General features: G+C 41.5%; 9 protein-coding genes across 18 annotated transcripts; 4 read left to right on the top strand and 5 right to left on the bottom strand.

Moving 5' to 3' along the window:
• Window positions 1–34,915: 34,915 nt before the first annotated feature.
• Window positions 34,916–42,043, bottom strand: LOC125009961 (C2 calcium-dependent domain-containing protein 4C). The gene is made up of 2 exons (XM_047588229.1): window positions 41,596–42,043; window positions 34,916–40,632 (listed from the first exon to the last, which is right to left on the bottom strand). Exon 2 carries the CDS (start codon window positions 40,582–40,584, stop codon window positions 39,325–39,327), a length of 1,260 nt encoding a protein of 419 aa, XP_047444185.1. The 5' UTR covers window positions 40,585–40,632; window positions 41,596–42,043; the 3' UTR covers window positions 34,916–39,324.
• Window positions 42,044–49,529: 7,486 nt separating this feature from the next.
• cdc34a (cell division cycle 34 homolog (S. cerevisiae) a) lies at window positions 49,530–65,049 on the bottom strand. The gene is made up of 5 exons (XM_047587296.1): window positions 64,607–65,049; window positions 54,850–54,936; window positions 53,964–54,061; window positions 52,461–52,595; window positions 49,530–52,342 (listed from the first exon to the last, which is right to left on the bottom strand). Exons 1-5 carry the CDS (start codon window positions 64,787–64,789, stop codon window positions 52,120–52,122), a joined length of 726 nt encoding a protein of 241 aa, XP_047443252.1. The 5' UTR covers window positions 64,790–65,049; the 3' UTR covers window positions 49,530–52,119.
• An 840-nt stretch (window positions 65,050–65,889) lies between these two features.
• ap3d1 (adaptor related protein complex 3 subunit delta 1) lies at window positions 65,890–89,008 on the bottom strand. 8 transcript variants are annotated; one of them, XM_047586690.1, is made up of 34 exons: window positions 88,687–89,008; window positions 86,018–86,113; window positions 85,087–85,167; window positions 84,761–84,841; window positions 84,546–84,653; window positions 84,267–84,396; window positions 83,557–83,696; window positions 83,160–83,233; window positions 83,001–83,050; window positions 82,593–82,642; window positions 82,176–82,224; window positions 80,393–80,538; window positions 80,027–80,175; window positions 79,707–79,937; window positions 78,644–78,875; window positions 78,349–78,494; window positions 78,076–78,217; window positions 77,687–77,758; window positions 77,450–77,525; window positions 77,115–77,323; window positions 76,664–76,737; window positions 76,399–76,422; window positions 74,948–75,113; window positions 74,571–74,714; window positions 74,105–74,158; window positions 72,028–72,144; window positions 71,595–71,750; window positions 71,194–71,241; window positions 70,222–70,411; window positions 69,988–70,076; window positions 69,441–69,526; window positions 69,058–69,179; window positions 68,872–68,951; window positions 65,890–68,754 (listed from the first exon to the last, which is right to left on the bottom strand). In XM_047586690.1, the coding sequence occupies exons 1-34, from the start codon at window positions 88,780–88,782 to the stop codon at window positions 68,659–68,661; spliced, it is 3,804 nt and encodes a 1,267-aa protein (XP_047442646.1). In that variant the 5' UTR covers window positions 88,783–89,008; the 3' UTR covers window positions 65,890–68,658. The 8 variants fall into 8 exon arrangements, with proteins under 8 accessions (XP_047442646.1, XP_047442647.1, XP_047442648.1 ...); XM_047586691.1 differs by having other exon boundaries at window positions 71,595–71,747; XM_047586692.1 differs by having other exon boundaries at window positions 74,571–74,711.
• A 318-nt stretch (window positions 89,009–89,326) lies between these two features.
• Window positions 89,327–97,541, bottom strand: hdgfl2 (HDGF like 2). The gene is made up of 17 exons (XM_047587971.1): window positions 97,525–97,541; window positions 96,812–96,980; window positions 95,464–95,540; window positions 94,808–94,949; window positions 94,351–94,551; window positions 93,873–93,995; window positions 93,716–93,787; window positions 93,428–93,608; window positions 93,205–93,289; window positions 92,803–93,100; window positions 92,564–92,697; window positions 92,397–92,464; window positions 91,863–91,933; window positions 91,668–91,769; window positions 90,901–91,060; window positions 90,688–90,805; window positions 89,327–90,447 (listed from the first exon to the last, which is right to left on the bottom strand). Exons 2-17 carry the CDS (start codon window positions 96,881–96,883, stop codon window positions 90,348–90,350), a joined length of 2,004 nt encoding a protein of 667 aa, XP_047443927.1. The 5' UTR covers window positions 96,884–96,980; window positions 97,525–97,541; the 3' UTR covers window positions 89,327–90,347.
• Window positions 97,542–97,874: 333 nt separating this feature from the next.
• On the top strand, window positions 97,875–99,987 carry fh (fumarate hydratase). The gene has a single exon (XM_047587972.1). The coding sequence runs from the start codon at window positions 97,929–97,931 to the stop codon at window positions 99,426–99,428; it is 1,500 nt and encodes a 499-aa protein (XP_047443928.1). The 5' UTR covers window positions 97,875–97,928; the 3' UTR covers window positions 99,429–99,987.
• Window positions 99,988–100,056: 69 nt separating this feature from the next.
• fam32a (family with sequence similarity 32 member A) lies at window positions 100,057–102,599 on the bottom strand. Its single transcript, XM_047587975.1, has 4 exons — window positions 102,442–102,599; window positions 101,746–101,890; window positions 100,427–100,480; window positions 100,057–100,300 (listed from the first exon to the last, which is right to left on the bottom strand). Exons 1-4 carry the CDS (start codon window positions 102,513–102,515, stop codon window positions 100,232–100,234), a joined length of 342 nt encoding a protein of 113 aa, XP_047443931.1. The 5' UTR covers window positions 102,516–102,599; the 3' UTR covers window positions 100,057–100,231.
• Window positions 102,600–102,671: 72 nt separating this feature from the next.
• On the top strand, window positions 102,672–106,330 carry mrpl54 (mitochondrial ribosomal protein L54). Its single transcript, XM_047587974.1, has 3 exons — window positions 102,672–102,888; window positions 103,110–103,266; window positions 105,631–106,330. Exons 1-3 carry the CDS (start codon window positions 102,765–102,767, stop codon window positions 105,761–105,763), a joined length of 414 nt encoding a protein of 137 aa, XP_047443930.1. The 5' UTR covers window positions 102,672–102,764; the 3' UTR covers window positions 105,764–106,330.
• A 967-nt stretch (window positions 106,331–107,297) lies between these two features.
• malt2 (MALT paracaspase 2) lies at window positions 107,298–115,354 on the top strand. Of its 3 annotated transcripts, none has more exons than XM_047586248.1 (18): window positions 107,334–107,389; window positions 107,597–107,738; window positions 107,826–107,999; window positions 108,233–108,399; window positions 109,512–109,642; window positions 109,813–109,969; window positions 110,053–110,240; window positions 110,776–110,872; window positions 111,051–111,101; window positions 111,406–111,498; window positions 111,618–111,821; window positions 111,985–112,162; window positions 112,245–112,319; window positions 112,444–112,571; window positions 113,754–113,903; window positions 113,984–114,141; window positions 114,356–114,493; window positions 114,680–115,354. In XM_047586248.1, the coding sequence occupies exons 3-18, from the start codon at window positions 107,863–107,865 to the stop codon at window positions 115,121–115,123; spliced, it is 2,496 nt and encodes an 831-aa protein (XP_047442204.1). In that variant the 5' UTR covers window positions 107,334–107,389; window positions 107,597–107,738; window positions 107,826–107,862; the 3' UTR covers window positions 115,124–115,354. The 3 variants fall into 3 exon arrangements, with proteins under 3 accessions (XP_047442202.1, XP_047442204.1, XP_047442203.1); XM_047586247.1 differs by having other exon boundaries at window positions 107,360–107,389; window positions 107,539–107,738; XM_047586246.1 differs by lacking the exon at window positions 107,597–107,738 and having other exon boundaries at window positions 107,298–107,389.
• Window positions 115,355–115,519: 165 nt separating this feature from the next.
• On the top strand, window positions 115,520–123,167 carry safb (scaffold attachment factor B). The gene is made up of 21 exons (XM_047587298.1): window positions 115,520–115,801; window positions 116,127–116,223; window positions 117,084–117,148; window positions 117,232–117,459; window positions 117,553–117,600; window positions 117,703–117,742; window positions 118,544–118,958; window positions 119,319–119,362; window positions 119,450–119,556; window positions 119,649–119,798; window positions 119,985–120,073; window positions 120,309–120,358; window positions 120,452–120,531; window positions 120,728–120,870; window positions 120,994–121,099; window positions 121,245–121,441; window positions 121,581–121,758; window positions 122,051–122,115; window positions 122,205–122,263; window positions 122,353–122,407; window positions 122,492–123,167. Exons 1-21 carry the CDS (start codon window positions 115,649–115,651, stop codon window positions 122,607–122,609), a joined length of 2,487 nt encoding a protein of 828 aa, XP_047443254.1. The 5' UTR covers window positions 115,520–115,648; the 3' UTR covers window positions 122,610–123,167.
• The last annotated feature ends 1,237 nt before the right edge of the window (window positions 123,168–124,404 follow it).

The raw sequence follows: 124,404 nt of genomic DNA, 5'->3' as shown, positions 1-124,404 counted from the left end.
ACGTATTTAGCTCCACAAGTTTTTTCTGTTTTTAGGTTAGGTAACAGATGCTGAAAGCTCCACATAGTTATCTGCTAAGAACAGCAATGACTTACGATAGGATTCGAATGTGGAGAAACACAAACAAGCCAAACTGCATGGTTAAAAAAAACATCGCAATGAATTAGTCAGAAAGTCAGTTACTCATCCACTGTGTGTTAATTCTGCGTGCCAGACCCAGTGTGTGACTGCTCATTTAGCCTCAAAGCTGCAGGGAGTTTGCAGAAGTTCTGCTGTTTCTTTCTGAGGGGAAAAAAGAGAATTACAGAGACAGATGGCGACTGTGCAGTGGCCAATATTTCTACTGGCGTATTCTACCACCTGGGAGCCAGAAAAAGCCTGAGCGCTACAAACTTCGGTTCCCAAAGTAACAATCTTCATGAGCATCACATTATTGCACAGTGCCAGGGCACAACAGTCGGCCCCTCGCACGCAGCAGAAATTAAAAAAGATAAGTCAGGTAGAATAATTTAAGCAAAGTTTTAATTTTTAACGAGAACCAGATGTCCAGAGTCTGTTTTGTTTTTATTAGTTTTCTGGAGTTTGATTTGCTTTATTTTTTGTCTTCAAGTATTTTTTTTTTTTTTGTATATTTCAGCACTAAAATAAAGAGATTTTTCTTCTGACATCAACAGATTACAGATAGAAGGTATGCACATGACATGACAGCAAGCTGAAGTCTCTGTGGTTGCAACCACTGAGTGGCAAAAAGTGACAGTTGAGCATGGAGATCAGCAGCAATAGTTTGAATCACAGGCTTTAAGAGCATCTAAATTGTATAAGTCATTTAAAAGACATCAGAAGAGTTGTTGTGCAATTGACTGTCCCAATAGATTTGGAAAGCAGTCAGAGGTATATTTTTACAGATGTACAGATAAAGAAAAGAGAAGTAAATGGATCACTGCATTATGAAGAAACAACTGGACAACTGGTGTTGTAGTTCACATTTTATGTTATTATTTATGCTTTTTTTGATGAAGTCATAATTAAGTAACTTCTTAAGTTACATTCTGGACGGCTGTCTCTTTGTCGATGTTGTTGTTTTGGCGTACTCACAGCCAACAGTAACTATTTCAGTTTCAACAATAAAAAACAATAAACGGAATATTTGTGATCTCTCCTCGTCATCTTTTTAACGGTAGGTCGGACGCTACAGTATAAAATATCCAAATAAGGGGTACCCTAGTATAAAGCTGTTGGAGTTGTGTTGTATAAAGTACCAAAAGGTCATACTTTAGTATAAGTATAGCATTTCCTGGTGTTGAAATCAGGTCCATATAAATATCAGGATTACTAAATTCTGGCGACATTTCAATGTTCGTCGACATTTTGTTATTTTGTAGTTCGTATGGATCATTGTCAAGTCCAATTTGATTTGATAATCCACATTTTTCCCACTGTATTTACTGCTACATTTCACCATGTAGGTGCGTGGTCCTGGGTGCCAGTGGCATCAGTGCATACCCTCTATAGTGTTTTAGATCAGAGTGCCTTAATTAATGGTGAATGCATTGTAATAGTAGCTAATAGTATTTGTAAAGGATTGTAGGAAAATTACTGGGAATGCAGAAGGAAGCTGAATACTTTACTTTTGAAAAAAACAGCTTTAAAAAAACATATTTATTTTGGAAATTAACTTGACTCAGGAAAAAAATGCAACACCACACCACTGAAAATACAGTTCTGTACTGGTGCAGTTTCTTTCCCCATTATATTATTATATGTAATGTAATTGAAATCTCTTAACATATGAGCGCATTAGTAGTTTTCATACCCACAGGCATTAGAAGAATAAAAGTGTTTATCTATTATATGGTCTCACACAATATTGGCAAACAATACAACTCATTCTTATTATTTATGAATCCTGTTGATCTTTTAAGCTCATTGATTGTCAAGGCAAATATTCAAAAGCACAATCCATGGCACAAATTAAACCCCTAATTTACAAATGTAATCCTTTGTTTTATTTGTCTTGTTGCAAGAAACAAAAGGATTCAGCGTATTTGTATATTTTGGAACAAGTTTAGTTTGTCTACATAACTTACAAAGCAAACTACTTAGAACCTGTACAGTATAGGTCCTGTGAACGGCTCTAGTGCAGTAGCACCTTAAAGCAGAGGTGATTTTTTTTTTTCACTGTCTCTGATGCCCAAAGGCGAGCTCCTAATCTTAGCTGCACGTCAGCCTTTAGAATAATAAGCTGCACCCACACAGCCTTTATTCCTGTCCTTTGTCTGGGTCCACCGCCGCAGGAGAAAGTGGGAATAATGGCACTCTGGACTGGTGTGACTTCACCAGCCAGAGCAGCAGTACAACGTGCTAAATGATGCGTCATTATAGCGATTCCGTAATGGCGTTCTAATTGGGCCCAGGCGGCAAGGCAGCAGCATTTTATGTCAATCATTTCTCTTTCTGGCACTCTCTGTCCTTCCTGCCCTCCCTTTTGCTGCCTTTCCTAACAGTCTTTTAGTGCATGTTTATCTCCCTCAGAGTTTTCCTCTTTCCATTTTTCTTTCTTTATGGTACTTTCAGTCTTCATCTGTTTTTGTCAGTGTCTGTCTGACGCAAAGACGTGAAAAGGAGAACTATGATTGCAGGATCACACAGGTGAAACATGCTTGTAATCTCAGAATCTGCCCTAGTGGTCCCCCGGTAATGTACAGAAAGGATTAGTAGGAGGTTAGAATATGAGCACAATGACAGTTACAAAGAATCATTCATACCGGCCACATCCACGGTGTGATGCTTACACACTCAGAAGTGAGTCAAAGACTAGGAAGCTGTGTTACTTGAATGTCTCTTTGGACTGGGTCAAGCTTTTATCTACCGTGCGTTAGTGATGAGAATAGCATCTCTGACATTATGATCTGTTCTTCCTCACAACACCATCACCTCAGAACAGACCTGACAATATAAATACATGTTCATTTATGCAATGCATTTAAATGGCATCTGATAAAAATCACAGATGAGTTACTGTCCAGAAGAAGAAGAACATCAAACAATAATAAATTTGGAGGTTAAACTATTATTCATGGTTAATGCATGTTATAATTTGTATGTACAAATGTGTAAGCTTCTTTCACACTAGATTAAAGACTCTACACTTTCTAAATGAGAAAATAAACCAATTATCAAGAGTGAAAAGTTTGTTTGTAGTGCCTTCAGTCAGGATTAAAGTCTCACGTCAACTGCAGTAATAAACAAGAATCTGAACCATCACATTCATACCAAGAAAGAAAAATAGATCTGCATCAGCCTTCAGTCCCTTTGCTGTTCTGAGAGCATCATGTAAGCACCAAACAGATGCACAACACGGATGTAAACTGTGTTTGACGGGAATGGTGGCTTTGCTGCTAAATGTGCCTCCCTCAGAGCCACTTTAGCCTAGCCTAGCACCTAGTTTAGTTTTAAGGTCACCTGGAACAGTGCCTGACAGCCTGACTTCACCTGCACACAACTGATTATTGGTAACTGATGATGCGACAGCAAAGAACTGCCAGGTCAATTAAACAGTTTGGTCCGAAACTGTCAGAATCACACAAAAGTGATGTGGTCATGCATGAGATCTGAGTGACAATGAGTTGAATTAATTTACAACAAAATGGTTGTGATTGGTTGTACGACTATCCAGTTGTGTGCAGAGATATGTGTTTCCTGTGGATGGGACTTCCAGTTTACCAGACTCATATTCTGATTACTAAGTATTTAATGAGGATACATAGTTCTAAGGTGCTTTATAAACAAATGTGAGTCACACAATTCACTATTACCTCAAGAACCAGGTATGAAGGATATAACAGGCCGGTGACTGGAAATGAGGAAATAGTTGGAGAGACAGAACCAATGCAAGGAGGCACATCCTGATGACATCAGCCCCAGGATACCCAGGACCTGTGCCATCCAGATGTCTCCTGTTCCTCCAGAGTCTCTTCAATCTGAGCCTCAGTCTGGAGAAGGTACCACTTCTCTGGAAGACTTCCTGCCTAGTTCCCGTGCCTTCTTTAGACCCCCTACAGTTTACCTACTAGCCGTGTCTGGGGGTGGATGATGCTGTCATCTATCTGCTGCACCGAGCTCATCCACACCTGGATGGTAGCGGATGTTGCGAGAAGCTGCGATCGATGGGTGTTGGTGCATCCACTGTTTCCTGAATCTCTGACTTCCTGACAGACAGGCCACAGTTCATGCGTTTGGGCCTTGTCCTGTCTGATGTGGTGGTGAGTAGTGTGGGAACCCCACAGGGGACTGTGCTTGCTCCGTTCCTATTCGCCTTATAACCCACTGAATTTCAGTACAACTCAGAGAATTTTCTGACGACTCTGCAGTTGTGGGGTGTCTAAGCTGTGGATGGGACAAGGAGGAGCATGAAGGACCGGTGGACAGATTTGTGGGGTGGGCTGGAAGGAATCACATGCTGCTTAACGGACAAGACCAAAGAGATGGTGACTGACTTCAGGAGGAAGGGAACAGCTCCTCGGCCCCTCAGCATCCTTGGTAGGGATGTGGAGGTGGTGGAAGACTCCAAATACCTGGGAGTGACTATCGACAACAGACTGAACTGGAGGATCAACAGTGCAGCTGTGTACAAGACAAAGACTAACAAGCGATCAAGTAAAGAAAGCAAAAAAAAGGCATTCAAGTAACATTCAGTCAGTTTTGTCTTTTTTTATTTTTATTATTTTATATTGGTTTAATGGTAAAAACGGAGTAAATCATCTGAAGCCACACATTAGTATACATTGTACACCTACGTGTCTCAAGCCTGTATTATATGTCTTAGATGGGATGGTGCCGACTACCATTAACACTGGGAACAACAGGTAGATATGACAGAGGACGATATTTTTGTTTCTTGTTTCCTTCAATCAAGGAGACCATTTGTGTCTACTGTTTGTTTACCTGACTTTGCCTTGCTCCTGTGTAAATCATGTACAGACTCATGCTGATACCTCTCGTTTGTGGTGGAAAGACTAGGCGGATGTGGCGGATGAAAGTTGTTTTTTTGTGTCCTATCCTTGCAGGACCGTGCGGGTGCCTTCTGCCATGTTTTCAGAGTGAACTGCACATCACTTTATCTATCTATCTATCTATCTATCTATCTATCTATCTATCTATCTATCTATCTATCTATCTATCTATCTATCTATCTATCTATCTATCTATCTATCTATCTATCTATCTATCTATCTATCCTCAGTCAAATGTCCCTGCATATTTCTTTGTAGATGTCTGTTTCTAGAGACTATTTGTTTCCGTGTATTTGCAATGAAAACCTTTAATGTCCATATCTTGACTTCCTGTAGTGACTGAACAGACATCTAAGAGACTTATATGACGACTCCTAAAAACCCTACTTCAGCAAATGTTTGCGTCCTTTTACTTTTGAATGTGTTCAAGGAAGAACAACAAGCTAAAAGCAAAGAACTCACTGAGTCACTCCTCTCTGTGGTTTACTGTCATCAGGGGCTTAATAGTGTGAAGACAGCGGCTGGGAAATGATGTGACAGGGATGTCACGTTGGTTTGAGGAGTTCAGGCAGTCTGTCACAGACACATGTAAGAACAATTATATGCCACTGTGTAGCAGTTCAGTCACAAAGAGAACAGTCATGTAAAAGTGATGAGAACGTTTTAGCCATAGTGGAGCTACACAGATTCCTCTGTGTTCAGTCAAAAACGCGCCCTGTAGCTAAATGATGGTTTCAGCTAATAGTCTTTGTAGTCAATCTTTTAATCTTTTAGTCACTAAATAATAACTCCCACCATTAGTCTTTCAACATTTCATTCAAACATTTTCCCATAATAACACATTTTAACATAAGATCTACGAATGAAGGAACCATTTCAAATATTTACCTTGTGATGCAACAAAGTTTAGATTTATGCAGTGTAGATCTAATTAGGAAAAATGTTTTTCATTATATTCTGACATCAATTAGCGCACGTAGTGTAGAGTATGAGTTAACCTAAATGGCTGTAATTGGAAATGTTTTATAGGTCTTATGAAGAGATGCAAATATGCTGGAAAGTGGCCCTGCTCTACTAGCTATTAAGATCAGTTCTAGTCTTCACTGACTTCTTGCCTGGAACAAAACAGAGGTGGAGGCAACAATAATTCCCAGGCACCAGCAGCAAATATTAAATTCAGAGTTCAAATATTTACTGTCTTGTTGCTTTGAGGCTGGAAAACACCAGCCAGAGACGCACAGTGGTTGTCCTTCTGTGGTAGGCCTCTTCAGGTTCAAGGTGGGGACACGTCAAACCGACATCTGAAACCTACAGACTGTGACCTGTTATGGAAATATATCCGTCACCACAGACGTCAACTCACTTCACCTGTGTCCGGGCCAGGAAGGCATATGTGTACACACCGCTAGGAGGCGCTACAAACTGTCACATACAACCAGTGGTTGAGCCACAGATGCTCAACCACAACCAACAAAAAGGCTGACTATCGGCTTGCTGTGTCACGACCCTTTAAAACCACTTCTTTTGAGCACTGTGGATCCTGCCATTTACAATGACAGTGCATCGTTCCACCTGTTTACACAATCAGCATCAGATGTGTGGTGATGCATTGTGCAAAACATTAATGAATGTATGAATGAATGAATGAATGCATGAATGAATATGAAGCCGCATGGCAAAGTGTAGGGAAAGGTTGTTCTTGAAGCTTCATCAGACTGCAAACTTCAGTGCACACTGAGACACTGGGATGAGAGTCAGCACCTCCAGGTTCCTGCCAGGGTACTCAGCTGGAAAACACTGGATTGCTTCATCCATGTTGGAGGTGAGTTTCAGCTGAAGTGAAGGAGCTAAAATTTCTCTGGGTGTTGTTCATGAGTGATGTTAAAATGGAGCAAGAGATTGACTGGCGGTTTGACACAGTGACTCCAGTAATGCAGGTGCTGTGTTGAGTTGTCATGGTGGAGATAGAGCTGAACTGTAAGGCCAAGCTTTTGACCCAAGCTCTGTGTGGTGACCGGAAGAATGGCATTGTAGATACAAGTGGCTGAAATGAGTTCAGACTTACATATGTGGTGAGGATGTCAGACATCTGGAGATACCTTGTTACATTAATTGGACACATCCAGCTTGGATACCCTGGCGTAGACCCTGAATCTCGAGGAGGAATTATATATTCAGTTCCTCACAAGGAACTAAATGCTGATGCTAGGGAAGAATTTCAAACGTTGTATTACCTTGGCAAACAAATACAATCTACAGGAACTTAAGTCTGGCCTGCCAAACTTTTATACAATACAGAAGTTTTCATGTCATTCGAGCAGTGTCGGTGATATTAAATCTTCCACAGACACATACACAAAAAATAATTTAATAAATGAATGATTCCTGCTCCACAGGGGAACTGAAAACATTTGATTCTCTGATACAGTGGTTGTCTTCTCAATGGCATGATGCAGGGTGGCTCCTGAGGGTATAATTACAGAGATAGATGAATATAAGGGTATATATAATTACCTCTGGAGAAAGTTCACTGCAACTGAGCCCCACAGAAGTGTGTGTATATGTGGGTGAATTAAAGGGTGGTGACAGAGTGGCTGTAACCTGCATGCATCAGCGCACGCACAGTGTTGGGTGGCTGATATACATATTGTACGCTAATGGACGCTTGATTAGACGAGGTGGATGAGTCTGACCTTTCCTTTTTGTGTGAGAGCTGTGATGAGGCTGCCGTCAGACTGAGGAGAGAATGTGACCCATGAATACACTCAGATATATACATACATCAAAGACTTGTGTAAACACACAATCATAACCTATTCTATTCTAACCAGTGCAATTTAAAGGGAGGACGTCTGGGAAAGCACCCAAATTGGCTCCTCTCAGCGTTGGAAAAATTCTCTGTTCAACGGCTCTAAAGGTTGGTGTCATTAAATCAAACATAATTTATATATTCATGCCAATCTGACCTCCAACAAATAAAAAGTCAGATGCAACCAGTTGTTATAAGTAAGAATACTAGAAATACTGGTACTTCTAATGCTCAGTATTACTGTTTCTGCTTCTGGTAAAACAGCAACATCTTGTGCTGCAGTTTGTGTTTACGCTAAACAAACGAGATGCAAAATGTTAATTTGTGAGTTTATGGGAGGGTTCCAGTGAGGGCTTACAAATGAAAATGAATGGAAAGTCACAAATACATACACATTTCATCTACTGAAGGCAGTAATATTCCAAACCATGAAAGTGGACATTTTTCTGTGTTTGAGTGAAATGTAAACATTCTCAGTAGCCTCATCCTTATGCCTCCCTACATTTCATCACTTACTTGTCAGCATGCTACATTGTTAAAGGCTGCGCAGAAAAAGAAAGGGTTGCAGCGACGTGGCAACAAGAGAACAGCAGTCGAAATAAGCTTTTGCTAATGCAAATTGAGCAGCTACCAAATTATAATAAATTCACATGCATAGCAAGCAAATGTGGGCGAATGATACAGCTGACTGACTTACTGCCTACTGCTTCAGCCACGTCAAAACCGAATAGCAAGTCATCATTGTCTCCAGCGCCCTGAACTGTTCAAGAGCTCTGGAGGCAGGTCAGGGCTCTAGGGTGAATATGAAAACACTGTGTAGTTTTCAGTGATTTCATCTGCGAACTGAAACACACGAAGTCAGGATGTGCCTCTCGATCATGTAAATAAAAATAGAACAACATACTGTATCACCCGGGCTGATAGCGGGCTTGGAGTGCCAAATGAATGCATGTAGAGCAGCGTGTTGTTTGGTCTCAGAAGGAAAACTGTGGTGGTCAACAGTCCATAGTGGAGGTGTTGAGTTCCAAAAACTGTTTTCTATCTGCAAACTAAAAGTGGCCTATGCTTCGACAGTGACAACTTCCATCCATGTTTTGTGTTAAGCTTGTTTCACTCAGCGAACATTTGGGTTGGGAACTATACAATATTTATTTATGGGTTATGTTACCGTCTGAAATGTTTCGGCTGAAGGCAGCAAAACAAACACATGGGCCGGATGTGCACTGCCAGCGAGTTATAAAAAATAAAAGCATGTACAGCTTAAGACTAAATAAACAGCCATATTCAAACAATGAGAGGCAAAAATCCGCTAGGCATTATGCCTGAACACACTTTTAAGCCTGGACTCAGGCCAGCCACCTGTTACTTCCTGCTCCCAGCCTTTAGACTAAAGCAAACTAATCCCCATCCTACCTTAATACTTGATAGAAAGGATAGAAAGGAGTCTCTCATTTAACTTTCAATTAAAAGTATTTCCCAGGACGTGGAACCATTCCTCTGAGAAGTTTTCCTCAGTTAATGTAATCCAAACTGAGACGAACGGAGGCACTACTCCATGTGATAGATGCTAATTCCAGCTGATACCAGCAGGAGAGACGTGGATACAGACAGACAGGGACCGGGGAAGGAGAGTGTGATACAGGGAGGAACAGTGGGGAAGGGGGGAGGTTGGGGTGGGTATTTAAATATCGACCATTCATACAAGACAGTATGGAGCACTTACTCATGCACTGTAATAACGTTTTCCAGGCAGCTCTGGGTGACCTGCAGGGATGTGCTTGTTGTGTATTTGTGTGTATCTCGCATGAATTTAAGGCAAGCAACAATGTAACAAAACAAATTTGAACGGCAGAGTCTCCTTATCCTCATCCGAGGAACGTGTTTTCTTTTTCTGTAAGAGCAACGTGAAACGATGTATGTATCGGAAAAGCAAATGCAACGTGCACACATTTTATTTCATTATTATTGTGCCCATAAAACAGCTCAACTGTCTCTGCTTCCTCATCGTGCAACCTCTCATGCCTCCTCTGCGCTGGCAGTCAAACTAACGATGGCACATTTTAATTAACTGAGCGTAACACCGGCCCTTGGTTGATAAATTATGACACTGCGGATCCTCTTTATTTTACAAATGCCGGATAATGAGCTTCAGGTCATGTTTCCGCTGCCACTCAGTATTTAGTGTTCTGGGGGTACAGCTGTCAGCTTTTCCTGCGACATTCAATGTCTCTACGGCAAATAAGAAAAAGCCCAGCTTAAATCACCTCGCAAATGAACCCAGGCATATGTATAGGGAGGCGGACACTAAAAACAATACCGGGACTAATAGCTCAAATGCAAAGACTTCAGGGTGAAACGTAATTCATAAAATCCTCGAGCAGCCACAGGCGCACCTTGATGTCTCACGCCAGATCCAATTCTACCTCTGACTTTGCCAGAGGCGGAGGATTTACCGAGTTTACCTGGCAGCAGAGCTCCAGATAAGCGCCTCTGTTTCCCGTCCTGCTCCGTATCAGCACCATAACGAACCTCTGTGGGCCAATTAAGGCAGATATCATGGCTGTGATTGAATCACTGAGCTTTAATGTGACAAGAGCAAGCACATGTCGAAACACATTCATGTGTAAAATACATTTTTCAAAACAGTATTACTGTAATACTGTACCACATTTGTATGACTGCAGTTGTATTCTATAATTTAACCATTAATATGAATTTAAAACTTAGATTGTATTATAAAGTTAGAAGCTGTTTTTCTTTCCTGAAAAAATTTGGATCACAGAATATTCATTTTTGTTTTTTTTTTCTTTTGTTTTTTTTCTGAAGTGTTGTACTCTTTCGAAAACAATTATGTCTCTGTCCTGGAGGGACGTGATATTCAACAGGCGTTTGACTGTTAATGATACCAGGGAGTGTGCAATCCTCGCAGAGCAGCAGATTCTGGGCCTTGATGAGCTTTCTGTCGTCAAAACACTGCAATCACTGCAGCTGTCGGGGTCTGAAAAGTTGCAGATCAATGAGCTCAGCTGGGGGAAATTTCCTACCACAAGGAGGCTTTCACTATTTATCCCAGCAAATGTTATTCTCAGTTTGCGCGCTTGTGAGTTGTCATCCTCGCTCATGAATGGCATTAAAACTGAAAAGTTGGCGTGTCATGCAGAGGCCAACTTTGTATATGACTGGGTTTTATAATCAGACATTTCAAAAGTGAGTGAGACACAACATTTGATCCGCAGAGGCCTCTCCCTTCAACCCAAAGGACACAAAGGCCCCCACTACATAACTTCTGTTGTCTGGCTCAGGTTTGAGGGTTCTGCACAGTATCTTAGCTGTTCCAGCGACTGTGCTTTGCATATTAATGACATTGTTGATATTTAAAGATTTATTCTTTGCCTTTACATCATTGTTTGGGGTAACCTGGAAATATTTCAGATGTGGATGATGATACTTGCATTTTTTTTTTTTTTTTTGGCCCTCATTTGTCATTTTATCATTTGTCACATTCGGCACAATATTCAGTTGGTGTGACAGTTGGTCAGAGCTGGGCAAGTTTTTTTACCCTGCAACACACTAAGCTAAGCTAAGCTAAGCTAAGCTAAGCTAAGCTAAACTACAGGCAGTAGCCTCAAACGTCTCATACAGATGTTTGCCATCTTGCCGTCTAGCGCTTGAAAAAACATATTTCAGTTGTGTTGTAGTTTGTTAAGCTGTCTTAAAACAGCAACATACATACAAACAACATAAAATCTAGTCATGATTAAATCACAAATTATAAGGGACAACTAATGCCCCATAGGCTACTTTCTTAACACACTTTGTATTACCGCTAAATCATCTGCACAAAAAATTATACATAGACACTGGAGAAGACCAGTTTATGTGCCCAGACCACAATCTGCTTTAGGAATATACATATATACATAGTTGTGACATGTTAATTATTTTATAATAATTTTTATTATATTTAACTTTTTACTGTTTTTTTAAATAGTTTCTGTGAGAACCAACACTTCACTGGCCTTGTTCTTCACAGTCAGCAGCTGCTGCTCCATATCAGAATGACATTAGGCTTTTTGAGATAACAAGGTTTCCCCTGCTCTCCTTCATCATCTGAGGTATAATTAGACAGGTAATGGAGAGGGGAGCAGCTCTGGGCCCATCCTTCTTAATCAAAAGAGCCATAACAATGCAAATACTGACCCTTTGTTGATGCAGATGCCTAAAAGACTGATGTCATTTTAAGTTTCAAAGTAGCAGGGAGACAGCAGAGCCAGTGAATTCAGCTGATGATACGCACTTCCTAATTCACAGGAGGTGGAAAGTTATGAGTCGCCCCGGACGAATAAAATGGGCAATAAAACTGTGAATGAGGGCATGATGAAGGTTTGGCCTCCCTCCCCTCCACCTTCTGCCCACTGCTGCCCACCTCCTTCAAAGCCCGTCCACCCACTCGCTCACGAAATGGCACTGGCTGTCTGCCTTTCTCTCTGCTTTCCATTGTCTTCTGTTCTCCATTTTCCTCCTTCATTTACCTTCTTTTTCTACCTCTCGGCTTCTCCCACCCCCTTGTTTCTATCAGTCTCCCTCTTATCAGGCAGCCAGTGAAGTGTGGGGAATCTGTCTGCAGCAAAGACAACAGCAGGGGAGCACAGGACCATGAAATGTGGGGAAGTGAGACTGCAGAGACTAAGAAGCAGAGGCTGACTTACTGATTTAAGACCTTCAGACTGTAAAGGAGAATATTTAAGCAGAAGGTTCAAGGATGGACACTGAACGCTGCAACAGTAAAGCTGCTTGTGTCTGTGAAGGTTCATCCAGGTCATTGGATGACCATTAAAGAAAGGCAACTGGACTTGTAGAGTTTGTTGAGTCATGATGTCCAGTTCCCTTTCTTTAATGTTTTTAGACAGTAAAGCTGCTCGTTTCCATGTTGGGGATTATACTCTGCTTTCAAAAAGAAATGTTAGAAAGCCTCTGTGAATGTAACAATGAAAATATCCCCACCGTGGGATAAATTAAAGGATTATCTTATCTTACGCCGCTGAGCCTAATTCGCTGAATATGATCACTGCTGGAGGAATAGGGTCAGTCAAAGGCAGAGCACTATGCATAATTAAATAAACAACTAGTACATGTGCAGGGAGACATTTAAAAGACATTAATTAAACCTTTGCAATCAGTGCAAATGAACAATCAACACAGTTCATAAACTGGCAATTTCAGGCAACGCAGCTGAAGAACAGAGTACAAACACACAGCTGCTACACACCACTGTCCTCAGTAAGCTTATATTATGGAGAGGTTAAATAAGGAAGCAGAGGGCGACAAAAGGTTTAAGAGTGGAACAAGAACACACTGCACTATTCATTTAGTGCATTTATCCAATTACTCAATGATTTTTGTTCTTATGCTGTTCTCTCTATCTGTCACCACTAAAGTACAAGTGGAAATGGTATGAGTGGATGTATTTGAAAGTCTCAGTCCAGGGAAGAAGGCAACAGCTGCCTGTTTTTATTTTTTCAATGCATATATAGTGTAGTTGTACAGAAAAAAAATGGTGTGGTTTCAGAAACCTGAAAAAAACCTGAAGAACCTGTGGGGTTTTCCACTGAGAGTGAAAAGTAAAAGCCTGTGAACATGAAAATGGTTTGGAAAGAAACATCCCACCAGCCAGCATCTCTACAGCTAAAGCTAAGTAGATTATAGAAAACCTAAAATAAGTCTGTTCAGTTTACAGTGAACTGGCTTCTTCACCACCAAACATTAAATAACAATATGTTCACATATATCAAGTAGATTCACCAAAGTAGTAGTGTCATAGAGATATAATACTAATAATGTTTCAGTGATTTCTTGATTACAAGAAAACCTTCAAATTAGCAACAACCTGATTCAAATCATTCTGAACAGACTTTCCAACCACACTGTTTTCATGTACACTTTAATGTGTTCTTTGTTTCCTTCAACAAATCATTTTCCATTTGATCTTCATGTTTTATTAAACAGGTGTGACTCTGGTAATGGTGTTATTATTATAGCTAACTATATGTTTAACGCCGGGTTACCATGGCAACAGGCAACAGTGGGCAAATGAGAGTACGATGTAATTTCACCACAATACAGATACCCCCCAGCCATGACCCAGAGATGCTCGTGTGTGTGTGTGAGCAGACTAGAAGTGAAATTAAAGAGGGGATTGGAAGAAGAGATGGAGGGATATATAGCAAAAAAAAAAGAAGGATAAGGTTGAGAAAGCAGAGAGATGAAGCGCCCTGTTGGGGATAGAGGGGGGCTGAGTCAGGACCTGCAGAGAGACGAGTATTAGAGTCTAATGAAAATCTGCCTGCAGGTATTCATTGTATCTGCAGGCGTATCATTTCACGGCGAAGAGAAGAACACTGAAGTGTTTGCGGCATTTGTTTTCAACACATTAACTACCCGTGGATGTTTTAAAGCTTTTTTAAGGAAGGCAAGTTGAAGAGCCTGAACAGGATATTAATCCTTTAACTACATCTGAACTGAAGCAAGTAGGACATTTCTGTTCACACCAAGAATATGTCACACGGCTAATGGTGTCAGACTTTTGATCATGCTTTGCTTTGCAATGCATAGTGAAGCCCTGTGTACAAGCTAGGAACCTCAAGATCTTTTCTGAATGGAAAAATAACTATCAATGACCCTCAGGCTCCTTTATGAACATTAGAAGGAGTAGTTAGATCGCTACAAAGACGCAGACAGTGTTTTTGTTACAAACAAAGACATTTGTGTCAATAATATACATTAATTTAAACATGGTTATTTTTTGTTAAACTCATGATTAAAGCAACAAATTTTGTTATTATGACCCCAAACAAATTTGGGAAGTGAGAAAATGATCCAAAGTGTGAATGGTTGTGTGTCTCTGTGTTAGTGCTGCGATAGGCTGGTGACCTGTCCAGGGTGAACCCCGCCTCTCGCCCAATGACATCTGGGATAGACTGAGATGAGAAAATGATCAAAGCAGCTGAAATGCTGTGGAAAGCAGAATCTGAAGTGCTGTGGTAACAAATAATCTCACCCTGAACAGGACAGTCATTCACCCAGTAAAGTCAAAATACTAAAAATCCCAAAAGAAAAAGCGAGTAAACTGCAAAAATGGATTCTTCACCTTCAAAGTCCTGCCATATTGTTCTCTTGACAAGACCAGAGTTATCTACATTTACTGTTGATGTGAACTGAGTAGTGAGCTTTCTCAGCAGCTGAGAAAATATCCCTTGAAAGCACAAATATCCAACACTATCTTTCCTTAAAAAATATGTGGCATCTGAGCATGATTCTCACAAAAAATATATTTGGCCTTACAACATAACTTAAAACTATTTGTTTACCATGTTTAGTTCATTTGTATTTAAGGGTATATTTTTACTGTATTATTACTTGCATGCTATCTTCACTGTGATATCTTTTTATATTAATTTAGAAATATTCATAAATTTTATTGTTCATTACATGTTTGCCAAGTATCCCAGGGTTTAATTATTTAGTACAGAGTATGCCTTTGTGTTTTGTGATTAAAGTAGAAAAGAGTTCTTGGCCAAAGTTATTATAATAATTGAACTAAATTACTTTTCTCTCATCCCCAAAATGATTTAGTTGGGGTCAGTTAGAGGTGCTGAACACCTCTCGACAATAGAGCTGGATTACTTTGATAGAAACCAGGGACCGTACCTATTCCCATTGGAGCCCCGGTTGTCTGCATGGCTGAAATCAGACCTAGGTTCATTCACAGTTAATGTCGACATGGACCAGCATCAAGTCCACTGACAGGGAGTCGCAGGTTGGAATTCACCTCTTGGTCACCTGGGATACAACAGCCGAACGATACACAAAAGAGGAAACATACTAAATTGAAGAACTAAAGCACACGGCACAAATCTAACACCAAGAGGAGTTCATTCATACTGACGAATAGAGCTGGTAGCTCTAGGCTTGAGGAATAATTCACTGACAGACGAAACATTTCAAGTTCATCTGCATTCTGACCTGTAAATGTTTCACTAATGAGTTTATCTTGATTCATATCAGCTCACTTGATGTCATTAACGTGGTTAAATATTTTATTGGTCCATGTAGCTACTTCGGTTGGTTTTCCATTTTCCAAATCACTGATATGTTACAATATGAGCAGATCAATGACGAAGGAGTCCATTGGACTGCCTCTAACTTCTCTCAGGCTGACTTAGAGTCACTTTTAATGCCAAAAGGAATCACAAAGAGACGGGGAGAGAATAACAGGAAATGTCAGTACAGGGAGTATTAGCAAATGGCAGAAAAAATAAGTACGACTGTGAAGTCGTCAGGGTGACAAGACGACACCTTGGCTATCAGATGAAATCATCTGAAATGTCAAGTAAATGAAAGCCACGATAAAGAAAAAGTTCTCACTGAAATATCCTAAGAAAACACACAGTTTTCATTATAACAGTGCAGGAAAAAAATTCACAGAAACATTCCTCAGTTTAGTATTTTGGAAACCATAAGACAGAACAATAGGTGAATAAAATGGTATAAAAAACAGGAATATTAAAGGCAGCAGTACAAAGTAAAGGCTTCACCGTGGTGGGGGTGGGGGGCGGTCATCTCGTATGCTGGAACACAATTTAGTAATATACTCTTCAACTAATTCTGAAGACTTGAATCAGCTTTTCCACAGAGTGTGACCTTTTAAGAATGGTTATTGCACACCATGAAAACAATTTTGAGGAGCTTTTTCTTCCATTTAAGGAATGACAAAAAATACGAAATTAAAAATGAAACACCCAAATGAAGTGCAGCTCATTATCTGTGTTACTCGGCTGCTGCAGCCTTTTCGGGTTCATCTTTATTAATGCTACTTGTAATTGTGGAAGCACATTACTATCTTGAACATTATGCATATGCCTTTAAACCTGGGAAAAACACGACTGCGCTGTGGTTGCAGTGTGCGTGCTAAAGCAGAGTAAAAGTGACAGATATATTAAGGCTGCAAAAGAAATCCATAGTCTCTTCCACGTCTGCTTTATGGGAGCACATGGCCGTCAGCTCTGCACAGAGAAGGCACACCAAAATCTACAGCTAATCCTCTCATCGCTCTCCTAAATCTGCACCCAAACACTGTGTTGTCAGGTGAGGCGGGGGAGACGGGGTGAGGAGAGGAGGAAAACAAGGGCATGAAGATAAAGGAGGAGGCTACTGATACGAAATCACTGGTGTCTGTGCACTTTATAAATCTCAGCGTGTTGGTCGTAAAGGAGCAGTTCACTTTCTAGTGAGGGGCTTGATGAGGAGATCAATGCTACTCGGCTAAACTTTCGGTTAAATGTATATGTTATAAGTTATAGTCAGTTTAGCCTAGCATAACGCCTGGAAACGCCTTGGCACACACTACATAGGTCACAAACACTGTGTTATAGAGCAAACAAATAAGCAAGACAGACAGAGAGCGAGACAGAGTCATAAAGAGAGAGATATAGAGACTTAATAAAATGTACATCATGCACTGCACAGTAAAACATTTCACAGTCAACAATGATCAGATGAATTTGTGTCACTATTTAGACACATAGGAAGATCAACGCTTGTCTAATTCCCCATGCACTGCGAAAACAGATGAACCCAGACTGCAGCAACACATAATTAGACCTGAGGATCTGAGGACAGGCACTAAAACCCGGAATAAATATGTTCAATCAGAAAGAGAGACACTGAGCGATTTGTTCAACTGACTGGACAGAGGAGGAGAGACCTGAGAGAGCCTGGGATCGGCAGTGTAATAAAATAAATGCAGTGTATCAAAATACATGAAACAGAGTCTTGAGCTGTTGCAATCAAAAAAGAGAAATTAGACACAGTGAGCTGAGACTATTATCACTATCACCACCATCTCATTCAATCCCCAAATGCAGCTGGAGGTCTGATGCCTATCTGTGTCTCGCACAGCTCTGTCATCGATCAATACCTTTAAGCCCCTCTGCCTGATGTGAATGAACAAATATACTCAGAGCAAGAAGGCTGCTCATTTTTCCTCCTAAAAGTCGTGAAATTGCCACAGCTGGAAGGAGTAGACGTGGTAAATTTATCTGTGTATCAGGACCCAGTCTTTCATGGGTATTCTGAACTATGGCTTGAATTCAAGTTGATCAAAAGACTCGACAGCAATTTAAATAACAATAATAATAAGCTAGATTCATTCCTTTTTGGGACTGTAAACACAACAACGAACACACATTTTTCAAAACACAAAATGCCAGCCCCAAACACCTCTTCTTAGTGTCTGGCAGATCTTTCCTCTCACTTACACTTGAGACATGGCCCAACAATTATGGATATGTACAACGAATAACTTTAATTAGGTCTTTTGGAGTGAACACACATATTATGTTTTTCTCCAATTCATGAACAAAGACAAATAGATGCAAATAATTTGATTGGAAGACAGGACAAATCAATCAGAATCAGAGAACCTTCATTTGTCCTACAAATTTGGGAAATTTGGAAAATTACAGGGAAAAAAAGAGATACAGAGTGACATAAGGAGAGGGGAGGAGAAAAAGCAACCCCCACACTGAATGAACTGAGATGAATAAACAGAGAGGAGATTAGGACACATCTATATAGGTAAGTGGTGGACATAGAATGATATGTGGCATGGACTTGCTCCCAAACTTAAACTTTCTTTTTTTTAAATTATTCATATAACTGTTCACTCTATAAAAATGTTCATATGAATTATTGGCCACATTAAAACCTCAAGGGGATAGCACTGATTACCTTGTTACAGTAGCATGTACAAAGGAATGGGCAACTACATATGAACATGCAATTCATGTGTTGGGATCAGGAAAGATGGGCGATGATACTAGGAGAAATCCAATGTGAAATAAAAACTCAAAACTATGCAAGAAGTTGGTTGAAAATATAACTCCATGTTTATTTCATGAACAAAAATAGAAGCAAACTCCAGAGACAGACAGAAAAAGCGGGAGAGTCCTCCGCTCTGTAATTTTGAAGACGAAGATGGATCAATAAAGTGTCGTCCACCCCAGTGATTATGAGCTGCTGTAATACCCTCAAGTCACGGCACATTAAAGGAGAAAAGAAACTTCCTCCACTTCCTGTGAAGTTACCATGACATGCACACTTTAAGAAAACCTAGACAGTGGTGGTGGTAATTGAATCCTAGAGACTTTTCTTTCATCGTCTTGACAGGTACCTATTGTGCAATGTGAAAGAACCTTCAGCTTTTAAATGTTGTTTCAGAAACCCACAGGTGACGTCACAGACATTACACATGTGTTGTAGTACGAGAGTTTGAATGGCTAGATGGCAAACTCTCAAATGACAAGAAAATTCCTAAAAGGATTAAAGAGCACAATTATACAAACGCCATTCACTCCAAAGCAGAGCAAAGACTATTCCTTTTTAGGAAATTGAATTCTTTGAAGGTGGATAAACCTGTCTTGACCTTGTTTTGTAGACTGTATTACTTGTATTCACTGGTTCTGAACCAATGGAATAGAGAGATTTAGAACCAAATTACAGAGCATGGTGAACACCTGTTCTAAAATCACAGGTGAGTCCAGCAGAGACCGTCTGCTTTATATAACAGACATTTAGTCTGAAAGTTCTGCTTGATCCTTGCTGATCCATCACCTCCCTTGCACCTTCCATTCTCTGCCATCTGGGCAGAGGTAAAGGAGCGCTGAGCTCTGGAGCTCCTGAGTCACAAAATAATAATAGTAACCACTGGTTACAAAATAATTTCTGTTGCACTTAAGGTTCCAAGAGCACAGTGGCCTCCCTAATACTAAAATGGAAGACAACCAAAAGTCTTCCTAGAGCTGGCTGTCCAGTCACACTGAACAATCGGTGGGGGAGCCTTGGTGAAAGAGGCAAAGAAGAACCCAAAGACCACTGTTGCTGAGCTCCAGAGATGCAGTGGGGAGATGGGAGAAAGTCAACCATCACTGCAGCCATCCACCAATGGGGGCTTTATGTAAGACACATGAAAGCCTGCGTAGAGTTTGCCAAAAAAACACATGAAGGTGTCCTAGACTATGAGAAATGTCTCTGGTGTGATGAAATCAAGATTTAACTGTTTGGCCCAGTACAATCCTAACAATAAAGCATGGTGGTGGCAGCATCATGCTGTGGTGCTGTTTTTCTGCTGCAGGGACAAGACAACTGATTGCAAGTGATGGAAAGACAAATGTGGCCAAGAGATAATCTGGACGTAACCTCTTCCTGCTCAAGACCTCAGACTCAGCCCAAGGTTCACCTTCCAACAAGACAGTGACCCCAAGGAGCGGCTTCAAAACAACTCTGTGACTGTCCTTGAATGACCCAGCCAGAACCCTGACTTAAACCCAACTGAGAATCTCTGTAGAGACCTGAAAATGGTTGTCCACCAACGTTCACCATTCAGTCTGACAGAACTGGAGAGGATCTGCAAGGAGGAATGGCAGACGATTCCCAAATCCAGGGGTCAAAAATTTCTTGCATCCTTCCCAAGAAGACTGATGGCTGTAAAGGGTGCTTCTACTCAATATTGAGTAAAGGGTCTGAAAACTTGTAACCAAGTAATGTTTCAGTTTTTGATCTTTATTAAATTTGCAAAAATGTCTACAATTCTGTGTTTTTTCTGTACACGCAGTATATTTCTCGAGCACTGGTGCTATTAACAGTGCAAGTTGTCTGTTAACGCTGCACTCATTACCATTCATTTAGAGAACTTCAGGGCTTCTATCACAGCAGAGATGGAAATTACACATGAGTTTGAGTTGTTTTCATAAAAGTAAAGTCATTAAGCTTCAATAAGCAGCTATGACATGATGAATGTTTCTTCATGTGTCTTTTGTCCCCAATGAATTTCAGTCACTTTCACTTTTACCTTTCTCTTGGAGAAAGCGACCCTACACAGAGAGCAGAGAGATAATAAGTAATGAGTTCGCAGTGTTAATTGAGCCAGACATGTTTTTTCAACCTCCATTTGGTCGCCATAAGATGGCAAGAAATTTAACAAAACAATGAGTCATTTGAGTCTCATGGACAGAAAAATATCAATAGCAAATGTCAGTAAACAAAATCTGCAAAAAGTCATAGCAAAAAGTCTTCTTCAACAAATCATAAAAAAGAAAAATACATCAATAATCAGAAATAATTTAACTCCTCTGAGGGTTTACTGTGTGGTATTTCGCAGGATCGTGTTTGATTGTGTTCTCAATTTTATAGATTTTTATCTTAAGTTAAAGTGAAAGCAAACTTCACTCCATTCCCTGGTGGAAAGTGGTTTGTTATGTGTTATGTGGTCCTACACTTATTGTGAAAAAGAATATTTCAGGGTTTTTACTTAAGCAGCAGTCATAAATGAATGCACGCTCAATCATTTGATCTGGAAGCAACTCCCGTCTGTCAATAAAGGAGTGGTGTTTGATTACCCTGATGACAACTACATCCTTCTTATTACTGCTGAAAGACAACATGCATCCAAGGAAGAGCCTGCCAGCATCCTGTTCCAGTTGGCTCGTCTCTATGTCACATCACAGACTTTATCATCCACAAACGCTGTATTTCAGTCTTGCTTACACTTAAAGCCTACGAAAACCAGTGATTTTGTGGACATTGCTTGCGTTCATTCTCATGAATATGTCATACATCATGTGTATTAGTGGCAGATCATGGAGGTATATCAGATTTTCTGAAGGATCTATTCACTATTGTTCCATCCATCAGAGTCTTTGTTGTGGTAATCACGACATCAGGGCTTAGCATTATCATCACTGGCCCTAATTTAGCTGCAACACCTCATCGGCTTTTCTTAGCTCTCTTCAGTCTCGTCCCAAGTGTACATGCACATGCTGTACCAACGGAGCAAAGTGTTGCCTTTTTAAACCTCACTGTCAAATTAAATACTGTATTATGGAATCAGACAATTATTGTATGTTGCGGACTTCCTCACAGTCACAGCTTATCTCTAAATGTTTATGTTTTATTTAACTCATGATGTCATGTAGTTTTTTTGGTCTCCAACATGCTAACTAAATAGCTTGTTATGCTGACCTGCTTGCTAGCTTTCAGATCTCCTTGTTCAGTTTTCTTCTGCTGTTTTGAATCAGGTGTTCTATGCTGCCTTCAGATGGGATGCATAAATCATCATCATCACCCTGAAGGATTGTTGCAGAGGTTTTAAGGACAATATAGCAGTCATACTGTCAAAAGTTCTATTGGGTTGCCCGCAATTGAGTCTAGTAGAGCTCTGGGCAGGACATTGATATCGTGGCTGAACCACTGAACATTACTGCATAGGCTCCAAATACACAAGCTGCCACAGACCATAGCCTTAGATATTTGGCTTCAATGAGTTTGAGTTTTCTTTATTTATTTCAATCTTTTAAGAAGGTTGTTGGTATTTCTTAAAGCATTATGATTTCTCTACAGCATTTCACTCCCAGCATTAAGTCACCCTAGGCTGTTGTCTGGCAGGGCTCATTTCACATATGTCAGCTGATTTTTAACACTTGAACAGCATTTTGTTTACTCAACCCCAGGCTCACAAGTTTCACTTGATTTTTTTTGTTAATCTGAAAGTTTATGATTGGACTGGCTGAAGTTAGTTTGTGATAGAAGGCAATGAACAGATGGTCCATCCTTCTCAGATGGTTCTGTGTAACAAAACAGCTGAGGCGTCAGGTTAATTTATTTTAAAAAAATCTTTTTAATGGACACAGAAATAATATCAGCCAGGAACGCTTATATATTTCTTATCAAGCAGCTGGAAATGTGAATTTCTCATGGAGATGAATAAAGTATCTATCTATCTATCTATCTATCTATCTATCTATCTATCTATCTATCTATCTATCTATCTATCTATCTATCTATCTATCTATCTATCTATCTATCTATCTATCTATTCACATTGCTATCTTTGTGTTTTGGTGCCAATACTAGATGTATAAACAATTCTTGAACAACTAACGTTTTAAGTGAACTGACTGTTATGAATCACATCCCATATGCACGGTTTGACCCTTTTACTTTTTAAGAGATTTAAAATCCTCATAAACATCAGAATCAGTTCATTCAGTCCTAAATAAAAGGTGGAGGCTACTGTTTGGACTGCTTAGACCTTAGAATGGACATATTTACTGAACTGAGCATCAGTGCGTCTTTGGACGGTAGATGTGCAGACTGAAAGGTTTTTCTGTGGTACAGTATGTCGCGTATGTCCGTATCCTTGAACTCTGCTAATGTCAACAACTTCCACACCCAACCACACAGAGCAGTGACAGCACGCACACTAAAATCAACACTTATGCGTTTCCTAGAAATGGCTGTGGGCATGGTAGATGCAGAGTGGGAAAAAATCAAGTGCACGCAAAGATGAAATATATTTGTGCACCTGATGGCCGCGAGGATGCATTTATGTTGTGCAACTGTCAATAGATTGCATTCAGTGGGAGACCTTCTTTGACACAAAGTGCTGTTTCCTGTACCTGCAGCATTAACTTGGTGGTAATAAGTGACTGAAAACAAATCAGATGCCGAGTACAATGAATGCCTGGGCGTTGTTTGTCTATTTTAATGCGTTTGTTTTGACTGCTCGCTTTGAATGATTAAACTAGGTTTAAACACATGAGATAATCTACCCTCAATCACGTACAGTTTCTTTTCAGATGATTTCTATTCACACAAACCCACTGAACTACAAAAATAAATGTTTATTTTTGGTGTACAAATTAAAAAGCTGTGTTTGCTCTCTGCCAGTGTGATTTATGTGTCGTTTGTTTTTTTCTTTTCCCCACATGATATTTTCGTAGCACTATCCTATTGAATCCCAGGTGAACCTTTGCCAGGTTGTAGCTCTTAAAACATCAAGACGTCACACTAACAGAATCACACATTCCTTGAAACTTTTCCGTTGTGTGAAACATCAGTCTCACATAATGAAATGCCAACCGCGAACGTGTTTCATAAAAGCACTTCAGGTTTTCAGACTTCCACATTTACATACGTAAAAAAACACCACAATTGAAAAATCTCTTATCAGATAAATTGCTGTTTGTAAAACACAGCTATCTACCTTGACTGGAACACAGACTCTCTTAACAATAAACATCCTCCAGAGTTTCTAGGAAAAACCTTCTCTGCAGCAGCTTTCATGTCAATTTAAAAACCGTCTCTTACTTGCTCATTAAAAGCGGTGACAGGCAGAACAAGGAGCACCAATCTGACATTTCCTGCTACCACCAGTAATTAATAAGACAATAATGGGAAAAATAGAAGACAATTAGATGTTTACTGGCGTAGAAATCCAGAAACTCACTTCATAGTTACTCCCTGTTGCTTGTCATATTTTTAAGGGCAATAAAGAGACTTTGAGATCAGGAAAAAATAAACTGCTGTTTTAGACCTTCCCATAGCTCACGCTGAATCAGAGGATGTTGGGTCATGTTCTGGCAAATCCACCTGTGGGCAAGGTCATTAAATGCTATCAACAATACTGATGAATAATTTATCTGAGCAAGATGGAGCAGCAGTATTCTGGGTCTCAGCAACGCCGTGAAGAATGGTGACAGTCACTGTTTCCCCGGAGCTACTTTGAGCAATTGAGAGCTTTAAGTACGAGTGATGAAGAATAGAAATTTGTAAAGCCCGGGGATCAAAAAGGGGATCAGAAGGACTGTGAATTCAATGAATAAATGAACAATTCATGACATGAGTCATGAGGTGAAAATACGAAAGTGAAACAAGGAAAGAAATTCCACATAATGACACTGTGCAATAACTCATCAGCGGGAATGAAACCGAGCTTCACATAAACGAGAGGGATATGAATGAGGCATTTTAAGGGATTTAACAGCCTCCCTGATATCCTTCTTTAACAGGCAGAGTTACTCAGGAGTCAAAGACATTATTAAAGGATCAGGTTGAGGGGAAGCGAAGAAAGACAACATTTTAATAAGAAAGTAAAACACAAAAACTGACATTCATGCCATTTTGAAAATGATTATAGACAAATGTTATTTCCTAACCTGTGCAAAAAAGTCTCAAAGGATATAATCTGTATAATGTATATAAACCTCTACTTCAATATAACACAGCTGAACTCTGCCTAACACTGATGAGCAGTGACTGCTGCCTCTTGCATCATCTGCTCCGGTTGACCGGAGGGAATGAAACAGGTGTGATTTTGCCAGAAATGAGCAGAGATAAAAGGAAAATTAAAAATAAATCCTGCTTGGCAAGCAGTGTGGACCTTCCCTTTTGTCCCGAGGACCAGGGTAAATTTAAAATCAACCTGAGATGGTAAATGTAAAATCCCTCTCACACATTCGTTCCCCTCTTCCTCGCTCGCTCGCTCTCGGCATCTCTATCTGACACCTGTTCATTTGAAAGCTAATTCTCTTTGATTTTATGGAAGCAGCGTGTTGTTAAAGGGCCGGGATAACGCGCTGAATTGCTCGGCCGTCCTGCTCTTTCCCTGCGTCTCTAATTAAGATCTGCAGCACTAATGTTAATTCACAGGTGTCTGCTGCCTGGCAGTCACCATGGCAACCTCAAGGTGTGCCATCTAATCCGCAGCACACACACATGCACGCACATGCACGCACAAACAATTTTATTTTATTCTTCTCTTATCAGAAGTGATGAATCTGGACAACAAACAATGGTTGTGGTGGTGTGGGCAACCTGCTGCTGGTTTCTCATGAACAGGAAATTGCTCATGTCTGGTAAAAGTCGGATGTTAAAGTCCATTCTGGATAGTAAATAAACCGTGAAGGTTTGCTCACAAAAGAGCACTAAAGCCTCTCAACTGCCTAACACCCTGGACGTTCGCTCAGGCCATGAAGAGCAGACATTAATGTGGACGAGCATCTCTCTCTCTCTCCATATACATATACAGTATATACAGTATATATATATACATATATATATATACACATACATACATATGCATGTAACCGGTGGGAGCAGAGAATAATGAACTTGTTTTGGCATCCATCATCACTTTCGTTTGTTTAAGATGACTCAGTACAACATTTGTGTTTTCACAAGATTTTTGGTGTGTTACAGAGTTAACTCAGAGCCTACACCACTGACACCATTTATACTTGCTGGTGTGTTAGCGTCATTCTCTAATGATGCCCCTTAATGATTTTTGTGTTCAGTTCAATCAGGCAGTTTTATGCCTGGTTGGGCTCAGTATTGAAAATTTATTTTAGAGGAAAAATGCCATTTTTTTTTTCTAATTACTTTTGAAAGAAATACCAGTGTGTATTTAGCTCTTAGATTGTGCATGTCTGAGCACAGCTCTTGCTGTTTTTTATAAAGACTAAGGGAGCTCCATAGATCTGCAGGTGCATGTCAGGATACAGAAGGATCTTTACAGTTTTTCCTTAAAATGTAAAATGTTAAGGCTGTTTTTGTAGTTGTAAATAGTGAAAAATCATTCATTCATTCAGGTGTATTTTTGACTTTGCAAAGAGCTGACATCAGTGGTCTCACGTTGACTCTGTCAGATTAATTTTTAAAAATGACCTTTTGTGCTGATTGAACCATTTGATCTGTGGAACAGCTTTTGTCTTTGAACATTCTGTGCAATCAAATGCACACAAAGAGCCTCTTTCATCTTAGCTTGTGTGAAAATGCAGACAGCCCCTTGTTGAGACAAAGTGTCAATCATAAAGCCATACGTGTGTTTTGTACCTTTGAAGCTTTGACAAGGCGAGATGGCCGTTTAAAGAGGGACATGCAGGAAAAGGGTGAGGACAAGAGATCCTTGCAGAGATGAGACCATGTCATGTGCTTCCGTTGATAAGGACATCATGTCTGGATGTTGTCACTCTGTTGGACGAGATGAATAATTTGCGAGAGAACAAACAGTACAGTGCTTCCCCCAATATCATCCTAATACGACGAGAGATTGAGGAGGAAAATAGTCCTCGCCTTGTGTGCAGGGTGTTGATGACTAGTTAATGTAAGTGCTTTCATTTCCGTTCAACCAGTTTATTGTTTTTGTCTTTGGTGTGACAGAAGGTGTGGCGATTTTATTTCCATAATAAAAATCAAGCTGGGTGTCACAGAGGCAGACACTTCCTGTCTTTTATTTCCCAGTGATATATAAAGGAGGACGAATGCGTACATCATTTTCCATCATTGCACCTCTTCTATTGTCGTGGCATGTCTTGGTAAATAAATGGTCATGGAGCAGTGCTAAGTCTTCACTGTCATAACTGATTAAATCCAATAATTTCATGAGACAACACCTCAGTGTGAACCGTAAATATTAGTTGATTTAAGCAATTCTTGAGGAGCAACGGTTCCTCAATTAACTGATTACTTGTTCAACAGGAAATGTATTGAATAATAGTTCATTGTCCTTTCACTGAAGAATTCCAGTCTCTCAAGTCTGTTTATTACATTGTTATTTTTATTATATTATTCAGTCCCTTGTCGGTTCATTAGGTACGCAAGTGAAAACCAATACCTTCTAATATAACATAATAATACAATAATATAATCCTTCTAATATAACAGTCCTTCATGAATGTTATGGTATTGATACTATTGAATTGTGTTGAACTGTGTGAAATGTTATTTTGACAACACCTATTGTACTGTTTAATTCAGTCCAGTTAAACACCACACACTACATCCTCCATAATGATTATACAGGGGAAAAACACCTTTTTCTATGCTGTTTCAACTTAAACTGAACATTATAACGGTTGTGTGCTTTAGTGCAGTGGGTTTTGCTAAAATTATCCATAACAAATTTCTGACTTTCTTAAAAAAAGGGCTCACAGCGGACCCGGGACCAGGACCTCCTCTAGAGGGGACTGGTAGGTCCCACACAGAAAATCAACCTATGGACAAAATGCTCTTTCTGCAAAGGCCAGTAACATCTGGACCAGTCTTCCACTCTCCATAAAGGAGTATCCCACATTACAAACCTTCAAAAATTACCTCAAGCAATGGATGAAAGCAAACCAGTCTAACCACTGACTTTTAACTTCTTAGTAATGTCTTGTGATGTGCCCTCATTGTGGTCTATTGTCCTGTTCTAGTTCTTATCATGTTTTTGTGTTACCTGCCTAGGGATGCAAATTAGCATTGCTACTACAGTACAGCATATTTACGTCTGTTGCTGTCTGAACAGATGTTCATAAATGTGCACTGTGCCTATCAAACAAATAACTAATAAATAAATAAATAAAACTGTTCAATCAATAATTAAAGTAATTCAGAATTAGTAGTTTAAAGAAGCCAATAAACTGGCTTAATTTCTTAAATTCCAATGTGCTTTACCTGACACTGATCATGTAATGCTTAGGGAAAAAAAGACTTTCATTTCCCCCTCACCTGTGACAAATGTCCTCTGTGTTGTTATGGTAACACTGACACGGTGGGTTTGGTGTGACAGCGCAGCTGGCTCTGGTTTTCACCCTCACCGAGTTTAGAGCTGAAGTGTCTCCTGTGATCACAGCAATTGAGCCACAGCTCTGGTGGGTGAGGGTCCCTCATCCCGCAGGTCAGGGTCAGTATGGAGCGGATGTTGACAGGGTCACTGGAGGCCACAGCAGCAAGGGAGGAGCAGCTGATCATTAATGGAGCTGACTGCCAGAGGATAAACACAGCGGGAATGCTCCCCAGGGACACCATGCTTTTCACTTTATACAGTGCCTCTCACTGCGGTTATCCCTCTTATATGTCTGACTGGTGATGAAGGAGAGGAATCCTTACTGCTGCTCTGTCTGTAAGTCAATTCTCACAGTAGATACTGGCACAGCAATGTCTCTGACAGGCCTCTGATGTTTTGCACATAGTCTGAAAACTGATGACAAACTCCAGATTATCTAACACTTGTTTTCTTTGTTACATACATGACGTATGGAGCTTGCCAGCACTAAATGCTTAGATTTGTTTTAAGGTAAATATTGCAATAAAGGTTTTTTATGATGAATTGATAACGAAACTTTAAGTCAAACCAAAAAATATTTTTACAAACTAACTGCAAGAAAAGCAAAATGTTTAAAATTGCTCGAACAATGCTTTCATTAAATATCCCTGGAAGCCAGGTAAGTTTTCCAATGCGCAATTAATTACAACTGTACTTTCAGTGTTTTGACATTTCACATTGACAAAACGTTGCTTTTAAAAAATGCCTCCTCTAATAAGGAGAGTCATTACTCTGAACCGTAGGGTAGCGCTGTCACTCTCACTTCCCAGTGGGTGTGACGGGCCTTCGATTTCTGGTAAGGCTCGTGTTGGCTCCTCACGACGACCCGACATGTCTGGTTACGGTTGCTAAGATGTAATTGGACAATCACTGTTGAGTAAAGGGTCATTGAAGAAGACAGGTCTGTCCACATACCTCCGAACATTACAGCTAATCAGAACAAGCCAGGACTGTACAATTGACTCACCAACGAGGCACAGTTATATTTGTCATACAGTTTAACCGAGTTTAAGCACAATGAAGGTGGTGTGTCTTTAGCAACGTAATAGCCACGAGCAACTGACAGCCCGTCGGTTAAATTTGTAGACAAGAGTCAGCACCAGCTCAGATACAAGCTAATGAAGGTGAACTTATAAGATGTTCAGAGCAACAATCAGTGACACTCGATAAAGAAGGTGAGTTGAGGTAGGATGAATGAATCAGTAAACAACTTACTTACAGCTTCCTCCTGGTACGTAAATATAGGTACAGAGGAAGAATTCCAGAGATTCATGAAGAAGGAAAAACAAATAAGCAGTTCAGAGAAAATCAGACATAAACTATTGTAGTTTAATAGAACAGTAATGGAAAACAATGCAGACATTTGGGCGAAATATAATTACTGCAACACTGACATTCTGAAGAATCTGTAAGTACAATATCAGCAAAAAGTAGATAGTATGTTGGAGCTGATGTAAAGTTGTAAATGTTGACTTAAAAAATAGATAAAGTCGATTTAATTGGAGAATCTCTCTCTCTCATCGTTTGGTCTTCTGTTAGATTATGTCATATTATGTTTTTATTTTTTTGTCTTGTAAATAAATGTCATTGAATGTAGAAGTTGGTCTGTTTAATGTTGCACAGAAGTGGATGTTGCCAACCTCTACTGAGGAGAACTCCAAATCCTTCAGTCCTTACTACTGATCGGTAGTTTTGATGACTATTAACCAGACAAACAAATTAATAGTTGAGACTGAACTGGCTGTTGGGTTGTCAGGGTGGTGACCCATAATTATTAATGTTAAATAATAAATGAATAATAAATTATTATAGCTTCTAACAGTATTTACTCTTATAAAGCACAACCAGCAAATGTTGATATGATCTCATCCTTTCATTAAGCCTTTACATTTCCTACATTAAGTTTCCATGTTGTTAATCGTATGTCTTCTAGACGCCAACAGTTGCCTATGATGTCATAACTTATAGTCCTTTCAATTCCAGGGATTTTGTGTACGCAACTTCCCATATTACAACCACAAGTTCACAAGGTCGGTTTGAAGGCTGCATCTGTCATTAGCACGCTAACCGCTGTTAAACCAATGGCTTCCAAACCACCAGCTGTTACCAGACAGCAGTGGTTATCCCCTGGAAGTCGTGTGTCCACTTTGTGCACACGCCTCCCACTTGACAGCAGAACATACATGTCATTAGAATTATAAGACTTAATTGTAAACCTTTCCAATTCCTACAATCCTTCGCAAAAGCATCTAGGCTTTTTGCCCAGATGCTTTTTACAAGTAGGCAAAAGCATGTTCACTGTGGAGTGATGCATGTATCATTAATAATCCTGCTTGTCTTACAAGTCACATTATCAGTAGAGAAAAAGGTGTATGTAACTCAATTAAACACCAGTAGAAACGATATCTGTTATTTCAGTGAATATTGTGACCTTCATAGCTTGAGTGTAACAAACGACATTAATGATTGCTTTGTTCCAGCTTCCTGCAGCAGTGGAGCGCAGCCATTAGTTACACCTGAGTTTGATTGATTGAGTGAATATGCTCACAGTGCAACGGTTTATAAACAGACCAGCTAATATACAAGGAGAACTCTTTGAGAGTGTAACAGCGCAGTATCTGGGTACGTTGGTTTGTGCTGTTTGGATCTATGTTTGGAACATTTTCTATAGTTGCACAAGCAGTGAGCTGTTGTGCCTGGACCATACTTATTGAAAACATTGCGAGGCACTGTGAGTAGTCCTCAACCCCCCACTATACACACACACTATCCTTCTCCCCCTCTCATCTCATTCCTTCACTCAGAGAGCACTCTCCTCTTTGGTTGCCATAGTAATCCCAAAGCCAATAACAGCCCTAAACCTTTTCTCCCTCAAGTCAAAGAAACCAGGGATGCAACTTACCCCAATCAAATTTGCCCCCGAGTGTATAGTTTTCATTGCTGCTACCACATTTCACCCAGACGCCTGCACCCATTCCCTAACCCCCAGCCTCCACTCTGTTTGTACCATCCTCCTCTACTCGGGAGAAGAGAGCATTATAAATCAATTTACAAGCTGTGAGAGACATTCGGCAGAGGATGGCAATGAACAATGGCAGATGAAGGATATTGGAAAACATTTTCTTTCCCGTCACAGCGAGCGGGTGAATGCAGTGGCCCCAGCATCGCATGTGCAGCTGGCAAAGGAAACCTAATAGTAATTTTGCGAGTGCATAAGCGCGTGGGTGATAAATTAGAGTTGGTGGGGATAAGAAGAGAGGAAGATGGTTTGTGTGACTCTCTTTTCTGAAAAAAACAACAACAAACTATTGGGTGCCCAGTCTGTCAACACTGAAGACTGGATGCATCACGTAACCCGCATGTCCTCTGAATGATAGCGCACACCCACTGGCAGTGACCTCTTTAAAATTAAAGCAGAGTCTGTATCAACTATCTGGTTTTATTTTGAAAGCTCAGTCCTGAAAACTATGGTTAGTACAGGCTTTGATGAGAAACTGTACACATTCACAGTCAATGAATACAACATATACATTCTGTATTACCAGTGAGACTGAAGAATATGCCTGCATATCAAACATGTGTACTATATCCAACTAAATGCATTTAGAAATGAATGGATTTTATGCTGTGAACAACCCACATTTTTGAAAAACACTGAGTTACTGTCTGAGTTACGTTCAGAAAGGAGGAGGGGAGTTAAAAGAAAGGAGCTTCTTCATTCTGTCTGGATGACATTAACTTGGCCTGCAGTGCTAAAATGAGGAACCTTGTTAGAGCAGGTTTTGTCCCTTATCTCACACATAAAACAAGTCTCCAGGGCTGCCTTCTTTGACCTTCTTGTGCACTATTGTCAGAGTAAGAAACACTCTGACTCAAGGATGCTAAAACACTGGTTGAAACAATATTTCTATACCAGTGGCAACAAGATAGGTCCTTCCATATGAAGGGTTCATCTTGTTAAATGGGAGTTTTTCTCTGATGGTTTAAGGCTTCAGGCACAGTAAAATGTAAAGTTTTTTTTATTAATCTTGGTGATATATGAATTTGCAAAGGATTTGCCAATCCTCAGCCAACAATACCAGGTCATCGTGTTTAGTGTCTCAGATATTGTTTCATAGGGATTTACGGATAGAGATGACAAAAATAGCATAGCTTACCTAGTATGAGGTTCTCACCGGCTGTTTTTGTTGACCCAAGGTTGGACTGTGTTGACTCAGTACAGCCACAAATGTTAGTAGTCTCTTCTCTTCTACAGAGGCTGCAAGGTAATGGTAGCTTGTGAAAAGTGAAGCACTAAGTGCTGATTGTCAGTCCACACACAATGAGGTCAAGAACACTGATTAGTTTTTGTACAGTAATAATCAACAAATGTCACTGGACCAATACACTGGTTCAAATCCTTAGATGAATATTGGCTGGTGGCACTGGTTAACAACAATATATTTGTCAATAGGTTGATGGAAGTCAACAGGGCAAGTATCAGCCAATTCCATCCCTAATATTTCACAGAAATCACAGCAGTGTCCGTGCTATGTCAGTTAGTTGCTCAGACTAAAACCTATAGACCTTTTCACGATGACGTCACGGCAAAACGGAGGGAAGCTTGAGGCGAACACAGTCAATGTGTCGTGTGACTGTATTTTTGGAGGATAAAACCGAAAAATCAAAAACACTGAATTGAAGTTTTATCACATACCACTGCCAGTCACAGGCAACCTTGCTTTGGCTTTGGCAATTGAAAGAAAGGACTGAGTGAGACAATCAACAACACTTCTTATCAGGTCAGATTAATATGTAATGTATCATCAGTTTCAGGCTGAAAAACGCTATGGGCTAGACTAAATCGTGACTGAATTCACGTTAAGTTAATCACTATTTAGGGTGATTCTCGTTACATGTTAACGCTAATGCTAATCGAGAGCTAATGCTAACCGCGAGCTAACGCAACGTTACTTGCATGTTCCAGTGGTGTCCAAGCATAAGTTGTATTTACTTTACTACGTACCCCTCCACAGTGGTTTCACTTACTTCTTGTAATATATTCGTTGGAGAGGCTTCACTTGATAAAGACGGACCAGACTTCGTCCCCTCTGTGCCCTCCTTTGGTCAAATCCTCCATTAAGTGAGGGAGAGTGTAGGGGTCGGTGAATCAACAGTCAACTTTTTTGTATTAGTATATTCTGTAAATTATGTGTATTCCTCGCCCATTTTTGCCAAAACAGTGCACTGAAATATGCTAACCACCATGTACAGGCTATAGTGTTTGAGATGTTTTACCTCCAGTTAAGCCCCGCCCCTAGAAAACGTCACTGTGAGCCCTGACATGCACTCAAAGACACTGCCTATAAGGACTTTGGAAAGGCCTTTTCAGAAATAAGATGGGATAATTTGCAGAAAGAGACCAGTTTAAGAAACAATAACACCTGGTAGATGATGCATCTTCATTTCGATGATTCATAAATGTATTACATGGATTCATTATTGTGTTTTGGGTTTAGATCAGGGATTTGCCTTACATTTTCTTTTTTCTTTCTTGATCATATTCATATCTCAACTTCTGGAAGAATTTCCATGAGATTCAGACCTTTACAGCCACCTTTACTGAGAATAAATCCTACCAACTTTGGCGAGGCCCTGACATTTTGTCTAGAGCTATCAGGTGTTAAAGCTTCCATCCAATAAGTGACCAAGTAATCTTTAACATTTTAACACAAAATATTGAACTGAAAGGCACATAAACTTGTCAAAAAGACAAAGGTAACTGAAGATTTGGGCCAGGGCCAACCTCAAAAAGCGTCCATTTTCATAAATAAATCTGAGCTTGTTAATGTAAAACGCTTTCTTAATGCTCTAAACGTGTTTTTAAAAAAAGGCTGCGCAGGAAGAGAAATATGATAGTGGCAGCAGTTATTACCGGTGTGCGTAGCAGCACTTGTCTCCTCCCGCCTCCCACACACTTCCTCCCCTCACAGGCAGCTCCAAGACTGACTCCTCCCTGAGGCTAATGGACATGGTGCAATATTTTTACCCTGCCAATTACAGATGACAGCGTGGCAGAGATGAGATGTTTAATGTCTCTATTTGTTTATACTGTTAATGCTTATTCTGGGGAGTAGAGGAACAGGGGTTGCGACGGGCACCTCCGTTGGATGTGAGATTTTAAGTGGGAGAACATCATTAACAAGATTTGGGTTTAGTCTGAGGGAGCAAGAGTGTCACACTACTGCCGTGAATCAAGTAATTATAAAGGATCGAGCAGACAGACACGGGGGAAGAGCGTTGTGAAGACAGAGATACTCTGCTGCTTAGTAATGTTGAGAATTTACTCAAAGCCAGAGACAGGCTTTGAATATCCATGAGAGTTTGGATATCCTTTATTCAGCCACAAACACCTTTTCCTTCCCTTATTCATAGCATGGAGATGAAATGTCTAAACAGAAAAAAAATAACAATGCTAGACCTCTAAACAATGTTTTTACCTTTTAGTAAAATTGTGTTTTTATTGGTCTGGACCAACAGCCCATATAAAATGTGGTAACAGGCCTACTGCTTATCACCTAAAACAATAATAATAATAATAAATGGCAAATTAATAACAACAAAGCCAGACATTCCCATGGATAATACCTTTAATGAAATTTCACACCCATCAATACAGAAACCAGAGGACGGCTGTCAGTGGTCGAAGCATCACAGTATAAATGTATCTACTTCCATGGGCCAGAAACACAAGAACAGCAAACACACATGGAAAACGGCTTCCATCGTCTACGTACGCCTGGATACAAACTAAAGAATTGGTGTCAAGTAACGGACTGGCACTTTTCAGCTTCATTTTTCAGAGCGAACCTGTCAAGACAGGAAGACTTGAGCAACACCAACATATATACAGGATATTTAAAAACCAGTCTTAACAAAATAAAGTCATTCTCATAAACCACAATAACCAACTAATAACCTCTCTCTCTGACACACAGCACACAGGTATTGGCGCTTTCCTCAGTTCTCATTTTAAATGCTATCAGTCAAGCCTCTCTGCTCCGTATCTAATTAAAGACCTATTGAGTGCAGGAATACAGACTGATTTCGACCACAACAGCAGACCGGATAATGGGAAAGTTAATTGTGGTGAGTTAATTCTGGTAATTCCTCTGCAGATCGAACAAAGGTTAGCCTTCAGAATCACCAACCTTGTTTTTAGCTTCACAAGTGCAGCGACTGTGGGGATTCAACATGAGTGTCATTAAATGAAATAACATTCAGTGCATACTACTAACCACTTTTATTGTATGAAGTATCACCGATAGCTACAGTTTAAAGGAATAGTTGGAGGAGGTTTTTGGAGACAACTTTTACTGCACTGGTCACACAGAACTCTACTATTAAAATGAGTGGCCCGTTGTCCTCAGCCATACTTTACCATTGATTATATTGTATATTGTAGCATGATAACATGCTAAAGATAGCAACACACTGAGCCCCTGTATAAATTCCATCTTGTTGGCTGAATGCCTACCTTCTTGATAAGTTAAGGGCAACTACACACTATTTCTCTCACAACATTTAAACTGTCACTAACAATTCAACCTCTTATGATAATATTATCTTGCGGCAAGGCATCTGACTTTTCTTTGTGGAAACTTTTCTTTGTTGTACCTGGATGCTATTTATTTTCTCATGGTTAAAAATAACCAGCAGACAGGAAGAGAAAAGGCAGTCTCAGTTGTTTTTAGGAGGGCTTATCGAGATTTAACACCTCTGACTGTGTAACGACTGAGAGAAGCAGTAAGCCTCCAGCTTAGCACAAAATCTACCACAACACCAGTAACAAGTGAACGTAACAATTAAATAAATCCCTTTGGTATAGTAAAAAAAAGGATGCAACCTCTTGCCTGCTATTAAGCCACTCAGCAGGATAAACTGTTTCAAATATTTCCTTCCGTAAAATGTAACTTTGATATTATTTTCTATCAAGATGAGAGTAAAAACATTAACTGTTTTGGGTTTTTTTTTCTACCAGTTGTGGAATGTGGACTTGTGAAGAGGCTACAGTTTGAATGAGGACAGTGTCGTGTGTCGAGGCAGGAGCAGGCAGATGACTTAATTGTTTTTCAACCTGCAACTGAGTTCTATTAATTGATAAGTCACATGAAAACAGTCGGAACAATTAGTCATGACAATCAGATGCGGCCATGTATTAGCTGCATTGTTATAAACAGTCAATTCTCATCAGAGCACAGGGAGACCCACGACTGCACGATAAGAATCCACTGAAGTTTAGTACTGACACTGCTGAAATATATTAGCCATGCAAGAAGAGGCCCCCGAATGGGGTTTGGTAACAACTGGGCGAGTACAATTTAGGAAGTTTGAGTAAAAAATACATTACGAGCAGGCACTGTTATGTTTGCACATGGGTATGCAGAAGGTTTACAACAGATCAGCGACTTTTACACCAAAACCAACTGTATATAAATGATACAGAACACATCAATAGCAGTGCTACAAGTGAGCTACAAACACCAGGTGAGAGCAATTCTTGTAGGATCGAGCTCAAGCTTTGAGGAAACCTCAGTAATTTGCATCGCTCTGATGTCTCTGACTTCTTTTCTGTCTGAACTTCTCCTGTGCAGGTCACTCAAACCCGCAATCACACGCAGTTTCTTCTGATCCCTCAGACGGACAGAAGTTTACACGAAAGAGGCAAGAGCATAATGTTGGTTTCCTCCTTGCGTTCCATGTTTTCCATATTCCTCTTCTTGTCATGTCGTCTTCCTCCCACAGGCTTTGTTAAAGTCGGAACAACGTGTCCCTTCAAGTGTCCCTCGCTGATGCATATTTAGCGTTTCACCTACAACTGTAGAAACTACTACATACATCTATGTAGTTATATACAGTACAAATCCAACATCATTTCAATCCATTATACAAAATACGACAAGTGGTACATAGAAAATTAAACACTCCGGACAAAATCGTGCTTACCAAAACCCACTCAAACTCTTTGACTCACTCTTTCATACGCACAGAGTAAGGCTTTAGGGTTTCATAAAATTTGAAGCATGTCATGCAAACACCAGTGCCGTGTTCATGCCATGCTACTGTTAGTCACAGCGAATCTCGTCATATGAGACATTTAATACATGTACATGCACACAGTAGTTTGTCTACGGCCAACACTGTGACTAAGGCAAAAGACAGGTTGCATAAACTGACAGACAATTCTGCTTACATGTGTTTAATTTAAGAAGTATGACCCCGCTTGCTGTCCTACTGCTAACCACATAACTAAAAGGTAATTAAGCCAGCAGTTAAAATTGTCAGGGATGCTGTGAAATGATAGCCGCCTGGTGCTACTTTATGAAGAACAAAAAAAAAAAGAGGATATTATAAGTTTGACTCAGGTGTCTCTTTTTTAATTTTAAAATATCTGTTGGGATTTGAGGTTAATAACATGTCTTCCAGAAGGCTCCAATGTATTCTTGTTTTGGAGGATCTGTGCAGAAATAGGTATCTCCAACTGGCCTGAATACAGAGCGAAGCTATACCTATCTGGTGAGAGCCTGTTGCTTAGCTGCGCAAGATTTAATCAAGGAGCCCAGACTGGATGAAGCAAGGCGACGGGCTGCAGTTGGAGCGTCTGCACAGTTCCTTCATGAGGCTGAAGAGGTTTCATGGACCAAATAAATATGTATATTGAATATATGAAGGAATGTTCTCATCTGCACTGCAACCCCCCTCCCCCTCCCCCGTATCTCTACATTCATTAACTCCGAGTTGTTTTTTCTTGCCAGTAAACTGGAGGCCATTAAAGATATTAAAATTGGAAATGTACCCCATGCTGCACGAAATCTCATCTTATTAAGCAATTTCTGTCTCTAAACGAGGCGTAGGAACCTTTTTAAGTGAAGAAATCTGCGGTGCAGTGACAATATTCAAGCGTACCAGAAATGCACTTCTCTCCGAGTAATTCACTTGCGCACTAGAATAATTGTAGAATATTATTGTTTTTGAAAATGTGTTCAAAGGAAATAAAACTTAAAGGTGCCCCGCGGACGCAGTGCTATAGACTATAGAGCAATGTTTTTACCATCCGTGACTGACAGTCAGAGCACCAGCAAACTTAATAATGATTCAAAAAGGGCACGGATGAAGAAGTGTTTAAGTGCTTAATACAGTGGAGCTTGGTGACATTCAACACTCAATATGAAGTTTTGCTGCTTTACAATAGAATTCCTTGGGACATCTTTAAGTATGAAAGAGCAAACATAAAACTTTTTTCCATACATACCGGATATGTTCTATTAATTGTAAGTATGAATCAGATTATGGCCTTCATAATCTACTTACATTATCAATCAAATTATCGTTTCGTTTTTTTGTTTGATGTACATGTAAATGTGGCAGCTCTGTTTGTCCCTTGCGCTCCCCCTGTAGGAGGTGGGCCATGGCAACTGGGATCAAAGGGTCTTTGCACATCAGGATGTAGTGCCACTTCAAAGCTCACACTGATTCACAAAAGCATCTCTGTGCCCAGCACATGGTGGAGCTGACGTAGAATCACATCCTGCCGTGGATTTCTCTCACAATAAAACGATAAAGCCTGCACAGTGCAGGCAAGGACACGGAGACAGGCTGAAGCACAGGTGTCGTCCAACCTTTGAACCAGACCTGGCTGAGGAAGCCGGCTGGGAGACGCTTCCAGAGAGAAAACCTTTCATCTGTCAATTTCATCTGATGCTGTCGAGCCCAACTTGGTTTAATGAGCGTTCATTATTGGGAGATGGGTCCAAGCAAACCTTGACCCACCTTAAATCCTTCATCTGTGCATCACATTTTCTAATCTTGGTGTTTATTCAAATTCCAGATCAAAGGGAAAGATTTACTTTTGGAAAATTCTCCTCTCCGTTCGCCTTTATATTAACAGTTTTGGGTGAGTGGAATAAACAGAGCAGTGCAAACATCTAATTTAAGTTTCAGCCAGTATCCTTGGATTTGGCCTTTAACCTCCACGTCCTGTGGCTTTAAAGCCCGGCGAGCAGCTTTGTCAGAGGCACCTCTCGCTCTCCCAGCAGCGTGTCTCTCTTCAGACTGGTGCCTTTATTTACCACCTTGAACTTCACAGAGAGGCTCTTTACTTGAATCGGGCTTATCGAGTCAAAGAAGAAGTCCTCGTTGAAGACTGGGTTGCGGCTGTTCTTGATGATGTTGCTCCTTTGCTTCTGCAGCTTGCCTGGGTTCAGGTAGACGGACACGCAGCAGTTGATGCTCTTGATGTCAAAGTGCTTGTCGTACAGACTCTCTGCTGCCAGGACGCGGATGAGCAGGCGGGAGGTGCTGGAGTCGTAGTTGACACTGATCCGCACCGTCCCGCCCTTGTGCAGGTTGATGGTGTGCTCCCGGTGGAGGCCGTGGTCAGACGCTCCAGCACTGCCGTGGAAGGAGGGGATGTTGAGTCGCCGCTGGATGTTAGGGCTGGGCTCGGCGGAGCTGCATTCGTCAGTGGAGAGGGAGCTGTGGCGAGCGAACGTCCGCTTGGCCTTCACAACTTTGGCCTGCGTCTCATGTGTGAAGATCTTGAGCAGGGATGCAGAGCGGGAGAGCAGAGGGGAGCTGAAGGGAGAGGACTCAGCTGAGGAGCAGGTGTCACTTTCTCCACCGCTGAAGTATCGATAGGGATTAATGTGGGAGGTGTTGTAGTCAGCTGGATTCAGGTGGTTTCCCCCTTCGCTGCTTTTGCCTGGAGCCTTTCTCTGCGTGTTTGGGGAAGTGATGGGACTTGTAAGTTCGCAGTGGAACAGCGACTCTTTACGGCGAGTGTGGGGGCTCTCCTTCAAGGTGGCAAACCCGTAAGATGTCTGGGTCTTGGGAACGTAAGGCAGGGACATTGCAGTCTGCGACTGAGGGTCTGCATTGGTGTCTCCAGTCACAACATCGTCTGCACTTTCTATCTGTATGATGTGGCGGTTCGCTGCTCTCAACAAGTTCTTTGTGTCTCCTGCAATCTTGGCTACCAGACGCGGGCTTCTTGGGCTGCTGATCTTCCTCCCGGTGCCGCTGATCTGTTCAGAAGTGGACGGCTGCAGCCCCTCTTTGGGTTTCACATTAGGAATCTCAGGCTCTGCTGGGCAGCTGACCAGCTTTGGGGGAATGAAGAAGTCTGGGATCTTGTCGGGGGTGAGGACGTTGCTGTAAGCCGGGGCAGCACCTTTCTTGTCTCCATTCTCCCCCTGCCGCAGCACACTGGTCTCCACCGACCCGCGGATCTTATCCAGAACCCACATGGTCCCACAAGACAGTGGGATGTGTGGAGTCGGTGCAGTCAGGTGTGTCTGCAATTAATAACACACACGGGTGAGGAGGAGGGTGAATGATCAGAGCAGAGTCACTCCACAGGGAGGAGTGCGATAAAAATATCACCTGAGAGCTGTAGCGCCGAAACGGTCTGTGATTCAACCTCAAGTATTTACAGGATTAAGACTGAGTACACAGGAAATATTACAGTTCTGAACTGTCTGAATCCGAGCTTAACTTTTAGAGCTACTGACAACAGAGGAAAGGAACAAAATCTCTCACAGTTCACTTCAGCTTCAAAATGGCTTTCTTTGAAGAGTTACAGTTTATCTTAGTAAGCAGCCATGAAATCTTTGAACTGACAAATGACTCAGAATTAAACTACATTAAATTAAATGCAGTCCTAATTGTTTTTTTAATGAGTGGCTTCATTGATTTTTAAAATACAGAGTCAATCTGGGAGTTGGTAAACAACCACAAAGGCTTCTTTGTTTCATCTTCATTCTTTAATTATTAAAATGCTAAATTTAAATTTGTGCTGTACCTTTATTCAGCAAAGATACAAAATACTCTTGAGATTACGAGAGATCTCAAGCTCTGTTTTAAATGAACTCACTGACCAAGATTATGATGATGAAATGTGCATTTATGTGGACATTTTTTATTTTATATTATATTATTTTTTATATTATATATTACTTATATAATATAATTTAGACTATTTTCTGTCTATTAGCTCCTGTATGACGGGGCTAAAATATAAAGTATAAGGTGTTTTTTTTATTTTATTAGCTGTTTTCACACTAGTAATGTTGCAAAAATAAACCATGTAGTTTTTGTTTCTTAAAAACAGCGGAAAAGTTACACACGACATCTCCGTTCAACAGGTTTTCCTCCTTTTACGCACGACTCCGTTCCCAAAACATCCACAATTTAATTTTGCCTTGAAATCGGAAACCGTAACACGTTTCCCCAACAGAAATGCATTAAAATATACTTACAGGACTAAAGAGAAACGGCTCAGTTTTCGCTCCTTTACATCTGCTCCGTCAGTAACAGGTGTTTCTTCGGATGAGTCTGTGCGCTCCGCGGCGCTGCTCTGCGCCCTCAGACGGTCTCAGCTCCAGAGACGCTGCTGTGCGTTATATAGACGGATCAGAGCTGCAGCTGACCAATAAGATCGAACTGTGCGTTTCCGTGTTTCCCAGCAGAACCAGCTAGACCACACTGGTTGTATCTGAGAGACAAAGGAATCTTCCAGGTTGGTTTGACATGTCTCCTCAGCACTCACTGTCATCAGGCTACTTGGATATTTGTGCTGTTTTCAATACTACAGCTTTGGAAAACCGTTTTACACGTTGCAAATGTAGTTTTATTCTTCTTGTTTCCCCAAGAACAATACATGTATTTTCACTCTATCACATCATTCAGTCCAAGGCTATCCATATACTGTCTAAAAACAACCAAATGACATGAACATCATTAGTCAGAGAAAGTCAGAGAGAGATGCAACACATTGTTTGTCGGCTCAAGCCTCATTCAAAGGGCCAAATTCTTGTTTTGGCACGCAGCACGGAGATGTTTTGTGCAAGAGAATTATTATATATAAAACTGAGCCTATTTGGCCAGGAAAAGCACACACAGCTGAGCAGACAATGCACTGTGGAGCATATGCACCTGTGTGCTGCGTGATCCAATTCAGTCTACAGACAGACCCTTTTTATTATTCCTCGTCCCTTGTTTTTTTTCTGTCTGTCTGTCTGTCTTCGGGTTTAAACCAACTGACTGGTTTCCCTGGAAACTTTGCTATGGCAACAAATACATTTGTCTAAAATAGGATGAGCCCCACTGACTTCATTGATCTGCAGGACAAAAAGCACTTTATTTGTCCAAATTGCCTGGTTTTGAGTCAAGTGCTGTGTAACCCGTGGACTGAGAGGGCTACGGTTAGTGCTTTATCAGACATAACTCGCATAAAGTCAGGAAAAGCACTGCACTGACTTGACAGGGAAGAACATCAGCAGATTTTCAGCTGCTGAGAACATCTGTTGACAGGGACAAACAGCTTTGCAACAAAGTGATTATCCATTGTACAGTATATTGTAGTATATAGTCATGGAATAGGTCAGCGCTGCCTGTCTCAGCCTTACTCAAGCCCTTCTCGTCGCAGCTAAATATCAAACCCTTTTTACAGTGAATGAGTAGCTGGATTTAACTTTAATTATCAGATTGGGGCTCGCTTTGTAGGATTTATGTGGATACATTAGCAGAGATGGAATATAAAAGCTACAATTATGTTTTTATCACCTGTAGCTATAAATCACTTTGTTTTCATCATGAGCCTCAATGTCTAAATAGGGAGCAGGTCCTCTTCCACAAAGCCTCCCATGTTTGCATAGTAGCTCTGAACAGACAAACAGTAAAACATGCTAGTTTACATGGAAGCTTTGACTTTTACAGACTAATGAGCTAAATACTATGTAATTGACCTGATAACCACCACAGGGTCTCCTACATGCTTGGAAAGCGAGGGGGTAGTTATATGGCTGGAATCTGCAACATCACCACTAGATGTCACTAGATTCTACACACTGGTCCTTTAATGTTTTGCAAGTAATGTTAACCAAGTTTACCATCTTACAGTAGTTTAGTGTGTTAAAATTTACACAACAGTTAAGGTTGTTGGACATGACATTGGCTTAGTATGCACATAGAACTCCCTAAAACACTCCCTGAAGTTCAAGGGATCAAATTTATTAAAAGTCACCCTCAGGCCCACTTTGAACTTGCATAACCTACTGTCTCTCTTTATTTATTTACATACTTACTATGTTCTTCTGACAGTATATTTAAATATCTAAGCTACATATTTTGTACATTTCATTTATTTATATTTAAATATATATCTTAAAGTGCAAATATTTAAGATGAAAGGTTGTTAGCAGTATATTAATGTATATATATTTAGTATCCGGCTGCTGTAGCAGGCTCGCAGGATCAATAAAGTAGTATTAGCATCCCATATCTTATCAAATCTGTCAGTGTGTGGGAGCTTTGTGCTAGAACAGATTCGATTGTCTGTGGTCAGGCTTATGTAGTTCTTTTTGATTCAAATGTTTCTAAATCCCTATAGTCACATTTTCTACCTGCCCCCCCCCCCCCCCCCCCCCCCCCCCCACTCAAACCAGCATAAAAGCAATCATGTGAAATAAACAAAACTTTTCAAACATTACAATCTTCTAAGGTAACTTAAGTTTATACCAATGCACCATAGAAATATGAACATACATTTAATGTTTGGATACATGTCCTGAAAAAATATATATAATATCTTCTGAGCATACAGTCCATGTCTGTTTAAGCCTATGAGCATGTGTGCCCAGAGAGGAAGATGAAGTTGCCACGTACCCGGACGTCACTGTTCGACATATAGCAGCGAGGAAATGCATCAGGACAGTATGGCATGTAAACCATCTCATCTATGCGTGCTGACTGGAGATAATTACACGTCTTGCCTCCAGAGGTCATTGTCTGATGTAATCAACCTGTGAAAAGAACCACTTACCATATAGATTGCAGAGAAAAATTTGAACCCTCACCCAGCTCTGTCTGTCATCTGAAGCCAGCAGTCAGAGCTCTCAGCACCCCGCAGACACTCGACATGTTCCACTCTTCAAGCAGAACAAGGCACAGACTGACCAGACTTGTCAGTTTACTAGCCCTGCAACAGGCTTTTCCTTGTATTTGACAAAGAGCTATTATTCTTTTATACACAAGGTGCCAAGAAATAGGGAGTGTAAGTTGACACCTTGCTTTTTAGTTTGGTCTAAGATATATATATATATATATATAAAGTCTGGAAAGTATATTGGTGGATACAAACATTGTGTCATCTGAGATGTCCTTCCTATTTTGACTCTGCTTATAATGAAAATGAAAATTGGCATTTCATTAATCAGTGTACGTTATCCTTCCATAAATTGCTATTTATGGTATATAGCTGTGACTACACCAAACTAGACAGAAAAACATTATTAAAATAAAATGTTCACAAAACAAAGTTGGAGAAAAGAACTGAAACCAATAAATGTTTAAAATATACGGTTTAAAACTTACCTAAACGACTAACCAATAATTTCATCATTTCCATAAACAAATAACTTTTCAACATTAGTTACAAATGAAAAAATAAAAATGCAATATAAGTGTTGCAAAAGCAAACAGTATATTAAAACCACGTACTTGGCTGGAAAACTCGTGAATGTCAAATCACTCTGTGCACAACTCTAGACTCACACTGTTAACAGCTTCCTCTACAAAATAATGAGATCAATACAGAATCTTCTGAGAAAAGGTTAATGTGTCTGTTCTGCTCTCATTAAGGGGCTGGACCCTACAACTCTGTCTCCCCGAAGCTGTTACAGACCTGAGTGTACAGACGCGCACCTCCTCGCTGAATCTGAGTCAGTGTGGTTCTCCACATGTACAGACTGATGTACCGGCACAGGGGCAGCCAGTGGTACAATGGCACGTGAGGTTAAAATTATATATAAAAATCACTAGAAGGACAAAGGTTTCAGCACTGTGACGCAGACTCTGACACTGCTGACTCCTTGAAAAGGCACCGCACAGGAGCGGAGCAGGAAGTCCGGCGTGCCATCACGTGTGCTCACTTGTTTCTTTTGTGTAAGTGTGCTTTTACACTTAGCGTGTATGGTCAGCGATAAAAAAAAAACCTAACACGTCATAAGGTTCATATTTACCCCACTCTTCGCTTATTGTTGCCATCCGTCCTTTTTCTTTCCTGCCCGCCCCTCCCCTCCCTCCCCACAATTTCTGTTGCCTTGGAGACGTCTCATACACTGACATATGGATCAATCCCCTCCCTCCATCCTCTCTATCCTCCACCACTCGTCACACATTTCTTCACCTCTGCGGTCTGTTACAGTTCACCCAGCTGGCTCATTCCTCTGCGCCACCCAGCTTTCGATGGGTCACAGAGGGCCCTGACTCGGTTGCCTTCTTGTCACTGGGAGCCTGCAGATTGCTGCCAAGCTGACAGTTGTGAGCAGAGGGATGAGGTAACACATGGCCACAGAGTGATACCACAGAGAGATAACTCCGAGTTGTAACATCTGGCTCCGATCCAGCAGCCGGTATTAAGGGCTGGAGTTTAAGCAGAGTGATATCCTTTCAGGCAAAGAACACTGTGCAAAGTATGAAGGAAACCACAGAGGGAGAAGACAGTCTGTAAATGCCAGAACCATTTGAGTGTCTTGCTTTTTCTGGTCTGCTGAACTGGCATTTGAATTGCACACACGCAGGGCAAAAGGTCAGACCTGTCGCCACAGGAAACAAATTTGATGGACTCCGCAGCAAAGATGGTACATGCCTGTAGGGGGAGACTGATGGGATGGCCTAGGAGCTTGGGTGAATTGGTAAAAGGATGAAACATAAAATAATGATCTAAGGAAGGACAGAGCCTGTGTGCACTCAAAGCTGGCCTGAAACACCAACATATGGCATAGTGATCTACTTCAGATTGATGATTTTCATTTCCAAGTGTCAGATTACAGGCTGTCATAGGTGGGTCAACTTCAGCAGGAAGAAAATAGAGGGTGGAAATAATACACCATGGAGCTCTATGTGCATGTGTGCTGTGTATACACTGAATATGATTATTGTCCATTTCTGGATATTATAGGGAGGACAGCAACTCCAACAGAGACACTATGACACTAGAAACACTATGTTGATTGGAATCATAGAAGTGTGACCTCAGAAAACAAGAGAGAGACACTTAGTCTTAGCTAGTAGATATCTGAAAATAAAAACATATGCGAATGGTTTTATTATTCTTAACTCTGCTGAATTAGTGGCTCCTCAGGCTTAACTCAACCACTGGCAAAGGGCTTATTTTTTAAAAAGGAAACAGGCAGTTGCTGCCATCTAGAGGTAGAAAGCAGAAACAAGCTGAATTCACAAAGTTAAAATAGTTTGTGTCCAGCTAAGGAAAACATGTGTAAAATCTCATTGATGATGATTATGAAGGCACTTCACATACTTTCCTCATTCTGTTGGATCACACCAAACCATGAAATAAAACCTGCAAGCTTAAAAACGTCCTGACGATGTGAATTATTTGATAGGTCGAACAAATGAATTGAATGCAGCCCTAATAGGGCAGAGGCAATTTTAACTGTATTGAAAATGGCGCTTAACTAAGATGTACCACAACCACTGTCTACAAATGAAAAAAAAAAAAAAAAACTCTTCTGTTCTGTCCCCTGTAAAGCTTCACTGACAGAGACGGTGTCCCTCTTGCAGATAAATTAACGTGTCATTTTGTTTGTATCAGTGATTTGGTTTTGTTTTTTTCCTTAGATAAAAGAACATGTTTACCAGCTACCGAGAGCACTCACACCAGTGTAAGAGAAGAAACAGCTCCTGTTCCCAGCCCTGCCTCCTTCACGGCAAACATCTTGACATTTTACAGTAGGGAAAGGCACAGGTGTCTTAATGATGGCTGCATTCCACCTGCTTTTTGTGCGTTCTGCCTCACTGTCTTGGGCACCTGCACACCTGCGCTCTCCCTGCTGCTAGGACAGGTCAAGATGTCTGCTATGAAAATGTTCTATTCATTGCAAGTTTAAAATTTTAGGACTATGGAAAGACTCTCTTGACATTTTCAGATGCTTCTTCATACTTCCTCGGTCATTGCGCTAGGATTATGATGTTTGTTTACCAAGCACACACTTCAGCCTCCAGTTTAGGATGCAATTGGATGTACCACTCATCACCCGTGAACCTCTTTCTCTTAACAGAAAATTAAACAATACAACTCACTGATCAGCAGGAACATGTTACCACCTGCCAAACACGGCGTAGCTCCTCTTGCTTTGCAAAAACAGCTCCGACCTGTTGAGGATGCGACTGTGAAGGTGTGCTGTGGTATCTGGCACGAGTTTCCAGGTGGGGCCTCCTTTTATCGCACTTGTATTCACCAGCACATCAGGAGACCAAGTCAGCATTCACCTTGGAGCATGTGTATGATGTCAAAGAGAAGGCCGCCGCTGCTGCATGAGTCCCAGTGATCCATTCAACCAGGAGACGTGTAACATTAGTGTCTACAAGATGAAGGGTTGTTTAAAGTCTTAATTGTCTCCATGGGAAAAATAGGAAAAGTTCCATAACCTCTGAGACAATAAGTAGACGTAGGCACAGATCATTCGGATAAAAAGATGTCAATTCTTCATGTTTCTAATGAAAAAGATTATGTTGAAATTTAAGGATAAAATAATCGAATGCACTAGTCTGGTCATAAAAAAACTGGAGGCAAGAGGAAGTTACTCCAGTAAAACTATATGGAGCCTGGCGAGTTTTTCTTTCTTTTTTTTCCAGTCTGCTAGACTGTACAGATGGGATTTATGAGCCAGTCTTTTGAACGGCTCATTGAAGATCTGGCTCCCCTCACAGAGCCGTTCAAAAGACTGGCTCATCTAGACATTTATTTATTATTGAAATGCCAGGTTAGGGGTAACTCATTTTATCCTTGAAATAAGCCAAATCTTATCTTATCACTGGCCTGCATCAAGCAGAGAAAACATCTAGGGAGGTTGAAGCAGAAGCTACTAAAACTGGGTTAAGATCTGTCCAACGTATTACTAAAGGCAGGAAGGACAGTGAGGAAGAAATGTGGAAGAAATGGAAGAAAAAAATCCTGACTGATGATTATTGGAGGTCAGTTAAACATTTGGTGAAATCAAATCAAAGGAAAACAACAGTAGAACTCAAGGGATTGGGACTGAACGACTGTGTAGCCTTAAGAAAACCACTAATTAGTGAGGCTAACTGCTCCCTAGCTAACTTCAATTAGCTAGGGAACATAAAGATTGGACTTTGGAGAAATGGAAGAAGGACAGGTCTCAGATTTACCCTGTTCCATCATGATGTTGCATCAGGGTAGAGAAGAGAGGCAGATGAAGTGATGCACCCATCATGTCTAGTATCTACTGTACCAGCCTGTGGGGGCAGTGCTATGATCTGTGGTTGCTGCAGTTGCTCAGATCTAAGTTCAGCAACATTATGTCCAAAGAATGAGGTCAGCTGACTACTGAATTTACTGAATGACCATCAATGGATTTTTTCTTCCACAGATTTTTTCTTTCTACACAGACACATACCAAGATGACGATGCCAGGAGTCATGGGGCTCAAATAGTGCAGGGAATGCCAAAGTATTACATTGTGAAAAGCAGCAACCCCATATTTAGTGAAAACAGATCTGGACATGACATTTGCTTTACAAATGAGCGCAAGAGCTGTTTAATCATCTCCAATCATAAAGGTAAGCTTTTAAAGTCCCGTTTCAAGTGATGCATTAAAGCTTAATGCCATTTTTTTAATTTAAATTTTTTTTAAGGAAAATGCATCAGAGAAATGATTTGCATTAATATCATGCAAAGCAGAGCTAAATTAACTAGCCTTACCTCTGCTCCTTCCAAGCGTCATTGTGTCTGGAGTGCAGAAGGAAACAGAGCACAAGAAAAAAAGAAACCAGGTCCATTTAGAACAGGTTATTCAAGAAACCACCTTTTCCACAGATACATGATAGAAAGCATCAGGAAATCCTTTAAAATTCTCCACCACCCTCTGAGTCTAGCAGGGTGACTGCAGGGTACAAATCTCATCTCATGCTTTCCTCACATTATAATGTAATAACTAAAATGTTTTTATTTAAAAAAATAAATAAATAAAAAAAATCATTAGGTGAAAAAGGAAGAACACGTCTTACCTCTCAGAGCTAACCCTGAGTTTCATTCATGTCATTTACTCATCCCATGTCTGTAAGAGAACACAGAATACAAAAACCAGTGAGACCTTTGAATCTCAACAGATCAAATAAACTACCAATAAAAGCACGAGTGAAAACCAGCCAATATCTAATAAAGAGCTTTATTTCAGATTTTAAATAGATTTACAAACCATAAGAAAAAAAGAAAATATAAACAAGGGAAAAAAAAACATCAAGTGATCGTCAAAATATCCACATGTGCATATCAAGGTAGAGATTGTAAACAGTCCTTTGAAGCCGAAAAGCGAGACTCCCCAGGGTCAGGTTCACTCAGTTGAAAAATGTTTTGTTTGTTGGTTGTTGTCGTTTTTTTTCCTGAGGTTCTTGTTGTTTTGCTGGGTTTTTTCCCCTCAGTGATGCTGCCACCAATCAGAGCTCAGAGAACTGATGGGGAGGAGACGATAAAACAGTAGTCTGATAAAAAGATGAAATCGCATTCTTCCAGAACATTAAAACAGAAATGGGGAGGATCATCCAGAGGTCATGAAATAGATGTTGGATAGTCAGTTACTCAGTATTGATAAGTCACCGTGGACCATTTAGGGCCAATTAATAATTACTGTGTGGTGTGAATGACAATTTCTTTAGTTTTGTGTAACTGGTTGATACACTTAATAATTAATCCGTGAACCCAGGGCTTTTAACAATCAATATTCTTAATACATATAAGGTAGAAGGTTTTGCAGCTCACACCACATTTTGGAAAGGAAAATCTTACATCAAAACAGAAAAGAAGCCCGGAAAACACAAACCCTCAGCCCATTCACAATGCAACAGTTTTAGATTAAAATTGAGGACCGTTTTCCTTGGACATAATCCCAACCCTTATAGCAGATCTAAAACCACAAACACGTCATAACAGCATGCTAGTGGAGAACCACATTCTCCTGTTCATGCTCAAAGATAAACCCTATCCCAGTACCTTCCCATTTTTGCGCTTCTTCTCCACACTTTCCAGCACATCTCATGAACGATCAGCGAAATATTCACACACAACGGAAACATGGTTACAGCAATGACAACTTCATTGCGAATACTGTTGGATGGTGGTCATTTGTGCTACAGAGCACTCCTGGCAGTTAGGAGGGGGTCATTTTCATTGTTCTGAGTCACTCACACGGCTACTTGATCTCCAGGTAGCAGGGTTCATTGATTCAGGTGAGTCAAGATGGCTGCAGCTCAGTTGAGGGTTTCAGAGATTTAAAAAACAAACAAAAAAAAAAAAACAGCCTGTACACACAGCCACCAGTAGAGGGCGAGCTCTGTAAAGGCTTGAGTATAATGCAACTCTTCTGTTCTGGAGATTTGTGCTACTCCGAGTATGACCCAAAAGCCTCAGACAAAATCAAATACAGATACAACTACACATGCCCACCTCTAACCAAGGACAAAGTCACTCACAGATACATAGCTGGCTTGTGAAACTCAAGCGTGAGTTCAGGTCAGACTCTTGCAAGGCTCAGCTTTACTGCCACATTAAAGCACTGCATATTAAGTAAGTTCAAGCACTGACTGCATAGGTGTTTTTTTTAAATACAGTACATTGGATTTCATGAGCAGCAGTGGGCTCAGCTAGCTGTTTCTTAATGCATCCAGGCCACTAGTAGCACGTGCTTGTACGATGAAGGCTGTGTGGCAGTCGCTAGAGGACGTCTGTGGGATTCTGGTCTACATTCCATTCTTTAGTTCAGCTGTTGGATCTTACCTTTCTCACTCACACCCCAGTCACATTTGACAGGTGCTGCCATAAATAAGTCAAAACTTGTTCCATCAGCAGGGCGCAGCTTGCACAGTATTTCCACCTGAGACTTGAAGGTGGAAGCAGAACTACTGTGAGCCTGAATGTCTCCCTCTGCCACCTTTGTCTGTCTGGCTGGTCGGGGGTTTGCCTTGACCGGATGGCCCTGTGAGTCAGTCATTTGGATTATCGGGTAGTGAGGGAAGGCACAAGGGAGTGTGAACGTTTTTAGAAATAGATAGCTTCCCTGTTTGGAGCAGCACAAGCCCTGGGGCTCAAAAGGTCAGAGGTGAAGCATGGCAGGGCCTACTAACTGGAGGTCACACACATGGCTCAGAGACGGAAATGACTCAGCTTTCTGAAACACACGCAGTATGCCAATTTTCCTAAATTAATGTCTGTTGCAAGCATGCTTTCCTGGTTCTCCTTCTATCTGATATTTCATTCCTGGCTGTTGATGAATTCAAGAAGAGACTCGACCATTCTTGAGCTAAGGTTCTTTAAAAGAAACTCGGCTTTCACATACGCTTAGTTCACTCAAATCCTGTGGTCTTTTTTTAAGGAAATTTAAACAAATCTTTTGCTACCGGTGCAGATAAGCATGAGGAAGTCAAAACTCAAAACTTGAAGTTATCCTGCTGTGTGCGTGTGTAACCTCTACTCAGACGACAAATGGAAAAATGAAAGAAAACATGTAAGAAAGAAACAAACAAAAACAACTCTGTAGCTTCTTTTCTTCAATGCAACAGGTTTTAGTGTGCATACTGTGACTGCACATGTGAACAGGGGGCCTGTGCTAAATGATGATTCAGGAGGAAGGGAAAAGGGGCAAGGGTTTAAAGTTCAGTCCATGACAGAAGAGGGAGGCAAGTGTGTGTGTGTAGGAGGGGTGAGAACTAGTCGTGGTCGGGGGAGGTGGTGCTGGTGGGTGAGGTCAGGAGTCCTCTGTGCCCGAGTCGTCCTCGTCATAGCAACAGTCTTCGTTGTCGTCCTCGTCGTCGTCCTCCAGCTCCTCGTCGTCATAGTAGTCATCGTATAAGAGGTTTGAGCCGTCGTCTGTGGGTGGGACTTGGGTGCGGACGCAATATTCGTCCAACGTGACGGGAACCTTGACGCCGTCCCGTTCTGCATCAGCTTTGGTAGCAAGCACCTGTTTTCTGTGAAAAAAAAGAGAGAAAAATGATAAAAAACCAAGCTGGAGTTCTGTGTCTATGCTCTACTGACACGCTTCTGTTTGGATTGTGAAGAGAGCTGCATGTATTATCCCCTCTGTACCTGATGATCTCAATGTATTCTCTGTCTTTGCCCTTGCTGTCCCTCCACTTGCGGTACATGACGGATGCGTCCACGTTGGCTGGGGAGAATGTGTTGGGTTCATTCAGCAGAGAGATCACACTGAGCAAGATGGTCCTGAGGGGAAAAGGAGGGAGATTAAAATAGAGGTAAGCAATACAGGATGAGGAGAAGGGAACGGGGAGAGAAGCAAAGATGGAGGTAAGATGAGACCAGAGACACTGAGTGTAGGACAAAGAGGTATACACTTGGACAAAGAGAGACAGAAGGAGAGAGGGAGGTGAACTTTAGGGTCATCAATACAGATACGACGAGGATAAACTCCCAAACATCCACCGTGTCTCCTTTGAATGTTTGATTTTTAACTCTTAACTCCATTTCTTACTTAAATTAACCAGGAGAACTGACCAAGAGGTTGATTATCATACAGAGGCAGTGTTGTACAGTACACACTGTCCCTCACAAGTTTTTCAAGCCTTGTCCTCTTGAGATTTTTTTTTTTCTGTTGCTGCTGTCATTATCTGCTCGAGGGCTACAGAGTCCCCGTTATTGAGAGCACACTTTTATTCAGCTATGGGAGATTCTGTCTACGCTAAGGAGATGGAGAGAGAGAGACAGAGGGAGAGAGAGAATTGGAAAGCAGGATGGGTGGAATAATTCAATCTATGTCAAGTAAATATCAGAAATAAAGGAGTATGAATTATACATCATGTTTGGAAGATCGCTCTGTTTAAACTGCAGGAAGTGGGCTGCCAGTTGAGAAAAGGGCCTCAAACAAACAAATGTCTTGTTTTCGTAGTATGTGATCTCCCACCAGCTCTCTCAACAGTTCTTCTCTTCCCCTGGGCCGAAATGTGGGACTGTTTTTGTGATAATCAGCTCCAGGGCTACAGAGGGCCCATTATTGTGGACACACTTATATCCAGCTATCAGTTTGTGTGTGCGCATAACACATAAAAGAGAAAGCTAAGGAGAGAGAGAGAGACAGGGAGAAAACAAAAGAGAGCTTTAGATGGATGTAAGAAGGTCCCAATATATCTCTATGTAACAAATGGTATAACCATAAACCTCTGAAGTAAAGGACTGACTCTCTTACCAGAACAAGATGACCCCAAGACTAACCAGTGGTTGCTAGAAAGTCAGAGAATCGTAAATGTCCTAGAATATTTGTTTCTATTAACTAGTCATTTGCAAGACATGAAGACAAGCTGTCTAAAACCGTGCAGGTTATGTTAAGGGGTTTGCTTCTTCTGACTGGTGGAAGCCATGGTGAAAATGAGGGCAGTGGAAAGATGCAAGTTGTGTGTGCACACTAAGGAGGAAGGCATCAATGGAAAGTAAAACTTGAATAGTTCAACCGAACATATGTTTGTTTCAGCTCGTTGTCAGGTCAAAATACTGATATGTGGACAGTGATAGAAGGGGAAAAATTGACTGAATTGGGGCACAATCATTTGACAGATTATTCAAGGACCTGACTTGTACCTGACGTTCTGTGTGGGGTTCCACCTCTCTGAAGGCAGCTCACCGCTCTGTGGGTCGTCCACTGGTGGGTGCAGGATAGAGATACACACATCGCCATTCTAGAGACATGAGAGAATACACCACTATGTTCAGACAAAGTGCGGTTAATATTGTTAATAGGGGTGGGAAAAAAATGGCAATATATCACGATACTTTTTCTGGTGATACAATATTGATTTTGACAATGTCTTAACATCGTTCATCATTTTAAAAGAAAAAGTCATGTTTTGGGACGACTGTGAACGACTTCCACACCTCTGCCCTGCAAGGTGTTGCTGTGGCGCCACCTTGCTGCGTAGAGCTTCCTGCAGTGGCCATGCATTCGAAGGAATGGACAGTCAAGTAGCAGAAGTGAGCTTGGCAGTGGCGGCAAAACTTGAAATGTCATCAAAATTCAAAGCTGACGTTTGGAGGCACTTTATTTTAAATGGAAGATGGAACTGATAAGATGGACAAAGAGTACCCAGTTTGCAAACTGTGTTTTGACAAGTGGCAAGAAACTTGATCCACTTTTTGTAATGCTACTGCAATAAATTGGAAATGGATAATTTGAATAGTTTTTTGACTCAGTATGTTAAATGAATTATCACTGTCATCTGACTACTATACAACTATATATAACTTGCATTTTAAGCTGCATTTAAAAAAATTCTCACAATATTCTACACAGTGAACTGTGTAGAATATTGCAATATATTGCATTATCATGATGTCGCAATAATGTATCGTAAAGTCACCAGTATCCACCCCTAATGGTTAAACATTAACCACTCTTGAATGCAATCACTCAAAGGTTTCTCCTCACACATATCACAAACCCTGAAACATTTATTTTGGTCAAAATTACCTCATAGATGTTGGGGTGCCACATCTTGGTGAGGAAGCGGAAAGCAGGTGGAGAGTATGGATAGTCAACGGGAAACTTGATCCGAGCCTGAGGACCAAGAGAAGATGCATATTAACAACATGGCAGGCAGTTTATTACCCTTCTCTCATGGCATGACTGCATGTCTGAACTCTTCCAGAAACATTTCTATCAGTTAGACCAATAGAGGAAGGATGATGTTTCGAGTCACACTTAGGCAGAGGCATTTAATTAAAGCCCACTCTTGCCGTCATGTCCAGTGTGAAGTGGAGCAGACATGGCACGGCTTAAACTGCTCTGCTGGTGGGCACTGCATCCAAAACATAAACCTGTACAATGTTGCAGTAGAAACACACATATATGTATGGCCACCTAAATCTGATTCTGAGGCTTAAGTTAATAAACTTCTTGTTTGTGACGATCAATGAATCATGTCAAAAGCACAGAGTGTTGCAAATATTTAGCTCCAAGTAACAGCATCCACAGCTGTAGTATTTACCACCAAATTCTTGGTAGAGCAGCACTGGTGATACTTTTCAAACAGAGCTTCGGGAGCGGACGTCACCCTGTGCTGTTAATCACAACACCGCCATATTGGCAGGAAAGCGCACTCTTTCAATGACTATTGGGTTGACAACTGCGAGCAGCTAACTAATTAACCTGGGGCTGTCGGGCCCCGGGATGCCAGAATAGTTGGGGAAAAGCAAAGTGGAAATCGTTTTATAGGATTCCCACAGATCCCATAAGACGGCAGATCTTTATATCAGGGACAGAATCCAGAGTTTTCCCAAGTGTAACGTCTTGTTTATTTTGCATGTTGACATGATGTTCAACAGATTTCTTTTCATAAAGGCAAGTTAGACTAATGTTTATAACATTGATTACAAGAGGATGTTGCTGATTCAGCACTAAAACTACTGACAATAAAAAAGAAGTTTGGGATTAAGCAGATTCTTGTTAGGGTACACAGTACAATGCACTCGTACAATAAATAAAAATAAAAAAAATATTTTGTGTATGCTGTGGTGCATTTAGACATTCATTTAAACTGTAAAATTAACGTCATAGAAGAGTGGCATATGACAGAGACTATTTAGCACAGTGATTAGCTGGTTACATTATGCTGCCGTTAGGACAAAGAGATGATGTTTTTAGCTGACAAACTCCAAAACTGGATGTGCATGAGAAAGCCTGACTGCGTCCATTTGGACCCCTCCAGGCTCTTGTATGCTTTTAGTGACTCCGGAGTAGGATGAAGGAAAGTTAATGAGGTATTTCTATATATGTGGATACTGCAGGTCAGAAACATTGTCCCCACCAGCTGTTTTAATGCTCAAAAAAGCACACCTGGGGCACGAGGAGAGTCTGTGATATGCCATCTGTTGAGATTTGCCTTGTACTGGTTATTCTGAATCTGTTTAAAGTGCAGTAAAGTCTGACGGCCTGAAATCAGCACCGGCGCCGTTCAGTTTCCTCAGAGTTTTCCTGCCAATATGGTGGTGTCAACAATAAAAGTCATGTGACACCCGAAGCTCTACAGACAGCGATGATGGCAAATATACACAATGGTTACCTAGACAACCAGAGTGTAGGCCAACTAGCTACTAGCTACAAAACAAAAGGTGATGAACAAATCGCTTTAGATGTGAATGGGGCTTTTACTTTGAAACAGCCCTGTGAAGGTGTGTCAGAAAGTGAGAAGGAGCCATGCTATCCTCACTCTCAAGGTGCACAACTCAAACTGATCCTCACAAAAACAGCCACGCAATCACACACAAGGACAGAAACAGCTTTATTCTGTGAGCTTTCTCAATAAAGACCACTGAATGAAGCCCTCCACAATAAACACTGATCAGCTTCAATAGTAACTGAAAGAAACCTATAAATAGAAGCTGTAGAGTCACTGCAAGCCCTACTGAGGTGGCTGAACATGGAGGAACTAATGACAGTGTAATGTAATATGGTGTGGAGGAAGGGAGGGAAGGATGCTTGCAGTGCATTCAGCTGCAGAGCGTTCAGACACACCGGTGGCTGCAGGGGAGGGCGCTAGCATAAAGACATTGTGTTTGTCCTCTCCAGCTGTCACTGCAACCAAGACAATCCACTACTCACACCCGTGCTCTGCTATTATATGTCCTCGCACTGAAACCACACCCACACCAATGCATTGTGTAAAATCCTGCGTGTGGAGGACCCCTCCTCATTTTCCACAAGGCGTGCCATGGGAGAGAGCACACACCGACCGGACTGATTACACACACGCACATCACTCACAGCATGAAACCTTCTGCTGATCCCCCTGTCAAACACACACACACACACACACTTGCTCGCATTTGCTGATTCGGCATGGTCAGCTGGTCCTCGCCACAGTGAACTCGGGAACGGGAGGGAGGTGGGGAATCGGCTGCATGGGAGCAGGGAGGTGGTGGAGGGTGCAGAGGGAGGGGAAAAGGGATTTCACTAGGAATAAAAGGGGCTGGGCTCTATACAATATAAGCTTTTAGCCCTCTCTGACTGCGCTGCATGACTTAAACCGAGTGTATGCAACTGAAACATCAGCGCTAAGAACATTAAACGCACGAGCCGTTAACAGTCACATTATCTGTCATTAAGACGCATGACATGTATGATGACCTCCACATCTGTCGTGTATAAATGAATCCAGACCTGCCATCAAAAGAACAAACCTGCTCTCACCACAAACCCGAACGGAGGGGAAACACTGACACAACACTGAGAGACCAGGGGAAAACTAAATCCCTGGAATGACTGTCCCTGCCAGAAAGCTGGCGGCCCGTCAGAGTGCAGGGTTCAGGCCAATAGTGTACACATTACAGCCTGGCAACAGTGGAACACGTAGCAGCCAGCCAGGTGGAGCTGGGGAGGCCAAGCAGCAACAGTGAACAGCTTGGATTTGCTGCCATAACAATATGAGCATTAAGATGTTGGCCCTCCATCTCCCCTTACTTCCACATCATGTCCACAGACAGATAACGGTTTTATCTTAAAGTACCCTGTTCTCTATGGAGGGCAATAATGAGCTTAACTTCCAGCACTCGCCAGAGAAGATGCATCTTGTATACCTAAGCTCTCATCAGTAGCCATTCAACCTCGCTTTCAGAAAACATTTGGCCCAAGACCAAAAGTCACAACACTTCCAGTGGGTAAAGTGGCTTCAGTCACTTTGTTTTGGTGGCTAAATAAAGGAAACTCTTCAATGAGCTTTGCCAAATCTAAAAGCACCATCCACCAGCACCACTCCATTTGCTGTTTGTCCAACAACTTTCATCCAAATCTGTTCACAATTATTAGACATAATGGTGACTGACAAATTAGGGCTCTGTTAAAAAAAAAAAAAAGAAAAAAAAAGGAAGAAACAAAGATGTTCTGATTCAAATTGACCTTCATTTCAAAGATCTGATGATGAATCATAAAATCCTTGCATTTGTATTTCCTTCTTGTTTGCAATCTTGCTGCAATCTTGCGAGATCCAAAACGTGGTGAAAGAGAGGTGATGAGTGACAGATCTTGGATTCAAAGTGTAAAGATAGAAAAGCACAGCCATATGCAAGACGTTCCAAGATGTTCTGTAAATAAAGCAAATGTTTGATACAAATGACGCCACCAGATTTATAAAAATCTTCTCCATAACTGAGCAAAAATGTTTTAAAGCAAGACATGTGCAAGGATGTTGAAATGAATCAGATTAAGATGTTATGAATCAGAATCAAATTAATTTATGAAATCCATACTGATACTCAGCCCTTCAAGAGATTATAAGACATGAAAGAAAAGGTACACTATATCCAACTGTGCAAGGTTAACCAGAGCGACCCAACACACTGGTGATAAAGCCACTCTGTCTATGCCTGTACATAACTGGATGAAAGATTTCTGCCATATACAATTTTTAGCCAATTGCTGGGGAGCCTCTGTTTCAGCATGTATCATAAAATAGCTTCATTCATCACAATGTGGCCAGTATGAATGCGAACAATTCCTAAAGCAGGAAAGTGGGCATATGCATTAAGCATAAGCATGAGCACTGATCCTCATAAGAAGGTAAGAGCATGATTTCACAATAAAGCTGACCAGGCAGCTTCAAACTGTTCTCCTGTACTAACCCAATTTCATATTTTAGCAGCCCCAGCAGCAGTTTTAAAAGCAGGAGGACCGGGGCTCTTCACCACTCAAAAAATGTGGATGGAGGGATAGACGGAGGAGGGAGAGGATGAATGGATTGGGTAAATGAGTGGGATAGAGTTGGTCGGCTCATTTGCTCTGAAGCAGTGGGCAGGCAGCTTGTTTTTCTAGCTCATCAGCATCAAGCAGAAAGAAGATCCAGGAGAAACGGAACAAGGAGGAGGAAGAGTGAAGACGAGGCAGTAGAGTCTTAGTAGACCAGCATATTTCTTTTTTGAGTTTCTTGTGTATGATAGGTATTTGGCCCTCAATCTCTCTCTGTTCCTTCACATACAGCAGCTCAAACACAATCTCTGCCCGTCACACAGTGGCAGCCTGAATACGTTTGTGGCAACGTGCCATTGCCACATGTCATCCCTCATAACTGAATTGAGAACTGAATTAGCTGCATCTGTGGTCAAAAGGTGATTCTCTGAAAATTTGAGCAGCAGACGTTAAATGAAGCCAATTCCCTGCCAAACATGCAAAAATGACTTCTGAGAGATTTTTCTTGTTACAGAGGAAAGAGAAACCAGGGTTACTTTGCTCTTTCTATGAAAATGTCTCTTGGATTGTGACCTAAAAAACTGCCTTGAAGAGAGAACGGAAGTAAGAGAGAGGACACGCCCACCCTGTAGAAAATGACAGCAAGGCAAAGTAAACCAGGTCAATGCAAAGACCCTGAACAGAACAAATCATTCTGTTCTCCCTGAGCACCTCTTGTCTCTATAGACCTTGTCCTCACACACACATCCAACACCAAACACACACACACACACTTGGAAAGATCCTTGTGTAGAGTAAATGCCGTAGCCTACAGCGCACATTGGTCACCTTGATAACCACGTTAACGTTGCCTCGTTCTCTCGGCTCTCCCACCACCAGCAGGACATAGAGAAGAAAGAAGGATCAAAAACTGAGTCATGTTTCTAACTGATTCTCAGGTGATCACACCACATGGACACTTCAAACAAACAGTCCACTGAGCTGTGTTTCAGAGGTTTGATTACCACACTAGTAGCCAAAACAGGAAAAGGAAAACAACACTTGGCTTCAGGGATGGTCATAACCGCCGACTCGGGCCTCACATTGACCAGGATCTACTTTCAAAGGGGGAACCACTGCATGAAGGGCTCTGCCTGCTCTTGATCTGGTTGTTTCAGTATTCCCAGTACATTTTTTCTCTGGCCTGCTCTGGTTTCGCCATGGCACAGCCAGAGGGAGAAACATGATTCTGGCTGCTCAGCTAGGCCCGGCCCAGCCCCTGTGCAGTCGGGCTGGGTCCTCTTGCCTGTACCCTCCCTTCCACTGCAACTGCAAGGCTAACAGGGAGTCTGCACAAATTTGCATAAACCCCAAGAAGGAAGGAAGGCAGGCGCAAATAGTCAGCTTCGTAACAGAACAGCGTGTCTGTCAACTGACTGTCAGAAGCTAAAATAGGCCAAAGCTAAAACTTGGAGGCAGCACCCCTCTTTCATATCGGCTGTGAGAATGTGCTCCGTCAGTCAGCTTGACTAGGATGTGAATGGTATTTTCTTACACAGCCTGTGTTGCAGAACTTAAATTGCAATTTCATGCAACAAAAATATGACACAGCTGCCCTGTATCATTTAACACACAGCATGATTTCTGCTGTATACCACCATGAGAAATCTCTCTGTGAAGCATTACAAATGACCTCAGGACTGTGGATGTATAGTCCTGACAGAAAAAACAAAGCAGGTCTGAAAATATCAACTGGCAGATTCTGGGGTCACAGAGGAAGGCAGGCAATAGTCACCTAGTCTCGGTCATCGACCAAGCACAAGACGTTGTGAACGTTCTTGTTTTATTAGCACAGATCAGCAATAAATGTGAGGAGTTTTGTGTTTGGTTATTCCTTCCACCATATGATAACAGTAATATAACACTAAATACCATATTTCCTCCAATAGTGGCCGGGGCCTTTATTTACTCAGTCGCCCATAATACCCAGCCATTATTGGCTTAGCAGGTAAACCATACACGCAACAGCAGTCGGGCAGGATTAATAAATGCTTAAGCACGAGCGGTCAGAACAGATGAACAAATACATTTTTGAACAGTTTGAACTGAAAATAAACAGGGTCCATTCATTAAGCTAATTGAAAAAAAAGGTGCTGTTCTTACACATATGAAAAATAGCAGAGGGTAACTATTTTGGTGTCAGAACAACAACAGTTTTCATTAACAACACAATGAAAAATCCAATGATACCAGACTCAGCTGCCAGTAAAATCCAACAAAATTTATGATTGCTCAAATATTAACATCGTCGCAGTTCATTAGTCAATAATAGTGCCATGTAAATTAAATTACACATAACTTGCAGGGTAAAATTGGCCAAGACATTATCACACACACTAGCGCATCCACAATGACTGAAATATATAGTTATTTTGTCTTTGACCCGGCCCGTATTTGAGGCCAGGATATAAGTGTTTGTGTAAAGCATGCCTTTGGCCATTACAAGAAACCGCTATTAACCGAATACCGCACACTAATAGAGGAAATACCATATATTGATTAAAAAAAGGCAGAAATACACAAATAGTATAAATACTGAGAAATTAAGATTTCAACAGTAACTTAATGGGTATCTTGCTAGTTCCAAAAAAAACTCTCTGTCTGAACAGCTGGTATTTATGGAGTTTAGTACAGAACTCATACAAAAAGGCAGAAAAATTAAATCTTGGCTTCAAATTACATTACAAAGTACATTTGTACACTTTATGCCTTGTGAGGTTAAGCCTATTGGTTGGATCTGTTGAGACAGGGACACTGCTGGGTCTATGTGGAGAGAACAAAAATTACTTTTGGCTTATTGAGGAGTGACCTGCAGAAAATGATCTGCAATTCACTACTATTCTTCCATTTTGATTATTTAATTTAGATAATACTGTGGCAAACCGGCAAGAACTGTGCAAGCCATTTCTTGATTGTGAAATCCATGGAGGGACTGACTGGAGATCCAAGGCTCCACAGCAAATTCATTTACAAACTATTATTGTAGCAAGGGATTACGGTTCTAATAATTTTCTTAACGTGAAATGTTGAATGTTGACAAGTGTTGTCAATCGGAGTGTGTTACTTCACGCGGTCAGAAAAATGTAGACTGCAGAAAAAAAGCTGAGCAGAAAGAGAGGATCAATGTCAGAGACTAGAGCTCAACTGGAAAACACAAAGAGCTATAGAATGACTGAGCTTTTATGTTTTAGTCATGTGTGGTATACCATAATCCACAAGGTCCTCTTGTTAATTGCAATTGTAATGCCACATAACACACACAATAAAATGTCCACAGAAATGTTTTCATATTAAAGTCTCAGACTAACAATGTGCAAGAGTGAATAATGCAGACTTTGTGTACTTCGCGCACACTGGTTAAATTCAATAACACCATGTAAGATGTTGTTGAAACACTTCTTTAATTGTCTACTTCAGTCTACAAGTCCCGAGACTATAGGTGGCTATGGGACAAACGGGCCCCCTGGAAGTAATCATCAGACACTCAGAGCCTAGAGGGACACTTCACATGGCAAAGCAGAAGACCTACACAGTGTGGAAATAGAGTGAATGAATGTCACCATCAGGGAGCCACCTACAGGTTAAAGTTAAATTTATTACGATAAGGTACCATATTTACTTAACCACTGTGGACCTGGATCACTCTGGTCTGAATAACATTTAATATCTTTCAGTCCAGTGTGAGCCTGCAGTCATGACAACACGACAAGTTCATCATTGTGTGACTCTTAAAATACAACACGCATGTGAAATTAATAGCTGACTCAGCCAGGGTTGTACAAGTGACGTCTGCGTGCTTTGTTTCTGGTGAAAAGGCAGCTGCAACAATGTGTCATATATGCTTGTTTGCTCAGGTAAGGTGGTCAAAAAGGTGTGTTGTTTTTTTTTCTTTTTCGTTAGAATATGGAAAACTGGTTAGATGGAAACCCGGCACAGAACAATGAGTCACAGCCATGCGGTGGATTTCACAGGCAGGCTGTGCATTCCTGGCCCGACAAAGGAATCCTGAACACAGCACCCACACGGATACTCTGAATCTACGGTAGCCTGGTTGGGGTCCTTTGCTCGTGTTAGTGGGCTAGAAAAACACCAGAGTGAAAATGAACATATGTCTCAACATAACAGTACAAAAACACTCTAGAGCTCAAAATGTGGTATACAAACAGGATAATCCAAACATAGTGGAAGACGTGACTTGTTATATTGATACACCAAATGGCCAGATTTAGCATTATGAGTCCAGGAAAACAAGCTATTTGCTCGCGACTACTTTAAATCTTATTTTAGGGCCTTGACCTATATTATTTTTGTTTTTCCCAGACCGGGCTATTATGTCAGTTTCATTATCTTTTATTTGATAGTCAAGTCTGAATCTGAACTACTGAGGTTTGTTAGTTCGCCAGACAAAGCAATTAATCACAGTACTCTACGGGATGAATAACCACATGAGCACAGAACTTGAAACAATTCCCTCAGTGTTTTGCAACATCTAAAGATGATGTATCTAGGTTAGAGACTAAACAACAGTTTGGTTGTGACAACAAATGCAAGAGTCCTCTATATTTGCACTGTAGGTGTGTAGTTTCTGGCGTAAATTGAAGTGAGTCAGATACTGTGGGGCAAAAACAGCTCTGACAACCAGCAAATAGCAGGTCAAGGGTCATAGCCGTGATACAATTTACCATAAGGGATACAGTATCTTTTCTAAACTAAGGAAACTGAGAAGTTGTCAAGTTAGTTGAGGTTGCAGGAACTTGTCAGTCCCCTTTTGGAAAGCACAACTCGTCATAAACAGGAACAACTCATCTGTGAAAGTAACCAACTCTGCTCTCAAGGGAGGAAGTATACCAGAAAACAAATTACCCAGCTCATGAGTTACTCAAACTGACAAGCCAATACTGGGGCCATACACACTTCAAAAAGCAAGGCTACCATGCATTATGGATCGGTTCCTTTGAGTAACACTGCATATACAAACAAAACGCCTATTCAACCCAGGGCTGTTGATTTGTAATGAAGAGCACAAAGGAAATGATTGAATTAGTTAGCTGGATGATGAGCTTGCCTGTCCAGAGTAGTGCTAGAGGGGGGTCATGCCAACAACCTTTTGTTTCATGTAACATTAAAGTAACTCTGTCAAAGGCGGTCATGCGCTGGCTGACACTGCGAGGGGCCTCGATATATCAGCATTTTAAAGAAAAATACGCCATAGGAAAATAATAGAAAAAAAAGTTTCGGTGTTACATAGCCTGAAATGCTAAAACGGTGTAAATTGAAACTAAGTATTTAAAGTTGAACAAAGAGCTGTATCAGAGTGACGTTAAACAGGGAACAACTGCCAATTAGCCAAGTTAACGTTATTAACTGTCATTCGCTGTTGTTGAAAACGGTTACACGAAGGCTGAGGCTAACCGCTGCTCTGCCTTTTATGAGTAAAATACTGAAATGTAGGCTAAACTAACCAGCTAAAGAACAATAGGTCGACTGCTAGCTAACATTAGCCACTCACCTTAAAATAACCACCCTCGTAGTGTGTGTTTGGGGGTCCGAATATCGCTACTTCCCAGTTGTACATGTCCGACTCGTCCACCAAAGTTATTTTGAATCCTTCGACCGGCTCATCTTGGAGACTTTTCATCTCCAGCATAAGTGCTTTTTGGGAACTGGCTACATGATGTCCATGCTGAGCCATATTCCAAAACGATTTGTGTAAATATATCGCCAAACCCACCACAGCAGTGACTACGAAGGACAAAGCTAGCTCGGTACAAACAATAGCTTTCAGTAGAAGAACGAAGCCCTTCGCACAGGAACGCGTTAACGTTAGTTTCCGTTTGTCTGGTTCCAAAACAGGATCTCAAATCTGGGCTTTATTTGGTCAGAGCTAGTGCGCCTTCCTCTGTTGTTGTGAGCAATCCCGGGGAGCCCCAGTTATTAACAACCATGTAAACCTACTCTTATAAAGCAAAGCCCTTTATTTTTTCTGTATTTCCGGTTACGGCCTTCGAAATAGAGCTCTATTTTATCTGCGAGAAAACTATATTTTAATTCCATGTTTAGCAGCTCCTGAATTTGCATTATGTTAATCCAGTTGTTTCTGGTGTCACATTCAGCGTAAATGAAGCAGGGTTTTCTTTTTGTCCGTTTGTTTTGAATTAACTATTAACCGTTTCTTCCAACTGCAGCCTGCAGGCCCACTTGACTCAACTATAGTTAATTATGTATTTAATATATATGATCTCCCTAAATATAACTTATTTAAAGCTGAGTAGGTTAGGGCAAATTGCCTTGGTTTAAATCAATGAAGTCTTCATTTTGAAGAGAAAATACATTTAACATTTAGAGTGGGGATTTTATTTTGAAAATCTACACCGGAAAAGTACTTTCGTCCGAGTTGACTTGGCAGCGAGAGCTTCGTCTGTTTTCTGCGCGTTGCTGTCAATCATAAAAGGAGGTCGGCCCAGAGATATTGCTGTTCAGACCAAGTACTAACGAACAAAACTGAAATAATACATGTAAGAAATGAAAATAAACTTTTCTCAACTCAGCTGCTCGCCGTCACTCAGTAGAGGTCTCGATTACTTCTGCAGCCAAGCAAAGCTTTCTGGGAGTTGAAGTTCAGACCCACATCGTTCAAATGTCCTATTTTTTTATGCATCTTTTTTGTTATTACCGTCCCCCTGCATACACCCCTCACTCAGTCGGTTGTCACCTTATTCATAAACACAGAAAAGATAACAATTTGGCATTTGTGGGTGTTTATTGGTTCAATGTTACACAAAAAACACTACATCTGCTTCTTACAGCCTTTATTATTTATATTTTGGTTGGACGTTTTTTTTTTTTGATTTTTTTTAAGGGAATATAGATCATTTATATTGTCTCGTTTGAAACATGACATTGTACAGCTTGATAACTGAATGCGGAGAAATAAAAAGACAGGACCTTTGGAAAATCTGTCACAAGGGTATATTTCAACGTCACAATCCAAACCGGGTAAAATAACTCACTACAACTGAACCGACAGAATTAAGACAGAGCGCATTGCCCCTCAGTACACTGCTTCATGTGACCCGTTCTACTCAACTTATTAAACCGAGCCCCACGTCCTCGGAGTCATGACAACAACCAGAACCCCCACACCCTCCCGTTCCCCTTCTGTTTAATAATTTAAAACATTCAATGATATCACTTCTTTTAATTGTCTGAACTTATAGAACAGATAAAAACACAATACCATCAAAAATAGAGAATGGTCAAGTAAAGTTTCATAAAAAAAAATCATAAAGAAAAAGAACAAAATGGAATGACAAGTTTTTGTGTAAGCATGTCCAAGGAACAGAAAGTAAATGGAAATAAAAAAGTGTACATTCCTAATCATGCAATATACAAATTTTTATCTAATATTATGCACATAATGATCAGAATCAGGACAAAGTATGATGAGGGGAAGCGTATCTCTCATATATCGGTTATTTTCAGGAACAGGAAATACATACATCATTATTTTCTATTGACATTCCTGAAAAACAGTCAATCACCTCTGTATTCAGACTTTACTACCGGACTGAGAGACACAGTGGAATGGTTGACCTGGCATTCAAGTCACAGACATCATTATTATAAGTTGTTATCTACAATAGCAGATAAATGTGAAAGGGGCCTTACCAATATATATGAACAGAGACGCTACCAAGTCAGTTTTTATCTTGCTACTACAAGGTTAGGGGGCAGTGATGCAAAACATGAATGAAAAACATCAAGTACCTCTGAGAGATTTCTAATAGGAGGCAAATTATTAACGACAACAAAAAAAAAATCTGTTCCTCATAACACATTAATGCACAAAAAAGTGGCAAGGCAGTTTCTGAAGGGAAAATCAGGTATTTATCTGGGTACACGATGGCTGCAGCATGGGTGGAACTACTGAGATGCAGACGCCAAAGTGGCACAGGCGCAAACGTTTCAAACGATTTCATTCCAAGACAGACAAAACTGCATTCTGCCCTTTGACAGAGGCGGATGCTTCCTTAGCCACATCAACTAATACTGATTCAGAAAGAGTCTGAAGCCACTGACCAGCTCACGGTGTCTGCTTACAGAGAAAACGATTTCAGTAACCCGATATGCAGACCAGCTGGTTTTAAAATGGAGACGGGTTGGTAGTGTAACTACGGTGTCATTTAGCTTCTCACGGGTTGTCCTTTTTTTCAGAGAAAGCAGGCAGAAGAGCGACACAACATAGGCAGCTCCTTTTGTGCCACATTACACATCATTATTCTGCAGTGACATAAGTGAGGGCTTTCAGCACCACAGTGGCTTCGTAGAAATAATCCTTCGGTGTATCACAACAGCATCTTTTGTACAACTAACAAAACCCTGTGAGAGCTGGAGATGAAGTGACAAACGACAAATCTGTCCTCTGGTTAAATAAAAATCTCATATTACACTATACACTTCTACTCTGCTGCCAGAGTTTCATTCGTTCTATTACTCTCCCACTTTCAAATTCTTCTATGGTTCCTGATATGTCCGGGAGGAGTAAATCCGGAGCTTAGCACAGTTAGATCAGATATGCTAAGGACAGAAGGTGATCTACAACTCTTATGAAGTGCTGGAGTAGGTCAGACTGCAGAGCTAAGGCACAGAGCACAACCACCGCACAAATCACCCAGTGTCACACAAGGATTATGTTAAACTAACAGTAGGAGATCTGCTCTGAGCCTCGCAAAAAGCAAGCAGGACAACGGCCCTGATACAACTTTAAAATTCATGCCTTATATGTAGCTTTGGTTTCATCTCTGCTCTGTTATCACTGCAGTCGTCCAGTGTCTGGCCTCCTCCAGGCCCATGGGTCAGCTGAGATCAGTCCACAAAAAGTCACATAGTTTGTCCAGGACTACACACAAGAGCAGCACACTGATGTTTAGTGAGCTGAGAGACGGAGGGGGGTGAGATGAAGGCGCACACAGGCTTCAGACAAGCAAAAAAAGAAAGAAAAAAAGAGAGAGAAAGAGAGACACAAAATGACAAACAAAAACAAACCGAAGACAAAAACATAAAACTTCAAGAACATTAAAAATACAATTCAACCATCAACAGCAAAAGTCCAGTTGTCAACATTACATTACATAACTGTCACAGACTGAATTGCCAACAGAGTAGAGCGTGGAAAGGTACGCAGGAAAGAGCAGAGGACGCCGGGCATCCAGAAACAGGAGCTCAGTACAAAGTCAGAGACAGCGAGGAAAAGTCGCTCCACGCTAGAACGGCTGCTCAAAACCCAGAAGCGAAAATGAAAAGTGCACTGCAGAGAAGATGGAGAATGTACTCGGTGAAGTCTGTAAAACAACATCAAGTGTGACCGAAGAGCGAGGAGGGACAACAAAGTTTGGGGGCGCTGAAGAAGAGGGTAAAGAAATCTTGCAAATCTGAGGACTAATAAATAGGGCAATACTGGAAGTACCAGCCGCAGTGTTTCATAACATGATTATGTTGTGTTTCAGTGAGGGAAGGGGGTGGCTAGAGGGGTTGTGGGCACCCTGGGGTCGTCGGACACAATCAGCACTGAGAGAAGGTCTGCTTGATCTCATCCAGCACATTCCCAAGCAGCGTCGGCTCGTCACATTTAGCGTCAATGGACACTGTCTGAGCAGACTGGGGGGGAGAAGAGAGGGACAAAGTCAAAGTCATTATCTGAAAACACTATCTGTTGTTTAATATCTCAGCCCACTGGGGGAAGAAAGGAGGAGGAATTTCAGCGTCTACACTTACAGTTTTGACCAAGAGACAGACATGGTGACCCTGGATAGACCTGCTGTACATGGAGGCACAGGAGTCGATCCTCTCCACAACTACGACACAAAGAACACAAGCAAAATCAGTTGAATCCATGAGAGCTTATGATTCAGGTCCTTCCCTGTAAATTACTGTATGTAGGAATTGTGTGTTCTGATGTACCAGAGAAGTGGTGGTGGAAGCAGATCCTGGCCAGTAGGTGGTGGAAGGGCATGTTGACTCCCTCCAGTCTGACAGAGCTGCACTTCAGGTCTCCCGACTCCAGTAGCTTTGCAAACGCATCACTGAGAGATAACACCACTTTAGAAATCACAATTTGGAACTTGTCATTGTTCCCAGTTCCTCTGGCTTCGCGTCTCCTTCGGATCCCAACAGCACATGTCAAATTCTACACAATATAGCTACGAATGCCCAAACTATCATTTAATTCGCTGGGTGTATCTATAAACTAGTGCCATTGATAAGCCAATAAATAAATAAAAAAGTGACGCACTTAATGACTCACTCATACTTGTGATACTTGGAGAGAAAATGAAATCACCAACCTGTAACAAGGAGTAGTGATTAAGTAGGAGGTGCAGGTAAAGTGCAGTTTGAAGTCCAGTTTTTCATGAGTGGAGGAGTCCTCATTCTGTGGGAACACAACACAACGCCACATTAAAAACAAAGATTACATCTAACCAATACCGTCTTAGTGCTTTACCCAGAAAAAAGTTTTATCAAATGACAAGTTATCAAATAGTATCCAGACGTAGCAAAAAATTTGTCGACCACTCTGCTAATTCCAAGGCACGGCAAGTCTTGTTGTACACAAAAACAATCAACACAAAAAGTCAAGGAGCCCTGTTCTGACCGTGTCCAACTGACCCAGACTTCATATCAGCCTGTGACTTTTATCATACGCTATCTGACTCAGTGGACGGAAAGGCAGCAAATAAGTGATAGGAAAACATTTTACAAACGGTTTGGTTTGACCTATAATAATGAAAAGCCCAGGTTGAGCTCTAGATTATTGCATCATTGGCATTTTTCCTACAAACATACTTAAGTTACATTCGTAGTTTAAATGTTTTTGTGTGTTTTCCTACTAACCTTGACTATGAAGGTGAGGGTTCCTTTCAGTTTTTGTGGCATTACGATGCTCTGCACAGTGAAGACGAATCGTGCCTCGTTGGACACTCCTACAACACAAGAAAGAAGCTCACTGGTAAGTAATCAGATAATTTCCAATGTTAGCATCAGTAACAAATAAAGGTTTGGTACCCTAACCATAAATGTGTATATACACCATTTTGATAATAACCTATGACAGTAATTATCACTAACCAGGAGGAAGTTGGAAGGGGACAGTGAGGCCGTCGTGTGGCCCCGAGCCCTCTGGCCTCTGCAGCTTGGAGTTCAGAGAGTCCAGCACATTGAACTCCATCGACTTGAGGAAGCTGTCGCACTTGTTCTCGAATATAACAGACACCACCACCTGACTGCCGTCCTGCAGGTTTCCCTGGATGTCGTACACCTTTTGGATGAGGGGGGAAATGTGTTAAATAAATAATATACTGTTCAAATTCAAGAGCAATAATCATTTAAAAAAAGCACACAGTCAACACTGCAGATCTGATTGATCACCCAAACATCAATGCACACATGATTGTTTCCAAAAAACCACTTGGAGCACAAGAGATAATCACAAGACCAGAATCGTTCTCAGAAACTGAAGCAACACCAGAGAAACACTAAGTCTGTGAAGAGCAACGAGAGCAGAGGGAAACACGTCTAGGAAAGAGTCTCTGTCACAGAACTTTAACCAATACCTCATCAGCATCCTCCATCATCTTCGAAAAGAGGGAGAGAAAAGGAGAAATGTATGTATGTTGATGTTTTACGTCTACAGATTTCCAAGAGCTGGATTTTGGTAACAGAGGCAATTAAGAGCAAACATCATGTCATCAAGGTGATCACAATGCTCATTAACCAAATAAAAATTATGTGGGATAATCTGGCTTCTAACCCTTTCACGATTGCCCTATATTAGAAATCAAATGAGGAAATATAACAATTAAATGAGACAGAAGAAGAACACAACCAGATTATATGTGACTAATTCATCTGCTGCTTTGTCATTATAGTGACAGCAGACCTTTTGGAGAAACAGGCTTTAGATGTCAGAAAATAAATGAAGGAGTTAAATGATACAAGACCAGAACGTTGACAGAACCGTTTAAGATAACTGAACTGAGACTGAGTTTTCTGAGCCTCAGTGCTCTCTCCTCTGGCAGCGTCGCCATCAGCCTCACTCACCATCTTGATGTAGGAGTTCTCAGCCAGCAGGCAGTAATTGGACATGGGCTGAAAGGAGAGAAGAGCTCGGGTCAGATCAGGTGTTCCCTGTCACTCAGTATGCTAACTAGGCAACAGGAGCTCCTTCTACCAAGCTGATGCACAATGAGTAAGGCAGTATGTATGTGTGTCTGCGAGTTTGTGTGTGTGTTGGCAGCAGTCAAGGGGTTTAAACAATGGTGCTAGGGAAGAATGATTAAATGATACCGCCTGCACGCAGCACCGAGTTATTTTGTGGCTTTGAGTTTCAATAGGAAATGATGCTAAGATGCCATTCTTCACTACTAGTGAAACACATTAGACAGTCAAGACAAACTTCTTTATATGTTATTATGCTACACTTTCTGTTTGTGTTCACTGACCGGCAGAGGCTCTTCCTCCTCGACGGTGCCATTCTGCACAGACTCTTCTCCACCTCCGTCGCTGTGGTGGCGATGGTGATGATGCTTCTTCTTCTTTTTCTTTTCCTTCTCTTCCTTCTCCTTTTTCTGCTTCTTCTTCTTGTGTTTGGAGGACTTCTTATCATTGAAACCCCAAAAGGAAAACAAAAGCAAACTATTACAAAATCTTGTGCAACAAAGCTGTACTAGTACAGCAGCACGGCTGATGGTGGAAAGATTTCCACAGAGACCACAGAAACCTGCGTGTCTATGGTACATCATTTACACAGACTTGTGAGAACCGGCGCTGCCAGTGTGGCGCACGCTGCAGGGCACTGTGAACTGGAATACTGAGAACTGCAGCCAAACTTTCTACTTCGCAATAATGGCATCATCATCATCAGTGGTGACTCACAGTCTCCTCCATCTCAGTGTCTTTGGGCTCATCAGGTTCAGAGTCTGGCGCCGTGCCAGAAGGTGCCTCGGCCACAGGGGCGGCTTCTGCTGCTGCTGCTGCTACTGTTGCTACTTCCTGTTCAGACACACACACACAAAACACCACCAACACATTAGCACAAGGAACCGTAGCATGTATCACATAAACCTCGATAGAGACAAGTGAAACTAGTCTCCTCCAGCTATCATTAAAACAAGAAAAAATAAGACAAAAAAGGTCATTAATGATCAGCTGCAACTAACTGAGCTCTGTGAAAACACAAACCGAAGCCAGATTTGTTAAACCAAGCTCTCTGTATGTACCTACGCATATGTCACATATGTAGTGGCTTTGTTGTGGGATTGCCTCCGCTGCACTAAGCTAACTGCACCAGCTGTTGCTTTAAAATAAAAATAGCTGATTTACAAGATCCTACTGACAGCCCATATACATTTGTTAATATAAGAGCTGTGATGTTAGTGTGACAGCCAGTTCAAAAACAAGTCTTCCATATAAACATGTTGAGGCATGTTTCTAGGTCAGCTCTGACTCTGGGGCAGACAGCTCAAATGATTAAATGCAGAAATCCACAAAAAAAAAGTTAAAAGTGTGTGACAGAGCTGGTTTCACAGAACATTTCTACAGATAAGAGGGTACAAAAGGTGCAAAACAAACATCTGTGTCAAAAGTCAAATGCTATCTTATGGCTAAAGGAAAAGAGTGACTTTTTTCACCCCACTAATTGCTGAGAGTTTAGATGATGAGGAGTCTGAATATCTGGCTGGGCTCAGACTACAGGAGTTTTAAAATTCAACTCGACTTTGAAACTTCAGATATTCTCCTCTCAAATCGGAAACTTGCTCCCTTTACGTGACTTGAAAACAGCACACAAGAGGATATAATTTAGATTGCTGTGTGAGATCAAGGAGCACCGAATACACCACCGCATTTGATCTGATGGGGAAGTGGATGTAAACAAAACAGGGACAGGAAGTTACAATGTGCTGTAACTTGATAATTTAGTGTGAGGGGAAAAAAGGGTAAACGAGTCTGTATTAAAAAAAATATCAAGGGAGACTGGTCAACACAAGGTTACTATTATTCAGTGAGAACTATTTGTTAAGCTACGTTAACCAAGAAGGCTAAATGTTTACCACTGCTGGAAATCACTGCCAGCAGTGTAGACTCGTTTAATTGTCCAGATTTAAAATCCTGAGTATCAAACTATCTTGATATTCATTTGACACGTTTGAGTTCAGATAAACACCTCACAAACACGACCAGATGATCTGAGGAGCAGATTTCTCCAGCCATTGAGGAGGAATCTAAATCTGGCAATAAATTGACCCAAATCTTTAGCTTGTATAAAAACTAGAGGGACTATCCTGGTTAAATACAAAGCATCAAATATTTGATCTCAAATTATCAAGAGAGAATTTATTCCTTTTATTGGACATTTTATATTTTCATGATTACGCCCTATTGTATTGTTATCCCAGTAATACGAGGTACGAGGAAGGTAAATGAGGACCCATTTAAACAGATATTGCTCTAGAGTTGCCAAAACACCATCAAATCATTCCTACTAGGAGCTGTTTTGAGGAATTACTTTTAGAGTTTTTGAACACATTCGAGGAGCCAGGTGTAGTCAAGTCAAGTAGGTGGTGACTTGAAGCAGAGGAACCGATTCCAGGGACCTAGTGACCTCTGCTCACGTGTCACCACCTCCAACACAAACAACAACATCCACTTTGCCCTCAAGGCCGACACCAACCACTAGCACTGTGACACAAACATACCGTGGACACACACACACACATGCTAGACAACACACAGGGCTTGAGAATGACAGAGTATTGTGTTATGTGACCTGTCAAGACAGAGGAAGTTGTACCAGAACGGCATGTGAGGATGAGCAGAAGTGACACAAACTGAGAAGCAAGAGAGACAGAAGGTTTGGGCAAACCAATGTAGGAGAGGAGTCAATGAAAGAGCGTTATGAAAGAGGAAACGGAGGAAATGAGAGTAGGAACAAGAGCGAGGGGGGCGACTCAACCTGGGTGTTAGTGGGCACTGGAGCGTTTGAGAGCCAGAAATCCAGGTCCGAAACCTAGAAGAGGAAGGGAGGGAGAGGAGTTCGAGGAGGTGAGAGGGGTGAGGGCCAAACAGTGTCTGTACCTTACTACTATTCATGAAAATGGATACAGAGATTACACTGTTCTATTTCATGAATAAATCAAGCATTTGGCAAGAGACTGCACGGTCAGCTACAAGGAAACTGATACTTGATCACTATAGCTGATTGAAAGAGAGGCTGGGAAGAAGCAATGGAAGTGCTGAGTCAATGAAAATGATCAAACATATCTATGTGCATGTAACCTTTTAACATGAATTGTAAACCATGTATTCTTAATTCCTATTTGATCCTGAATGTTATGTAACTTGATCGTGTTCAGGAGTCAAATAAAATCTATGTTGCAAGGTAGGAAACAGCTTTGCTTCAACATGTTAGAAATGCATACCTCAGCACTGGTGGAAGTGGGTGGTGCTGCCACCTCACTGCTTTCTTGTGATTGGACGACAGGCTCATCCCCCTGACCCCCGAGAAGATCCTCCTCCTTTTGCTCATGTTTGTGTTTTTTCTTCTTCTTGTCGTCTTTGCTCTTCTGCAAACAGGAGAATAAATTCAGCCCTGTGTGACAGGCTAAAAGCACAACCACTGAGTCATCAAAGTGTCACAGCGTTTCAGAGCCTGTTGTTGTTCCCCCTGTACTCAAACCGCACCATGAATCTGATTTACTGGTTTTAAAGAGCGGTTTCTACAGCTGGACAGACAGTGTTTTTTGGTTTTTTTCTCAGTAAGGAAAGAGCACAAACAGAATGGATATTTTAATCTCACCTTCCTCTCTCTGTCTTTATCCTTTTTCTTCTCCTTCTTTTCTTTGCTGCTCTTCTTCTTGGTCTCTTGTGGGGCGGCGTCCATTTCTCCATCTTCTGCTGGGCTTTTTGGAGCCTCGGCTGCACGGTGTGACCTGACTGGTAGCTTCTCGCTGTCTGCAAGTGGCCTGGGTGGATAAAATGTTCACATTTAGACTGTGCTTAGATGAGGACTCAGGAGATGGGTCTGGTCCACTTGGACCTGGTGTCATCGTTTGATAAATGTTTCCAATATTCCTGCATTCTTTAATTGACTATCAGTTTATTAAAATAGGAGAACAAGGCGCGAAGGGTGCAGCAATCCACCATACTCAAGCACATATTCTGCACTGTTAAGCTGCCAGGTCTCATTCAAAGCACTGAGTGAAATCATTCCTCTGACAGAGCATGAAGCATCAGATGTTCCCAGACAGCTAGAAACTACTCCAATAAATTCCTCCATATTGAACTAATTGAGCTGTGGAGTGTATTTTCTCAAAGCCTGGGTCTCTGAGGAGATGACATGCACTGATGCCCCCTGCTGGCTATTACCCTCAATGACAAATACTTTAATCGACCATTTTTTCCATTTTAATTTCAGTTGTTTTTTAAGAAGCGATGGATTTTATTGTCTCATTCTAATTTTGAATTACAAGCCATACGAATACAAGTTTTAAATAAACATAAATCATAATGATGTCTAATAAACATCAATTTCTGGCACTGTTTTAAGTTTGACTGTCTGTGTACAATACCTCAGACACGGTCTCATCCTACGCTATTAAAATGATCTACACTCAAGAATTGCTTTCTGTTCTTTTCCCACCGAGGGCAGACAGCGCAACAATCTGGAGGCATGCTAGGTCATCAAATCAGCTGAGAAGAACCTGGTAAGCATGAGCAAAAAATAATTATAGTATCTAACACCTGGGATAAGTTCACTAAAAGCATGTTGATCAGAGAAAAAACAAAAAAAAACAAGTGCCAAAATGCTTTTAGGAGCCTATTCCAGCAGGACAGGTGGGGAAAGATTAAGTCCTGAGAATATCAGCATGAGACAGTTAAAAATGGATTTTTCTTTTAAATCTTGTTTGAAGGGGAGGACTCCTTTTAAATGACAGATGAATCATAGAACAGGCTGCTCAGAAACAGATGCTGATATTGCCAAGCTTAGGAAAAAAAGGGAAGCAGGGTAAGAGAAAAGGGATATGAATGCTGCAGTAAGTCGAAAGCTCCAATAACTAGATACTAAAGATACAAAGGAAGAAGAGTAAAAAGAGGAAGAACTGCAAGCTCCAAACGAGTAAAGAACAGAGTTGTATTAGTGAAAGGTGCCAGACGGGCTCTTTAGAGAGAGAGACAAAGAAAGATGCAGATAGGCGACTCAGGTAGGTACGGTCAGAGCCCAGGTCCTGCGGCTGGGGTGCTACTCACCTACGACCAGCCGTCTCCACCAAGCTGCCCACACAAAGAGGCAGTAATGGGTGTGTGTAAGCAGAGAAAAGGGGAAGCAGAAAGCACAATGCCATGAGAACGAGTGCAAGGAGGAAAAGATATAATCGGGTATAAATGCTGAACAACGTCAAATCAAAAGCCACTGAGATAAAAGACAAGATTCGGTGTTCAACAGTTAAATCACTGCTGGACTGGTTAAGTTAGATGTGTAATGAGTTCAGCAACTATCAAAGTGTGGACTCACTTGTCCAGGTCGATGTCCAGGGCTTTGTGGGGGTCATTGGGGTCTTTGTCATCGTCATCACTGGGTAAGGCATTCTGAAACAATCAATAAACAGACTAAATAATCAGCTAAATAAACCTTTTAACACAACACGACATTTGTAGAGGCACTGAGCTCCAGTCTTGGTGATTGCTGTTTTTAATTCCGACTGTGGTACATGTTCACAGGCAAACAGTGAGGGGGAATTACTGGACTTGGACGTCATAGTAACCGTCGATCAAAACTAAACTTTCCAATAACATCAAAAACTGGACTGGGTGGAAATTTGCAATAACATCTTTACACATTTTTTCTTTGGTACAATAAACCGTGTATCGCGTATCACAATACTGTTAATGGTTGATGCATATCAGTGTGTCTCAATTCATTCAAACATATTCTACACACGGGCCATAATGTCAGTCAGTCCCACCTCTGGCATCTCCTCTGTTACTATGTCGACCATGTGTGCAGGCGTGATGTCCTCCTCGCTCTCTGGGCCCGAATCATGTTTCTTCCCTCGTCCGCTGCGCTTTTCTTTCCTCTTCTTCTTCTCCTTCTTCTTCTTTTCTGCTCTCTCTTTCTGCCGACGCTCCTCCTCCAACTTCACATACTGGTCAGACATGGGTAGACCTGTGGGACCAGGATTTAAAAAGAAAGGGTTGTATCCTATAGTTAAGCGTTTCGGTAAATACATAAAGAATCAGAGAGGAAAGTAAGGAAAGATGAATGAGTTGTTCGTTGTAATGTAAAGATGGCGTGTCTCACCTGGGACTTTAAGAGGCACACTGAGGTCAATCTGAACAACAGGAATGTGCTCCACTCCAGGAGCTTCCTGATACACCTGCAAAGAAAAGACAGTTAATCTAATACATGAATGGCAATGAACATAGTCTGTTCTGTTTATCTGTAAACATGAGCATGACTACATGTATAATTATCTACTGAAAAACAAAAAAATACAACTAATATGAAATGTGGGAACTGGTGAACTGGTGAACCTGCCTTCTGAGAGGACGGTGAGGCCTTGATGTAGAATGGGTTGTTGGCTTGCTCTTGCTTTCTAGCTTCTCTCCTCTGGAAATGAAAAACAGCAACACAAATTAATCCATGAGGATCAGCCTACCTCAGTTATAGCATGAGCAGGAATCCACATGGGGACCAAGGTTTACTCACAGCACAACTCAGAGAAGGTTAACATTGCTTGTTGAAACAATGACTACGTGATCATGGCTACATTAGACATGGTCTTGTCTCCGTTATACAGGTTTGTTTATATCTTCACCATTTACCTTGAAAGTGGCATTAGGTGCTAGTGTTTATTTTCACATGCAGTAAAGTGTAAACCATTGTTCTGTTCATTTTCATAGTGTTACGATCATTAGGAAGCGTACCCTTGCCAGTTCTTTCTCGTCCACCTCTGTGTGACGGGGACGGGACGGTTTGGGCTCCTCCTTGGTAAAAATAGCCTTGGGCTGCTCATCCTCAGACTCACTTTCAGATGGAGGCTCATTGATCCAAGCATCCAGGTCCAGGCTACACAAACAAACACGGCGGCAGACACAGAGTATGAATGCTGCGTCAGTTACTCGTGCTGCTGTGCCAGAATGGTAAAAACAAATATTTAGGATTTTCCAAAAGTTCCCTCTTGCACTGAGCAAACTCACCCTTCAGGAACAGGCACCTTCTTCTGTGCCTTGGGGGCCACAGGGTTGAGCTCACCAGCAAACAGCGCGCTGACTTCTTCTGCTACTTCTACGTCCTTCTGCTGCAGTTTCTGAATATACTTGACCAGCTGAAGAATGCAAGACGCCTGAGCACAGGAGAAAAGGGAGTGTGTTATTTATCTGACTGGTGTGTACGGGATAATCTTGTGATCCTCAAGTTAAAGGTCAACATTTCAATTAGGGCTTGGGGAGGAAAAAAGAAAGAGACAAGTCCATTATTCCTCATCTGTCTTACCCTCTCCTGCACCTCAAGGTTGGCGCTCTGGACAAACAACGGTAGCCTATCTATCATCAGCTGGCTGGTTTCCTGTGCGGCTGTGGCGTCCGTGTTCCCCTCCTGGCTTTTCAGCACGGTGGCAAACAGCTTAGCTGCGTTCTGCACATACACCGCCTGGATGTGGCCTGGTAGGGTGGCCACCTTGGGCCGCAGCATGGCCTCCAACGTCTGCATCGGGTTCTCCAGGTGTCTGAGAAGACAAGGAGGGATTTCTGTTATCACTGGTTGGTTACGCTTTACTCTCTGGTAGGTCACAAATACAGTATTGGGGCAGCACTGCAGACGAAAGTTAAAGGTGGCTAATGCAGCAAGTGTTACACATAGGGTGAACATATGGTGGTGAAAGACACAGTGAGTGTATTTGGGCTGGGCTACGCTGCCAGGTCAGGGCTAACAAAGTATTTGAATCAAGTTGTCATTCATTTCCTTGTGGATTTATTGTTAAGCAGCTCAGAACAAAGGATATCCTACTGTGGGACAAAGGAATGATTATCTTATCTTAATACACTCTGTCTTTATATTTAACTGTTTACATGTTTAACCTGTTTTTTCAAGGTGTTTGGTGCTGAGTGTAAACCAGTAGTTACAAAATAATTTCACTTGGCTCAAAAAACTTTAAAAAAAAATATATATGTAGCTTAATGTTTAAGAATCTAGCCTATTCTAATTAGATTAATGACATGGCTAATTTTAAATGTGGTTTAAGGGCTGAAACTCAGACTTAAAGAACCATCATGCAAACAAAAAGTATTGTAACTGACTTTAAAACCCAAATCATTCTGCTCTGCTGAGGGGTTATAAGGCTTGATCACTTTTTTTGTTGTGTTGTGCTAAAGTTACAGAAGTCATAGAAACTAACAACACGGTGGAAATTCCCACATTCCAACTGTTTTGTCGACTTTCAAACTTTTAACAGAACGTCTAAAGCATGAATGCCTGAACCAACGTATTTTAACAAAATGGATCCATCTATCAGAACCCGTCCCTACTTGATGAACCACAATGGGAAAACTCTGCTTACTCTGAGAACTCGCCGCAGATCCATGCTGCAGCATACAACACCTCACAGATGCCATTTCGCTGCATGTTGCCTGTCAGCAGGTGGGCGTTGTCCAGCAGAGTGGCCATCTGAGCGACGGCAAAGACTCGGATGGCTTTGACCCGAATGGCCACATCAAGCATCTGAGAGGCAATGAGGTGGCCGTGCCGCGTACCCTCTAATCGGGTCAGCTCCACCAGGATACTGATGTACCTGTCAGGCAGATATGAAGAGGAGAAAATGTCATCACACACATATTTCACAGTGAAACATGAGACGATGCTGTTGTGGAGTTAACAGACCATTCAAAGTTGGTGATGTACTGGTAGTTGCTCTGGCTGCAGATGTCGATGATCTTGGTGAGCAGTTCATCTCTGTAGGTGGTTCCTTCTGCTTTGTCCACGTGCAGCATCAGCTTCTTAACAATCTCCATCAAGTTCTTCTTGGATACCTGGAGAGAGCAGAGATCAGCCCCAAAGTATGAACAAAAACTGCACAATTTAGTTTTGACAATTTATAATCCTATTCATACAAATTTCCTGTTTATCACAAAAAAGTTATAAAAACCGAGTGAGTGCAGGGATTTACAGCTTAAACAGTATTTTAACTGTACAATAAGTAAACCACAGTTGTCGTGATGTTAAAATCAACTTTTTTTTACTCCATACCATGCCATAGAGCAGGTCCAGAGCTCTCAGACGGATGGATTCATCCTTATCATCCAGACACTGGAGGATAAGGTCCTTGTGAGACTGCACTGACTTGGGGTGGGTCTTCAGGATCTTTGACATGGCCAGCAGGCCTAGGTACTTCACTACACAAATACATGAACACACATGGCTTCAGCGTACGTAACAGCAGAGTTACAAGCAGCCCTTGTCTCTCCAAAGTCTACCAAGTAGATTTCTTACTATTCATTGTAATGACATTAACTCATAAACCTCGCTGTTCTTACTTGAATATGACTGGTACAACTGGTACCTACACAGCTGGTACAATATTTCTTAGTTTTTTAAACCATAAAAAATCCTTAGTGTGTGTATACAGAAAATGTTCATGATCAGTAACAACTACATACATGTATTAATCATATTCTAACCTTCACTGCATTAAACTCTAAAACTAAAAACTCTCTGAAATTGAATAAATAAATATCAAAAAGGAAAGAAACATAAAACACAGAACGATGGAAAGGACACACAAACATGTACACGGGACAACACACAATGGATTTTGTTTTACTTTATCCTTTGTCTCTGGCAGCTCATCCTACTGGCTCACCAGAACGTTTAAAAAATAAATAAACAAATAGAATCCACAAATCTGCTAACTCACTGCGCTCTGTCCATCATCTAATCTGACAGAGACTAATGTCTCTCAGGTTCCCGGATCAATGAAGGTGTGTGGTAGTGACCTTCAGGTGAGGAGGGCTGATCGCTGCAGCGAATACAGAAATGACCTGGGATGTGGCCTCGGTGCGACTACAGACGCTGACAACAGACACTACCAGCTTATTTCCCTTTAGTCTGTTGTGCTTTTGTTGGATAGTCAGCCGCATAGTGAAAGGGGAAGAAGGCGAGAGTTCAGCAGTGGAGAAGTGGGAATGGCCGTTCAGTGGTACGTTGTGGGAAAAGACCAGATTGTGTGCAACAGCCACGTGTATCAAAGATTGTTGTCGACACACTGGCTTCAGCTGAAGTTTTCTCACCATCTAGTCATTCCATGCACACACAATGCATCTAAATCACTGACTTAAGGTTCCCATCTTAGCTACATGCAGTACATCTGAAGCCTTATATATGGTACTGCAAGTCTGCCACAGTTTTTATTCAACAATTTGTAATGTATTTACTTGGGGGAGAGTATAAACCATGTTTAAAAATGATAGGCCTCAAACATGGACCTCTGCTTTTGGTCCCAAAGCTGCTTCTCTAACCACAACACCACGACTCCCCCTCTGTGAAGCAGCGAACAAGAAGAGCTGTGAAAGGATAAACAAAACCTTAAGCCACGGATTCACAAACTGCTCTATTAAGACCAGACATCTATACTCTACTCAACAGACACGACTATCTATGGATGGAGGTCCAGATAACTCGAATTGGTGGATGCAGATACCTAAATTCCAACTGTTTGTGTGAGACTGTATTTACAGAGCTAAGCTCTATCAGCCTGTTGGCCAACAAAAGCAACTAAGTGGAACATCCACTGTTGGCTGTGAGTTTTCTCAGTCATACATGATTTGGTTTTGTGGTAAAGAGATGGACAGGACTTCAGTGCAGTGGTATTCCAAGCAGGCCGTCTGCTTGGGTATGAAAAGGTAATAATGTTCGAGTTATCCAGAGTCAGGGGCTCTAAATTATCGTCGTCTAAAAGGGTGGACTGTTCCACAGTCAGAAACACGCAGACAATGAGAAAATGACACACTGCAGGCATTGACAGAGGGCTCACAGTTCTGGTCCGAGTCTTCTATCAGGATTCGCAGTTTCTGCACACAGAGCTGCGGGAGGGAGAGAAACAGAGAGAGAGCAGGAGAGAAACAGAGCCGTTAACACCCAAGTAAACCTTTCCACACCAGTTTCAGTCTTGTCATACGAGAACATTTCAAGGAACACACAGTAAATGTGGCAAACTGAAGTGGGGGTCCTACGTTAGATGGAGAAAAATGTCCTTTTCATGCATTACTGACAGTCACAAGGACTGAAAGCTTTTCTGAGTCTTTGTAGCCAGTTTGACATTTTCTATTGAGCATAGATTTGATCAGACAGATTTGTGAAAGCATGCACTGTGATTTAACTGGAGTGGAAAGGGTTAAAATCTGCTTCTAACCACATGAAACAGATGGAGGATGGGACATGAGAGGCTTACCTGGATACTAGCACTGTGGTTAGGCATCCCAGAAGACAGAGAAATCAGCACTGCAATGAAGGACAAAGAGGCAGTTCAACCTGAATGTCAACGTAACATGACAAAGTGACAAGACTGGGATTTGTACACGAAAACCTCTTAATCATCCAACCAAATCTGCAAGAGCTTTAATGAGTATTTTGCTATATACTCCTACTTTTATGGATATGAACCAAATTATAATCACATTTCTTGATGCAGACAATAAATCACACACCTAAAAAGACATGCCACAAATATATAGAATAAAATACAAAATAGCGTTTTAAATTATGAGTAACTTTGAAAATCTTCGGCATGAACTATAATACCAAACACAAGCTATGTTGAGTGGGACCCGAGCGCTGCCCACAGAACACCAGTACTGACCTGCAATTACAGTGTTGACACATTCATACAGCAGAGACATGGCAGAGGTACTGTGAGAGAGATGAGGATGGGGGAGGAACAGAGAGGAGGTCGAAATTATTATTGATGCTTTCATGACAGTTTTTACCTTCTACGGACAAGATCATAATTTCATTTTACCTGTGGATTAGGTTAGTCAAAGGCTCGATCAGCTTCTTCCCCAGCCGTGGCTCCAGAGGTGTGAGAGCGCCAAACTGTGGATAAAATAAGTTTATTTTCCTTAAAGTCAACAAATGTGAATATTGTTGCAAACACTGCACATGTTCCTTAATGTATTAAATTAGCAATTTGGAGACAACGTATCATGATTTACTAAGTATTTCTCCTTTTGATGAGTATGAGACAGAGAACAGGACCAATTAAATAAAGAGACATTTCTATATATATTCTATATATCTATATATATTTCTATATATAGTCTAAAATGTAAAAGAAGTTCCATATGAATGACAGAACAAATAGAACAATACATGTACCTAAATAAATTTAAGGCAGTTTGTGCGTGTTGCGGACTCACCAGCTTGATGATCTTAATGAGAACCCAGTTGTTAGTGGAGGAGGTCATGAGTTTGAAGAAAAGTGGGGCCAGAGACAGGTAGTTCTTGGGATTTCTCCGAGCCAGCTCACAGATAACATTTACCGCTGCTGACTGGACGCCTGAAGAGGGAACAAACATGTTAGACAGCAACAAATAGTACTCGGAAATAATAATTAATCTGGAAATAGAAAGGGCAAAAGATAATCTATTTGAATAAAACCAAAAAATTGCAATTCACGATTCAATGTGTAGTGACGGCATATACAACAAAAAAATCACATTATTATAACGTGGTTAACATTTCAAGTTGAGAACGTGTATATTTATTGTAACCTACATCACACTGAAACTAGTAAAAAAAAAAAGAATATCTTAATGACATAAATTTGTATGAGACCACTGGCACAGTTCAAGTTAAGATGATTTTGTCTGTGCAACAATATTGCCAAACAGCCCTGGCAGTATCGCAACTCAGCCTCCCTTAATCTCATATTCTTCGTTGCTGAATAATTGATGGGGTTCAGGTAACAGAGAATGCTTGTCCCCAGGTGTTCCAACTCTGTCCATGATTTAACTCAAATTAGAAATAGTACACACGGATAAAAATAAACCCACAACCAAAAACAGCAGCAAAAGACTGTTCATTTTCTCGTTCATGACAGTAAATTGAGTAGCGTGTTTCCTGATACCTGGATCTGGGTCCTCCAGTTTCTCCTTGAGCCTGGGGAAAGCTGGGCGCAGGGACTCTGGGTATTTCAGGAACACCTTGTACATAATCAACACAGCTTTCTTCCTGATGTAAGGTTTAGTGTGGGACATCTACGGAGAAAAACAGCAAAGACAGTTGTGTTCAAACTGTTTGAGATGAAAAACTTTTTTTTTTTTTAATGTAATATTCTGGATATATTATCTGCTGCATTAAAGAGCAGAAGAAGATAGCGCTGTCCTAAAAGCTCTCCATGACTCACCAGTGTCATGATGTCATTGGCCAGGTCCCGAGCCAGATCAGGGGTCACAAAACACGACAGCCCAGTGAGGGCAACGCCTGTGTCATACTGGTTGGGGCTGCTGAGATCCTGGAGAGAAAGGGTAAAACATAGAAAGAAAAAAATCAATCAGACGGAAAAGGTTGTGTGATAGAAGTTGATGCTCACATGAAGTACGAAAAAATTGCATCACTGACCTTTCGAATCTGATTGGTGGTCAGCATGATGACATCTGTGCTCTCATGAAAGCACTGCGAGGCTGCCAGGTAGCCAATCCTCTGCAGAGGGAGAAGCAAACAGAAATAAACACATATTCTGATTAATTTACGTTATTACTGACATTCATCAGCTCTGCAGGGATTTACAGCACAGTGTACCATTTATGGATGTGTATCTATGTGGATTCCTAAAGTCAACATCTGTCACCAGAATTAAACTTCTTCAAAAGAACATCTCAGCTATCTTATTAACATTTCTGTCCAAACCATACTTTCCAAGATTTATCGCGATATTCCAGTTGTACCTTGTATGTGAACTTGGAGGAACTCATGACTTCAACGATGTTGAAAGCGGCCCAGCTGACATCATAGCCCAGCATCTGAAGCTGTTGCACAGAGGAGACAGAGATAGATGGTGAGTAAAAGGAGGAGCTGTTCCTGTGGTGTACAGAGACACCAACAGAAATGAGTTGGAAGCTCTCAAAGTGAGCACAAATGCCAAGTCAGTGGAGACATATAAACCTATATGTGTACTTAACTATAAATAGAAAGAGTGATGTCATTTAAACACAGTGCACAGTGTTGGTTGCTGGATATCTACATCGCTGTATAGTGATGAATCTTTGGCTATGAAACATGTGGCCTTGTACCTGTTATGTAAAAAATATCACGTAGCTAACAGGGTGCCTCTGTTTGACCCTCATGAAGGCTTTGATTCAGCGTTATCCTCTCTTGTCTTTGATAATACATGAAGACAGATGTCTCTGTGTAGTCCTCTTTTTCGGTAATCACAGCCAGACAGATTTCTCCACTGTGTGCGTGTCAACATAATGTGCTACACTTGTGGAGTGGAACCAGTTTGTGATAGTCGGTGGTTCCCTTGCTGGTCTAAATTCCTTGAATTATGTGTTCAGATGACAATGTATAAAATATTAAGTGTATATATTGGGACATATTTCAAACTTTATTATTATGTGTTGCTTATGGATAAAGTCTTATCCGTTTAATTTATTTCTTTGTTAATCTTGGGTGTGGAATATTAAATTGATGGCCATATTTGTATCAATACGCTGGCATCATGACCTAAATCAATCGCACGGTCTTTGCACATCTACAGACAACAGGGCTGAGCTTACGCTGAGAGTCAAAAACATTGTGCTATCTGTAAGTGCATCAGGGTCTATGTATAGAGCGGACGCGACAGCCAGAGAATCCATGGAGGGTGAGAGATCTTACGTAGGTGAGCTTGCACACAGCATTGGCTTTGACAGCGATGTTGTCCTGCTTGAGCTCCTGCTTGATCTCGTCGATGCATGTGGAGATGTACTTGGCCTGAGGGCAGACAAAGGAGAGGACAAACAACAGACACCAGATCAGATTAAGTGGAGTGATACCCAGAGAGGGATGCTGCCTGCTAACCAGCACCAGGAAAAATGTGGTCTTTTTGATACTGCCATGTAAGGCACTTGCCAGCGCAGCAGAGGTGGAGCCTGAGTATTGCTTTTACAAAGCTGAGACTCTTCTTCCTCTCCTCTATTGCTTATTGCTTCCAGCGTTAGCCACATCTCTGACACTTGACACGGGAGGGCATTACATTTTTCAGGTCAAAAACTACGGTCGTCTAAACAGTTCATCCCCTGATGGCCATTAGTGACGCAATGAACGGCACCATCAGATCATAGTACATGGCCTGATAGCTGGAATGCACTTGAATACATTCCCCTTTTTCAAACCGTAATCAAACTGACCATGCTTTTAGACCAACACATACAAATAAAGATCATAAGCAAAGGATGTACTAGTCCAACTGCACAATTTAGTTATTTAATGCAAGGTTACGGGTGAGCTCTCCAAACCATCAAAGCATTCTAACAAATGAGCGTTCCCAGTAATATCACGCCTGACTGAATGAGCTCTTACAAGTCCTGCTATAATTCAACAGATTTCCTAAAACAGTGAGAACAGACCACACATTTCATTCAGAGGCGGAGAACAAGCCGAGCTAGACGTTTAAATGCAAGCAATCAGCAAATCATTGTTGAGAGGAGCAACCTTGCAAAGCAAACACACACAGCTCTGTAGAGCAGTAGTGTGCCGGTCATGTGTGCACGGTCATGAGACAGCACAGTGACAGGAGGAGGAGGTGGTGGGGAGGGGGTTTCTGCCCGCTGCTCCTGGAGAGACTGTGGCTAGCAGAGCTGGAGGGCAGACTGGGAGGGTTTAACACACTATCACCAGACACACACACACAGTGCTTCTCCATCAACCTCTCCCACAATCACCAATTCAGACTTCAGTCAAATAACTGGAATAGTTGACACAAAGCCAACCCATGGACAACGTTTCCCCATACATTGGAGATTATCTCGAAGGCCTTCACTTTCCAAGCAAAGAGCTAATGTGACCCCTAACTGGTGTCACATAAGTTCTTTTTATCAAACGACAACAGCAAATATGCCCAAAATTCATACTGTCAATCCTCCAACTTGTACCGACGGCACCTTAACACCTTTCTTCGGTATGTCTGCTGTTCCAAATGCGTGGGAGGGAGAGTGAATGAATGGAGAGAGCAAAGACTCAGCACACATGTGAAAAACAAACATGAGAAACTGTGGGTTGGCCAGGAAAATGTTGACACATGCTCAGGAGTACACACACACACAGTATTAATATTTCAGCAAACTGTCCACTGTTGACTGGGCAACCACCGCCTTATCTAGACTGCACAGGTCGGGTTACCGATGGAGAACAGGTGAGACCGCACACTGAATCAAAAGATCAAACCCTGGTGGATTACACAGCTGATCTACATGCTTATTTCCCAAATCACATATAAGGATGATTGGATTTACGTCTTAATAGAGGTGACATGACATCCAAGTTAAACGTGTTTATAGCTGACTAGTCGAGCCTCTGGTTCCAAGACAAACTTGCCACACTGAGAGAGAGGTTGTACACACTACCTCTACATTTCACACTTTACCTACAGCTTGTGGCAGGTGTACACAGCACAGCAGCTCTGCACAACCGATTTCATACCCACCTTCTCTCACTACCTGAAAGACATTTTACTACATCAAAAAGATCAGACACCACCAACACAGAGCAGGGTGATGTTGGGAGATGGCTGTTGCCCCAAACAGTGTTTTCTGGAGGGCCCCAACAACCCACTCGGGTCTGATCACCCACAGAGCTGTCACAGGGATGACATCACTAGACACCGATGTGATCACGAGCTGCTAATTAACGTGATCCAAGTTTAATACACACATCCAGGGTGACTATAACCTAACTTGATATATTAGAGCACCACACCGCCCATTCAGAGCCACGTTATTGTGGTTTACTTGACTCAAACAACATCGCAGGACGCCACAATAAATCAGCCTCGAAGGCCAATAAGTGATAAATTCGGCATTATTGTCCTAGCAGGAGGAGTGCTCGCGTTACCCTCTAGGTCGGATCTCAGTTTTTCCGAAGAGTAATCTCCTAATAAATTGTGATAATCTAGCGGTCTGCTTCCTCTTCACAACTAGCTGTTAGCTAGGGGACCTAGCTGTCAGTAACAACCCTGAAATGGACATTAATGCTTGCAACGTGACAGCTAAATGTTTCTCTCTCTGTCGCTCTCTTTTATACAAAGTGAGTAACAGGTTGTATTGAATAGCCTATTATAAAAACAAAGCAGTTATAGTCCAGTCGGCAGCATTTGTCTGTATGAACGGCTGCAATGACTGAGCTGATGCTAATGCTAGCAGACCAGCTACCTAACGTTAACGTACGTAGCCTTAGCTTTAAACTACCCAGCGATAACGGTCCTCACACTGCGAGTGCACTTAAAAACATTCATGAACAGTTGATTTAAAGTGTCCCAGGTGACAGCGTTTGCGTGTTGTCCGTTTTACCTCATCTTCCTTGTGATTCCTGATGCCACGTACTAAATCCTGAAGATTTTTATCGAACATCCGATCGATGCTCCCTTTGACAATCTTCAAAGCCATGTCCGTCCGTGACTTGCGCCGCTTCCGTCCCGCGGGTCCGAGCTCCGTGCAGAGGTCTAGTGGGTGCCGACCGACCCGCTAGACTGTCTCTCATCCACCCGGGTACCGTGTGGTGCAGGGTCCGCTGCCGTTTACCGAGCCCGGGCAGGAGAAGCTGAGGCCAGACGGGGCGTCCTGTCCTGTGCCGTGCAGAGACGCTGGCAATGGATCAGTGTAGGAAATGGCTGACAAAATGGCGTCTAAAGTCAGCTGACTGGAGTATTATGCGAGATTCTCATATGGGAACCGGTGGAATTAAAGGTCTAGTCCCCCGCTACTGTTCGAGCCTCGTTGCTTGATGATAGCACACTTGTTAAATTACACAAACATAGCACAGTCGCTCTCAGAGTTTGTTGTATAATTGCTCTAAAGCCCGACAGTCGAGAGAAATGTTAATCTGTCACTAGAAGCCTACAGTTAATTAAGTAGCTAAGTTATTGTGGCACTTTCAAATGAATGAAAAGCACGTTGTAAACACCGGAAAACACGAAAAATAGAAACAAAACCATGCTGAGATTTTTATTCAAGTCTCAACTAAACGATAGAAATGCTTTACCAATTTACATAGCACTAAAAACACCTGTATGCACATGACAAGAAAAATGTCCAAATAGGCTGCAGCTACAGGAGATCTCGATAGCTTTCAAGGGCAGGTATTCATCTGTATGGTTATTCCATTTATGCAAGTTACTGAAAGCAGACACTAGGGGAGAGGGGAGTGCATGTTGTTTTACTCCACATAAATTGTTATTTTAGACAAAACTGGAACTATATGAAAACAAGGTTATAAAAAAAGTAGGTGGACCTCAGTGAAAAACAGTAAAAGTGACATTTCATACTAGAGTAACTGGATCAAGACCTGATAATTAAAAAAATACGTAACATATAAGACTCACAAATAGTACTTTACCACTCTCACAGTGTCATACACGCAGACAAGAGGCATTTGTGATGTTTTGCAGGCTTTATAAAATGAAACCAATGGATGTTAGGGCTGCACAAAATCTTCAAAGCAACAAATTAACAGCATTGCTTCCCCGATTCCCTGCAAGAATCATTAAAGTTTCTTCTCATACTACCCCAAGATAATGTCCAGTTAGAGGTGCTAAAAATGTATCATTCAATGTGCATAAGGTATGAACAAACAAAATACGAGTTCATATTGTACAAAGAACAAAGTAGCCATGAGCAGGGGTTTCAGAGGTGACGATCCAGGACGGGCCAAATGTCGTATAAAAGGAACAATTCAGAAATAAAAAAAGAGGTTTGCGCAGTGCCACAAACTATGACGCTAGTAAGCTTTCCTTTTTGCTGCGATAAATAATGGACCAAAAGGTGTGAACAAAAAGGGGTTTCTGGTTTGATATCATCGTAGTGCCAAATGTCCAGAACATCTATATCGACAGTTACTGTAGGAAATGCTGGGTGTGTGTTGCCATGTTGTAGGGCGAGGAGCACTGTATGACGTCAAACAGAGGCCACCATCTTTTAGCACTTGGTCCACTGCAGTGGTTCTTAAGGGTCCTTTAGCTTTCTATGGCAGGTGGTTCCATCTCTGCAGAGATGGAGTTGTCTGCTTCTTCATACGTGTGTGTCAGTTGATCAGCTGGGCTGTCAGGGCTCCGTCTGAAGAGAAAGCACACAATCAGTAGCAACGAACGATGTGCTTAAAATCACACTTACATGTGTGTTTAAACAGAAAAGATTTCCATGTGTTTAAAAATGGGTTGGTCCTTTTATGTGTGCTCTCAGTCAACATGTATTAGGTCTCTAAATGAAGGCATAAATGAATACACCCGTCTTGTTCATTTACCACATGTCATGACTGAATACCGAGCAGAGATGTTATACACTGTTTTACGTCACCTGTTTGGACTTGAAGAGGCTTCGTCGTTGTTCTCCTCTGGTGCAGGCGATTTTGGTTTTTCCTCAACCTCTGTGTCATTCTTTTTCTGCTCTGATTCCCCATTTACAGGAGTAGAATCTGCAAAGGTTGTAGTTTTATGTAAGAAACTACAAGTGTACCAAGCCTCAACACAGACTGCATAAAACTAAGAAATACAAAATGTGTCCTTTTACCTGCATCGTGTGTCTCCTTCTCACCATCTTCCTCCTCTTCTTTGTTCTCTGTTTTAGGTTTAGCTGCCACCTCTGCCTTGCCCACGAAGCGAAGTTTTAACTTGTTGTAGACATCAGTAGCCTTTTCCATGACAGCAGCACTGGCTTTATACCGCCGAATCTAAAACACAAATGACAACCATAATGCATCTGATAATCATCCAACAATCATAAAAACACTAGACCTCACTTTCCTTATATGCAACCTTTTGAAAACGAAGACAAACACAGTAGAAACTTTCCCCAGAAACTATCCTCCTTCAGCGCTACTCAGCACATTTCTACCGCAGGAACAAGGGACTAAATTTCAAGGAAATTAGTTGACCACCCAAAAAGTTCCTCCCTGAAAGTTTGTAACTTTTAGATGAACAACTTGCAGCTTTTAAATCAATAACTCTCAGCAATAGATTCGAGTCTCACATTTCATGCTCTCTGAATCATACTGACTTGAAACTATTTGCGAAACAGTAAACTACAATCAACAGCAGGATGGCTTAATTGCTTATTGATGCTATCCTTACTGCAGTATTGCAGCTTTACAAATACTTCTCACTGTTTTATAGTGTTCTGCATTGCACAGAGTTGAGAAGGTTATTTAATAGTTCCGTGCAAATATGATTTTTAAAACACAACTGCTCTTTCAGATTAAGTTTCTGAATCTTTACCGACTGGGGTGGAAACCGACAACCAGCAGCATGAAGGACCCCTTCAGTTCTTTGACAAGTTACCTTTTTTAGTGTGGCAATAACTTCAGCATTTTTATGGAGGATCTGGCTGGTGACGGGTACAGCCTCGAGCTCTTCCAGTGCTTGTAAACATCGCTCTATGTCCTAAAAAACACAAGGATTTGAGTTTACACTGCTGGCAGAAAAACACAGAATGAAATAAAACCATACGGAACTCAAGTTATAAATGTTACTTACAGGGTTATCCACTTTAAGTGCAAACTTTATGTCTGTATGGAGTTTCTGTAGCCTTTCTTCTGGTGATGGCTCTGCTTATGGACAAAGTACAGAATCAGAGCTTTCCTCCTCCTCATAACAATAAAAACTGTTCAGTGAACTTGTGTTTAGCTGTTGCACAGTTTCAATCTGCTTACAACTGATGCAGTGCATGTGAAGCATTGGATAAGTTTACATGGATTCCATTATTATTATAAAGAGAGAAAAAAAAACAATGCCTAATGTAACCATCTACAAATGTTAGAAAAGATACACAAAGCTAGAATCTGTGTGAGTTGTTCTGTTAAATATGTGTGTCTGTTTTGGTCATGACATTCTTCCAATATATTCAGCAAAACAACTTTACACTTGTTAAAGTTGTTCTACTTTAACTGAGGTTTTGAGGCGTGTTACATGTCATTTTATTTACTGTCCAAACAGTTGAAACATCTGATTAAATAAGACAGAAATATTATTTTATTGTCAGTGTAAACGAAGCAATCAAATGTGACCAACCCTTTTTCTTTTCCACTTTCTTCTCTGGCACCCTCTCCGGTTTGCGTTTGGGTTTTTCAGGCTTAGACCTAAGAGAAATGGGACTCTGTGATCTGTGCACATCAATGTTTAATGAAGTCCTTCTAATGAGGCTTGCATACTGACGTCTGTTCCCATTGTGCACTCACCTCACTCTGGACTTCTCCTCTGACTGTCTAGCTTTCTTCTCTTTCAGCTCTTTCTCCTTTCGTTCTTTTCTCTCCTTCTCTTTCTTTCCTCTGGCCTTCTTCTGGTTGTCTAACTTCTTGGATGGTTTCTTCACCTTTAATGGGACAAGTATTGTGCATGTGTCATGTGACTAGCCCAACTTGCCATCCTGTACCTTCATACAAAGCAAACGTGTTTTCATTAAAAATGAGAGGTTTACCTCAGCTGGTGGTGGAGAATCAGAGTCTGAGGGTGCAGGAATTGGGGGCGGAGGAGGTTTCTTAGACTTCTTCAACGGGTGGTCGTCTATACCTTCATCCGAGCTACTGCTGCTGTCACTGTCGCTCCCTTTTTTGCCCTTATCCTTATCTTTCTTCTTTTTCTCCTCTTCCTCCTTCTCTCTCTCGCGTAGCCGGCGGAGCTCCTCTGCCTCCTCCTTTTTCCGGCGCTCCTCCAGCTCTCGTCTGCGTTCCTCGTCTCGTTTCTTCCATTCGCTGATGCGGTCAGGCTCACTGTCACTGTTTCAAAAATGAGAGCAGCTTTCACGGTAAGCCAATATGTACCGCAGAATTTATATTAACCTGTGCTGTATGAATGAAAATAAGCTTTAGAGCAACCCGACCTGTCACTGTCGGAGGATGATGAAGGTGCCCGCTTTGCCGGGGCAGGTTTGGGTTTTCGTGCACGAGGCTTCGGGGCAGGCTTCTCTGTGAATGCGGAAAAGACGAGTACACAACATGAAAACTGAGCACTGAAAAGCCATTAGCAAAGAAGGGTCTAAAACTTCTCTCGCAGAATCTTCTTTTTGCTTAAAGCTGTAATTAATTAAAAGAGTCAACCTGCACCTTTCTTGCGAGCCTGCGGGCCCTTCCGAGGAGGTGGATCTGAATCTGAATCGGACTTGGAGCCAGACTGGGATTCTGAGCCGGAGAGAGCTGGTCGAGGTTTGTCATCCTCAGAGTCGCTGTCCACTACTTTCTTCTCTGAGCCTGATCTCGATTCTGAATCCGAGTCAGACGTAGCCTTCTGTAACATCACAGATTAAGAGGGATGAAGTTGGCAATGGCAGTTGACAATTTTTTTTAAAAATAAATACCAAAATAATACAATATGTGAGAGAACTCATTGTTGACCTTTTTCTTTCCTCTGCCTCCTGCTTTCTTTCCACCTCCTCGTCCTCCAGATTTCTTCTCTGGGGTAAAATCCTGTGGAAGAAATATAAATGTCAAGCGTACAGCACATGATTCACAGGCACCATGCCATGATGATGATGCTCCTGAGCGTTATTACCTGGTCACTGTTTTTCCCGGAGTCAGACTCTGAAGGCGTGGGTTCCGATTCAGACGGGGATCCACTGTCCTCTTCGTTGCGGTCACTAGATGAGCCCCGAGCTTTTTTAGGAGGAGGAGGCCTCTAAAACAGAAAAAGGATCCAAAATACAGAAATTATTTGATGTACTCGAAGCTCTGTGTGTTCCATTAATGATTGCTCATTATGCTTTTGTCAATGGTATGACAGCTCTCGATGAAAAGAAAGAAGTTGCTGCAAATTATGTCCTGTAGTCATTCTTATATAAGCAGACAGACAAATTCTCAGTAAGCGTTCGTGCATGGTAAATTCTTAGGGTAACATTGGCATTGCTGATCGTCATAGACTGCAGTAAGAACATCCTCATTGTAGTCATAACTGTAAACATGGCTCCCATTTTTCATTTCACTTAATAACATAATAACAGGAGCCAGTTGAGACTGAACATCTGTATAATTACCTTAGGAGCCTGTGGCTTTCGCTTCACTCCTCCTCCTCCTCCTCCTCCTCCCCCTCCTCTGCCTCGGTCTTCACTCCCAGAATCTGAATCGACCTCACTTCCTGAGTCGGCTTTTTGAGGAACAGCAGCTTCCTCATCCTCATCCTCCTCATCGCTCCCACCTCCGGCATTGTTACCCTCGCTGTCTGATGAGCTCGCCGGCTGCAGACAAACCGTCGTAACAAGATTAACAGAAATTCTCATGAAAATGGACAAGAATCTACAAAGCCTTTCAAAATAACATCCAAATCCAGTCAATTCAATGTTAGGTGAGATAATTAGGTCCTAAAATAATAAATAAAATAATCAGAAATGTGGTTTGTGAGCACAAATGGTTGTGAACGATAAAAGTAAATCATTAGGATTTCACATTGAATCGTGGATGCTTCCGAACTTTTGGTATCAAAGTGGAACTTACTACAGGTGGAGCGCTGTAGGAGGCATGTGGATTGTTCTGAATCTCCCATAAACCTTCATTGAATCCCTTTCTTTTGTTGGGCTTCCCATAACGTTCTCTGTACTTTTCATATGCAAAAAGGTCCTTTGGTGCGAGGAATGCTCTGTGATAGATAAAAATGAGAGAAGAAATGTTAATGTTAAATTCACTGAAAATCAAACTATGACAGAAGGTTCCATTAAATAACAGAACATTTCCTCTGGTGTTAAGGGGAGATGTTGTGGCTTTTGGACGGCACAGCATGACACCTAGTGATGGAATGATGTACTGCAAGTGCCATCTTGTCACACAGATGGTGTGTGTTGTCAGATCAAACACGTCAATAAATCTCTTAGAAACATACTGCACACCCAAACTAGCAGTAGTGAATCGTCAGTGAATTCAGAGAGGTCCATCTCCCATCATTCCTTTAGCAAAGAGGACATCAGGTCTGGAACAGGTTTAGCCAATTCAGCCATGCGTGATGAGAATGTAAATGCATCACTTAATGAATTACAACCAGTATTATGCTCCATGTTAGTCCTTTCAAACAGATTAACAAAGACAACTCACCAAAGTCACCAAAACTTAAACATGTCTACAATTACATTTTATGAATGAGTGACTGATGTACTCACGTCTCATGTGTCCCAAAGAAGAAAATGGGGATTTTATTGGGGGGTGGTTTCACTGCTCCATCAGCCACATCTTCAATCTGTAATCAAGCAGAGTTTTTTCAAATGGACAAATAGAAAGCATGTCACTCATTAAGCTACATTTGCATTGCATTATCTTTGTCCAACATACTAAAAATGTTTCATTAAAGGGATCTGCAGTATTGTCACCAGGCATTTTACACAGTTAAATCATGTAAGCATATATCTTAAATAGCAGTGTGCATTCACTATACAGTTTAAGTTTCCACTTCCCCAGTATATCTATCTCCCATTTATATATTCTTCAATGTATTCTGTGTTGTAATATATTTTAGTAGAAGTAGTTAGAGTAGTAAAAGCAGCTTAATAGCAGATGTATAAGTAGTTACTGTCGTCAAGTCTGCAAACACACTCACTTGCCACTTTATTAGGTACACTGGTGAAAATTATTGCAGTCTACTGTTCACTGTTGTTTTCTTTTATGTAGCACTGGGGGACTAGGAGAAACGTATGATCATGGCCTCAACCTCAGTTCTCGGATTAGTGCAAGTCTCAATATAACAAATAACAGTTATTCAAGACTAGTTGAAAGTGTAACCTATGGGTTTTTAACTAACTGCCACTGTACTGTACTGATGTCTTAAAAACAAAGGCTTTTAGAGTAATTGTAACTGGTCTAAGGAGAGGCGTAGCAGGCGAAAACATAGCTTATTAATGCAATTGTCAATTTTGCATAAATGACATGTCTTCTTTCTGATCAGGGGTAAGACAATGTCCAAAATACCGAATGAGATGCTCATTTCACTTCACTCTGTCAAACGGTAATGCATGCAAAATAATAGAAAATAATAACAGCCAATTTCCATATTTGAATACGTCATTTTAGAAAACGTTTGCCCTTAAAAATATCCTAACTGGGAAAGTTTTGTGGTGATATTCTTTAATAAAAATATTACACCACTCTCTTAGAATACTTTGCCTTAGATATGTGGTGCAAAAATAAATAAGTTATTATGTGAAGAGAGCCTCTTATCCAGAGGGGGGAAAAAATCTCAAACGTCATTTCCAAAATAACAACGTTAGCTTCCCTGCTGCAGGTCTCCATGTAGATAAGGCCACCAGCATCTCATGCAAATTATGCCGCTCCTACGCTGACTGCAGGGCCCATAACGCCGCCTGGCAGCTCCGCTAAAGTCAAGTTATGCATGTGTTTATTGGTATCTGTCAGTTAGTGACGAAGATACACAGAGAACCTTCTACAGAGTCCCATGCAGAGCAGCCCACCCCCTCCGCCCCTCCGGCTGCTGCCGCTGCTAACGTTACTTCTTACCCTGGCTGGCCAGTGGGGGTATCCCTTCATTTTAGCGAAGACCAGGTCTCCGGGCTGGAAGTTGTGTGGCATTGTCCCGCTCCTCTGTGCAGCCTGGATTTTGAAAGTATTCGGATGCGTAGTCTACCCGTGTCTCTCTTGGTTTGACGTTTTCAGGTCGACACGAAACCTGGAAACGATGGGGTTAGCTAGGAAGCTAACAGTATACTAACGTTACCGCGAGAACAGACAGCAACGTGAAGATAGACGGAACTCGCCAAACGCTTCCGGTCGGGCGTTATTTCTACACTTCAAACTAAAAAAACTTCCTATTTAATACCGGCACATTAAAATATCATCAAGTAATTACATAAGAAAGTAGAGTTTGCTTTATCTAATGTCAGCGAGTAAGGTAAAACGTTGTTAAAAGCTGAAACAATATGTTTATTTCATATAAAGTCGCAAACTGCAGAACTTCAATGTTGTTTTTACAAAAGGTAAAATAGGTGTTCACTTCCTTTTTGAAATCATGCTGGGCAACATTTAAATACACTCCTAAGTTTGTGAGAATTAACAACATTAACAGAATAGAAATATTAACTGTATAAAAACTAAAAAAAAGTGCTTACTTGCCATTCAAAATAGAAATGTGTCATTTGGTACCCTTTAACATATCAGTGATATGAATATAATATTTCTTCTGCGAAAGAATGATTAAATATATTTTTTATTACCGGTCCTGCGATAGACTGACGACCTGTCCAGGCTGTACCCGACTCTCGCCCGATGACACCTGAGATAGGCTCCAGTAACCCCCGCGACCCTAGTGAGGATAAGCGATAGCAGAAGATATGAGATGAGATTTTTTTATTACCAAATTATGTAAGACTTTTATTCTTTCAAATAAATTGCTGTGACTGTCTCGCCGGAAACGCAGTCGTATAATATTTGGAAATCTTCACTTCACCGGATGAAGCAGCCTGATCTTTCCTATTTGATACGATATCCACAACGGAAGTCCCGCCTCCTCTGCCTCACGATTGGCTGATTTGTGGTCAGTTTCCTCCTTGTCCAATGACAGATTACAATGTGTAAGGCTGCATTGACCTCCCACCGGATTCACCTCTAATGCGAAGCCATGTTTCGGTCTTTGAGAAGCGTTCAGCAGTTTAACTGCAACCTCCTGACTTTACAAAGACTCCGCGTAAACTCCAAACTCCTCATCTGCACCTCCAGAATGGCCAGTTCGGAGTACAGGCTTGAACGGGACACGTTTGGTGAGCTCAAGGTCCCAGCTGACAAGTACTACGGTGCTCAGACTGTCAGATCCACCATGAACTTCAAGATTGGAGGACCGAGCGAAAGAATGCCAATCCAAGTGATCAAAGCGTTTGGTATCCTGAAGAAAGCAGCTGCCGAGGTGAACAAAGACTACGGCCTGAACCCAAAGATAGCAGATGCAATCGTTCAGGCTGCCGATGAGGTTTCAGCTGGAAAGCTGGATGATCATTTCCCTCTGGTGGTGTGGCAGACTGGATCTGGAACTCAGACCAACATGAACGTCAATGAGGTGATCAGCAATAGAGCTATTGAGATCATGGGTGGTAAACTGGGCTCCAAGGATCCCGTCCACCCGAACGACCATGTCAACAAGAGCCAGAGCTCCAACGACACCTTCCCCACTGCCATGCACATCGCTGCAGCCACAGAGGTCCACCACGTCCTGCTGCCCGGCCTGCAGACTCTGCACGACGCGCTCGCTGCTAAGGCTGAAGAGTTCAAAGACATCATCAAGATCGGGCGCACACACACTCAGGACGCCGTACCGCTTTCACTTGGACAGGAGTTTGGCGGTTATGTGCAGCAGGTGAAGTACAGCATAGAGAGAGTGAAGGCTGCCATGCCCAGAGTGTACGAGCTGGCAGCAGGAGGCACAGCAGTAGGGACAGGACTCAACACCCGCATCGGCTTCGCTGAGAAAGTAGCTTCTACTGTTGCTTCTCTCACAGGCCTGCCATTTGTGACAGCTCCCAACAAGTTTGAAGCCCTGGCAGCACATGACGCCTTAGTAGAGCTGAGCGGAGCCCTGAACACCGTGGCTGTCAGCATGATGAAGATCGCCAATGACATTCGTTTCTTGGGGTCAGGGCCCCGCTCCGGCCTGGGAGAGCTCATCTTACCAGAGAATGAACCAGGGAGCAGCATCATGCCAGGGAAAGTCAACCCCACCCAGTGTGAGGCCATGACCATGGTAGCAGCTCAGGTGATGGGAAACCACGTGGCCGTCACGGTCGGAGGCAGCAACGGACACTTTGAGCTCAACGTCTTTAAACCCATGATTATCAAGAATGTGCTCAACTCCGCACGGCTGATCGGCGACGCATCCGTCTCCTTCACCAACAACTGCGTGGTGGGCATCCAGGCCAACACGGAGAGGATCAACAAGCTAATGAACGAGTCCCTCATGCTGGTCACTGCGCTCAACCCTCACATCGGCTACGACAAGGCTGCCATGATTGCCAAGACGGCTCACAAGAAAGGATCTACGCTGAAGGCTGTGGCCGTGGAGCTGGGCTACCTGACCGAGGAGCAGTTCGATCAGTGGGTGAAGCCCAGTGAGATGCTGGGGCCAAAGTGAACTCTGACAGCAGGACAAACACTATATAAAAAAAAGAATATTCCTTTCTAGTGTGAGGAGTATTTATAATTAAAGCCGTTAAATTGTAAAAAGAAAAAAAAAATCTTTTTCTGAACATCTCTTAATAAAATGTGTGAGAATATTCTACTGCTGTTCAATGCAAATTCTTATTTGTCAAACTGACATGTTGTGTTGTTAAACAGCTATTATCCAACACCAGATTCAATCTTGTCATTTGGGGAGGCTACCTGACCACGTTGTCACGATGCCGACGACACTTATGTCTTATATTACCTTGTTTTATTACACATGTAGTCTCAGATGTTATGGTTGTTGCTTATTATCACAGTTGATGATGTTTCCATCATCAGTTGATGTTTTTGTATTTATATTTTCTGACTTCTCCGTTATTAGTTGCTACAGTCAGACATGTCAGACGTGCCACCCCAGCTGTGTCAACATGGACTACTGCACCTTGTCCGTTCTGGTTTACGGTTATGTGCCATTTACGCAATGTTCCAGCTTAATTAAATATCAATTAAAAGAAATTCACTCTCGACTTTTTTTCCTCATATTATTTACATTTATGTGAGTGACCAAACTGACATAGTGGAAGACAAACAATCAATCAATCAACAATCAATTTTATTGTGCACACCAGGATTTGGGACAAAAGAAATTAATTGAAATCCAAGTTTTAATTTTAGGTATATAAAACTATCAAACATAACTCACAGGCATAAGACAAGGCATAGCATTTTTGTACAAGTGGTAAAATAACATAACGAAGATTTTGTGTTCTTCTATTTGGTCCAGCTGACTTTTGGAATATCATAATGTTCCGTCAGGTTGTCCAGGTGACGATTGAAATCCTGGTAACAGACAAAGAAACTACAATGTAAATTTTAGTAGACATTCATGCATTTTTCACTTTTAAGATGACATTTACACACAACTCTCTGTATATTGAAAATTAATATATTCCAGATTTGACCTACCTCAACTCTGTGCTTGTGTGTCTTTGACGCCTTGTTCAAAATCCGCTCCATTTGCTGTAACAGGGAAGAAATGATATATGATAAATGATCAAATGATAAAAAAATATACATATACATTGCGTTGACAGTTTACACACTAAACAGGGTGAAAACCCATCAACATTAGTATAATACAGAATTAATGACAATGTCCAAACAACTTCTAATGTACCTGCTGTAGCTAGAAATATACTATACAGCATTATTCTATTTGGGCAGTAAAAATGCTATTCAGTTTAAATAAATAAAACTTTGCTTTAATTTGTGTATTGAATAATCATTTCAAATAATGACCTTTTAGCCTAGAATTTAGAAACACCAATCGGGTTATGATTTGAAGGCAAACTGAGACTACATGTCTGCATTTGCTGCTATTCAAGATTAAGTCTTTATTGTCATAATGAGAACATAACAAACATTTTGCAGAGACTCCAGCTTAAAGGCACACATAAATAATAGGACATTTAAGTAACACTTATGGGGGAAAAAAAGACCCTTAAGTATTGTACCAGTGAGCATAAAGTGCAGCTTAGTGCAAGTTCCAGTGAAATGTTGACAGGGTCTATTTGATTGTCAGCAGGGGTGAGAGTGTGTGTGTGTGTGTGTGTGTGTGAGTGTAAGTGGTTGGTGGGGGGAGGGCACACGTGTGAGAGTTCTGTAGGGGGTGGATGTAAGGGGGGGGTGATTGCTTTAACAGCTCTGGGGCCTTGTTTTAATGTCCCTGTACGACTTTCCTGATGGAAGAGGCACAAACAGTGTGTTGCCTGGATGAGTGGGATCTGTTGCGTCTAACCCTCCTCTGGCCTCGGTCACCGCAAACCGAGTCCAGATCTGGTAGAGGGCATCCCACAATCCCTTGCACTGTCCTCACCACCTCAGCTTTCTTAGAAAGAAGGGCTGTTGTTGAGCCTTCTTCACCAGGTGTGAGGTGTTTCAGATGTAGTAGGAGTTTAGCAGATGTGTTCGCCCATATAAGCTGGGTTCTTATTTATGTTTGCTCCTATTAAAAGGAGGTTTCAGGTTTTGTGGCAATTTAGGTAAAAATAAATCTGAATTAAACTGAATATGTGGTTAGGATTACTCTGCTAAAGGGATCTGCCTTGGAGGTGATACAATCTGTGCTTCAGAGTAAAGTTCAAAACACACACCAGTTAATAATCCACTACCCAGATACTGACAATTTTGTGCATATGTTCTATGGTAGCCTTACAGGTAATGGAGCAAATAATGTAATCTTCATGTTACATATTTAAGTTGTCCAATCTAGAAAAACAACTCACCCGTTTCTCTTGCATCTTGTCAAAAGCAATCTGTGCCGGTGTCCTTTTGTCCACATATGTTTTCTTTGTTTTCACCTCCTCATCGTTTTGGCTGGTCTGAACCTGCTCCAAGCGATGTTTACTCTCTTTATTCTTCTTCTTCTTCCTACAAATAGAAGACATGTTATGTAAAGACCCCTTAGTTCCTCGGGGGTGCTGGTCTTCACATGGATTAAGGGAAAGATGGAGAGATGCAGCAGAGGACAACTGACTGAAAGTAACACATCTAGATACAAAATGAAATAACCATCGCTTTAGTACAGATGCTACGCGTGAGTAGTGTCCAAGGAATGGATTAAGCTTTTATCTGCAATAGTTTGTTGGGATATATTTTACGTCGTATTATATTGTATTTGACAATGGACTAGCAGACATTTTCAGACCCATTGTAACACCCCACAATGTTAGTGCTGAGGTCAAAAATGGGACCCGAGTTTCTCCATTACACCACTATTTGTTCCTAAATAAGACGTTGTTGTTTTGACAAAAAGCAGCAAACCAACCATTATCCGACCATTTCTACTAGCTAACAGGCTAATGTTAGCCTCGTATGTCTACTACCAGGAGTTATTGTCATTGGCCGTTATAAAAAGGCCGTTAGTTATAAAAAGCCGTGTTGTATTAAAACTCATAATACATTGAAATGTTAATACTCACTTTTTTGCAGCGGACAGTTCGCCTACACCCTTAATTTTCAGGGAACTCTTTTGAACGACGTCGTACTCAGACATTTTCGAGAAGCTCCGACCTCTTCTTCTGTGTTGTTGTTGTGGTAACGCACAGAGATACGTCGGTGCTGCCACCCACTGGAATGAATGAAAACGACAACGTTGTATTGCAGTGTTTCCTCCCGTCCGGAAAGGGGCAGTACACGATGTCCATACAGCCAAACACAAAGCGAACAAAACGGAAGTTGAAGGAACTATGAATGTCAAACTGTAGCATGGTGAGCTGCGTTTTGTAAGTATCCCAAAGGAAAAATGTCATCATATAGCCTATTTCGACTAGCGCCGTTAGCAAAATGCGCAACGAACGGTGCGACATTACTGTGCAGGACGAACACGTTAAACAGAGTGCTGTCGTGTGGATATGCTAAGAAAGTCGGTGAGTAAAGAGGACGTTTACCATATTCTTTCAGCATGCAAGTACTGTATGTATCTGTCTTCCAGTTACAAATGAATCGTGTATAGTAACTGAATATTCAAGATGATGCGGATCTCTTATTTAATATGATGTTGCTTTTCTGTTTTCTGTTAAAAACCAGTCTCTTCTAATACATCATGATATTGATACTGTTGTGAATAACCTCTGTCCCTGTCTTTCAGTGGCCAAAGGAAAAGGTAAAAGTATGGTAAAAGAGGAGTTGAAAGGTCCAGAGGTGTGTAAAGACCCTGTCAGGCTTACATCTTATGCAGTAGGGGTCAACGTCTTCAAGCAAGGAGAAGACCCCAAACTGAAGCCTCCTGAAGAATATCCTGAGTGGTGAGGGTTCATTTATTATATTAATATCTGCCTGCTGCTGCCTCTAGCCTTGTCAACAAAAAAAAAAAAAAAATGCATTGGCCGTGAAAGTTGTGTTGTCTTTTTTAACGTATCAGGACAAGCAAACATTTGATGCTCTCGAGGACAGATAAGTTAAAATAATACTTTATTGATCCCCATTGGGGAAATTCAAACGCTACAGCAGCACAAATCGAACAAAAAAAAACGATCAGAAAAGAAATTAAATAGGACGCAAAGAGCAGGCAGCCAAAAAGACAGTAACTAAGAGAAAGACAACCGACTACAAGAGCAAAGTGACAACAGTTGTGGATAAAGTCACTAGACTCTATATCGGCCCAGTGGGGTCAGAGCTGTGTGCTGTCCACACTGCTGTTGTACAGTCTGATGCCAGTGGGCACAAAGGGAGTGTGTCTGTGGATCTCAGTATATTTACTGATACACCACACCTGCCATTCACAACCAACTCATGTATTCCTATGACCCAGTATTCTAGGGTATTACCATGAGGTTATCACCACCGTACAGTGATCACAGTATTTATGATTGATTATGATTGTCCTTCTTTCTTTACTTATCCTTTGCATGCATATACAGTGTTGCGTAAGAATCAGAACATCAGTCCTGACAGTAGACAAAGAGAACCCAAACAAGCAAATGAAACAAATATTTTACGTTGGTATTTGTTATTAAGGAAAATGAGCCAATATTACATATCTGTGAGCAATTTGTAAAAGAAAACGTCAGGACATCTTTCTACAAAAGAAGAACAACATGAAGGTTTTACATGGCCAAGTCAAAGTCCTGACGTTAATACGATAGAAATGCAGCGAAAGGACCTGAAGCAAGCGGTTCATCTGTTTCATATGTTTGACTGTTTCCTCGTTGTCTACTTTCAGGACTTGTGTGAAAATCCGTTGAAGTTTTGACTCATTTTTATGCAGAAATGTAGGAAATACTGACTGTGCAAATACTTTTAAGCACCACTGCAAAACTTCTGCACTACTTCTAAATTATGAGCAGTTTTATACACCCCCACAACACATCCTCACACATATAACTCACATCTGCATGTCAAATCTCCTGAAAACCCCAGTATCATTCACCCCGTGGTCTAGTATATAGTTGTTCTATATGCTTTGTAGAAGTTCTGTAGTTTGTTTCATTTCCGTGTTCTGTTGCGTTTGTGTTTGTTATAACATTAGGCACTGTGTCCTCCTCGTGACTGCCTCACATTATCTATTCATTATTGGACATGACACAGAATTAATAGTTGAGACAATGATTTCAAGCTGTCTATAGTCCCTGAGCCAGTGAAGCAACTGTGTGTGCAATATGTCAATATGTGCAATCTCTTTTGAGATTGGACACATTCACTAAAGAAACCAACAGTTGCGGGTTTACTTGCAGGTCCTGTGATGAAACTTTGTAGTTCTTTGAATCTTTTTTTCCCATCATCTGAATTTGTTGCAGGGGCCTGTCTTGAATAAAATGTCAGTTATTTTAAAACCTACTTGTAGATGAGTTTGCTTACAGCAGAATATTTTCAAGTGATTTGGAGATCCTTTAAATGCCTTGTGAGACTTATTAATATCCACAGCCTTTCCTTTTGAAGGTGTTGGAGAGCTATCCAGGTCTCGAAATGGTCACACTACACATTTTAATAGCAACGAGATCAGCACATCCTACATATCAGAGGTTTAAATGAGAGAGGCTCCGCTTGTAACTCCCTGATGATGTTCCAGACATAATCTGATTGAATTGCTTTTTCTTTGTGACACATCTGCTTTTTATTTATTTTTTTTAATTCTGGAAATCGCTACAAAATGTACATTTTACATTTGAGTTTCTAAGAATCCCATTTACGTCAGTTCAAGTCGACAGTTTCTGTGGTTTCTGCTTACTTTTTCCTGTTATGTTTTTTCCTAATGTGAGATGATTCTTTCCAAGTAGCTTGTGAAAAAGGCTTTATCTGATTAAAAGTAATTGGTTAGTGGCTTATATGGCTTCCTGTGACATAATGGATGTTCACCTCATTTTAGTCTTTTAGCATGAAATGCTGCCTTTCATTATTACTAATATGTATTCCTGCACCATGCAGTCCATGTACAGCGTTTCAATAAATAATAGGTTTTCGTGGAAATCACTCATGCAGGAAACGGTTAGGGAAACATGTTCACTGTTGTACAGAGAAGAAACGTCACAGTGCTTCTGGTTTGAAGCATCAGTACTTAAAAATGTGGCAAAAGACAAAGTGACCCAGAACTTAATTGAGGTACTACAGTTTTAGTGCACATCATATGTCTTCAACTCCCTGACCCCTGGTTTCCTTCATCTTTCACTCAGGTTGTTCCAGTTGAACCTGGGAGATCCCCATAAGCTGCACGAGCTGGAACCCGACACTTGGGAGTACTGGAAGCGTCTGAGGAAGGAAAACATTTGGCGTTCTAACAGACTGCATAAAGGGAAGAGGTTCTAGGTTCTCTGGATTCACTGAAGGATTCTTCCTATACTTTGACTCTCTGGACCGAATAAATATGACAGAATATGAATTGATGCGGAGCTGACGTCAGCAGACTTTAAGTTCAGCTCTTTCTCACTTGTCATTCTTCCTTTGGGTCATCTGAAAGCATACAGCACGATGATCGCCAATGTTCCCTGCTAACTTTCCAGCACAGCATATATATTCAGGATCGGACGGATGGCCCTTTGTGTTAAATATGTGGGGTGGAATCCAGTGCATCACCAGTAAGCCAGTCGAAGAAATACCACTGAAGCAACTTCATTCTGGAAAGTAGAATCAGGACCTGACAAAACCATAGTACTATATTCAGTCTAGTAGTTTTCATGAGCTTTAGACATCAATCAAACAATCTCCCTGTTTACCTGAATTAGCTGTGGAACTGTTGCTAAAATAGACTTTGTGTTCAGAGAAAATGTTAAAAAAAAAGGAAGTTTTCACCACATTGCATTGGATTTTTTTCCCACTCTTTTGCTGTTTGTTTCTCTATGAACTTCTTATAAATAAATATGAATCAATATCCAAGTGTTTCCCCCGTCTCATAGCTTGAATGTCTATAATGGGTATACACTGCCTTGCCAGTTCATTAGGTAGACTTGTGGAAATGATTGCATTCTTCTGTTCTGGGACAGATTGTGGGTTGTAGAATTGTCGAAATGGGTTGTACTGACACATGTTCCTAATTTTAGGCAATTCAGTTTTATTCAGTTGGATAGGCAACAGAAAAAAAAAACACTTTAGAGTTCAGTTAAATCCAGCTGAACAGCACAACAAACTACATCCTCCAAAATGTTTCAACAAACAGTACATTATACAAGTGGTTATTAGAGTTAATGGAGAATTGTTATTGGAAAATCCATTTGTTTTCAATAGTGTACTTAATAAGAGTTACACATTTAAAATTTGGCAACTTTTTATAGCCTTCAAATTGATACGCCAATCGGGCATAACATTATGACCACCTTCCTAATATTGTGTAGGCCTTGTTAGTGGGTTCAGGTGAGGGGCCTCTGTGGATCATCTCACAGATACTTGATCAGTTTGGGATCTAGTGAATTTGGAGGCCAGGTCAACACCTTCTGCTGTTCTTCATGTTTTTTTGAGTTGTTCCTAAACCGTTTGTGCGTGTGTGTCAGGTTGCATCCTGTTGGAGATGACTGCTGCCGTCAAGGAGTGTCATTACTATGGGTGTGGGGGTGTCTGGTCTGGTCTAGTTGGGTGGTAACATCTACACGAATGTCAGTTTCCCAGCTATTGTCCCAAGATGACCAATGATATTTACTTCTCAGTGGTCAGTGGTTTTAATGTTGTGGCTGGTCGGTGAATCCTTACGGACACTTTTCAATGAATCACGTTGCCATGACAATGCTTTATGCAAATGATAGTGAGTACCAAGGATGCCAAAAAAAAAAAAGAAAAAGAAAAAGAAAAATGAGGAACCGAAATGTGAAGCAAATAAGGTGGGGGAACAAATCATGTAAGATTGGAAGAATGATTGGGTAAAAAAAAAAAAAGCAAAAGTCTCTCGTTCCCCTTTCGCAGGGGCTGAGATTTTATCACCGGCTCGTACTTTCTTTAAACTCGGTGAGCCCAACTTTTTTTTTCTTCTTTCTCTTAAATGTTTCATGTTCATGGCGGAAGCGAAAAGTGGAAGCGCAGCGATCGATCGACGTCGTGATATTTAGTTTTAGTCTTAATTCAAGGGATCGTTTCATTTTCTGTTTTCGCTGTAGGGCGACTTCCTCAGCTCAACGGTATTACTCGTCCTCTGCTTTGTGTGCGTATGTACAGTTACAGGCGGATTGTTCTCCGCCCCACGCACTTTCACGAAACTAAACACGGGGACATCGGAGGCTGCGTTTACAACCTGTGGTTCAGCGGCCCACCGACCAGCCAGTGTGTCATCCATTGAGCTGTCAGAGCTCTGTTGCAGGTCCCCGCTGTCAGACACGCACGGGGGGGAAATCGGTGACTGAGTCTCCTGCCAGTTTAGGCATAAAGTTTCACTTGATCTATGCAGGGGATCTACCGTGTGGCTGGTGGTGACACATACGAAGATGGAGGAGTTGAAAATGAGCGTTGCTACTCTCGGCGAAGACGTCTTCATCAGATTGTCAAAGATGTTGGACAACTCCACCTGCGGATGGAGGCAGCTGGCGAAGGCGACGTCCGAGCATCCGAATTTCCGCTGCAGGTGAGACATTGAAGGCGTCCCACGACGAAGGTAGCAGGGCTGCACTTAATTCAAGGAAATTCAAGCAGTTCCAAAACTATTTCCCACTCACACATTAGCAGAATAGTATGTTTGAAGTATTGCATGCGCATCAAACTGCTTTGTTTAATTTGTTTGACATTCCTGCAGGTGAAAAACACTATTAACTGTCCTGTCATGCTGTAACTCCTGCCTATTAATCCGTGTCCCTGCAGTGAAAAGGAGCTGACCAGCTGCTCACTCCAGGTCCTGAGCGCTGCAGGTAGCCCGGCACGCACGCTCCTGGCTCGGCTGGCCGATCGCTCCTGCTCCCTTGACTTTCTTCTCCACTGCCTGAGGAAGATTGGCCACCAGGAAGCTGTGCAATTCCTCACCACCATGGGTAAACACAAAGGGACTAAGGTTCCACCTGCAAATGTATCAAATTGATTTTTTTACTCCGGGAAATAACTCGCCATAGAAACTGAGAAGGCTGAGAGAAGCTTGTCTCTTCAGGCTTTACCAGCCCACAGTCTAAGCCAATGGATGCGTGGCGTGTAGCTGAATGTGTCTCAAGTTTGTAAGGTAACACTTGTAAACTACTAAGTGCTAATGTTAACAAAACAAGAATCAATGGTGTATTTCTGGATAGACCATGGCCTGTGCGGGCACCGTCTATACATGTTCCAGCCACTGCTGCATTCCGTTTCACTCAAAAGATTCAGGTGGGAATTATGTCACATCTGAGAAACATCGCTCCAGGACATCCGATATGAAAACCTGGGGTAGGATTGCAGTTTGTAAGATAGCATTGATGAGGTCCAATTGACCTGTTGAAATTTCCTAATGGAAATGTTCACCTTCCCTGTTCGAATGGAGTCCTCTAGAAACTGGCAGTGAAAATGATTGAAAAATTCAAGAACGCGTGACATTGGAATCAACATCTGCCCCAGTGCAGGATGAGTCATCAACATTTTAAGATCATTTTCCAAGACACGACAAGCTCTAAAATCCCAGCAATACCTACAAGACATTCTTTTTCAACATTGGCCCAGATATTGCTTTATAGATACCGTACAGGACAAAACATATTAAAAACAACTGAACATCTTATTTGATTTCATTGGGTCTTCCTCTAGATCTTAGCTTCATGAAGGTTATTATTCAGCATTTGATTAATGTAACCGAGAGAGATGTTGATTCAAACGTTTTTTCATTTAGAAGGCTGTGGTTTGTAGTACTACTGAAATGGGTTGTGCCAACACATTTTAACACTTTAACAGCGCCACAAACTACATCCTCCAAAATGTTCACACATCTGAATTATCACCTTTCTCCTTAATTAACATAACCACCACGCAGCTGTGCAGGGTTTTTAGTTTAGAAAACCTACGTATTCAATACTGTACCTAATGCTTTGGCACGTTTCTATCTGTGCACTGTAAGTAAACATCAAAATCCAGACACATAAGCCCGTTTCATTGTTATTGTGTTTATTTGTTTGTTTGTTGGTAGTGTCAGAGCGGATCCAGATCAGAATGCAGCCGCAGTCCCAGCAGGCCACGTTGGGGAGCAGGGTGGTCCTGACCTGCAGAGCCTCTGGTCCCCCTGGACTCACATACCAGTGGTTCAGAGGCAAAGAGGAGGTCATTTTAACATTTTATGGTTATCTCAATGTATGAAAAGGGTCAATAATATTTCAGGTTAAACCCTGAAAGTGTTCTGTACTTACATTACTTTTTGTTTTATCTGTCACTGCTACATGTTAATGTGCTGATGGCAACGAGATAATCTATTGATTATTTACTTGTTTTAGATTTTGGACGAGGCGGGCAGATCGCCAGAGCTGGTTCTGTGTCCTTTAGGCCCAGCCCACCAGGGTCATTATATCTGTAGGATCAACCACGGGGAAAACTGTATCTTCTCCCAATGGGCTAATGTTCGCTTGATTCGCTCTACGGGCTCTAGTCCAGGTATCTTTCCTCCGTCTCTTCCCTAGTTTTCACTGAACCCGCTGTCACGTGATGTTAACGTCTTGTAAATTTTGTCACCTCAGGCTGCAGCAGCACTCTGTTTCCAGGCTCGGTGAGTGGGCTGCAGATCATCTGTCAACCCCAGTCTCAAGCAGTGTCTGAGGGCGACACTCTGGTCCTCAAGTGCACTACAGAGGCCAACCCCCCCGCCCAGTATGAATGGTACCACAACTCAGTGCCCGTGCCACAACATAAGACATGTTTGCTCAAAGTAAGTGTGTTCACAAATACTTCTAATGTTTGTCTACTGTGTTGAAAACTACCTTGGATTCAAACAGAGGAAACAGAACAGATGGAAAAGCTTTACAATCAACACCGCAAATGTAAAACCATATAAAAACGGAACAAAGGAACAAATCTGAAACATTAATAGCAAGCGAGTAGGTTTAATTTAGGTTAAAGAGAGTTAGCTTGGTTAGCTTGTTAGTCTCCTAGCAGTTTCAATTTTCTAAAGTAGACCGATACATTTAACGTTGGGTAAAAATGATCAAAGTTCACCAAAACATTTGAAACTCATTGTCCCGTATAGTTTGATCTTAATCTGCAGTCTCACTACTAGATGCTGCTAAACCCTGCATGCAGTTCCTTTAAGTGTTTGTGAATCATTGTACTAGGGAAAGTACCTTATAACGAAGCCAAATGTCAGAACTTTTAAATAAAAAATACAGTTCCTGAGTATTTCTCGCTTGCGGTCTAAATATCAGATTTATATATGATGATGTTCTGTGTTCTTGCATACCCTGTAGATCCCGTGTGTGACCACAGCACACAGAGGAGAGTACAAATGCAAGGTGTTCAATTTGTATCATGAGGTGTGGAGCGACACTGCTACAATCTGTATTGGTAAGACCCAGTGATATTATGTTTACAGAATAAAACGATTATAAATGAGTAAATGATAAGAAGATCTTGGCTGTCACAATGTTAAAATGCTAACAGCAATGACAGGTAAATATTAAGCAATACGACATTACAGTAAATCTAATGCTGCATATTTCTGTCTCTTCACACTTTTATGCAGGCCCCAGTTCCATCACGGAAGCTTCCTGGGTAGAAGTTGATCGTGGCCTAGGTATTCTTAAACTTCTGGTTGACTGTTTGGCAGAGCAAAAGAGGAACTATAGCAGTGTTGTTGTTCCTCTGTCTATTTGTACTCATTAATTCCTGTTTTTGTGTGCACATTGGTGAAAGTATCAAGATTACTGTGGACTGTGCAGGGATTTTTTTTTAAGCTAATGTGAGTCTAATCTGTTTTGGTATTGGTAGGTTTTGTCAATGTGAAAGCACCAATGTGTACAGTATGTGTATGGTTGCAAATCATCACAAATGGAAGATGAGTCATTTTTAATGTAATCCTACAATGCTGGTGTTGCCAGATTCACAGGAAGTTCACAGGTCAACCTCTGGACTAGGAATATATCCGCTGCAACAGATGGCGTGTCCGCCCCCATCAGCCAAAAATTTCTATGGTGAGTTTTATGAGAGCACACACAGACACAATAAAGTATCTACAGATCAAAAAATATACTTTCAATAGTTGCTGTATTATTTCCGATTAGAGCGTCTTTCCTAATCTTCCTATCTGCAGCCACAGACAAAGTTGCTCTCCTGATTGGCAACATGAACTACCTCTACCACACTCAGCTGTCCGCTCCTATTGCCGATGTCCATGAGTTGGCCAACCTTCTTAGACAAATGGACTTCAAGGTGGTTTCACTGCTCGATCTCAACTGGCAGGAGATGCACAGTGCAGTTACAGAGTTCCTGTTGCTGCTTGACAAGGGAGTCTATGGTTGGTCTTTTGTCAACCACTGATCTGTATTATATATTCACATTTTATATTATAGCAGGCTGTATTTGATGTCTCTGTCATCTTTACACATCTCTGTATGTAATGGTTTTAATATTATGGCCCAGTCACATTTGCCAACACTTCTTTGTCTTTGCTCCTGCAGGCCTGCTATATTTTGCCGGTCATGGCTATGAAAACTATGGCAACAGTTTCATGGTTCCCATCGATGCTCCGTACTCCTACACATCCGAACACTGCTTATGTGTTCAGAATATACTTACTAGGATGCAGGAGAAAGAGACTGGACTCAATGTATTCCTCCTGGACATGTGCCGCAAAAGGTATGGACGTGATGTTGTAGTCGGTGTTGAGTTTAGGTCATCCACTCTGCATTTTGTGCTTCACGCTTATTTCTTCTCTCAGAAATCTAAATGATGATATCATTGTGCAACCTGGATTGCTGAAGGTGACGGCAAATATAGTGTTTGGCTATGCCACGTAAGTTTTCAGCAGTTTTATAATTCACACATTGCACATACTTTTTTTTTTTGCTATGACCTCCTGTGTTATGAGTTGCAGAAGAATCTTCCTAATTCACCCAAGCGTAACCTGCTGTGTTTAGATGCGCTGACGCAGAAGCATATGAGGTGAAGAGGGAAGACGTATCAAATGGCATCTTCATAAACTTTCTCAAACGGCGCGTTTGTGTAGACGAGAAGGTCACCGTCATGCTGGACAAAGTCGCTGAAGGTAAAGCACACAGTACACTGTTGGTTTTGTATGCATTGTGCTGACGTTGTTAAAAAATCTGATCACTGACTATGGTTAAAAACACGACATATTCATATTCTTGTAATGCTGTGCGTGTGGCTAGTGATAATAAATATTTCCACAATATTCCTGTTTACAAGAAGCAGGGGTTTTTCTACAGATGGTGAACTTCATTAATTGTATTTTGTGATATTTGCACATATCCAAAAGCTGTTGATATCCAGGTATTCATCCATGTCTGTTTTTCCGTGCAACCAGAAATGGCTTTTATTTTAAGCAGACATCTCTTTGCAGCCTTACAAACTCTCTTTACAGAGTTTACAATGCTCACTAGAGCTTACTATAAAGAGACAAGAGGAGAAAAAAGCATTAAAAACCCAAACTGAATTCCAAATGTGCTTTATTAGACGTAATGTGTGTTAATTTATGCAGTTTGTGTTGGCGCCTGGTCTCCTCTACATCTGCTAATCTTTTGACATAAATTATAGGAATGAGCGTCCAAACCTCATGTTACATGCTTGTGTTAACTTGTTCTGACCTGACAGGTATCAGCACACCTTAACTCAAATGGCATGTGATCTAAATGTTGGCCCATCGACAGGGGTTGCTGCTGACACACTTAGGTGTTACAAAGCCATCCTCATTATCACTTCAGCCTTGTTTATCTTGCAGTGAAAAGTGTTTTCAGCCAGAGAAACATTTAATACGTGCATACTAAATACTAAATGTTTAATACACCCCAGATATTTCTGATTTGGGAGGGGGCAATGCCACAACAAGGATATGGAGCGAAATTTGTTAACACACAAAAGACCATTTACAAAAAGGGAAAAGGATGAAGCATGATGCAGTCAAATCCCACTCCTATTCAAATGTTTATTTAAGTCCAGGAAGTTGAGTAGGCAGTTTGTCAATGGGGCCAGGACACGTGCATATTCACCGTGCTAAAAGAACGTGGTTACGTGCAGCTCAACCCCCCAAATGTGGTCCCTGGATCTCAATTAATCCTCAGTGCATCATGAGTGCGTCGACACCAATACCTAAAGCGATCCCCTTGTGATTGGATCACAGAGAACAGGCCCTTAAATTCCAGCCAGATGTGCAGCTCTGAAACAGCTGGTTAATACGCACTGTATACTGAAGACTTTTTCTCATCCCCAGACATGGGTCGTTGTCAGATCACACGAGGGAGACAGGCTCTGGAGCTCCGCAGTAACCTGTCCGAACGACGCTCCCTAACTGACCGGATACAGACTGCTGACTGCTCGGCTTCCTATTCAGCTCGAAACCTGCAGTGGGCCGTTGCTCATGGTATTACGTTGTTTGGCGTTAGCATTAAGGCAGAACATTTTTATCTTAATTTGATCTAATCCAGATGTCTTTCTTCGTAGTCCTACCTGTGAGCCATTACCTTCAGTTTGACTGCGGAGTCAAGGTTCAGCTTGGGTTCGCTGCTGAATTCTCCAACATCATGGTCATCTACAGTCGTATACTAGGCAAACCCAAAGAAATCGTCTCCTGTTCTGCACAGCTCACCGATTTCCCTATGGTGTGTTACCTACTATTGCACATAGATTTACAGATATTTATTCTGGCTCTCCCACATCAAGGTTGGGACCTGGAATCCTTCAATATTTCAAATACTATGTATTATAAAAGCGGTTACTTTGTTATTGTGGATCCCTACCGCTAATACACACACACGATAATAACTGAATTCAAATGTTGCCGGGATTTACACTGTCCTCATGCTCCTTTGGCAGGATGTGGACATTGATCTAAAGAAGACCAATCAGGAGACACTGCTTGAAGCCGGCAGTTTGTTACTGATCCAGGACAATCTCCCTTCATCGGAGGACCCCAGTCTTTACACGCGCATCCGTAGCCTGCAGAGACTCAGGGTCAGACACATGATACACACATATATACACACACACACATACATTACCTAGATTTAACTTAAGTCTACCTGATCGATTAAAAACACACTTTAAAGATCTTTTAGTTATTGTGAAATTGTGAGAAGTATTTTCTTGGCTGTTATGGATGAGCTTAAAAATACATCCTACTCTTCACTGTCTTTACAGAGCGAGCTGACTTTCACTGTCTGTCTTCATTACACCTATTCCAACATGGATGACGAAATACAAGAGAGGCAAGCAGTGACTGTCGGCAAGCCCCTGGTCTCCAAGCTCAATCTCCATGAGCCGCGGCCATCGCGAGCCTGCTCTGCCTCCTCATCCCTCAGCGTCGACTCCTTCAACGTTCTAGACTGCTCCTCTTTTGCTGAGGGATGCACCTCCGTCGGTTCAGCCTCAAATACCTGGCCTTACTTTGCACAGACTGCCAGCGCATCTTCCACCACTGACTCTCCGACTTCATCCAGGAGCGCCAATATACCAGAGGAGAATGACACCCTGGAGTTTTTTGACACCCCTCAGCCTCTTGTTGCCAGCAAAAGCTTGCCCCACAGCCAAGTAAATGACACACGGTACAAATTTAGTGACATGTACAATTTCAATTCTTACTGAGCAGTATGGAACATATGATGCACTCCAGTAAATCAGTAGAATGTGTAATCATGAAAGTGTCAGAACGTGCCATTTCTATAATGCTGGCCCAGGACCCAGCTCACTGCATAAGGTTCAAGTAGCTGTTATATTTGTCTTAACTATGCATTTGATGTAATCTGTAATATGAACTGCACTGAAAAGTAATCACACTGCAGATGAATGAATATGAAATAAAATGTAACAAACGTATTTTTGTTGTTTTTTTTTTGTAATTATATGCACTCGCTTTTTTCTAGCCTTTAATACATCTAGAAAACAAACAAACATCTGAATGTGCGCTTATAAGTAATGCAGTACTCTCCTGTGCTGGTCTCTGCACTGTCACTGGATTGCGCCTGCGCGGTTACGTCACTTTGACTGTCCGTCCGCCATTTTGTGGTAGTTTTGCAAGCTTCGCTGCTTCCATCCGTGGTGCAGCATCGGTAAATAAAGTTCTGAAAACGACTATTTCAGACTGAAGGGAAATATTTGGGAACTAAAGCTATGGCTGACCCATCAGCAGACCTGGACGTTCCAGAGGGCGCAGAGGTTCGCAAATTGTCGGAGTTGAGAGTTATCGATCTGAAGGCCGAACTGAAGAAACGAAACCTGGACACCACGGGCGTTAAGAGCGTGCTGTCTGAGCGTCTGAAAAAGGTCTCATTTCTGTCTGTCTGTCTTGTAAATCAAATGTGCACCAAATGTCTGGACTATAAAGCTATACAAAACATACTAAATGCGGCTTCACGGGTATCTGAAGTCCCAGTTTTGCAAATGCATCATTTCAGTCACACTGCTATCAACTTACAGCTAACTCTACCGAGCTAACGAGGCTCATTGACCAGAATGGGCCTGTGCTAACTTTACAGCTGACTTAATTGTATCATTTACTTTTACGCATTTGACCCAGAATTTGTCTTAAGCTACTCCTGATTTGTACTGCCTTGAGTGTGTGTATTTATGTTCTCCTCTCGTCAAACAGGCCATCGAGGACGAGGGTGGAAACCCAGACGAGATCGTAGTCGCCTCGGAGTCAACCCCCAAAAGGGCTAATGTTACAGCCAAACGAGCTACCAGAGGTGAACTTTGCATAGGATGCGTATTGGCACCATTATTTGACACCAAGTAACCCCAGACTGTAGCCATGACGTTGTAGTGTTTTATTCTGATGTGGCTGTCAAATTTTAATGACCTCCCTGTGTTTGTAAAACAGAATTAACATGTTTTTTTTATCGCCAAACTGATTGGAAACTTAAGACACTATTCTGGAGGTTCTACATTGACAATACTCTGGTGATTGTGGGTTTCCTGAGTATTATGTTGCAGATATTTAGTCTGTGTTTTCATTGGCCACTTGCAAATAAAATAACCCTTTATAAAGGAGTTTAAAGGATGGAGCAAGGAGGTTTAAAACACGTGTTTAGATTGTTGGTAGTTATCAGCTGCATGTCATGCAATAGCTATTCTACTTTTGTTTTAGAAAACCTTTAGCCCTAAATCCCCCTTCAAGACTATTCTGATGATCAGTTTATACTGAAACAGCATTAACAAAGGTGGTGGCTCAGCTGTGTGTCCTGGAGGATGGACTTTGTGGGGCTGTCGAACTGGATTGACTTAAACACAAAAGTGTTTCTTTTGCTTAGCCCAGTGTTGTTAAAATAATGGAAAGATGTGTCAGTACACCCCAGTATAATTCAGTATTAGTACAAACTACAACTTCAATAATAAACACTGTTAAATCAACAACTCTCTGTTATCTCAGACTAATGTTGGATATCATAATCTTTGTGAAAACAAAATGTAGTGCAGGGCTGTTTCTTTAGAATGCATTTGTATTCACTAGTGTATCTAATTGAGCATATACGTACAGTGGATTATTTGTGATACAAATGTGATTTCAAATGGATACTTGGCCTAAACTTAAGTGTTTTTTCTATAGATTCCAAGCAAGAGAATGATGGACCAGAGGACAGCACTATGGAGGAAGATTCCCGAGAAGGACAGGTAAGTTTGTTGAAAAAGGCACCGCTGCTGTAACGCAAAGCTTTTGCACACTTCTTCTTGACGACCTTGTTCTTTCCCTCCAGGAGGATCTGCAGGAAGATCATGATGACATGCAGGACGATCATGAGAACATGCAGGAGATGGACATCCTCGACATGAATGTCCTGGATGAGACGGAGAATGACAACGGTATTCCAGTAGAGCACTACGAGAGCGACGCAGAGAACTTTTACACAGAGGAAGATGCAGAGTTGAATGATGAGCATGAGTACAGAACCTTTGACTCAGACGATGACACAAGAGGTCCAGAGGTGAGACAAACTCGATAGAAACTTCTCTACAAATGTTCTCTCTGTTTACATGGCAAGATTTAATGTTACGCCTGTTTGTCTGTATTACGACAGATGGATGAGTCTGAGAGGCTGGACAAGGATGAAGATGTGGCGTTTATGGTAAGTTCACTCTGCAATATCTTTGATGTGTGTAAAGCTTGTTAATCATGGAAAATGTATGTTGCGCAGACTTTTTCATAAATTAAATTCTCTTTGTTTTAGGCTCAGCATCCAGATGCGGATGAAGCGAAAGAAGAAACAGGTACTGTAGAGAGCAGCTCATCAACAGTAGTGGTCTTTTAACAGTGTTGACCATGGAAATGCAAACCCTTAATCTAGTTGAGTTTCAACCAGGAAGAGAGACTGGAAGCCCAAAGGGAATTGCTGTCTTTGTGTTGAAATTTGGTTAACCACAATTTAATCATAATTTGTTAATATTGGTCAAGTTACCATCTGCTGTAACAGCCGTGGTTAACAATTTGATGCACACTGACAGCAATTGGATTTAAAAGTAAGGGAGGTGTGAGCTGTTGCAGGTGATTGCAGTGTTTCTAGGTTTGCCACATGAAGATCAAGACAAAGAAGACGCCTCAAGAATTATCCTCTTACAGTACGACTTTTTAAGGACACTTACTCAGAACTCAGCTGGACATGAAACTGCTGGACTTGAGCTGACGATCTGGTTGATATAAATGGACACTGGAAAATTTAAGGCTACAGGAAGATGGACTGGAGCGAGTCTTCGTTACTACACTGCTAGTCTTGTGGCACTCTTCAGCACTGAACTCTTTGACTGCTTTGGATCAGGTGAACAGGGTGAAGTGGTTCCATTCGATGGCGTGCCACAGTTTCAGCCCCAATAGTTGCTTGGTTGTCCTCCAGCCTTTGGGCTCTCTTCCAGTCTCTCACTAGGGCCTAGTTCATCGCTGTAATGCATAGTTCTAAAAGCACAGGCCAGTGGTCATGACGTTCCTAATCCAGGCCTTGCCAGTTCCTCGTTAACCATTGATGTGTTTCAGAAGTGATTAAACTCTGTGCCATTCTATTCCTGTTAAATCCGTAGAAAATGACAAAGTAGCCGGGTCTTGTTTATCTGAGCCACTTAACGAAGATCACCACCAGAGCCACGGGACGAACCCTGAAGACGAGCAAGGTGCCACCGCCGGAGGGGAAAACAATGTGTCCGACAGGGCCGCCTCTGGAGTTATGGACACCGACAGGGATGTTGTGGAGAGTGACGCCCAAGAGGCCGGGGACACGCAGAATGTCCCAGAAGAGACATTTGACTCTGAAAACAAAAGCTCGCAGGCTGTTAGTGTAAGCGAACAAGGCGGCACGGGTGAAACTGTTGATTCAGAAATGGGGTCTAAGAAGGGGGAGGAGGATGAGAAGGAGAAGACAGAAGAGGAAGCTGCTGCCGATTCAGCCCCCACAGTGAAAGAGTCCTCTTCTGTAGAGGGCGATGATCAGAAAAAGAGGTTTGTTGCTTTCTGTATACTAGAAACCAAAATGGTTATCTCTGTTGCATTGGCCCCCTTTGTGCTAGCAAAATTTGGATGCTCTTTTGGAGGTAAAATCGTTCTGTGCATTTGTCCGTGTTCATTCGTCATTCCTTGCACTCACCTATCCCACTTTATTATCCATTAACGAGTAATGTATTGGGATTGTCAGAAGGTATTGTTCCATTTGTTCACCGTTAAATCACTGCACTATGGTACATGATGGGTTGATCACTGTAAGTAACGTATATACCATAAAACAAGCATAAACGTAGCTGTCATGAGATGCCAGATGTCCTTTACTGTTGAATACTTAGGGTGGTTTTTCTTTGTCTCTAGCCCTGAGGAAAAAGATGACAAGACCGAGTCAAAGGATGAAAAGGGTGAGTGAATGAAGTCATATGTTTTTCTGATGTGATTTCAGTTTCACTGTAAATATGCTTATTAACGCGTAACGAACATGTGTGTAGCCACTGGGGGTGCTGCAACAAGCACTAGTAGGAATCTGTGGGTCAGTGGACTCTCCTCCACTACCAGAGCGACTGATCTGAAGGCCCTTTTCAGCAAATACGGCAAGGTTAGTGTATGGAAAACAGTCTCCTGCGGATTTATCACTTTGCTTTCTTCCAGCCAGTTACATTAAAAGTAATAATGTGTGGTTCCCTCCAGGTTGTTGGAGCTAAGGTGGTGACCAACGCCAAGAGCCCCGGGGCTCGCTGCTATGGCTTCGTCACCATGTCCACCATAGAGGAGGCCACCAAGTGTGTCAGCCACCTTCACAGGACAGAGCTACATGGCAAGATGATCTCCGTGGAGCGGGTTAGTGTTGCAGAAAAATATTTGTGCTTCGGGTGCATTCATGTGTCCTGCAGTAATTAAAGATTCAACATAGACACTCTCTTAAGTGTACAGTGAATCTTTAACATTGTACATGAGATTAAAACATCATCAGCTGAAGATGTTATAATTAGATGGTGAAATGTGTTTCTGTTTTATGCATTTTAGGCAAAAAATGAGCCTGCAGGGAAGAAACCAGCAGACAAGAATGACGCTAAGAAGACTGGAAGTGATAGGAGACATTCATCTGACTCCAAGTAAGACTGCTAACAGGTTGCTACATGTTTGATTGATTTGAAGTCTCTCACTAAAAATTGCAACACTATCAGGTAGTTTTTGTTTTGTGTGTTTAGATTTTTAGCACAGATCTGCCCATAGTTGGTGTTAGAATAAAAACCCTTCACACTCATATGAATTAGAGCATAAGCTATCAACTCTGCTGTTTATAGATTGACCTCAGACATCTCACCGCTTGAAACCATTTTTTCACAGATTCGATGGAAAGGATGAGAAATCGGAAGGAGAAGGAAAAGATGGCAAAGGTAAGAAATGTGGAATGCTGTCCAGCTTGTAAACAACCAGCTTAATAAATCTCAAACATTTTCTTAAATTCTCATCTTTTTGATATCTGTCAGGACGAAATGAGAGGACTGTAGTTATGGACAAGTCCAAAGGAGAACCTGTTATCAGCGTCAAAGCCAAAAGCAAGGAGAGAGTAAGTAAATATTCCCCCTGAAACAGGGCTCTCAGTTATTTGTATAAGGTGCATATCATCGACCGCTACTAGATGTTTTCCTCAAATTGTCCGTTAATGTCAAAGGTTCCTGACAACATCCAGATTAAACCCATAGGTCAAAGACAGATTTGTATTTTGTCTTGCAAATATTCCTAAATGCTTTTCTCCTCTGCAGAGCACAAAGAGTCGAGACCGCAAGTCATCCAGTAAAGAGGCGAAAGACATCTTGTCATTTGACCAAATCAAGGAACAGAGGGAGAGGGAGAGACAGCGGCAACGAGAGAGGGAGATCAGGGAGGTCGAGAGACGCAGATACACGTAAGGATCATGTCAGCTACAATGGACATCAGTCATACATCAGATCTTAATAGAATTGTTGAGATGTATTACTTTGAAGTATTTTTATACAACATCACCTGAAGATGTCTCTGTTTCCTTCAGTGGCCGTGATCGCGACAACCGTCCAGACCGTGAGCGTGAGCGAATCCGTCTGTTCCGCGAGAGTGAGGAGAGGAAGCACTTGATTCGAAAGAGACACTGGCTGGAGGTATTGTACAGGATTTAATATTAGCGAGGACAATCTTTCTTCCTCTCTGTCTCCCCATGTTCACACATCTCTGTTCGACACGTACTGTTATCAGTTTACTTTGTATATGTTTTAAAACTTCTCATGATGATCATTTATTTGCCAGTCTGAGAGACAGCGGCTGGATGCAGACCGCATGGAGCGTCAGTTTCTGGAGCGCGAAAGGCTACGCATAGAGTACGAGAGGCGGCGCGAGCAGGAAAGGATTCTGAGGGAGCGTGAGGAGCTGAGACGACAGCAGGAACAGTTGCGCTATGAGCAGGACCGACGGCCTCTCAAGAGGCCTTTTGACATGGACAGCAGGTAAACAGTAACATAGTGCAGTGACATAATGATGCATGCTTAGCCAGAGGTTCATTGTTGTTAAAAATTTTACCGGTGACTGTGAGAGCAGTACTTCTTTACCATATGCGTCAATTGTGATGGTTCATGCTCTTGTCAGGAAAGACGACTGGCCCGAGAAACGCATGACCATGGATGACCGATACGGCCGCTCAGACTTTGGACGGCAGGAACGTTATCAGGACTTCGATCACAGAGACCGGGGCCGTTACCAGGACGACATGTTGATGGACCGACGGGACAACACTCGTAGCATGGGAGCTGACAGAGATGGCCAGGTGGGCTGTGAGAGTTGTCGTCCCCTCATAGATTAAACTTTTTAAATAAAATGAAAACTTCACCAGTGAACCCATTTAAGTTAAATAACTTCTTTTTGTTTTGACAACAGTAAAGTTAATCTCTCTCAGTTGCCACTGCGTTGGTGTGTGAATACCATAGATGAGCATTGATGTAAACTCTTCTCATGCCATTGATGTTTTGTTGAGCTGCACAGCCCCTTAAATGAAGTAAAACAGCAATATTTGATGCCTAAAGTTTGTAGCACTTATTTTCTCTTGTCTTCTCTCGCAGCACTTCTCAGACAGACACGGAAGAGACTCCTGGGGAGGCGGCTACGACAAGCGCATAAATCCCAGGTAACACACTGGCTTCATTTCACACTGGAAAACACTCAAAACTCTTTCATCCATGAGGAAAAATGTGAAGAAAAAATCTTATTTTTTAGGGAGGGTGGTCGTGACTGGGACTCGGGGAGGAAGATGGATGGAGACAGGACATGGCAAAGTAAGTCATATACCTTGAAACTTCCACTTTATTATTAATGTTAGTAGTGGTCTTCATCTGTGTGTCTGATGATCTCTCTTAACTTACAGGTAGAGATGGTGCTATCCCAGGCCAGAGCCACATAGCACGTGGAGGAATGACGGGGTCAGTAGATTACACATTATTTCCACTCTGACGTTCTCTATTTTTTAGCAGCATAGTTGATTGTTGTGTGTCTTCCATCACCAGGCGTGGAGGCTACATGAACACAGGAACATCACAGTCTCTCTCAGGAGCTCTTAACAGGCAGAACCAGCTGATGCAGGGCGGCGGGCTGCAGGGAGGAGCTTTTGGTCGACGATACTGATGTGTGTTGATTTCAAGTGGTCATTTCTTCAAGGATGTGGCCATGTTCTTTTTGTACATTTTTTTAAAAAAAGTTCTTTTTGCCCACGATTCCCATTGAAATTTGATGTAAACAGTTTTTTTGTGACTTAGTGATCTGCCATGCATCTACCATTCACTCCTACTTCATCTGTATAAATCAACAGTCTTGTATGTACGAGCTGACTCATATCTCAGAGTCAGATCTGTGTGTAATAAATTCAGATGTTTATTAGACACACTGGACCTAACCTCACAAGTCTCCTCTTTGAATCCCTGTCTTGTTAAATAAGTCGTTGTTACAGGTAATTCTTTCAGAGCTCGAGGTTTTCGAGCTCTGCGGATGAACAACGTTTTTAAAATAATCTTGTTACAGTTTCCATTTCAACAATGTCTGGAACGTATTTTTAATTCTGTGCTTTATAAAAGGGTTTGTTTTTCCTGTCCTTAAGTTGACGGTGTTCATTTTAAAACCATGCTCGGTTGAAGCTGGAGTCTTGTAAAAATTCAGTTAACGTACAATAAAAGGATTTTTCATCAATTTGCAGTGGTGCACCTGAAGTGAATTAAGCCTCAGTTTAGAGCTAAAAATGTGGATTCAGATTTGGAAATGGATTTGACCTTTGGCGCTTGTATTGAGAAGCCGGTCCTAGATACATATTGGGCAACGTCACAGGACAGGATGAAGTGCAGCACTGAATATTTATATTGTAGGAGGCAAAATAAGATGTCACTTATACCTAAATGTCCATTCATTCTGACCAGCCAAAGACCACACACAAAAACATGCTGACAGCTGAAGGACGTACTGTGCACCTTGCATTGTTCACTCCGTGTAATGACAGGAAAGTTTGGGATGTGTTAGTTTGTAGATGTTTTAAAGGCACTACAGTGAAATCTGTCTACTACCTGTCTGTTAGCAGGACAAGATAAAAAACTGTGATGACAGAAGTTGCTCTGTGATAGACTGGCGATCTGTCCAGGCCCCTTCCCCGACAGCCAGAATACCTCATGACCCTCATGACCCTAATGAGTAAAAAGCAGTAGTAGATGAGATGATTGAAGTTTGGTCACTGACTGACTGGATTCATCCACATGATTTAAAAACCAATCTAACTATCACATGTCTCTGCTGTGGGACAAACATCCCGCTGGAAGTCAAAGCTGCTAACAAGTTTAAAACTCAGTATCTGAAAGATAACAAGCTAATGAAAGTCACGTTGCGTGATGTGGAGATGATGACAGATTTTTTTTTTTATAACTTTATGCTAGCCATTCAGCAGTTCAAGCTTTTAAAACATTATACGCCACACTGTTTTATTTCACGTAATCTCGGACGTGTTCTTGTTCTCATTTCTCAAACTTTCCAATGTCAAGTCCAGTGAGGATGGATTTAACATGGACTGAAGACATGAGACGAGAAACCATGGGCCGCAATAGCAAACCCAGTAGATGACCTAACAAGAGTCTGAACCCTAACCGTGATATCTGAACTATACATACAGTACAGGGAATTCAGTCAATGTTCATATCTCCTGTTGTGTTCTTTTCCCAGATTGGCACTGAATACACTTTAACCTCTGTACCTGACACTCATAGGAGATGAGTACAGCAGCTGTAAGTGCTGGCTTAGAAACCACCTCCAGATATAGCTCCTTCCTTCTCCAAAAGTGAAGAAAAAGAAGGAACTTTGACTTCATTCATCTATAAGTAGCTCTGAAATGAAACGTGGTTCCTGTTTTTCAGCAGATGCTTTCCTCTCATGACTCATCGTGTAG

This window comes from Mugil cephalus, chromosome 6, assembly GCF_022458985.1.
Source record: "Mugil cephalus isolate CIBA_MC_2020 chromosome 6, CIBA_Mcephalus_1.1, whole genome shotgun sequence".
Lineage (NCBI taxonomy): Eukaryota > Metazoa > Chordata > Actinopteri > Mugiliformes > Mugilidae > Mugil > Mugil cephalus.
Note: the sequence above shows the minus strand (reverse complement) of the source record. Positions and strands in the feature narration are given on the sequence as shown.

Bases quoted from the DNA above. Each gene is read 5' to 3' on its own strand.
- LOC125009961 (XM_047588229.1), bottom strand. From the start codon at position 40,584: ATGTGGGTTCTGGATAAGATCCGCGGGTCGGTGGAGACCAGTGTGCTG.
- cdc34a (XM_047587296.1), bottom strand. From the start codon at position 64,789: ATGGCTCAGCATGGACATCATGTAGCCAGTTCCCAAAAAGCACTTATG. The intron at 52,596-53,963 runs GTACAAGTCAGG...TTTTCCCCTCAG, and splicing joins AACCCCACACAGAACGTCAG to GACCATCTTGCTCAGTGTGA. The intron at 52,343-52,460 runs GTACAGAGGGGA...TTTTTTTCACAG, and splicing joins GAATACATTGAGATCATCAG to AAAACAGGTGCTTGCTACCA.
- ap3d1 (XM_047586690.1), bottom strand. From the start codon at position 88,782: ATGGCTTTGAAGATTGTCAAAGGGAGCATCGATCGGATGTTCGATAAA. The intron at 82,643-83,000 runs GTCAGTACTGGT...CCTTCATTGCAG, and splicing joins TGTCAACACTGTAATTGCAG to TGCTGATTTCTCTGTCTTCT. The intron at 77,526-77,686 runs GCAGGTTCACCA...TTTTCTTTGCAG, and splicing joins CCTCACCGTCCTCTCAGAAG to GTGTATCAGGAAGCTCCTGG.
- hdgfl2 (XM_047587971.1), bottom strand. From the start codon at position 96,883: ATGCCACACAACTTCCAGCCCGGAGACCTGGTCTTCGCTAAAATGAAG. The intron at 94,552-94,807 runs GTAAGTTCCACT...GTTTGTCTGCAG, and splicing joins CCTACAGCGCTCCACCTGTA to CCGGCGAGCTCATCAGACAG. The intron at 93,609-93,715 runs GTCAACAATGAG...GTGATGTTACAG, and splicing joins GAGGCAGAGGAAAGAAAAAG to AAGGCTACGTCTGACTCGGA.
- fh (XM_047587972.1), top strand. From the start codon at position 97,929: ATGTTTCGGTCTTTGAGAAGCGTTCAGCAGTTTAACTGCAACCTCCTG.
- fam32a (XM_047587975.1), bottom strand. From the start codon at position 102,515: ATGTCTGAGTACGACGTCGTTCAAAAGAGTTCCCTGAAAATTAAGGGT. The intron at 100,481-101,745 runs GTGAGTTGTTTT...TCCCTGTTACAG, and splicing joins ACAAGATGCAAGAGAAACGG to CAAATGGAGCGGATTTTGAA. The intron at 100,301-100,426 runs GTAGGTCAAATC...GTCTGTTACCAG, and splicing joins CACACAAGCACAGAGTTGAG to GATTTCAATCGTCACCTGGA.
- mrpl54 (XM_047587974.1), top strand. From the start codon at position 102,765: ATGTCATCATATAGCCTATTTCGACTAGCGCCGTTAGCAAAATGCGCA. The intron at 102,889-103,109 runs GTGAGTAAAGAG...CCTGTCTTTCAG, and splicing joins TGGATATGCTAAGAAAGTCG to TGGCCAAAGGAAAAGGTAAA. The intron at 103,267-105,630 runs GTGAGGGTTCAT...TCTTTCACTCAG, and splicing joins CCTGAAGAATATCCTGAGTG to GTTGTTCCAGTTGAACCTGG.
- malt2 (XM_047586246.1), top strand. From the start codon at position 107,863: ATGGAGGAGTTGAAAATGAGCGTTGCTACTCTCGGCGAAGACGTCTTC. The intron at 108,400-109,511 runs GTAAACACAAAG...GTTTGTTGGTAG, and splicing joins GCAATTCCTCACCACCATGG to TGTCAGAGCGGATCCAGATC. The intron at 113,904-113,983 runs GTATTACGTTGT...CTTTCTTCGTAG, and splicing joins GCAGTGGGCCGTTGCTCATG to TCCTACCTGTGAGCCATTAC.
- safb (XM_047587298.1), top strand. From the start codon at position 115,649: ATGGCTGACCCATCAGCAGACCTGGACGTTCCAGAGGGCGCAGAGGTT. The intron at 119,557-119,648 runs GTTAGTGTATGG...GGTTCCCTCCAG, and splicing joins TTTTCAGCAAATACGGCAAG to GTTGTTGGAGCTAAGGTGGT. The intron at 120,532-120,727 runs GTAAGTAAATAT...TCTCCTCTGCAG, and splicing joins AAGCCAAAAGCAAGGAGAGA to AGCACAAAGAGTCGAGACCG.